Source organism: Chelon labrosus, assembly GCF_963514085.1.
Source record: "Chelon labrosus genome assembly, chromosome: 16".
In the NCBI taxonomy this organism is placed as follows: domain Eukaryota; kingdom Metazoa; phylum Chordata; class Actinopteri; order Mugiliformes; family Mugilidae; genus Chelon; species Chelon labrosus.
The window spans coordinates 6202089-6345598 of record NC_140349.1 but is presented as its reverse complement, the minus strand read 5'-3'; the positions used below and the strand labels follow the sequence as shown (position 1 = coordinate 6345598).

At 44.0% G+C, this 143510-nt stretch overlaps 5 protein-coding genes across 8 annotated transcripts; 3 read left to right on the top strand and 2 right to left on the bottom strand.

Annotated features, from left to right (window-relative positions):
* Positions 1-9563: 9563 nt before the first annotated feature.
* sall3b (spalt-like transcription factor 3b) lies at positions 9564-17746 on the top strand (the record flags this gene model as incomplete). The annotated part of the gene is made up of 4 exons (XM_084563890.1): positions 9564-9636; positions 12783-15731; positions 15819-16138; positions 16851-17746. 4 exons carry the CDS (start codon positions 9564-9566, stop codon positions 17241-17243), a joined length of 3735 nt encoding a protein of 1244 aa, XP_084420016.1. The 3' UTR covers positions 17244-17746.
* An 846-nt stretch (positions 17747-18592) lies between these two features.
* atp9b (ATPase phospholipid transporting 9B) lies at positions 18593-60198 on the top strand. 3 transcript variants are annotated; one of them, XM_084563939.1, is made up of 30 exons: positions 18659-18743; positions 19223-19293; positions 23776-23949; positions 27249-27399; positions 28430-28543; positions 29472-29580; positions 30270-30328; positions 31160-31211; positions 32405-32499; positions 36001-36081; positions 37553-37628; positions 38992-39068; positions 42338-42498; positions 42637-42779; positions 44610-44722; positions 47826-48080; positions 51188-51349; positions 51463-51555; positions 52441-52524; positions 53482-53652; positions 53766-53864; positions 53982-54071; positions 54319-54463; positions 54868-54932; positions 55721-55876; positions 55976-56040; positions 56119-56227; positions 56311-56368; positions 57558-57761; positions 58549-60198. In XM_084563939.1, exons 2-30 carry the CDS (start codon positions 19286-19288, stop codon positions 58683-58685), a joined length of 3306 nt encoding a protein of 1101 aa, XP_084420065.1. In that variant the 5' UTR covers positions 18659-18743; positions 19223-19285; the 3' UTR covers positions 58686-60198. The 3 variants fall into 3 exon arrangements, with proteins under 3 accessions (XP_084420064.1, XP_084420063.1, XP_084420065.1); XM_084563938.1 differs by lacking the exon at positions 19223-19293 and having other exon boundaries at positions 18593-18743; positions 51188-51343; XM_084563937.1 differs by lacking the exon at positions 19223-19293 and having other exon boundaries at positions 18593-18743.
* A 17027-nt stretch (positions 60199-77225) lies between these two features.
* Positions 77226-123901, top strand: nfatc1 (nuclear factor of activated T cells 1). The gene is made up of 10 exons (XM_084563434.1): positions 77226-77373; positions 78728-79775; positions 80123-80282; positions 86115-86317; positions 88626-88798; positions 91444-91584; positions 102430-102485; positions 107518-107650; positions 111000-111614; positions 121433-123901. The coding sequence occupies exons 1-10, from the start codon at positions 77355-77357 to the stop codon at positions 121486-121488; spliced, it is 2604 nt and encodes an 867-aa protein (XP_084419560.1). The 5' UTR covers positions 77226-77354; the 3' UTR covers positions 121489-123901.
* A 4356-nt stretch (positions 123902-128257) lies between these two features.
* Positions 128258-130893, bottom strand: slc52a3-2a (solute carrier family 52 member 3-2a). Its single transcript, XM_084563604.1, has 3 exons — positions 129601-130893; positions 128732-128855; positions 128258-128615 (listed from the first exon to the last, which is right to left on the bottom strand). The coding sequence occupies exons 1-3, from the start codon at positions 130611-130613 to the stop codon at positions 128406-128408; spliced, it is 1347 nt and encodes a 448-aa protein (XP_084419730.1). The 5' UTR covers positions 130614-130893; the 3' UTR covers positions 128258-128405.
* A 4150-nt stretch (positions 130894-135043) lies between these two features.
* Positions 135044-143159, bottom strand: LOC311501648 (solute carrier family 52, riboflavin transporter, member 2-like). 2 transcript variants are annotated; one of them, XM_084563602.1, is made up of 4 exons: positions 142918-143159; positions 139991-140840; positions 139782-139905; positions 135044-137651 (listed from the first exon to the last, which is right to left on the bottom strand). In XM_084563602.1, exons 1-4 carry the CDS (start codon positions 143045-143047, stop codon positions 137433-137435), a joined length of 1323 nt encoding a protein of 440 aa, XP_084419728.1. In that variant the 5' UTR covers positions 143048-143159; the 3' UTR covers positions 135044-137432. The 2 variants fall into 2 exon arrangements, with proteins under 2 accessions (XP_084419728.1, XP_084419729.1); XM_084563603.1 differs by lacking the exon at positions 135044-137651 and adding an exon at positions 137669-137900.
* Between the last annotated feature and the right edge of the window lie 351 nt (positions 143160-143510).

Below are 143510 nucleotides of genomic sequence, written 5' to 3'. Positions count from 1 at the left end.
GAACTTTGACTTATCACAGTGCTCTTCCCATCGCTAATGATGTCGTGGCATGACAAAAGCTACGCTGTGGCTTCCAGTGTTTACTGGCCTTTTCTGTTATTAGGGCAGTTTCTCCTGGTGTGCTCCAGGATGAGTTTCCTAATCATTACTCTGTCTTCTGTCTGTCTCCAACTGAGAACAGCACTAAAAAAGGAGGAGGCCGAAGAAACCTCCACATATGTTGCTTTAACGTGTCAGAGTCGCCTGCAGGGCTCCTCTCACTGCTCCAGCATGTGCTTGTGCCGGTAGCCGCAGACATATTTCGATATTTTAGCCAAAAAATGCATGCAATATCTGTAGGAAACTGTATTCAAAGGGTTTAGATTTGAATTACAGCATGTTCATGAATGCAAATTGGAGGTTTTACTCACAAGAATTCAACGTGTCATGGATTGATCATGTGGTTGCAGACTTAATCGTAACTAGCAACTGTTCTACGAGTAAAAACGATCAACATTTGCTTCTGAAAAATAGTGCGGTTGAAGTTACAGGACATGGAAATGCTTTTCTAGTAATGGTTTTTAGGGATTTTTACAGTTTAATCCTTTCTTTTCTTCCTCATTGAGCACTTCTCAGTTGTGTCTACACTGCACAACTTTCACACTGATGCAAAACTGCATTTTAAATAGACGTTGAAAATGTTTAAAATTAATAATTTCGACTTCTACAAACGCACAGATCCGTTCAAGCGTCTCAAAATGTTTCAATTTGAGATTTTAAATGCCCCTCTCAAAAGACGTTGCATTTAAACCCCTCGTGTTTTTCTTATCAGCAGAAAGAGATCCCCGACATCCTGCACGCTTTACACATGTTAACATTTACGCTACACCCCCGCCCCGTTATTTGTCGATTCTTTTTACTCTGCGCTAGCGGTTTGCGCTGCAAGATTTCACATTTAAAATTAAAACAATTCGACTATAGCTTGTCTGTTTCAGAAGATGCTCCTGGTGTTTCCCGGACTAAAAGGCAGCACGGTGGATTACTTGTCACCTTACATGATGATCAGTGAAACAAAGGGCGACCTGCAGGTAGTCTGCTTTGTTAGTCGGCTACAAAAAGACTTCTTACTTCTGCTTTGATCTGAAACAGTCTTTTCTAATTCTAAACAAGTGTCTTAATTGTTTCTGAGATAAGAAAAAGGAGGAGGAGGAGGGGGAGGAGGAGGCATCCTGCTGGTGCATTCGAGATCACCACCTCTTTGTTTTAGCAAATCTGTTGAGAAATCTGACCTTAAAAATGTATGATTTTCTGTCCTAACAGGGGTCTGGTGCGTTTAAAGAAACTCCGTGATCCTGTACTCTCACCCGCCTTGGCTGCTACGTGCTTAAAGGTTGTAATTACCTACTGTTTTATTGCTGCCCATTGTTGTAATTGACATGCGAGTTTTGTGAGAAGGAATAATTTCCTGAAATCTGCGGCTTTTTGCGCCGTTAGGTTGTTGTCACGTAGGTTTGCATGTCAACCAAGTCCCAAACACGTAATTATGAAGCTTTTATGTGTAAGAAAACAGCAGCTGAGGAGGTGTTTTGTTCTCCTGTTTCTCCCATGCTGCTTTAAATGAGGGAGATTATCTCAACAGCTTCCTCAACACTCATCACTAACAGGGTTTTTTTTCTTTCTGTTGCCTCTTCTGCAGCAAATATTTACCCCGAGTTTATATCATCCTGGATTTTCACATCTATTTTTTTTTATTTTTTTGTATTTCCTTCCTCAGCCAATTTCCTCCTTTTTGATCCCAGTCCACTTGTACCATCGCCTTCCTCATTTCCAGCTTGAAGGCGATCCTGACACCCGGGACGTCATGTGAAACCATGAAGGACAGGAGGCAATAAGCTGTAGAATAGCAGCAATCTTCGGCAAAGTTCTCCATTCACTCTCGCTCCCGTAGTTCTCTGTCCTCTTATCCAGCGCTGAAGATAAAGAAAAAAAAAATCAATACAGAAACACAGTGTTAGATAAAAGCGGAGAGAAAGAGAGGCAGAGAGAGACGAGCCGGAGTGTAGAGAATTAAAGCGATCAGAAATTTCCCGGGCCGCTCAAGCCCTCAGTCTACATAACCTAACAGCCCTGTCTCGGTGCTGTCTGTCACTCTGTGCTCTCCGTTCAATCCCTCTTTGTTCACTTTTGATTTCTTTTTGGTCTACTCTCCGTTTGCTTTGTGTTTTGGGATGAAGAACCCGCTCCCATTCAGCGGCAATAACTGCTGAGTGAAGGTTTTGGATATTGCACGGGAGGCTGTCTGGGTCTGAGCTTCCGTATCGTCTCCGAGCGATTGGTAGACTCTCTGGAGGTACGAGAGGACTGGAGTGATCGGCCTCCTGTTTTTAGCTCCTGGTACTGGATGGGAGACTTCTTGGACTGATTATATTTTAAATATCTTTTAGATCGTTTCCTAAGTACTTAAGGTCTCCACTTAGATTAGTTAGACTTTGGTGATACTTTGACTTTTCCCTTACTGCCTCCATGAGGTTGACGTTTCAGGCTTTCAGGGAAATATCTCAACAACTATCGGACGTATTTCCACAAAATATAGTAGAAAAACTTTGGTGATCCTTTGCCCCAAGACTTCTAACATTGCTGCCAGCTTCTGCCCAACTTTGTGTTTAGCCAGAGGCGCTTTTGTTGCAACGGTATTTAATTACTTAATAAGCAATAGACAGCTCGGGTAGCAATACCATTAATAGCCACTAGATGGCTGCTGTTTATCGGTTTAGAAGGTGCAGCAAAACGAGTGGCAATGAATTTAAACCTTTACAATTCAACTACTGTGCTTGTCATACGATAGGTTTAGGGTGCTTTCGCTCCTACTGTACATTTTGTTCCGATTCAGGGAGCGATTGATAGAATATTGATGCAAAGCTGCGTTTAATCTCGGTTCGGTTCTTGTTTGAGACCTGACATGCCCTCAGCACCACAAGGTTCTCAGTCATCCAGGTCATCGTATAGAAAAAACATAAATAAGCTGAAACCAAAAGGTAACTGGACTCCGTAGAGTTGAGTCTTGAAGATGTTTCATCCAAGTAGCTTCTTCAGTTCTCAAAGACTGGTGGGGGGAGGTGGGTTTCAATAGGAACATCTGTGGGTGGTGCTCATGAGAATCGTTTTCAAGAAAGTCCAGTTGAACTTTGGTTATTATTGAAATAATCAAATTGAAGGTGAAGCATCAGCAGCGGGTCATCATGGTTGTCTGTCTCTCTGTGTTAGCCCTGAGACAGACTGGAGACGTGTCCAGGGTGTAGCCCACCTCTTTCCCAATGACAGCTGGGATAGACTCCAGCCCTCCTCCAGAGGACAAGCGGTTACAGAAGATGAATGAATGAATAAAGGCTACAAATAGAAAGCAACTCTTACGTTCATATGAGAATGAAATGAGAAGTCAAAGGTGCATCAGTTACACTACCTGGTTATATAATTATAAGGTAGTTTTATTTATTAGTCTGTCTTCACGGGCACTGATTGGTTCATTTGTTTCCTGAACGAAGCGCGGTTGTTCTGTTCACACCGGCACAAACGAACCGACCTGAGGGATGAGCGCTCCCAGTTGTTCGACCCAGGTATGAGAGCACCAAAATGATCAGACGAAATGTTAAACCAGGCTTGTTCCTGACTAGTTCCTTCTCCATGGAAAGCGTTGCCCGTGTTGCATTTCTTGACCGATATATATACAAATAAAAAATAAAAACAGGTTCTGCAGTTCAAATAAATAAACTTGCCTTAATGTAAGAGTCTGTGGGGATGGATTTGCACTCAAAAGCGACGGGTCAGCGGTATTCCAGAGAACAGGGCTTTACACTGACTGGATGACATTCAGAGGCACATGGACAGTCTGCAACAATCACCCTGACAGCTAGCCAAATGTGAATGTGGTAGAAAAAAGTCCTTTCTTTCCATCCTTGGCAGGGCGTCCAGATCACACCACGGGATAAACCACCCACGCGTTTAGGGCTGAAAAGACACGTTAACCAAGATAGTAAACATTTTAAACATCGTCTCCTGACTGCTCCTAAACAAACTTACCTCAAAGAAATACAGTATACCGTAAGCTTCGACTATCTATAAAATAAATCAACCTTTTATTACCGTTTGTGTGAGCGTTGCATGCCTCTTGTACAAACCTGTGTCTCTTTCCTCCTCCTCCTCCTCCCCCTCTGTCTCTCTGCTCCTTCACCTCCCGATCACATCGACATCTGATGAGTTGCAGCAGATATCAGGGTTGTATGTGACGCTCTGCGGGGCGTATTTCAAAAGGGGCCGAGGCCGTATTTCACCGTTTCAGGGCTGAGGTGCTGTCATGTATTAATTAAAATCCAAATACCCCGTATTGATTGTGTTATCAGGCCGGTGCAGCCTGGGCCTGCCGTATTGATCCGGGCCTGTGATTTATGATCATTTTCAGGAAAAATCCTTTTGTGTGATTATATGAGGAAACAGAGCCTGAGTGAGTGCAATTCTTTTAGATCTATTATACGGCACAGTGCCGGTGGTGGAGGGCTAAACAGACTGCCACCCCCGGAGCTCCTCAGAGGAGAGATATTTTCAACTAAAAAATTGTTATGATCCTGTTGGTTTCATTGAGAAGTAAATCAAACGAAGCAGCGTGGCTCTGTAGACTCATACGTCACAAACTGAGGCTGCAGCCTGTGGCTCTCAGCTCGTCTTAGATTCTGTCTACAACTGCACCTACTGTCTAGAAATCTGACCCCGTGAAGGATTTGACTGTATTCCCAAAATTTATTTTCTTCTGACGTTCAACACTTGACGCTACATGTCGGGCAAGACGCACAACATAAAAGGTTGAGCTGGCTTCAGTATTTTTTGTCTGATGTGATAACACGTCAACTAATCATTGGTTGACCGAGCAATCAGTTGGCGTCACAAAATGTTTGAGTTGTAGCTTCTGGGACAAAAGTACCATTTGGCGACGAGCGACCATGGAGCGAGACGTAGTGGTGATGGAAAACCTCCGACAATGCTAGATGGTGGGCACCAAGTTGAAACTTTGAGGTGACGAGCAATGGGAGCAACCGATTCTGTTGACAGACGAGTTCCCCAGATGTTTACAGCAAGCAAACACCGTCCATGTCTTCAGGTCCTACCACCAAACTCACCACGCCGACAGCAGGCTTGGAGCGTCCGGTGAGCTGGCGGTTATTTTATTTTCAAACTGAGACATATATAAACGTCTGGGATTGCAAAATATACAAGGGGGTTACCGTGGCAGCCCGACGCCGGGATGTCCGCCGGCGACCCGTTACGGCTACGGAGAGATGAGTGAGTGATGAGTTATATGCAGATGATAGCCATCGTTACGTGGTTAAAAAGCAAACATTGCCAAACTCTGGTTGTGTCAATGAATACACTTTATATTCTACAATATAACACATTCTGCATTTGCACTGGACATCAGTTGTGCTGCATGTTTGAATATTATGAACGCAACTTCTAAGCAGACTGGGACTGGCTAGAAGAAGTGGTGGGAAAAGTGCATTTGAATGAGGCAGACTAGTGTTTCTTTAACTTCTTTAAGCTCCTCCTTCCTCAGTGTTCACGCTGAAATAGTTGGAAACTTTGAACCTGAATTTGAAACTCTTTGAAAGCAAATTATAGAGCTCTATGATGGAGGTTCCTCAAATGATGATTTTAGGCCGGCTCCAAAGGTAGGCCGATCTTGCAAAAATGTTAAAATGTCCAACTTTACAGCAGAAATATACTTATTTACAGCTGGGTACTAGAAAAAAAAATAAGTTTTGGTCTCTAATGCTAATTTACTCCTTCATGACCATTGTGGTTAAATCTGGGGTGTCAGACTCATTTTAGTTCAGGGGCCACATACTGAACCAATTTGATCTCAAGGGGGCCGGACCAGTAACAGTAGAACAGTGTCTATATTTAATAAACTAGCCTTTAAATTCAATTATTATTATTTTTTTTTTAAGAAAAATAAATGCCATTTGGGCACATTGCTGTGTTCTGTCCACTTCTCTTACTAAAACAGTGGATAAATTAGGAATAGCATTTATTTTAATTGAAAAATCTTCTAAGTAATTTTCACACTCTTTTTCTGCAAATTCATGCCATGGGCCAGATTAGACCCTCTGGTGGACCAATTTTGGCCCGCGGGCCATATGTTTAACACCTGTGACTTAAATGTTAAAGCTGGGCATAATTAAATGCTTTGAGTGACGAGTGGGCGCCTCTCAGTGGCTGCTGTTACCTGTCCGCCTGGACTTCACTTTTTGAATCAGCTGGGAGTCAGGTGGAGTCAGGCCCTGCCAAGATGGCGGCAGCCAGAGACACTACACTGAGCTTCAAAACTGCTCTCCAGGATTGCTGAAGAGGATTTGTCAGTATACAGTAAATCTGTGCTTGTACCTCCTTATTAATCCATGCAGATACTGCTTGAAAGGTTTTTCCTGTCTCTCAGTATGAATGACACAGTCTCAAAGTCTTGTCGTGTCTTTCAGTCTGATACATCTCTGCGGACTTTTACGTTTTTCTCTAGGCTGATCGGCGTCTTCTCTGAGCCATTAGCTTGTCATATCTCCATCTCCAGTCTCTCTCACATTCCTCAGCCGGCTCGGGGCTGATGGGACGCCACCGTATCGGCCCCTCCGTTCAGCCGCCACTAAATCAATCCCTACTGTAATCTTCATATGGGCGCAAAGTGGTGGCGGGGAATCTTCTCAACTCTGCAGACTCAATTTTCAGTTTTATGTGGACGGTACATCATCCTCGGTGACGACCTCCTGCCTAGAAATGACGCTTCACTTTAAGCGTTACAAATTAAAACTTTAAGAAAGTTAGTAAAACTAGATGTTGCCGCGTGCCTGAGCTACACAAGCTTCAAATTTAGATGTTAAAAAGAGGTAAGAGATTTGTGAACACCTCCAAGAATTAATATATATTTTTTTGCAGTTTTGTGCATCGTGATAAATCTCCGTGTTTGAATTGTTTAGTCAACCCTCTGGATACATGAAAAGAGAAATCTTTTAAGCTACTCAGAGCCATATCTACCACTGAGGTCACTGAGGTCATGTCGCCTGTATTTCGGAAGATACGGGAGATTTAAATGTGCAGACATCTGTTACGCAAGGATGATTGTTTCAGACTAAGGCCACCTTTTGAAATTAAAGCATCCAGTATTCTGTATTATGTCAGTGTCAGTTTTATCTGTAGAGTTCAACAAAAGTGTTTTACAATCAATCAAATTAAAACGGCGAAGAGTAAAAATTAGTCCTGACTCTATCCAGCGTGCAGAAGTAAACTGTCCCAGAATTCGGGCGCTGCAACTATAGCAACACAATCCCCCCGCCCCCGTGCTTCAGCCTTGATCTTGTATACAACCAGGATTTTAGTGGCCAGCAGTGACCCGAGCGACCTTAACGGGACTTGCGGTTGTAGGAGATCAGAGAGATACGCTAAAAACCACTAAAATCTTAAATCAATCCTTAAAGATCCTGGGTGGGGGCCAGTGAAGGTGTATGAAATGTCTTCCGGCTTGCATGTTCCTGTTAAAAGAAGTGATATGAACATATTTGACCCCTTAATGTTTAAGTATTTCTCTCATATTTGTGCATCAGCCTTTGTCTTAATGTTTTGCAAGAGATTTAGTACATCTTGAAGACTTATAATGTGATCAGATTGTGTTTATATTGCAGTCTAATGCAATAACTCCATTAACTTCTCCTCCAACATTAACTCTGGTTCGCTTGCTGCAGCTCCTGTGTGTCTTTTATTCATTAATTTACTCCCTGCGTCTCTTATTTGATTAATGCCGCGACTTAACCGCGAATGAATCTGGTTCAGGTTTGACCGTCGCCCTGAACAACACAAATTGATGTATTTACGTCCCTAACAGATGATAAACAATAATTAGAATCAAGCGGCGCTTCAGGCCGAGGGAGAGAGGACTCCGCCGCGCCGGTGGAGTTAGAATCTGGAAGCGATCACGCTCAAGTAGTGGCTAGTTTGATTCTGTGCGCTGACGCTGGTTACAAGGAATCAATATCGAATCAAGGAGGGTTGAGTTTCCAGATAAGCGCTCTCGGCCACTCTGGCTATTCATCATAAGTCTGTAGAAACCTGATAGGTCAGAAGAAATTATATTCCGGCAAGATGGGGCCTCCTTATCTCCCCATAGCAGGGGAATAGGAGACATGCCGATCAATACCAGGCTGTTGTGTAGTACTTGCAATTATCAACAGCTGATTCTGTCCTCCCCCAGCTGCATCTTTTAATACCACATAATTACAAGTTTTGGGACAATGCCTGGTGAAAGGGGATTACAGCTTTGGTGAAGTATGCTTCATTCTTGTCTCGGCTTTGAAATAGCTACAGGAAGGGGAGGCTCGAAGAACGGCGTCAGAAAACAGGTTTTATTGTACACTTCATACTCGGATATTTGGCTCCGTTCCCCGTTTTTATTTCATTTATTGTTAGTAGTGCAGAGTTTTAGTTGAAAACCATGCCCTGTAGTTGGTGGATATATATCATGTCAGCCACCTATATAATTATTTATAAAGACAACTTAAGTTCCAGTAAAATTTTGTCCTTAAACTGAGCACCCTTCCCCAAATATCTTCCCCAACATTGAGATATTTTTCAGTCTATTATGGCGCCAAATTGTGGGAGGTCGTAACAAATGAAGCAAGGGCTCCAACACCTCCTGTGGTATCCTGGCAGTAGCCTATCGCAGCCGGCTCAAGGGCATCTAATGATGGACCGGAGGCGGAGGCAACAAGGAGAGCGCCGGTGCTTCGGACAAACCAGAGGAGTCTCACTTCCGACAGGCACCAGTCTCAGATCGGATCTAAGCGCGAGTGAGCGAGATTATTTTACGCGCAAAGTTTGACTTTACGCACGCACGTAACCCGATCTGTTAGGGGATTACCTCTTCTAACGCATCGACTCTGGGCTTTACGCAGTTTTAGGAGACGTTCAAGGTTTTTATTTTTTTTTAAATTTTTTATTATTATTATCCTGTGGAAGCTCCGTGTTTTGCGCTGCTGTCTTTAAGTGTGTGCGAGATTCGACCGGGACATCCACCACAGCCTGAGGAGTCAGCGTCTTTGACACAAGCTCATCCAGGACCTCAAAGAGGAAATACTACACGAAGATGCAGCAATTTGGCCTCGTAGTTAAAACCTAAGACTGCTCCAAAAACGCATGAGACACTCCGAGGAGTTCAGGTCGGACTAAACCATGTTGGCGCTGCTCGGAGTTGTGCGTAAAAGCGGCCGTGCACCGGGGCAGGAAGTGAACTAATTATTATTAAACACCATCCCTCATTTCCATATCTAGCGTGAGTTGGCTGGACCGCAGCCAATCACCCCGTCGAAAGGCAGCCAGAGTCGCAAAAAAGCATTATCCGTCCTCCATCATAATTACACTGACATGCGCAATCTGCACACGGACATCAGCACCAGCCGCCGATCGCTTATTTCACCGACCCCGCTCCCTCCGAGGGGTCCCATTCGCTGCTCGTAGATGGTTCGGGGAAAGGCAGCGGGGAGAAACGGTTCGACATGTCCCGCCGCAAGCAAGCCAAGCCGCAGCACCTCAAGTCGGACGAAGAGGTCGGACCCCTGTGCAAAAATGGTAGGTGTCCGGTCCTGGAGGCAGCTTTATGCAACTTTAACTGGGTTTAGCACAACTGCTGCAAACAAGAGGAACTATAGGAGCAATTTAATTTAAACAGGGTTAATTGCAAGGAAGTAATTTAATTTATTTGAGTTTTCAAGTCTGGTAAATGAGTATTTGCTCGTTTTTTTATTTTTTATTTTTTTAAAAAGTCTGAGATGGTTCAAGATCTGGCAACGAGGAAGCAAACTGAATTCATTTTAATGTTTTTTAGAGAATCAGATCAACATTTGTAAACTATATGGACAAAGTATGAAAGCTGCAAATACTACAAAACGATTGCACATTTTATAAATGAATCAAAACTCTTATTATTATAGATTATTTTATGTGATTTATGTGTCTAAATGGGCCTGAAAGGACACAACCCTTAAGCATTTAAACCAAATACTCAGCAAGGGCCTTTTGCTTCACATTTTATTCCACATTATTTTATAGTATTTATTATTAGTTTCGTCTCGAGGCCTCCCACCCAGCTATAGCACTTTTAACGACACACCTTCACATTATAAACCACCATTTAAAAATAACATATATGCGATTATGTCGTAACAGGGACTTCTTTATGCTAAGCTTGATTAATGTGCCACAGACATTCAGTAAAAATTTCAACGAGCATAAATCTGATATATCTTGATGTGTTGCCTGGAGAGTGGCTGAAATAATTAATAAATGATTAACAGCACGTGATTTGTAACCAGATCCCAGTTGTTAAATCATATTTCTAAGCCTGTGTGCTATGATACACCAGCAGCAGCAGCAGCCTTAATGTTTTCATATTTAATTGAGCCGTTGTCTCCTCTCTCCCGGTTGCAGGCAGCTGCAGGAGAGCCTGGGTGTTATTTGAACCTTTTAATCAACACATCAGCTGAGCCCTAACTCTCATCAGTGCGTGTGTTTTCAACCTTTTATCGGATTAAAATGTTTATTCCAAATTGAAATAGAGTCTGAATTTTGTGCAGAACCTCAGAGCTTTAAATCCGAACCTATAAATGCGAATTAAACCAAATTATTTGACTATAATATCACTTTTGTTGCTCCATCCTCTGTTCCTACTCAAAAGAAAACAGCAACACAAATATTTAATTGAAATTTTAATTCCAGCTCTGTGTTTTTCCACAAAATTAAATGCGTCTTGGTGATTATTTCGTGGCTGTGAAAAGGTGTCGAGGGTGGAAGAGGCCCTCCTGACTCGGGGCCCTCCCACAGCCCCGTAGCCACTCCGGGACGTGCTTTGATTGAGGCTGCTGACTTAACCTTTGCCGGGCTCACCCTGCGAGGGCCAAGTGGTCCGTGTCCGGATCATAATACAATTAGTACATCTGAACCGGTGACCTCTGAAGGCCCAGGGGTCAGCGTCGAGCCGAGAGCCTCGTTGGCTTCGCCACTTTTTCCTCCTCCTCCACCTCCTCCTCCTCCTGATCCTCCTCTCCAAACCCCACAAGAAAACAGACGTAAATGTGTTTTCTGTTCCCGGCATCGTGCACTGAGTGAGGGTGACACTTTTTAAATAAATTCCCGTCGGTGTTATTGTATTTGGAAATACACTCAAAAGGTTTAAATCAAATCTGATCTCGTCTTTGTTTTGACTGGAAGTAAATCTTTTGAAGCGCGGGACGAAATCCCGAGCTAAAACAGGGAAAGTGTTTTCACTCCTGTGTTTGCTGAATCGCCCTGGTGATCTTCAGACCACCCAGCCGGTGAGCCGAGCGCTCTGATTATTTACCTCTGACCGGTTTGACTTTCAAATAGATTTTTACTGCTCGACTCTGGTTGCGGCCTCGCTTTTTGAAGTGAAAGCGGCTTTTATTATCTCACATGTGCGACGGTCGGTAGCAGCAGGCCCCGGCTGCAGACGTTTGCGTGAGGATTTGTCGCGTCGTTTGGTTGTAAACACACCAGACGTCTGCGTTTAGCTCGAGCACACTGGGGCTAATTCTTTAAGGTGGTGATAATTGGAGAGTTGGAAACATATGGAGGCGCGTACACGCACACAGTTTAATTCACTTTAAATCCACATTTGCTGTGTTTAAGGACAAAATCCATGACTTGTGACTAATGTGGCAGAAATTAAACATTTGCAAAAATGCTGAATAAAACTAAATCTAATTGCACAGTCGTACCTGAACCTCAAAATCCCCATCTTTCTGCATTTGTTCCTTTTCTTTTGGTTTTGTTTTTAATTGTTATTCTTGAACTGGTTTGAAAAAAGCCCGGATGTGTGTGTGTGTGTGGCATTAGTTTACTACTGATTCCCCCCTCCCTAAAAAAAATCTGTCCATCTGGTCTTACTGTCTGTTTCCTAATGGGGCAAAACCTGAACAGATGCAAGAGTGATGATAAAGTGTGTCGCAAACAATTTCAAATATCTGCTACTGCAGAAACGACGAAAAGAGAAGAAGAAGAGACATCGGGGAAAGATAAATCCCGTTCGCACCAGGATGTTCTGCGCCTCTCGCTGGATTCACGTGATCTTTAATTACACGTGAAGCTGTCAACAGCTGTTTAACGAAGCTGTGATATTGCGGCTTAAGGTTTATAATTACGATTTAAAGCATAATCAGTTGCTGTTAATGCTGAATCTTGGTGATCAGCGCAGAAGATGAGACATGCTGAATTATATTGAAGTGTATTGTAGATTATTAACATCTAAAATCATGGGGCATGAATTAAAAACCCGTTGACACATAATTTTTTCATGAGACCTGTTGAATTCTCCTTAAAAATGAAAACACGAGCTGCTGCGTGGCTGGGAAAAGTAGTTTTACACTTTAATTCCTTGCATGAAAGAAGTGCAGTCTTCCCTCATAGTTTAAGCATCACACATCTACGTGTATAGATGTTCTGTATGTGTTTTGCGTGTGTCCACAGTTTGCTGTGTTTGTGGACACCGTGGGGCATCGTGTGGATTTTTAAAGTCCAGTGGCTTTGAACAATGCTTGTCCACACATGGGTTCGCTGAGACAGACTCTCCGCTGAGTGTTCGCGCAACGTAATGAAGGAAAACTCGCCCGTCTGGTGAGACATCGGGGGCGACACGTGATCCATTCTACTTTCTAACTCTTGCCTTTCTTTTCTTTTTTTTCTCCCCCCCACATTCTCAGGCCTTGTTAAGGTGGAGCGAGAGGAGGCCGATGGAGGCAGCGAGGAAACGCTCGTCTGCGACAAGTGCTGCGCTCAGTTCTTCTCTTGGGCTGAACTGAACGAACACCAGAAAGTCTGCACCGAGGACCCCTTGGTGCTGATCGTGAAGGACAGCGAGCAGACGCCTCCTGCTGCTGAGGAGTCTCCCGTCGAGGCCTCTCCGGTTCCCAGCGTGGCCTCCAGCGACCTGTCTGCGGCCGAGTCCGCGGACGCTGGTTTCGAGCTGGCGGAGACGCCGGTGAATGACAGCGACAGTCTGGATAATTTAGAAGAGGGGAGGGAGAGGGATGAAGTCATGGAGCTTGAGAGCTGCCCACAGGACAAATACGCCGCCGGCCCTCAGCCGCCTCCGGATTCGGCGGAGTCCTCCCAGATGTCGGCGGCCGGCGGCGGCTGCGGCATGCCGAGCACAAACGTGACGCTGGAGATCCTTCACAGCACCAGGGTGGCCGTGGCTCAGTTCTCCCAGGGGATCAGCGGCGGCGGCGGCCCGGGAGGGAAGGCGGCTTCCGCGGCCATCCCCGTCATCCTGGAGCACCTGCTCGCTCTGCAGCAACAACAGGTCCACCAGCTGCAGCTCATCGAGCAGATCTGCAACCAGGTCGCCGTCATGAACAGGCAGCCGACGCAAGCAGCATTAAACCCAGCCTCTAGGCCCCTACCTCTTGCCCCCAACCCTTTCCCCTCTCAGGGCGTCGTCCCTCCTCCCATCCTGCCTCTGTCAGGAACGATGCCCTCAACCATTAACGGACAGGCTGCTGTTTCTTTGTCGTCTGTGCTTGAAAAGTCACAGAGCGTCCCCTCACAAACTATATGTGGGCAGCCCGCGTTTAGAGACGTTACATGTACCTCAGCCTCCCCAGAAATCTCCACCCACTCTCTGTCCAGCGGCGGCAGCATCTCCACGTTGCTGCCTCCTTACACGGGCTCACACACCAGCAGCGTTAGCAGCACTCAGACGCTGAGCTCCTCCAGCCCGCTCTCCCTGGCGCAGAGCGGCCTCCTCAGCTCTTCCTCTAGCCTGCCGTTCCTACCTCAGAGCCCCCCCAGCAGCGTCATTTTCCCCAATCCCTTGGCCAGCATTGCCGCCACAGCTAACGCACTTGACCCCCTCGCGGCCTTGATGAAGCACAGGAAGGGGAAGCTGCCCAACGTGTCCTTGTTCGAGACGAAGCCCAGCCCAGAGGAACCCTTCTTCAAGCATAAATGCAGGTTCTGTGCCAAAGTGTTTGGCAGCGACAGCGCTCTGCAGATCCACCTGCGCTCCCATACAGGAGAGCGGCCCTTCAAATGCAACATCTGCGGCAACCGCTTTTCCACAAAGGGGAACTTAAAGGTGCACTTTCAGAGGCATAAAGAGAAGTACCCTCACGTTCAGATGAACCCCTTCCCTGTGCCAGAGTATCTAGACAATATGCCAACAAGTTCTGGGATTCCCTACGGTATGTCTATCCCTCCAGAAAAACCTGTCTCCTCATGGCTGGATAACAAGCCCGTTGTAGCGACTCTGCCAGCCACTCTGGGTCTTCCGCTTTCCTCCACTATTACCAGTATCGGAGGCTCAAATGACCCTGTAAGTGTAACACCATCTGTTAAATCTCCCTATCAGCCAGCTCCTGGTGAATGTGTATCTGTGTCACCTAACCACAGAGGCAGTGAGGCTCATTTCTCTCCTGTTTCAGAGTCTCCACAGCCTCACCGTCACACAGAAGGGCCCAATGTGTTGAAAACAGAGGGGGTCCACCTGCCCCAAAGCTGCACCTTGAGGCTGAGGGCCAACCCAGCCACCGAAGCAACCAGCACCGCTGTCTCGTCCGTTGCCACCACGCCCGAACCCGTCGCCTCTTCGTCTCCCGCCTCCAACTCCCCTCCCCTCTCGTTAATCTCGGAAGAAACTAAATTCCCGTCGGGCGGCTTCCTGGACTATATGCACACGTCAGAAACCTCAAAGCTTCAGCAGCTGGTGGAGAACATTGACAAGAAGATCACGGACCCGAACCAGTGCGTGCTCTGCCACCGCGTCCTCAGCTGCCAGAGCGCGCTGAAGATGCACTACCGCATCCACACGGGCGAGAGGCCCTTCAAATGCAAAGTGTGCGGCAGGGCCTTCACCACCAAAGGAAACCTGAAGACCCACGTCGGCGTTCACAGGGAAAACCCGCCGGTCCTGGTGCAGCACTCCTGCCCCATTTGCCAGAAGAAGTTCACCAACGCCGTCGTCCTCCAGCAGCACATCCGCATGCACATGGTCGGCCAGATTTCAGACTCGACCCCGGCGGACGGGCTGCAGGAGGTGGACGGCGACGTGAACAACTTCGACAGCCTCAGCAGCAACGGCAACGACCTCGCCGACGATATTTCAATGGAGGATGATAACGAGGAAGAGGAAGAGGAGGACATGGAGGAAGGCGTGAACGCATCTAAACCTTTCATCTCTGATTGTAACTCTCCTCTTAAGCCGTTTGCCGTCGTTTCAAGTATAGCAGCTCTGGAGAACCAAATGAGGGTGATTGACTCGACTGTAAGCCTGAACCACTCCTTTGGTGTGAAACCCCAAACAAATGGCTTTAAAGATGGCAGCCAGCTCAACACTGAACCAGAGAAAAAGCTGGAGAATTGCGGCGTAAACAGCCCGCACGTGTCCGAATCCTCCTGTTCACCTTGCGTGTCGGCGTCTCCCTTTCAAAGCAACTCCGAAGGCGTGGCGATCAAATCGCCGGCAGCGGACAGCAGCAGCAGCAGGCCAGAATCCCGGGAACTTTTGGCAGCTTCAGTGAAGAGAGAGGAATCTGAGTCTCCTACGTTTGCATCAGCAGCTGCCCAAGAGCTGAGGGCGACACAGCCCGGCAAACTCACTGTGAAAGAGGAGACTCCTTACAGCATGTTGTTCCAGCTGAGCAGAGAGAGAGGTAAAGATGAGTCTGTCTAACGAAACAGACTAAAAATGTCAGTGTAGTGTAGATATGTTTGACATGTTTGTCCACTTTTGATTTCAGCTGCAGGTCACAGCATGCCCAGCCTGTCCACTCCATCAGGCTTGATAAAAGCCGAGATGAACGGCCACTGTCACCCAAACAACCCTCTCTTTAGCGTCCACATCGCCCCGGCTTACCCGTCCGCCTGCAGCCCGGGCGTGACCTCCCTGCTCGGCCCCGCGCCGCCCCGCCGGACGCCCAAGCAGCACAACTGCAACGCCTGCGGGAAGAACTTCTCGTCGGCCAGCGCCCTGCAGATCCACGAGCGCACGCACACCGGGGAGAAACCGTTCGTCTGCTCCATCTGCGGGAGAGCTTTCACTACGAAAGGCAATCTGAAGGTAGATAGAGGACCGTTGTTGACGCGTTTGGTGGCGAAAATGGTGGTACACAGCTTCGACACTAAATTAGGTCTGTGTTTCATTCAGTTCCTGGGAGTGGTTTTCAGTGATTTAATGCAAGACCATGTGTTCGGTAAGCCATTTTGTAGCTTAAAATATGAATTAAATCTCATTTAAAACACAGGACATTTCAATTTTATCAAGAATTCTACCTTACAATAAAGTTGTGCTTAAAAAACACACTTTAAAAACAAGCATTAAGGTGCTCCTTTCAAAATAAAAGCCTCTGCTAAGTCACATTTTTACTGTCTAATTGAGTTTTCTATTTTAAAATAAGTAAACAGCTGTAACTAATGTTTGTGGGTCTCAAAATATTTCAAGATAAGTCCATTACAGTTCCTAGAGGCCATCTTGACACTTTGGAATTGCTTGTTTTGTTCAATTAAAAGCCCCAAAATGCAAAACTATTGAGTTAATTATCAAATAAGACAAATAAAATCAAAAAATTATCACATTTGAGAGTCGGGAAAACTAAATATTTGGCTTTATTTCTTGAAAGTGACTCGAATCAATTTCCCTTAAACATGTATTTTAAAAAAGTATAATAATGCCATTAATATGTGTATATGGGTGAGATCTATTTATTTGAGGTGGCTGTATAGATTAAATAAACACATACACCGTATCTAAAATCTCAAACGTCCATTTTCAGGTTCATATGGGAACTCACATGTGGAACAACGCTCCAGCCAGGAGAGGCCGGCGGCTCTCCGTGGAGAACCCCATGGCCCTGCTGGGCGGAGAGGCCATGAAGTTTGGGGAGATGTTCCAGAAGGACCTGGCAGCTCGCGCCATGAATGTAGACGCCGGATTTTGGAACCGTTACGCCACGGCTATCACCAACAGCCTGGCCATGAAGAACAACGAGATCTCAGTGATTCAGAACAGAGGCATCTCCCAGCTCCACCCTCTGACCGCAGGCATGGACAGAGTGAGCGGCGCCTCGGGCCCGATGAGCGGCCTCACCAAGGCCGGCATGGACCTGGGGAGTAACAGACACTTTTCGATGCTGATTGATGACAGCAAAGAAATTGGAATCAATTGAGAAAACGTGAATGTTGGTGAAATCCTTATGCAAATTATTATGGACATTAAAATATTTGTAAAACATCTTGTTTGTTCTTATGTATGATATATAGACTTTTTATCAATCGACAGAGAATAGTGAGCTATTCACATTCTGCTATTTTACTTTGCAGTCATTTGTGAACGTTTCTTTTTTTTCTATCCAGTAAAGACGTTGTTCAACTTGTACCTGAGAATTCCTTCGGTGCTTTCGATGTATGGTTGCTCTGAATGAGGGAACATATGTTCAAATCAATAATGCAAAGAGTCTCCTCTCTCTCTCTCCTCTCTCTCTCTCTCTCTCTCTCCTGCGGACAGCTGCCCACTGCTGCTAGCTGGTGCAAAGCACAGAACGCGCTCAGAAATACCCACAGTTATGAACCGCAGAGCTCTGTTAGTGTCAGTGTTATGGTGAGAAACTATCCTGGACCGAATAAAAACCACAACACACACCGCCTGTATGTTCAGTTCTATACCTCATAATGTTATTTTACAGAAATGACAGTAAAAAGTTCCACGTGGACTGTTTTTTTCTTCTTCTTCTTCCATTTAGTTTAATTTAAATAAACACCTACAGCACTCTTTACCTTTCTTGGATATTTTGCATTACATAAACATTTTTTTTTTCTTCTGCAAACAAATAATATAAAAGTTCTTTATATTTTATGCTTTTGTTGTCCGCCTGCAGTAAAATAGTATTTATAGTTCTCAAGATGCAACAACCAACACAACAATAACATACTTCCGGGTTCGTTTTCAAGTGGCTTGTGTCAGTTAATTGGAAATTATGGACACATCTATTTAAAAAATCATAAAGCTGACTCATGTGTTATATTATCTAATATTATCTGTTAGTGATTACAAACTAGGTTAGACCAAAGTCAGCCTTTTGCGTCACAATTAACTAATTTAATTATTAAAAAAACTCAAAAAGGTCTTGTGTAACAGGAGACTACTTATTTTCATTTAAATATAACTTTTGTTCATGTAAGTCATACAAAATACATGCAAAATATAACCAGTATTAACGCTTTGTAATAATTTTTATCATTATTAATTATTATTTTAACGCTCATTTACCACAATGCAACTGATCACAAATGCTGCCTTCGATGCCACCTGGAAAGCGCAAACTCCTTATTTATACATTCTACTGTAGGTGAGACGTACAATTCTTTATTTATTTTGCTGATTTAAAAAATTTAAAACTGCTGCTCAAAAACAATGTTGTTACTTAAGTGGTAAATACTCATTATATGCTAATTAACCTTAAATTGACGCTTAATAGAAGGCCACTTCCTCTTTCGTGGTGAATTTCAATATTTTTTACGCGGCATGTGAACGCAACATAAGTCCTTAACGTTCGTGCGTGACGTCAGGGCGCGTACTGCCCAGCCAAGATGGCTGACAGCATCCCGTTAAATCCGGTGCGGAAGAACTCGAGGAGGGTCCCGCATTACAACGCAGCCAGACTTTCAAGGTACGGAGGGGCTTCCGGGGCTGGTTCCTCGGCCGCGTACTTAAGAAGCGGCCGCCTGTCTGAAATATTTACCGCTTGGCTGCCTCGCTTGCCTCCCTGGCTCTGTTTACGGGTCGTGATTGTTAGCTTGTTTTGCTAGCTCTGCTGCTTCTGACAGCTCCTTCGCATTTTTTTTCTTTTTTTGTTGTTGTTGTCTGCTTTGACAGCTGCTTGGCTTCCTCAAACCCCCCATTTAAAAAGCTGAAAATCCGCTTATTATTTATCGCATCTCTACAAATCCCGTACAACCACTTTTATCAGCTCTTAGTTTTACTTTAGCGGCAGATATCTGCTGGCTGGTGCGGCTCAGTCCCCCTCTGGTACTTGATTTAAAGTCACATGATGATTCTCTCTGTGTTAACCAAGTTGGTCGCATGTTTGTAGGAGAGCAGCAGCAGCAGCATACTGTAGTCATAATTCATCAGCTTGTTCATTTTCAGACCGGTCGAAGATGAGCTAACAATGTCCACAGGTGAGGATTGGACTGGAAGCGAAATAGGCACATGACCAGGTACTTATAGTCCCAGCAGCAGCAGGCTGTTGTTATCCATAGAAACCATACAGTTCATTAGGTACACAAGTGAAAATGAATGCTTTCTAATATAACAGACACTGCACTAAGCTCCTCTTCATGTCTGGTTTAATGTTCAGTTTATGTTGAAATGTATTTAGGGTTAAAAACAACATATATTTCTATTCTCGGGCTATAAAATAGACAGCCTGGCTCTTTTATGTCTAGAAAATGGTTATAAACACCTAGAAATGTTCAAATATTATACACGTAGGGTAATACACTCCATTAATTAAAAGGAAATACATTCTAATAAGACAATCCTGCTCTAAATCTCCCTTCGTGACTGTTTATAGTGTTCAGTTTATGTTGAAACAACATCAGAAAGGTGGTAAATCATCTCTAAGATCGCTTTAGATGATGTAGTTTGTGGTCTCAGGGTTAGGGTTGTCAAAATACTAGGAACTACTGTGGTTACAACACAATACAGTTCAGTAGTACGACAAACCACAGGGGAATTAACAGCCCTATCAGTTATTTCACACGTATTCTGAAAACCATGAGCTTCATGAAGCTAAGACTTAGCGCAAGTCCGTTATATTATAATGCATTTGTTTTCACTAGCGTACCTAATGAACTGGCAAGTGCATATTTACTACAAATGGCTTTGCACATAACCAGCTTGTTTACCTGCTCCACCACTTTTCCATTCTGTTTTATGGGAAACCCTTCCACCCCTCTGAATCACCACCTCCCATGCTTTGAGTAATAAAATTAATGTGGGACTTTATTGATCTCCGGGAAGAAGTGATCCGATCTCATCCAGTGATCCTGAGGCTTTTAGAGAACGCTAGATAAAGCTTTTTTTTTTTTTAACTGATAAAGAAAGAGAGTAACTACTGGCAACAGTGTCGGTGCCGCACCGGAGAGCCAGGAAACCTTTTTACGAACCAGCCCACGTTCCTGTAGGATGGAGAGTTGAATCATTATGCAATCGGATGTGGGTGTTTTCGTAGCATGAAACACTGCGGATAATAATATATGTGGTAGTTTGTTGGCACATTTTAACATTGTGCTGCAGACCACACATTTTAAGCAACAATAACTCTGGAAGTCTTCCACAAACTGTTGAGATTTAATACTAAAGTTAAATCTAATGATCATATCTGAGAATGTGGTGTGCAACTCAAATGTACTGCATTCTTCAGACAGGGTTATTTAGCATATCCTCACAGATAGAAGTTGGATTGACGCAATATTAATAGTGATATAATGAAATACAGTTCAACAGCACCTCAGACTAAAGCTTCGTAGTGCTAAAATCATCATAAAGATAAATTAACACCTCGCTACAACTGAAAACTGAACATTACAGATATCACAGTTTATTTATTGAAGGCGGATTTATTGAATTGGACAGTAGTGTTAGTTATCAATCAAGTGTGCCTAATAAACTGGCCACTGAGTGTAGGTATAGAAAGTTTACATTAGGTTTAGGTTAACTTTGTAAAATCAGACTAGCAAATATTTTGTCCGCCGTCACATAGTCCCTTATAAACCCCATCATACATGTGTTTTTACTGTTTATGTAGTTCAGTGAATGTTGTTACAGTAAATGACTTAACCTGTCAGTGTTCTCTGTGAGTGGATGCATTGTACTGGTTGTACTGGTTTCATTAGCACATCTTGTGTTGTATGTGTGTTTTACAAAGTAAACAACACATTTTCATTCTCCGTGTTTTCAGACTTATATTTGACTGCATCAGTTACAGCTACATGGAAATAAAATATGTTTTTTACAAGGCTTCTTCCACCATAAGAGATGTATTTATATGGAGAAACAGTTCTTAATCTAATTCTTAATGTAGTAATCGCTCTGTTTCTTCAAACACTATCTGCATGTTTTACATTAGTATGATGACTTGCTCTTGGAGGGTGTTATCGGTGAGGACCAGTGTGGACGGTCAGTCTTAATCTCATAATCCCGCTGATGCTAGTTTTATGCTTGTTCACATGTCCTTGTTTTTTAGTAGGTACTAGATACTCAGTCATAAACAGTGGAGAGATATTTGAGGCTGCTTATTTTGTGCTCCACTTGACGCATGGTCTTTTAGTAGGGATGCACGATAACTTTTTTAAAAACCGATAACTTATGTACCAATGGGTACAAGTCCAGGTGTCTTCTTTCCGGCTAGCTTGCTGCCTTCTTTAGCCACGCTGGCGTCCTCATACGCCTTCAAAACCCCATCGAATCGATGGCGTATGTTTCAAATGACTTTTCATGTTCGAGGTATTAAAGCTGGTGCTGATTTTTCCACCTCGTCGCACTTTCTTTAAACATTTATTACAAACAGCCAGAGAAATGTCATCCTCGGAAACTTTGAAAAAGTCCCACACCACCGCCGCCACCGCTGCCATGTTGTTTACAAACCTATGCACCTTGTGCTGCATTAAAGTGGTGACGGAAGTTCCCTGTTCCCGGCTTGAGAGTCGTTTTTCCGGCCTTTTATGTTTCTGTGGTTTATGTGTAACATCCTGGGTAACGGCAGCTACTACCAGAATCCTGACCCAGTTGACGAGTTGTTTTCCGACATGAGGGAGTATTTTAATGATTTTTTTTTTCAGCCAGAATGTTGTTTTTCCGATTATACCGATGCCACTTGAACGCTGCATTCACTTCAGGCCGTTCAGGTCTCATGTGGGAGTTGGAGCGATTGATGAAAACAACCACTCACACCGCAGTACTGACAAAAATATATATTATATATTATCGGGGCCATGACGTCATAATTTCCAGATACCGGGCCGATAATTATCGGAGCGTTGATTATCGTGCACCCCTATCTTTTAGTGTTGAAACCACCGACCTGTGAAGTGAATAACGTTGACGATCTCGGTACGATGTTCATGTTCTTCTGGGAAACCTGGATCCTGGCATTTATGTGGGTTTAACTCTGACATGTAGCACCACCCGAACATTGTTGAAGACCGAGAACACCCCCATGGTGATGGCAAGGAGGGGTTCCTTGCGTTCTGGTACCATGTGTTCCCCAGATAAATGACGCATTGACACCACCGGACCACCGTCTTCCATTGTGTGTCCATTGTAGTGGCTTTTAACAGTGGACAGGGGTCTGCATGGACACCCTGACTGGTCTGCAGCTATAGAGCTCCATATAAAACATATTGCTATCAGAACAGCATTAACTTTTAAAGCAATTTGAATGGTCTGCATCAATGACCCCATCTCCGGTCCACCTCTTTTCCTTCCTTGGACCACTGACCACTGCAGACCAGGAACACCCCACAAGAGCTACAATTCTGGAGATGATGTGACCCAGTTGTCTAGCTGTCACAAATAGTCCCTTGTCAAAATCACTCAAATCTTTCCACTCGTCTGTTTTCCTTGCTCCTAACATCAAGTTTTGGGGACCAGATGTCCGCTCGCTGCCTGATATGTCCCACAGTCTGACAGGTGCCATCACAACCAGATAATCAGTGTTATTCACTTCACCCGTCCGTGGTCATAATGTTACGGTGTATTTTTATCTCGGCAAGGCAAAGTTTGCCTGCGTCATGACATTCAGACTCATATCTGTCAGCGTGTTGAATCAGTGACGGCAGTAGCTTTGCGTTAGTTCATATATATATTTAAAGTTCTGATAGAAACGTAGCGTTGGGAGTGTGTGATCGAGGATAAAACTGTTCAAGGTTTGCATTTGGTCGCTGTTGTTTAAAGTTGACACTGATGGCAGACACAAGGCAAATGGCCTTGACTTTATAGCAACCGAGGGAGCAGCTCTTCTTGTGGTGAACCTGATATCCTCTCTGGTACACAGTGTTCAGTGTGATCAACAGCAGGTCATGTCTGCTCATCGCATTCAGCTGGCTTTCAGTGGAGGCCACTTGATTTTTTACATACTTAAATGTCAAATGTATTAGACACACAAACACGGTTTATTGTTGTACTTTTCAGTTTTCTTCATAAATCCCGGTGTCAGCGTTGAGCGTGTAGCCTGGGTTTTTACAGCGGCCCCTTTTCCTGTTTCCTTGTGTCCAGACTTTCTCAGTTTGTCAGAGTGGCCTCATGAATAAGACAATATGTGTTCTCTCAAGAGTGTTTCCACTCTTCTTTATTATGTGAATGGGAGATGTACTCTGCAGTCAGTGACGGAGGAACTGAGCCAACTCCTCCAACTAGCTTTTTATCTTGGCTTTTGTGCTCTCCGTCACTGATTGAGGCACATCTGGTGCTCTGAAAAGTTAGATTAGAAGTAGGCGCAGCACTTTGTGTAACAAACGTTTTGAATATATAAATATATATATGTGTGTGTTGTTTTCTCCGTTCACCTCGAGCAAATATCTAGACAGAAACTGTATCAGGCTGGAGCCGTCTCTAAAATTGCACCTTCAAATAAAGTGTTGTGCTGCAGACCACAGTGTGCACCGATTCCAAGTCTTCATCTTGCGCTGCTCTTTCAGATACTCCGTAGAAGATGAGTCCTCTAACTTGGATGAGATGCCTCTGATGATGTCGGAGGAAGCCTTCGAGAACGATGAGAGCGACTACCAGACGCTGCCCCGGGCCCGAGTCAGTCAGAGACACAGAGGCCTCGGCTGGTTCCTCCTGGGAGGATGGAAAGTCCTCTGCGGCAAGTATGTCTGCATCGTTGCTTTATTTATTGTTTGTTGATAAGTTTTCTGCTCGTGATCTCTTCCTGATGCTGTGAAACAGAAAAAAAAATATGATGAATGGTTCACATGCTGTACTTGTGCAGCAGCTGGATCTTTTTTTGTTCATCCTGTTGAGCTCTCCTTGTTTTCCGGAAGAGAACGGAAAACATGCTAAAACGATTTTAAACAAAAATAGCCGACATGTGTTTGTTTTAGGAAGATGCTATTTCTGCTTTCTTCTTCTGCAAAAAAAATAAAAAATACTGTCCTCATAACACTACACAGCGCTCTTGTGTGTTTTGAAAGTAACATTTTAACACAACGCGTTCATGTTCTTGCACTGAATCTTTACTTCGTGAAGGTTCTGGTGTTCAACATTAGTTTAAAATAACAGAGAGAACAGGTGACTCAACTGTGTTTTCATTTTGGAGGCTGCTATCGAATTGTGTTGTGTTGCACAGACACCTTTTCCTGTTTGTATGACACTTTAGTCATCCTCCAAAACGATCATCCACTTGAATCACCACCTTTCTGACACTGTTTCAGCATAAACTAAACATTATAACAGTCATGAAGGAGGATTTAGTGCTAGTGTACCTAGCGAACTAGCAAATTAGTGTTTTATGTTGTTTATGCATTGCTGTCGGGCTGTAATCACTCTCTTAACATAAATTTTAGTTCAAATTTAACCAAAAATTATATTATCGTCTAAGAATGGATACCAGGTCATGTATTTATAAGAGAAATGCACTAATATATGTTGCTTTTAACCCTATATATCATCTACACTTCATTCTCTATTAATAACCAGATCCACTGTGCTTCCGTTTGCTCCTTTAACCACTCTGGGAGTTGTTTTGTGATTCTGTAAATGCCTGTGTAGTGAATAATGTCAGTGAGTATGCCCGTGGTGATCAGCTTGGATTTTGAATGCACTGGTAGCTGTGCATGAAGTGCAAAGAGAGGATAAGGGCATGTTTTTGGTCGAGTTCCTCGATGCGCACCATCAGTCCAAAAAGATTTTCAGGTCAAACAGATCCTGGCGGTTTATCTGACTAATGATTAATTTGACAGGTTTTGTCCTCTAAAGACGCTCCTCTCCGGCTAAGAGGAGTGTTTGTTTGTGCCAGAGCAACAGAGTGGAGCATTTATAAATAAGTGTTTGTGCAGTAATTCAGCGCCACAACGAGTAACGTTCACCGAGGTATGAATTTAATGCAGTATTCGTTTTTTTTTTTTTAGAGGGGTTTTGTTGTCAGCGGTGCATCTCCAAATGAAGCCGCGTATTGATCCCCCTCCCCATCCCCCCGCTAATGAACAAATCGGATTTTTCACAGCTGACCAGTTTGATGCTTTCCAGTAATTTTATGTGTGCATAGTGTGGGATTATAAAACGCAAATAATTCACGCTGAATAAGCCCCGACTGTTCAAATGACTTATTATTTGAATAGCATTCATTTGCTCAAATAATCGCTCTTATGAATCTGGACTCAGAGTGCACAGAGACAGAGAACACAGAGGCCAACACAAACACCGCTTTTTTTATTTTTTTTTCCCGCCAAAGTTGATTTATTTAGTTTTATGTTTTGCCAACTTGCTTAAAAAGTGGAAAAGCCAAGTCGTTCAGCATGACGGTATACACTGACACTCTTTCCCCCCAGGTGCCAGTTTAGGTCACGCTCACATCAAGCTGCTCTCATTGAAATTTACCCCCACGCTACACCACTGTTTGCATTTGATATCAGATGTGGGAGATAAGCTCCCGTTGTAGTCGTAACCAGGTTGATAGAAAGTCACATACTTTTTAAAAAGTCAACGTGAATCCATCTGATTTCAAAGCTCCTCTTGAATATCACAATAATAATATTGGTACATTGGTAAGCAGCAGTCAGTTAGAAGTAAAAAATAATAAAACAAATGTTGTTATTGCATATTTAAATCTGTGGAAGTGTTGGACTCCCACAGAATTTGCAAGAAATTAGCATTTAAAAGTGCGTAAAGGTACGGACATCGTCAAAAAGTTTTTCTTGAACGGCGCATACTTCCTGCGTGAAAGGAATTAACTCTTCCTACCAGCAGGTGGCAGTAGTCTGGGTTTGTCATTGAAAAGTGGAAGCAGGAAGTGCTACGTTTAGCTGGTACAGAGCTGGCCTCTCTTGAATCATGCTGATCAGTTGGTCTAGAGTTTATTCGTTCTAGACCAGAGGTCTTCAACAGGGGGTCTGCAACCCTTAAGAGGTCCGCGGAGGTACTACAGGGGGGTCGCAAATTTTTTTTCCATAAATTTAAATGTCTTTAAATACATAAGTAGGGGGTCCCTGCTCCATCTCTCCATCAGTTTGGGGGTCCTTGGCCTGGAAAACGTTGAAGAGACGATTAAATGTTCAGATGAAGATGTAAGACAATAAGAGCCTTCTGTGTACCCTTTGGTCTTTTGTTTACTTTCGTCACTGCTTCCCTTGCCTTGTTGAACACGCCGCAAACATTAGGATCACAAACGATTAGCGATGGCCCAACTTTAACCGACCATCAGCTTTGTGTGTCACAGCCATATAACAGATATAACATTATTAATGTAGGAAGTAGAAAGAAAAAAGTTGCAGAGGTTTGTTACCTCAGACGATTTAAGGCCACTATTATTACTTTACTAATTAAAAAAACTCCAAGAATTTATTGGCACAAATGTTACAAATCAAATCAAGAACATTAAACTAAAATTCAACATGATCCAGTTGAATTACCAGCTTTCTGTTACGGATTATGAAAATGCATTAATAAAGTGCCAGATATTAAATTAATAATAAATCTTTTTTTTGTTATTTTTCACATATTTTTAACAGAACTAAACATGTTCTGGCCAGGCTGTCTGTTTTAGAAGACAGTTTTGTGGAAACTGTGAAAAGAGTGTGTTGGGGAGACGAATCTAATTTTATGGTTTCATGACAGATTTCCGTGTAAAAGTCAGTTTCAGGTGATATAGTTAAAAAAATCTCCCTATTTTTCAGTGAATGTTGGTCACAAACAGGCTTAGCTTCTTCCATTGAAAGAGACTGTAATAAACCAGTACTTTTTCAGGCTGCTATTGTCACCTGTCACATTGGTCAGTATATTTCTTTATTCTGTGGTGTAGGACAGTGGTTCTCACCAACATAAATGGTCAATAGAAAATCTGCAAATATTATAAATGTGTGTATGAAATTTCCGACCCTTAAGCCAGGAAATACTGGTTCTAAAAAAAGAAAACTAATCATAAACTAATGTTTAAATCTTCCTTTCCAAGCTGCTGTGACTGCCTGGCTCACATATGTCGGAGGAAGAAGGAGCTGAAGGCCCGGACAGTTTGGCTCGGCTGCCCGGAGAAATGTGAAGAGAAGTACCCCAAAAACGCCATCAAAAACCAGAAGTACAACGTCTTCACCTTCGTGCCTGGGGTGAGTCCCAGCGGTTCTCTCGCACGTCCTGTTCCGCTTCACATTTTTACGCTCAGACCTTTGCTCTAAGTGCACTAGTTATGGCTTTTGTTGTCTTTAAAATCCTCACAGTCGCAGTTTATCCTGTTTTGTTTTCCGCACATTAAGCAGTATATAAAACACAGTAGCACTCAGCGGATGTAATTGTTAACTACTCCGTCATTAAGTCAAGGGTTTAACACTGTAGGGGACATTAGAGATCCATCAGAGTTACTTATTAAAAAGCAACTGGTTCCATGATTAAGAGCGCCGCCTTTGGCTCAGGCCATTAAATGTCAACTGTCTATTAGAGACGTAGATATTCTCATCGATGCTGAACCGAACGGCTCTGTTTTCCTCCCTCCTCCTTGAATTATTAAATACACACAAATTGAGTTTAGCAGTATGCATTTTTCCCTAAAGGTCGGCGGGGTTCATTAAGTGCAGAGCGTCGTCCATTGATCCCATTGTCTCTGATAATCTGTGACCAGACACTAGACTCTCATTATTGCAAACATTATTCAAATCTTGACCTTACATGAGTGGAATACTAAGGGCTTCCCGTTGATGGATAGCCCATTAGCAAAGTCGGTAAGTCACAGGTGCTACGCTCGTGTTTGTAATATAAGAAAGTCTCTGGTGAATTCCACCTGAAACGAGATCTGATCGCAAACTCGTGTGGATTTTATCTTCCTGTTTTCCTTCATCGTTTGCCTCCGCGTTGGATTATTCTGCGAAGCGTCAGCACTAACTGACAGAGTACCAAGTTACCCCGGCCTTGTGACATCCGTGCCCTGAATGCCATTTGAAACAAAGTGTCAGAGTTTCCATTAGGTTAATGTAAACTTAACGGCATTAACGTGTATCTCGTTTCCCCTCCTGGAACGTGTACAGTCTGCCCATCCTGTCTGATTTGTTGTTGCCGATGCATCCTCCTTTGTCTTGTCTGCGGCGTGTCGTCATCTTTGCTGACATGTCCATTCACCGCCGTGTATCTCCTGTCCCCTCTCAGGTTCTCTACCAGCAGTTCAAGTTCTTCCTCAATCTCTACTTTCTGGTGGTGGCCTGTTCCCAGTTTGTGCCGTCGCTGAAAATTGGATATTTGTACACGTACTGGGCGCCTCTGGTAAGTGCAGTTCCCTTGTTATTGTCAGTTTATAAGTCTAGGGTGCCATTGTGTCGCTGTTAACCCCATGGTGATATGTACACCCATCAGCCAGAACATTAAAACCATGGGAAGTCCTTGCATTTTTGTGGATTTTACTTTGATATGAACATTTTTGCAGACCAAGCACACCCCCAAGGCAACGGGAAGTGGGTTTATGTGTTCCCCAGATAAGCGAGGCATAGGCACGTTGTCATCCACACGCTGCAATCATCAAACCAGGCCACCTTCTTCCATGGCTCTGTGTAGTTCTAGCTCTGATGTCCATTGTAAGAGTTTTCCGCAACATACAGAGGTCAGCATAGACTTCCTGACTAGTCTGCAGCTACGCACTCCCACGCTGACTCCTTTCTGTCACAACCAGCATCAGCTTTTTCAGCAGTCTGAGCTACAGTAGCTCCTTTTGTTGGACTGGCCAGAGATTGCCCTGTGCATCAGTGAGCTTTGGCCTCCAATGACCCGCCCGTGGTCTTCGGTTCATGTCTTTTCCTTCTTTGGACCACTTTTGATAGATGGTGACCACTTCAGACCAACAACACCCCTCAAGAGCAGAAGTTTCGGATATGCTCTGACCCAGTCCATCGCAATTTCTCCCTTCGTAAAGTCGCTCAAATTCTTCCACTCATGCTACTTTGAGGACCAAATGTTCACTTGCTGCCTGATATATTCCACCACCTGACAACTGCAGTGATAACCAGATAGTCAGAGGTCATAATGTTATGGTTGATTGGTGTATATAACAGAAATGAACAGTTTTGATCTTGTGCCGTAGAAAATATAAACCTGTTTAATGTATTTAGTAAATAACGTTTTGCCTACACTTTTCTCTAATGTGTGTTATTGTTATTTGATTCTGGTTTTAATAAAACTGACGTTTAAACCTTCTCAGGGTTTCGTGTTAGCCGTTACCATGGTGCGCGAGGCCGTGGACGAGGTGCGGCGCTACCAGCGGGACAAAGAGATGAACTCTCAACTCTACAGCAAGCTGACAGTGAGAGGTCGGTGAAAGGAACCTTCCCTCCGTCCTCCTCGTTGCTGTAATGTTTGCTGACATTATGATAATGGATATTACAGCTTATATACTCAAGCTCTCCCCGTGCAGTTTAGTAACAGCACTCCACTGGATCTACGCTTTCAACGGAAGTCCTTCTCCTCGCTGTAATTGCATTGATTTTTTCCTCCAGATTTCTGAAGAGTATAATCTAAGATCTGTCCCGTAGTTGAATGGTTTTAAAATCCCCTAGTGTGATATCCATGACCATCACCAGGATCGTAGCGTTTCACACCCTCTTCCCTAGTCTTATGCACGTGTGCACACTTATATGTGTTATTGTGAGCACAGTAAAAGAAGAGGAAGGGTCGCGGCGGGATAATTGAGAGTGACCCTTTGTGCCATTGTTTTTGTCTGCGCCTCAGACCAGAGATGAAAACAGACGGGTATTACATTATCACACTGGCGGTAATCAATCTGTTAGAAGGTGAGAGAGAAAGAGAAGAACAATTGCAAAAAGTGGGTTGTGGTTTGAGGAGTCGGTGTCGTTTTTCAGAGGGGCCAGAAATCAATACCTGCATTTTATTACATAGCACTTTAAAGAGTTTCATTTTAATATAGTTATTTTAGGCTTGCTGTGTGTTGTCTTTCACATTTTTATTCATCTAACTTGTTTTTGTTTTTCCTCACCCTCAGGTAAAGTTCAAGTGAAGAGTTCAGACATACAAGTTGGAGACATGATCATTGTTGAGAAGGTAAACCTCTCCTCTCACGTCTTGTAGATGTGCATGCAAGGATTTTAAATAGGTCTGTTTGGGGTTTTATTTGTTTTAGCTGCTTATTTGACTCATGGACACATTATATTGACATAATTTATACATAGTAAGTGGGAATTTAGAATTTATTACCTTAGATGGACTTCCACGAGGGTAATTGCCTGGTTAGAGTAGTTTAGTTTCACATAAAAAACACTAAATAAATAAATAAATAAATAAATAGATGTAGGATTGTTAGAAAATATAAATAAAATAAAAATAAAAATTTAAAAATTCAATAAATAAAATAAAATATGCAAGCTTTGCGTATGTATAAATCTACAAGAAATAGAAATAGAAGTAAACATACACTATATACATAGGGAGGATAAATGATAAGGTGCAATAGTATGGATGGAAAAGCACTGACATGAATAAGATGGAGTTATCTGTTGCAGAAAGGTGAGTTGTTTATTATTTTGTATCCTGCGTTGCTATTAAATTGTGCTGTGACTGTACTCAATGCAGAATCTTAACGCTTTCACTTAGTTTTTGCTATTTTTTCTCATACCCTTCTTATCTTTGTGAAAGTTTCTCGCTACGTCTGTAATTTTGTTTTTGGAGATTCGTTGTATTTGGATAAAATGCTTGTTTCTGCACATTTTGATTGATTTAAAAAAACAAAAAAAAGCAGCTTCTTCTCCTTCACTCTCTGGTCAAGGTACTGACCTTGTTTAATTATTCAGGAAGATTCAAGAGGCTTTCGTCTCTGTGCTCAATAACCCGCCACCATTTGCATTTCTTAGCGTTTTCTTCTTTGTTTTTTTGCAGAACCAGAGGATTCCTGCAGACATGATATTCCTGAGGACCTCTGAGAAAACTGGTGAGCATTCAAACTGTTGCCGTAGCTGTCTGTGTTAATGCGAATCAAGGCTGGATTGAAAGTGAGAAACGGATCTTCAACAAACAGTGCCTTACAGTTGAACTTTGAGTGGCCCAAGGCTCTCGAACAAAGTCATCATTTGTGTGAGAAATGTGACTTTCCTTTTTCTTTTTTCTTTTTCCCCACCACACTTCCTGTCCTTTTGACATCATCTGATCGAGTCACCCTGTGATTCATATGATTTATCGTACATTGTTCAAGTGACTGATGATGCAAAGTTCAATTAATCAATGAGCCACGTCAGATCCTGGCTCTTTTCTGAGTCGCATCAGGAAGGAAATGTTCTGAGGACATCATTTCCATCAATCTTTCATATGTCAATATGCTTGGCAGGGATTTGTTGATGTCTTTGTCTCAAACACACACACACACACACACACAAATACATAAAACACATCTTTCTCTTGCACACACTGGCTCGTATATATTTTGCCTCTCACATGCTCGTACACCCACCCTCCTCTCGGTGGTGTTATGTGAGGAGCCGAGCTGCCGTTTCAGCGGGAGGAAAGCATGAATCATCCTCCTTGTGTTAATGTTTTCCATCATACTTAACCCTCCGGGGATGGTTTATAGTTGCCCTTTACCCTCCCTGTCAGATAGTTGCTCTCATCCATCAGTTTCATATGTAATATTACCTCAGATCAATACGGGTCACCACTGCTCAAATTTTATCAGGCCCTGTGGTGTCGGCAGCAGCTACAGATGATTTGCACTGTGCTGCAGGCACTTTATTAATTCATTGTTGGTACTGGTATGTGGATTTATTACTGTAGGACAATGTATATGAATACAGAAAGCACCGTTTAGTTCTTTAATACATGTTAATGTGCATTTTAGGGATTGATTGATATTTCTAACCTCTTTATGTACTCAAAACATGATTGTACTTTGTTTAAACTGTCAAGATTGACTTTAAAATTGCAGTCAATATATTAGATTAACCCAAAATGTGCATATTTGTGGGTGATAATTCCAGTTAAATACGTATAAATCATGTTAAATCGTCCAGTTTTCTGTGAAATTGTGATCCTGCAGGTGAGAATATCTACATAAACAATGTAAGGCTTCACAACATGTAACACAATACACTCAACAGCATTTTGTGCCTTGTGTTGTTTTTTTTTTTCCAGGTGCGTGTTTCATCCGAACAGATCAGCTGGACGGAGAGACGGACTGGAAACTGAAAGTCGCCGTCGGCTGCACGCAACGACTGCCAGCGGTGGGGGTATGGATGCATTTAGTCAATCTCTGGTAACACGCAAAAGCCGTCTGTGAATAAGTGAAGGAGTGTTGTGTGTTATCTCTAAAAGCATTGCTCATCGAATGTCCTTGCTGTGATGGAAACCTAATCACTGATGACAGACAGAAGGAACAATCTGAACCTGACAGCAGCTTCCTTTAACTGGAGGCGATACTCAACACTTAAGATTTACGTTGACTCGAGTTTTTTTTTTTTTCTTTTTCTTTTTTTGCCGCTTAATGTGATCAGAGAATTAAAGTTTCAGCATGTCATTTGATGAATGAGCCGTGGAGTCTGTATTAGATTTCGAGATACCAGAAGGTTGTAACAGTTGTCTTTGTTTTTGGCCGGTATGCAGCTTGTGACTTTTTAGTTTGTTTTGAGAAATTCCCACAATCTGTCTGGAGTCGAGAGGAAGCAGTTTGATCCTGTTTTGCAGCAACAGATGCATATGATTCACATTATTAGTCAAGAGTCTGCTGATTGTGAATAGTAAAGGGTCAGATCATAAGTATTAGATTTATTGGGTAACGATTGATTTTAATATACAAAACTAAAGTCCCATATTAATGCGTTTCTCATCTACTTAAACATGTAGTTTGTTCTTTGTTCAACTCTCCAGCAAAGCTAGGTCTTCACCAGGGTTATATCTGCAAGATTCCTTTGAGTCTCTGCGCCTTTGTCTCCAAAAAGCTGGGGCAACATTACTCTCCATCGGGGGTTCAGTAAAATAATCTTCCCTGCTCCTCTTTAACCGCTCTGCCCATGTTCTCACCAGGAGAACACTATCTGAGCATGACTGAGGGTCTGCCCGGCCGCTGCAGAGGCTGCATGCATGCATGCCTGCCTGAATAATTTAATATTTACAATCAATTTTGTTCCACTGCAGAGGTGTGGGGGGGTCGCTGGTGTTGGGTGCTTGACAGACCATAGTCTGCTGGCTTATATGTTAGGATGACCGAGTGAAACATGACAGACGGTTCAGTGTTTATTATCGTGACTTCTTGAGGTTGTGTTTTGTTTTTGTAAATCCTCCAAACCCGAAGTTTACATAAGTTCTGTTTTGTTAGTAGGCAGGATTTATTTTAAAGGACAAGTCTGTCGATGCTCTATCCGTATTTATGTCAGCGAATCTCACTAAAAAGACAAAAAAACAACAATGAATCATCTCACTAACCAGCATTGCCCGTGTTGCATGAAGTCAAAAACAGATGTAGCTCAATTCAAATGGAAATTGTGAGCGTGTGGTTCACGATTTCATTGTGCACACAAAATGCTTTGTGTTCAATTGGCAACATCAAACTTAAAGGGGAATTACTGTTTTTTACAACCTGGACCTTATTTCTGGAATAAAATACGATTGTTTACTCACCTATGTAACTTTTGTGTAATTTGTAGTCCTTTGGGAGATATTTAGATCCACGTATATCCTTATAGTGGGAGTGACTGGGGCACCGAAACGCAGCCTCTAAATAACGCATTATCTGCCGTGAACCTCGTTCATTTCACCAATATTTTGTTATCGTATGCTAGTGCTATTCCCCGATGAGTCCGGAGTTACCTGTTATTATCCGGGATCTGTAGATTGACCTACAGTGCCCGGATGATGTCTTCTGACATGGATGATGTCATCTCTGAGTGCCGCACGCACCTGCGACGGTCGGCTTGTTTACCTGTAATTTGCTGCTGCTATAGTTTGTCCACAACCTCAGAATTGGAAAAATATTCAGCCATGTTGCAAAAAACTAGTGTTTCGGTGCCCCAGTCACTCCCACTATATGGATATACGCAGATCTAAATATCTCCCGAAGGACTACAAATTACACAAAAGTTATGGGTGAGTAAACAATCGTATTTTATTCTAGAAATAAGGTCCAGGTTGTAAAAAACAGTAGTTCCCCTTTAAGTTGAACGAACACCACTTCTTGACAACTTTTGACGTCTAGATGCCACTGAAGCTAACAGTTTAGCGAGCTAACACCTGGGTGACTTAATGTAGGAATTGCAACAGTGTGATGAAAAGATGAAGTGGTTTCTTGACATATTATAAAACTGTGAAGAGAACGCTGTAAGACTTTTTATTAACATCGCGTCACAAATCTTTATCTGTAGTTCCATTTATGAGTCTGTAAATATCACAAGAGGGTGCGGTTTATATGAACTATTGCAATAAACACAATAAATGCAATTCCGTTTGAAGGCAGTATACTTCATGAACACCGAGCCTTTTGTGTACAAGACTTTCTACGTTGTAACCACCAGCTCACGAGTTTCCCCTAAAGTCTGCGTTTGAGCTTGTGGTTATGACACGTGAATCTGTTTACACAAAATGTGCTGCTGTAAGAGCCGTAAGAGAACACGGTTGCTAGGCAACTGTTGCTGCCTAAAGGCCATCAAGGCTAAAAGTTCAGCACGCTAACCACTGGATAACTTAATTTAGGAAATCAAGATTTTGAATACCAATCATATGGAGTTTTCTCGTGAACGCAGTAAACCTAGCCGTATGTGAAAGCAGCATAAATCTTGAACGTCAAGCATTTGTGTGTACAACTTCCCATAATCATGAGCTCATGAGTTCTGTTTAAAGGCAACATCTGTGCCGCCGGGTAAAGCTTTGCGACCAAAAGCCTCGGAGGCTAATAGTTTAGCAAGCTAACGACCTGGTAACTCGGTGTGTGAAAGCGCAAAAAAGGACGAGACTGTCGAGAATCAACATTTTTGTCAAACATGCTATAAAATAATTTATTTTTTATTAACTTACCATCCATTTCTGAAAAAGGCAACAAACATGTCAAAGCTCGTGAACTTGGAGTCGTGAATACCACTAGATGGCGCCGTTCATGTGTCATTCCAGTTAAAGTGGAACTACTGTTTTTTACAACCTGGACCTTATTTCTGGCATAAAATACGATCGTTTACTCACCCATGTAACTTTTGTGTAATTTGCAGTCCTTCGGGAGATATTTAGATCTGCGTATATCCATATAGTGGGAGTGACTGGGGCACCGAAACGCAGCCTCTAAATAACACATTATCTGCCGTGAAACTCGTTCATTTTGCCAATATTGTGTTATGATACGCTAATGCTGTTCCCTGCTGCTATTCCCTGTTCGCGGCAGATAATACGTTATTTAGAGGCTGCGTCTCGGTGCCCCAGTCACCCCCACTATATGGATATATGGTGAAATATTTATCTCCTGAACAAGTGCAAATGACACAAAAGTTATATGGGTGAGTAAGCGATTGTATTTTATGCTAGAAATAAGGTCCAGGTTTTGAAAAACAGTAGTTCCCCTTTAACACTGTAAATCAATTGAAGGCAGCGTCTAATCTAAATCTGCTTTAGTAGGAAGTGTCTAGACTAAGACAGTCAGATTGTCCTGAGGGTTGGTCTTAAACATCGTTGCCTGTGTTTTATATTTTGAATTAATTGAGTAGAACTGAAGTGATTTACTTTTTTCTGTCTGTCATGTCTTCTTGTCTCAGGACCTCTTCTCCATCAACGCCTTCGTCTACGCCCAGAGGCCTCAGCTGGACATACACAGTTTCGAGGGGAATTTCACAAGGGTACTGTTGCTCGTTGACATATTTATAACCTGCAAACCAGATCTCAAACACATGCAGATTTCTCTATAGAAACTGGATTGACGGAGACGATGTGTATCACTGCAATGTGTTGACAAGTGACAACAATGAGGTCTTGTGTGTCCATCTGGGCCCGTTGTTATCTCCAGCAGGCATGCCTCTTACATCACAGGCAGGTTCTTGCGGCTCCAGCTCTATCCATCCTGCATTGCTTGTTGCTCAGTGATTTTTTTTTTTCTTTCTTTTTTTTTTTTTTTTTATTAATAGCAGATTAGCGCAGCCCCCACAGAGAGGAGAGCTCCGGTACAAAGGAGAGCTTTGTGGTCCGTCTTCACTCTTGGCCACACACCAGGCTTAGTGAGCGAGCACTTCCTGCGCTCATTCATCCTCCGCGGCCTTCCTTTGCATAGCGTGTGCTTTTACTCTGAGCAGGATGGGAAAAAAATGGGTTCCCACAGATCCGCAGCAAATGAACTTACCTATTTATGAGGGTTTCTTTTTTCCTTCTCGAGACGGATATGGTGGCTTTGTTTCTGTGGTCTTTATTGAGACCCTCCGCAAGTTATGAACACCGCAGCGCGATGCCAAAGTCAGAGCGGTCAAGCGTTCTGCAACCTGCCATTTATTTTTCATGCACCTCTTCCCGTGTTTGAGTGGATTGACAGGATGTGGGTGCTTAGGTATCATAATTATCATATCGGGGAGGCAATACGAGCCGAAACAGGAGCCTCGACTCGGCACTCCCGACTCCGGCCATTTTCAGCATTTGTCTTTATTTAAGAGAGGGGGTGAAACGGGTGCAGGGTGAAACAAGAGGCTCTCCAGGGGCTCATTTATCGCTAAAATCTCATCTGCGTGCACTCTATACTGTTTTAAAAGGAGCTTCTATCGCCGCGGCGAATCTAGTGAAGGTATTGATAAAGGGACTACTGTAGTGCTTCAGTCTGCACAACTGTGCGAGGTGCTTGGGGAAAATTAATGGCACGGCAGAGTCTCAGCTGAACTCAGTTTATGTTGTAAGCCTGTAAGTCTGTCAGGACTTCATTTCTTTTTGTGCATAAAACAATTCATTAAATGGGAAAAGACGTTATTTAACTCTGTGATTTGCCAAATAAAACAGAAAACTGGGCAATAATATCCAATCCATTGTTAGTTATGATAATTAAAGCTTTATTTTTATTGTTTAACAGCGTCTACAGCCTTTTACTTTGAAATCTACTAAAGCAAAACACGTCTTTCTCATCCTAGTTTTGTTTTCTTGTCCGATCTAGCAGACCTAATTAGAAGTTAGCTAACAGAAGAAATAAATTCACTTGCATTGAGGCATTTCGGCACTAGAATATATTCTTTTGTCCGTAAAAGTGGATATTGCTGTCCAACCACAATATTGCCAGCAGGTAAATTTGCAAAGTTAATAAATAAGTAAGTTTTTGTCTCTTTATTCTCCCTTTAGGAAGACACAGACCCTCAGATCCATGAGAGTCTGAGCATTGAAAACACTCTTTGGGCCAGCACAGTTGTCGCATCCGGTGAGTTGGTTTTTATCTTTTATCTTTATTAACGTCAGCGTCGGAGAGTGTGTTTCCATCCTCCCGTATGTTGTGCATTTTTCATGTACGCACTAAAAAACCCTGACAGTGCAAGAAAGTCTTCAAAAGCCAATGTGGAATAAAGAAGCACCTGAATGTCACCCCGTCTTCCTAATGTACTGGCACACAGCGGGTGTAAACGATTACTCACGCAGCTATAGTTAATGGAAACGAGCACCAATTTGTATTTTATTATTCTCGTGCATCTTCTTCTCACGCCGCGTTGCGCTATAGCTGCGCACAAGCGTCGATCGTGGCATAGAACCGTGCAGAATGAGTTCGACTTGATACCGCCATGTTTGAAGAGCTCTGAGTAAACCACACAGCTGAGGTAATCCTCCCTCGCTCCAGCCGAGCCATTCCCCACAGAAACGGTTGTGTCAGTTGAGAGTGTTTGTGACGCTCCCACTGATGGCCGCGCCATTGATTTGCGGTGTTGCTCTCCCCTCTGGCCTGACCTTGACCAGAAGAACAAACACACACGAGCTCGCACACATACACACACACACACACAAAAGCCTGACTTAGACCCCTTACATCATCTCTGCTTGGGAATGTCATTGTCCCTCGCAGGCCTCAACTTGACAGACACTTCATCGCCTCTACAGTGGGCGTCCCGGGCGCTTGAACCGGCCCCGGATCGCCGTGTATTCACTCTGTTACGGGCCCCAGTCCAGCTGTGACAAGAGAATTAGTTGCTCGCATATTCAAATTGAAGCCCCGCTCGCATGCTGAGCCACACACACTCCATTTGTCACACCGCTCAATATTTCTGAAGTTAAAAGTCAACGAGAGCAATTCGTCACATTTCTCCTCTGCTCCTGTAACCGCTGCTTTCTCTTCTCCTTTCTCTGGCTTCACTTCACTTTCCCTTGCTTTGTTTCCCACCCGTTTTTAACTTCCTCTCCACTTTTATAGTTCAGGGATTACAGAGGCTTGTATTTAGGTTTATTGGTGCCTTTGCTCTCCCATTAAGCTCATCTAATATTAATGACTCATTAATCCTTTTGTAATAAGGCCAACGTAATGAATTGGCAAATAAAGATGGCAGAGTATTGATCAGCTTTTATGAGCTTCCATAGGGCGGCTGAAGGCCCTGAGAGTCTAAGCATATTAAACTCCTGTCTGTTGGCTTGAGTGGCAATGAGACAAAACTGCCTGGGCTCAACCTTATTGTGTTTCCTCTCAAGCAGTTCATCTTACTTGACCAAGACGAGTGTGTGCGTGCGGTGCGTGTGTGAGGCGGTGGGGGTGAGGCTCAGTTAATGAGCAGCATTACTTTCCTTGTCTCTATCTTTGGCAGGCACGGTGATAGGGGTGGTGATCTACACGGGGAAAGAGACCAGGAGCGTACTGAACACGTCCTACGCCAAGAACAAGGTGAATACTATAAATTCTGGGGTTTTTTTCTCTGCAAGAAGGAAGTCACAAAGATCTATAATAAAATAAAAAATGTGTTGTCATTAACTTTATACTTGATATTGTTGAAAAGCCCATTATCGTGCATTAAAGGCCAAAACAACGTCTGTAAAAATGACCCATTTCCTTCAAATATCAGAGTTGGGTAGTGACGCGTTACATTTACCACTTTACATTTATGTGAGTAATTTTTTTGAAAATAATTGAATCAGAAACGCTGCTCTTACAACGCCACATTGGGCTACACTCGACTCTTTTATACCATTTATTCTACACATTAGATTTGCTTTATTTGTTGCCAATCATATGCAGCAACAGTAATCACACGGCTCAGTTTTTAACCAGTCAGATGTAACCGTGCAGTCACATGACCACACTGTGATGTCATAGCGGCACAGACTTTTCACACAACGCAACTGTATCGGTTTCAAAAGCTTTAAATTGTGAAAAAATTAAATTTAGACATTTCTACTTGTGTGTTAATTTGTTATTTTGTAAAGATGTTATTTATTTTTATACATTTTTTATTTTGCTATTTGGAAAATAACAGGATTTGCATGTTATTTTGTATTTTTGTGTGTCCGATTACATCATTTCTACAAAATAAATCAGCCCTTGAGTAGTCTTTTCACCAAATACTTTTATTTTTTTACTTCTACTTCTAAGTAATTCTGCCCTTTTTGCTTTTTGCTACTCAATTTGGGGCTACTCTACCCACCTCTGAGAGAAATCAAAAGTCATGGTTACATTTATTTGATCGACAAATCATTTTAAATGCTCTTGAGTGTGTATTTTATATTTTTCCACGCTCAAATATGGTGAAAAAAATGCATCTTTATTCGTGTGAGGTGACGCCCACATCCACATGAATATTTTCTAAAAGCTTCAGAGGGTGAGAAGCCTCACATAACCTAACATCCATCCCAGACTCCCCTCGTGCCATCGCTTCTCCTCCCTCCTCTGATCACTAATCAATCACCGTGGCAAGGTGGTTTTTTAACCTTGACTTTCTAGATAAAGTTGGACCTGTCAACGCAAAAGGTCAGCACCAGTTGCTAATTAACCGAAAGGGAAATTAACTAACAGAGGATTTCAATGACATTTTCAGCAGAAAGTTAATCCCGCAGAATCCCCATTGAGCGCTTTGTACCCAGATTGAGGAGATTAATGAAAATTTGATGCTAAATATAAGATTTTACCTAAAAGATGGTTGGGATAGATATATAGACACGGGTCAGCTGATAGAAGCAGGATCTCAGAGGAGGATATTTCTGCTTCACGTCGACTTTAACATACAGAGTCGTCTCCTGCGGCTGTCGGCACCTGTAAAGCTCTCCGAGGCGTAAACACAGCCTCCTCCTCCTGCTCCTACCGCCGCAGTCGTGGTTTTGACACCGGTGTCTTTTATTAAGAACGCTGATGTGGCCGCTCGAAAACGCCGGGGCCGGTGTTTTGTGTAAGCCCGACAGCTGAGAGGAATTCAATATTTCAAGGAGATGATGTCAGAAGTGCCAATATGGAGACTGGAGATTGGGGGAGAAAGTCGATACAGTGCGGCTAAAGTCGCGGGGACGTTTTGGCCTCATATAATCTGTTGTGACACCGGCCGGGACAATGCCTGCACTTGATCAATCTGACAGGACGTCAGACATGGATTCACTCTTTTGTCGCAGTGTTGTTAGACAGAGCGCTGTCTGAGTAAAGAGACGGAACAATGTCATGTGACAAGAGGCTAAAGCTAAAGTATACATCCAAGTTCCTTTCACGCTCAGAAACTTTAACTCAGATCAATTTCAGTTTATTCTGTGGACTTCCTTGATTTGTGGTCACAAGCATCAACAGTTTGAGTGAAGTCCTGATATCCTTTGGTTTTAATTCGATGAATATTCATGTCCCGGGACGGCAATCCTTCATCAGATTTCACACACATTCTAAGATACAAGCCACACAGGCAGATCGAATCATTCCCTTCGGTTTTAATGGCTTCCAAGATGAATGGGGTAAAATATGCACTTTTATTCATTGATAGCATCTTTAGGTTGAGGTAATTGAGTCCTTTTTTTTTTTTTTTTTCCTTGCCCCCCCCTCCTCCTTGACTGAATGAATAATGACTTCATCTGATCCCCGGCAAAGCCTCGGAACATTTAGACGAGCCATTGTTCAAGCAGAAGGGGATCCTTTGCTTTTCAGGCATGCACTGTGCTCTCTGTCTTAATTTTTCTTCATTTTAATCCACCCAAACCCACTATTTTTCTCAATAGCTCAACCATGAACCATGTAGTGAGGCACCGGGGTGGGGAGATACCCGCCCGCCCGCTCGCCCGCCTGCTCGCCCGCTCCCCTTACCCTTCCCTTGTCTCCAGTCTGCTACTGGGAGTTTAACAGCAACTGATAAATCAGTCACACTGGTCTCCCAGCTCCTCCAGTCCTCAGGGGAATGGGTTTGGTGTAGTGAGGGGGTGGATGGGGTGGGCGGGGGTAGTTTCAGGCAGTGGAGGAATTTTGCTGCTTTTTATACGCGCTTTGCCCCCTCCCCTCCTTTTCAGAGCAGTTCCTTTATTTGAGGGAGGAGAGATGTTATGTTCTGCTGTTTTTGTAAGCGTGGTGCGTCAGATGAAAGCCTTCTGTGTACAGGGCTTTGCTGCGAGCGCTGCCAGAAAGGGGAAGGGCGCTTCTTTATTTGACATCTTTTTCCCACATGCTCCATTGGCTGGGAGATGCACTCGAAAAATAAAAGACAATTCCGACCCTCCCTTTTTTTTTTTTTCTTTTTCTTTTTCCAGAGAGCTGTCTCAATATGGGAACTTTCTCTATTTCTGAGGCCTTTTTGACCTTCTGCTGCACCGAAGCACAATACTTGAGCGTGACAATAATGCGGCTTGTAGTCCGCCACCAAATTGTGCAACCTATAAACTTATTTAGGCCGTACACACAGTTTGCATGATAAAAGCCTGCAGCTAAGAATCTCTTTCACGGGCTTTGTTTTTGCGCCTCTTTTGCATATTGTAAGGTCTTGAGCAGATGGGAGAGTTACAAAGAGTCTTCTCAAGTTGTCAGAAAGGAATAAGTTATGTACTCTTTCGCAGTCAGTCCAGTAAAAATATATCTCTTTGTCAACTTTCACTTTTAACTGCTTTTATAATTTACCAGTCTCTCACCAGCTGCGAGGACACAAACCGAACAGTTAGATCATTAGTTTTGTTTTGACCTCTGACCTCTTGTCCCCGTAGGTCGGCCTTCTCGACCTGGAGCTGAACCGCCTCACCAAAGCCCTGTTCCTGGCGCAGGTGATTCTCTCCATCGTCATGGTAGCGCTGCAGGGGTTTCTGGGTCCCTGGTTCCGCAATCTCTTCCGATTCATCGTGCTCTTCTCCTACATCATCCCCATCAGGTACTCGGTGACTCTTTGAAATCTTTTTTTTTTTTTACTCAATCGTTTCCTGATCACGACCAGATAAACTCGACCGTACAGTGGTTGTGTTATTATTTTTGGTGGTGGTGGATAACGGTTGTTGTTTGCGATGCTTAGCTTGCGCGTAAACCTGGACATGGGGAAGTCGGCCTACGGATGGATGATCATGAAGGACGAAAACATCCCCGGTACTGTTGTGAGAACCAGCACCATCCCTGAAGAGCTGGGTCGGCTGGTGTATCTGCTGACGGACAAGACAGGTAGGACTCAAACCATAGTGAACAGAAATACAACCTAGACTGAGCATGTTCTCCTTGATAGAAGACTTTGAGGAAGCATGGTCAGCAGTCACACCATGAAACATGCGTCTCTGAATTTGTCTAGGTCTCCCTTGTGCCTCCAAAACAGTTGTGACTCATCAGAGAATGGACATGGGCATTCAGAGGGTGTCCTGTGGTTTCTGGCAACAAGATGTTGTTAGTGGGGGGCCTTTGGGTCCTATGGATTGAGGGGAGGGGCCTCTGTGGATCATCCCACAGATACTTGATCAGTTTGGGATCTAGTGAATTTGGAGGCCAGGTCAACACCTTGTGCTGTTCTTCATGTTTTTTTTGTTTTGTTGTTCCTAAAGCATTTGTGTGTGTTCCTGTGTCATTGCTATGGGGTGGGGGTGCCTGGTCTGGTCTAGGTGGGTGCTACATGTCTAAGTAACATCCACATGAATGAATGCCAGGTCCAAAAGTTTCCTAGTAGAACACTGAATTGTCACAAGATGGTCAATGTTATTTACTCCTCCTGTCAGTGGTCATAATGTTATGCCTGATCAGTGTAGGTTTTATGTTCAATTTCAATGTCACATTATAAAACAATATGGTGCAATAAACCTAAATAAACACTTTTAAATTACCACAATTTATCTATAAACAGCTGGAAGCTTCTATTTAGTATAGGATCAGACAGTGAGTTAGTCATACCTCACTGAGTCAAGTCTTATTTGCTATCCCGTTATTATTTTACATATAAATAAATCCACTAAAGAGCTGAAGTGAGGACAAAAGATCAAGAATCCTACAGTTTCTCTCATCTCACTGTCATGGCCTGGTTCCCTAGTAACCAATAGCTGCTCCTTACTAATGCTGGTCAGTGTTTCAGAGTGATAAACTCCTGCTGTGGACCTAATATGCTTCTTTGTCTTACTCCGCTGATCTACGTAGGAACAGATTAGCTTCAGAGCCAATTTATCCAGGTTGGTAGTTAAAGCACGCGGAGAGAAGAACAAACGATCAATCCATTAGAACTGGTTAACCTCGTGGCTCTAATGTTTTTGGAAGTTAGATGCCCTCTAATCAGCTCTACGCTCTATCAGCACACATGTTGGCGACCGACATCCATTAAACAAGGCCGTTGCCCCCCTTTTCAGGGTTTGTTTTTGTTTCCTTTTAGCGGCTAAACATGCACTCAGTCTTTTTATATGCAGTGTTGTGTCTTGTCTGTTTGTTGGAGAGGACATGCAGTCTCCATATGGATAATGAGATTAGGTCAATGAGAAGCCAGACGCGTCACCCCTGCAAATCCCATGATGCATTGGAGGCAATCTTCTGAGGACAAACGCTGAGCTTTCTATGTTTATTGGCTTTTGGAGATCCTGAATCTTTCATTTTTGAGTGGTGTAATTAAAACATTTGATGTATTGTTCTCCCTGAACAAGCTGTCAGTTTAATTTGATTTGATTATTGAATCTTTGGGAGCAAACAAACACAAGAAATGTATTTAAATGAGGCCTTGAATTTAAATCTAAATACTTTTGTGTTAAGTTTTTGCCAGTCAAGTGACAAACTTGAGTACAGACTGTACATTAGAGGAGACAATTCAGGCTGAGGTATCAGTTGATGTGTTTATGCGTCAAATAATGAGAGACAAGTTGTCTCAACCTGTCACTAAAAAAATCTAAGTCTGAGGGTTTTGTACCACATTTTCAGCTCATCTATACTTTGCATGCTTTTGAAGAGTCTTAAACATAGTAAGTACATATATAACGTATTATTTTCATGTGGTTTGTAATATCTACAATCATCTTCTGGACTCTGCAGGCACTCTGACACAGAATGAAATGATATTCAAGCGACTGCACCTGGGAACAGTTTCCTACGGCACGGACACCATGGATGAGATACAAAGCCACATAATCCAGTCATATGCACAGGTAAGATACCTCACTGCTCTCGGTTGGTATTTGGGTCTGACGTCTGCTTTATATGAAACGAATCCCAACAAAAACTCGGACACACAAAACTGACAACGATGAACAAATACTGTGCCTGCGTCTTGACCAAAACGTTGCACCTGAACACACCGCAAAGGCTACACCCAACGGCCAGCTGGTTCATAAAGTACTGCACCTGTGTGAAAGGAAATATCTCTTCATACCAGCAGGTGGCAGTAGTCTGTGTTCGTCTTTCAAACGTGGAAACACAAAGAGCTACTATTAGCTTGGAGGCTAAAGCTTGTTACATACTCCATGAGAAGCTCACAGGACTGCAAGAACAAGAGAAAAATATTCATACTTCATGACAAAATGTCAAGTGCCGAACTCCGGGGAAATCCTCATCGGGCCCTCCAACTGCAGCATACGCCACATGCGCTAAGCATTGTGGGATATGGATGACGGGACGCGCTTTTCTTATTATTTTCGGATGTCGGCCAGTTGTTTTGATGACTGTGTCCATTGGATCAAGCCGTTCGTTCAGCATGCACCCACACACAGTATGTTGATCTCTATCCAGAAGAGATTAGCGCTCACACTGCAAATATTGGCATCTGGGAGCTAACAGAGCGGCTGCTAGCATTTCCACTTTTCCGCATTAACCACGCCCACTTCCAATTTCTGACCAGTCGCAGAATAGTAACCGGACACCACACGAGAAAAACATCTCTGCTCGCTTGAAGTATTGAGAACAAGCTGCGAGAACAAACTTCTCGCTTCTCGCGTAGTACGCAACAGCCTTAAAGGGGAACTACTGTTTTTTCACAACCTGGGCCTTATTTCTGGCATAAAATCCAGTCATTTACTCACCCAGGTAACGCCGGACTCAAGGGGGAATGGCACTAGCGTACGATAACAAAATATTGGTGAAATGAACGAGTTTCGCGGCAGATAATGCGTTATTTAGAGGCTGCGTTTCGGTGCCCCATTCACTCCCACTATATGGATATACGCAGATCTAAATATCTCCCGAAGGACGAGAAATAAGGTCCAGGTTGTAAAAAACGGTAGTTCCCCTTTAAGAAAAGCCACAAACCGTCGTACACAGCTGGCCTCTCCTGAATCATGCCGATCACTGCACTTTGTCACTTATGGATGATCACGTTGTTGTGAGAATATTTGTCTGTTTGAATGTTTAGATTACACCGAGATGAGAAATGAGAAGAGCCTTCTGTGTGGCCTTAGAACTTTATCGTTTTGTTTACTTTCGTCATTTGCATTAATCTTCTTCTGCTGCTGCTCTATCAGCTGATCTTTCTCACCACTTTATTCCACCACCAACTCAATATGTTGGATCATTCAAAAAGCTGCCAACAGTAACTAGGTAGGGCCACAGACTCTCACAATGGGCTTGGTGTGCCACGGCCTTAAAAGCCTTTTTACTCCTGTCAAGTTCATAATGTGGCTTAATTAATAATTATATATTACATCATAATGGTGAAGATTTTACTTAATATTCTTATTATCACAAACATCTTGTGGAAAATGTTAAGTAGGGCTTATTGTGAGTGCTTCTTCCTGATTTTGATGCCTTTTTACAGTTTGGCTTTAACAAAAAAACAAAAACCACCGGACATCAGTGACTCAGTTTCTCACTTACATTAAGAAAATGCATTGAAACACAAATATGTACCATATTTCACTTGGCCTCTTTCCTGCCTCTTTCTTTCTCTCTCTCTCTCTGTAGAATGGTTTAATCAATTTTTATATTTAGCTAAGGATACGTTTTTCCAGGAAGGAAGCCCATATTGTTCATTCATCACGCGGCGTCCCTGAGAGACTCCCCATACTGTAAGCAAGTGTTTTCCTCACTGGGTGGCTCAGATCTGGCTGCACTCTTGACAGAATGATATTGTTCGCTCTCAGCCAGCTCCAAACAGCTGGTTCGAGGCTGCAGCCATCTGCCCCACACCCTTATGTGTAATCTCAGCTAATGAAAAATGACTAGTCTTTTTAGCGCCGAGCAGCAGCAGGAGCAGAGCAGAGCGGAGCGGAGCGGCAACGTCTCTGTCCGGCAAATTGTACTGTCAAAGTAAAATGTCAGATTTGACGTTGGTTAATAACAGAGCATTACTGAAATTGTTTTATTTTAATCTAAACACTTGCCTTCGGATAAGGATAAGTCGTCTGTTCTGTAGAACTGGGTCAGTAATTTAGATTTTTTTATAATTAGTAGAATCAAATAATGCATCTGCTAACTCATGCAAACCTTTTGTGTTTTACATGCACAAGGCTACCTAAAGGGATAATGTGTCACGTCTTCAGTAGCGCCCGTCTTGTTTGACAAACTGACCTAATAATCTTCCTATAGATCTTTCTGTCGCTCTAGATAAAGGTTGTCATCTTTAGTCGGTGCCCTGCTCCCCGTCGGCCCCCTCTGCCTGACACGATTGACGGTTAATAATAAGCTAAACTCTAATGCTCCAGTAGAGCACGACGGCCCCTGTCAAACACAGCTGGGGCTGTCGGGCCTGCTCGCCAGTCACCGCGCAGTTTAACTGATGGTTTACGACAAAGCGGCCGCGCTCATAAAAGGCCCCCAAAGCAGATATAACACGATAAAGACTGTGATATACCACCTCACTGCGTCAGTTAGCCTGAACAGGAATGTTAGATTGACTGTGTGCAGGGATCCTGTAGTCGGGATAAGATTAGAAATATGCACCAATCAGGCATAACATTATGACCACCTTCCTAATACTGTGTAGGTCTCCCTTGTGCCTTCAAAACAGTTGTGACTCATCAGAGAATGGACATGGGCCTTCTGAGGGTGTCCTGTGGTGTCTGGCAACAGGATGTTGTTAGTGGGGGTGCTTCTCCCATGGCAGCCATCTTTGCTGTAACTAAATCAACTCCGCGGCGCTCAGATGACATGCAAAGCCCAAATAGCTAGTTTCAAAAATAACATTTAAAGTGATATATTAAGGTGGATTAAAGTTAAAGAGCAGTTTGTCATCACTAATTGCCGCTTGCGGATTTGCTCTACAACCATCTTAAATAAGTCCATTTGACTCGGGTCATTCACAAGCTATTAATGTTTCAGGGGACGTCCCAGCCGTCCGGTGGTGGCTCCAGCGGTGGGGCCACGCCAGCGAGGAAGACCCAGGCGTCGGCGCCGAAGGTCCGCAAAAGCGTCAGCAGCCGCATCCACGAGGCCGTGAAGGCCATTGCCCTGTGCCACAACGTCACGCCGGTCTACGAGTCGCACGTGGGCGTGAACGGAGAGGCCGAGTTCGCGGAGGCCGACCAGGACTTCAGCGACGACAACCGCACGTACCAGGCCTCCAGCCCAGACGAGGTACGAAAGAGTGAAGTCATGAAGTTATTTGTGATCATCTAAGTCTATTTTCTTATTCATTCCAGAGAAAACCCTCTTTATGATTTATTTTTATATTTATCAGCGATCTTAAATGACCCCAGTTTGTCATTATGGTCGTTTCATGAGCAGAAAGTCAGAGGCCATGAACTCCTTGTAGAGGCTAAGCTCTTTAATTGTCTCCATTTAATTCTTGAGTGTTTACTGCCCCGACTGACGGAAGAATGCCTCTCGATCCCCCTAAGGCCTCCCCACGGCCTCCTTTCCTCTGGTCGCGTCTCTGTAGACAAATCTAAGAAGAAAGACGGTGATGATTTAATACTGGGAGCACAGGTATTTATTTAAGAATGGTTTAATATATATTGAATCTCCTACCACGCCCTCCCTCTTCGACATCACCGCCACGTTTATCAGCCCTGACATGTGAAGCCTTCGTGAAACCTGCACACTTTCAACCGGAGCGGGGAAAAAAACAGAAGAAAGATAAATCTCACTTTTCCATTTTGCCTCTGTGTCCTCCCCCTGAGTTGATGTATATATTTATTTATATCCCTTCACCCTCCGCTCCAGCTCTCCTCTCTCCATTGTCTCAAACTGCTCGGGCTGATCAATATTTAATTTTCTCTCAGAGACGATGAGAGGTGGAGGTCTTGTCATTGTTGGTGGAGCGCTCCCCTTTCGCCTTTTTACTCTATTCTTTGTTCTTCCTCCGTCCTTTTTTTAATTTATTTTTTTTATCTTCCTCTGCTCGGCCTCATCGACTGCGGCTTCAGATCTCGGCCCACTGTACTGTACTGTACCTCTGTGTTAGTGACAGTTTGTTCGGCCCTGGCTCTCATCAGCTCGGCTCCTCTAAGGTAATGGGTCGTCATTAAGGAGATGAAGCAGACCGGCTACCGAGGTCAGAACACGGGTCATCAGCCGTGCTCTGAGCAGAGTCCTCCTCTGACCTCTGACCCCAATAATATTAGACAAGAGCATTTGACTGTAGCTCTTAATGACTACCATGTTCGGTGGTGTGGGTTCCTCTATCATCTTCAGTTGCGTTGTAGCTGGTAGTCTCAGTGAGAATGCTGTCTGTGTATGTATATATGTACAATAATGGAGGATTTATGATAAAAAGTATGATTTTGTGGGATGATCGAGACCTTGTTTCAGGACAAGAACTTACAAAGCTCTAAGTGAACTTGTCCTCGGTTCATGTCCACTCTCCTTTCCCGGCTTGGGCAACACTTGACAAGTTCCAGGAGTTTGAGGGTTTTAAGGAACTCTCTCGTTATTGGTCGAGAGCAGCCGTCGCTCGAGATTCGTCGAACTACTGTGATGGAGCAGTCGCATTCATTTTACAACTATGTGTCAGCTGCAATGATTGCAGTGTTGGCGGTTTAATTCCTGACTCCTCACCACATGCCAAAGTGTCCATGGCCAAGACACTGAACCCCCAAACCTTGCAAACTAGTTCTATTGTCCAACCCTGTGTGAAAGGATGAATGAGAAACAGTAGTGCTCTCTAATGATTAACCAGAGCTAATTAAAGACCATACCTAATAAATACCCATTAATACTAATATAAGAAATGTAATTAGATTATACAAGAGTTGTCCTTATAAAACGTTTGATAATGTAAGAAGAGAGTGTTCAGTCTTCATGCTCTTCCTCATTTATTTACCTACTATGTAATAGGTAGATAAATAGGTACACTAGTGGAAATCAATGTATTTTAATGTAACAGTCCTGCACTAAAACCTCCATAAAGAATGTTATAATGTTAAGTTTATGTTAAAACAGCGTCGGGAAGGCGGTCATTGAACTGTATGATCATTTTGGAGGATGTAGTTTGTGATGCTGTTAAACTGGACTGAATTAAAAAGCCTTTCTGTTATTTCGTAGTACTATAAACCACAGCCCCCTAAATACAAATTAATTCACAGCTCTCTTAGTTATTTTAAACAAATTCTAAACAGGCAAGTGAGTGTGTTTTGTTCATTTTTCTCATTATATTAATACTTTCCAGACAGTAAAAATGCAAAATATATACAATGTGATGTCAGATAATCAATGCCAGAACTTTTTATCCTAAATTAACACATTTTGCAAAGATTAAATTCCTCTACTACTGCTTGGAAACTCACCAAAGTTGTTAAATTCACCCTAAGAGAGGTAGTGTACATCCTTTCTGTTGTTGCCACTGACTTTACAGCAAAAGAATTGAACATTTAAGGGTCCATTTGCTGCCGTATCGATTAGCGTGATCACCAAAACATTGTGAACACAGTTGAACTAATTGATCAGGTTGCTTAAAGCCACAGTTGTAAAAAAAAAAAAAAAAAAAAACAGCATTACAGTGTCGTAACATATAATCCACATGCAGGTTTACTTTAGTTTCTGTTGTGCTGATAAAGTAGAAGGAAGGGTTAGGATCCTCAGCACATGTGGTGTGTGAGTGAGTGTGTGTGTGTGTGTGTGTGTAGCTATGTGCAAACACACACACACACACACACACACCAGGATAATGACACACAGATGTGTGTTAAGTAAATATAGGCAGCCCTTTTTACGGAGCTCAAAGGGGGAGCAGGAGAAATGATGGGGTATTAGCAGGAAGTTCCAATTTGTAGGTCAGAGTATAATAACAACCTTTGAGTGAGCAAATTGAAAATGAACCCATTGAGAATTGAGTCGTGTGCAGCTGAACGCTCACTCGGGGGGCCGCAGTTCCTGCTGAGGAGAAAAAGAGGAAAGAGAAACAGAAAAACACTTATCTGGAGCTGAATGAGGAGAGCTCAGCAGCTCTGGAGATACCCTCACTCTCTGTTGTCCTTCAGCTGCAAGCAAAATGACATTTGATCCTCTTACAGTCTGCATCCATGCACACAAAGTAATTTTCCCTTTTATTTAATTAATATAAAACATTTATAACCCCTTTTATTTAATTAGGATCAGTCCACATGGAGCAAAAACTCCTAACTTTCCTATTTCAATTAAAGCTGGAGCGCTGTTGTTGTTGTCGCCGCCGTCTAAGGGTCGACGCGTTCGTTAGAGGTCATCCATGCTCTTGTGAGTCTTTCACGATTGTGCGTATTTCTCAGGTGGCGCTGGTGAGGTGGACGGAGAGTGTCGGCCTGACCCTGGTGAACCGGGACCTGACCTCCCTGCAGCTGAAGACGCCTTCTGGACAGATCCTGTCCTTCTACATCCTGCAGATCTTCCCCTTCACCTCCGAGAGCAAAAGGATGGGCATCATAGTCCGGGTGGGGGGGGCCTTGTGTGTTATGATATTGTGTGGATGCGGCTTTTCTGTGTGGTCTGAGTCGCGTGTAGTATTTTAATGAATGTATAACGTTTAATTTTCCTTTTGATTCAGGAGGAAACGACAGGAGATATCACTTTCTACATGAAGGGCGCCGATGTTGCCATGGCGAGCATTGTCCAGTATAACGACTGGCTGGAAGAGGAGGTAAAGACTTAAAGCCGTAAATCTCTGCACACTGAGGGTGCATTCATGCAGTGCCAGCGGACTGGAGAACGTTGCTTATTCCACATGTTCATTCACTGATCCTTGTCTTTTAAGCTGCATAAATGGCACAAATGCATATTCTGTGGACAGAAAACTCTGTCCAAGTGTGACCTTTGCAGCCAGTTCGTCCTTTAGAAGTTAAATCTAATCTTAAAGTATGTTTCTAAAACAACAAGAGCCTCTGCTTCTTTTTGATTCATCACATTAACCAAGTGACAAACGCTCACAGCGGTCATTTTAAGTTCAAATACTGTCAATCGGGACGTTTCATCGAGAGAGATCAACAGGCTGTCTACACCAGTTTGGTGGCTGAAGGTCTCATGTGCATATGTTCATAATTATATTGGCATTATTGAGTCATTTAGCACCGGGGGCAGCTTTTGATTTAATTAGTGACCCAGATAAAGTTGGAGTAATTACAGTATGTCATATTCTTGAACAATGGTGCTAATGACGTCCCGTTGGCTGTTAATATCCCGCTGTCGGATCAGCTGGCGCCGCGGTTACTCTGCTTGTCAATAACCAATCAACAGGACGGATTCAACCTATCGGTGTTTCATATCAAATATAAACCGCCATCCGTCCGTCCCTTTGTTTTACTGTGCCCTCTGAATTTTACCAGAGGGTATGTTATTCAATATTGATTGCTTTTGGTGTTGGTAACAATATGCTGTTATTCACAGCACTGTGTGTGCTGTACTTATATAGCAGCTGCTCTGATGGGATATTGCTCTGCATGCAAAAACATTTCTTCTAAATAAATCAAAATGTGGGCCAAAAACAAAAGCTTTAAAAAGATCAAACTCCTTGTTTCTTTTCTGTCAGTGTGGGAACATGGCCAGAGAGGGCCTGAGGACGCTGGTGGTCGCGAAGAAGTCTCTGTCTGAGGAGCAGTATCAGGACTTTGAGGTACGGATGGACTCCTAAATGCTTCACATACTCCTCCGTGTTCAGTTTCCTTCATTGAGTCTCTGTTTTCTGTTTAAAGCTGAAGGTAGGTTTATAATTCGGCTTTGTATCTATGCCGTAGTCGTGACGCATACCTACCCAGAGATGTTACCACATGTAGCAGCAATGCAGACTCCAGCACACGTCTAATGAAGAAGTTCGGTAGCTCCAGATCCTACCCTGTACCCATGCCGTTGCCTTGACGTTCACCTCCCCAGAAATGTAATAATACGTCACAGCAACACAGACTGCAACAACTGTGGCTGCTCAATCACCGTCTCCTCAGATGTTGCAGTTATTTCTATAAAAGCAACTTGTTTAGAATCAATTAGCTTCAACTCCAGTATCGTGGATGTAGACAGAAACCCTCAAAACGTCCTTCAGATGTTTTTTAGCGGCTTATTCATTCATTCGTCTTCTGTAACCGCTTGTTCCTGGTAAGAGCCTATTCCAGCTGTCATTGGGCGAGAGGCGGGGTACACCCTGGACAGGTCTCCAGTCTATCTCAGGGCTAACACAGAGAGACAGACAACCATTCACACTCACACCTACGGCCAATTTAGAATCACCAATGAATGGACGGTGGGAGGAAGCTGGAGAACCTGGAGAGAACCCACGCAGACACCCCGCGCAGACACAGGGAGAACATGCAAACTCCACACAGAAAGAAAGGAACCAGTAGAACCCAGGACCTTCTCGCTGTGAGGCATCAGTGCCAACCACCTCGCCACTGTGCCGCCCTTTTAGCGGCTTAACTACAGATAATTCTTGACACATCAGAGCAGAAGTATAAATATTTAAAGCTGCTTGAGACCAGAGGTTACGGCGTCGGTTCTGTGTAGATCTGCTGCAGCCGTATAAACCAAGTTTTGCTGTAACTTCTACTGCGCTCACCTCTTCTCCTCCCTCTTTGCCCAGAACCGCTACAACCAGGCGAAGCTGAGCATCCACGACCGAGCCCTGAAGGTTGCAGCGGTGGTGGAGAGTCTGGAGAGGGAGATGGAGCTTCTGTGTCTGACCGGAGTGGAGGACCAGCTACAAGCGGACGTCAGGCCCACGCTGGAGCTGCTCAGAAATGCTGGAATTAAGGTTCGTTCAGGACTGGCAGAGAGATGAATACCTCGAGCTTCTGAGCAGTGGTTCAGGACGCACAAAGAAGAAGAAATTCAGTCTGTTTCTAAACTCGTCTCTCATTTGCTCAGATCTGGATGTTGACCGGGGACAAGCTTGAGACGGCTACGTGCATCGCCAAAAGCTCCCATTTGGTCTCCAGAAGCCAAGACATCCACGTCTTCAAACCGGTACTCTACTTTTATTTATTTGTTTGTAAATATAACGCGCCACTACTTGATGGGCAGACAGCAAAAAAAGGCCTTAAACGTTCTCGTGGCTAATTGTGTTGTGTGGCTCTCGAGCAGGTCTCGAACCGAGGAGAGGCCCATCTGGAGCTCAACGCCTTCAGAAGGAAACATGACTGTGCTCTGGTCATCTCTGGGGACTCCTTAGAGGTACTTACAAAATAGCGCAGCATTTTCTTTGCACAACAGATGATGCAGAGGATGCAGCCAAACAAGGATAAAGAGTGTGCCTCGGCCAAAACTAGTCATTTGTTTGAGTTCAGCCCAGGTCTTGAGGATCTGGACAGGAAATATAAATCTACGCAAAGACTTTTATGCTTTCTCTGAACTATATGTGTCAGTGTATAATAAATAATAGCGACTTACGCTTTGTGTCCTGTCCTTTGTGGTGCTGCAGGTGTGTTTGAGGTATTACGAGCACGAGTTCGTGGAGCTGGCATGTCAGTGTCCAGCCGTCGTCTGCTGCCGCTGCTCGCCGACTCAGAAGGCCCAGATCGTCACGCTCCTCCAGCAGCACACGGCCAACAGAACCTGCGCCATAGGTGAGTGCTGACAGGTGACAACGGCGTCGCACTCGTTAGCCTGTGAGACGGTTGGCTCCGGTCCACGGAGAGTCTGGGAAAATACGCCGGTGTTGATTCAGCGCCGCCCCCTCAGGGGATGAAAACGGTGGATAAAACTGTCTGTTGGACAGATTAATTAATTAACCGGTCCAGATTCATACTTTGTTTGACGTCTGGAAGAGAAGTGCGTCTGAGTAGACGCATAACTCACCCTGCCATCGCACAGACAGTTTAACTGCACTAATTTTAAGCAAGCTGCAGAAAATGTGTTGGTGTAGTTGCTCAATGTGTCCACAAGATGGCAGTAAAAACTCAGACATTACAAAACATAATCTGGCTTCTTTTTAATTTTAAATGCGTCTTTTGTTTCTGTTTTGCTGCAGGTGATGGAGGAAATGATGTCAGTATGATCCAGGCTGCAGACTGTGGCATCGGGATTGAAGGAAAGGTAAAGGCCCACGCACGCTTTCCTTTTAAGAGCCCCAAAAACTTCAAATTCACAACTTTGAATAGCTTTAATAAGTTGTGTATTTGCTCAAACCTTTCCCTGGAGACCACACGTCTTTACTAAGCTGTAGATTACTGTTAAACACGGCTCTTAAAGCCTGAGTTACACATGTTGTAACTGCTTTTATTTTTATATAGTCTGTATATTTCCTGTACAAACTCAGCCCAGTCTGCTCTGGTTGGTCAACCTCAGTGGTGTGAGGAGGCTCTGCTGCTTGTGAGGCATTCTGGGACATAGATAAGATAGATAAGATTTAAGATTATTTGTCACATGCACAGTGAAATGTATTTTTGCACCTGCAGCCAGTAGTAGAAAAAAAAAGTACTGCAGTACAAGAGTAGTAATTGCAATTGGGGGTAGTTCATATATATATATATATATATATATCTATATCTATATCTATACACACATTTACAGTATTGAAAGCAGCTATGTGAGTGGTGCAGTGGTATTTAAGTCCGGCTAAGGCTCAGAGTTGAGCAGGCGGATGGCATGTGGATAGAAACTCTTCTTCAGCCTCTCAGTCTTTGTCCTCGGGCATCGGAAACGCCGACCTGATGGCAGTAGAGAGAAGAGAGAGTGTCCGTGTCTCATTTTAGAATTGGATGCAACATTAGTTTACGCCCCTGAGTGCTGGATGTGTTGCAGAGATAATTAATTAATATCATTTTAATACACTGTTGGGCCGTGTGTTCTTTCCTTCACACGTGTCCGTCGTTTTCCCGTAGGAAGGGAAGCAGGCGTCGCTGGCTGCAGACTTCTCCATCACTCAGTTCAAGCACATCGGTCGGCTGCTCATGGTCCACGGCAGGAACAGCTACAAACGCTCGGCGGCGCTCGGGCAGTTCGTCATGCACAGAGGCATGATCATCTCCACCATGCAGGTACGGCGCTGATTAAAAAATGCTGACTAAAGCCAAGCTCCTGGGCTCCGGCTTGTCTTTTGATTTTATGACACACTTGTTTCCGTTTCTTGTCCTCAGGCCGTCTTCTCCTCCGTATTCTTCTTTGCCTCCGTTCCCTTGTACCAAGGCTTCCTCATGGTCGGGTGTGTACCTCTTCTAATAGCAATAACTGACGGTGATAAAGGTTGCTGGCCGTCTAATGTTTGTTCTTTTGTTTGCAGGTACGCCACAATCTACACCATGTTCCCCGTCTTCTCCTTGGTTCTGGACCAAGATGTGAAGCCGGAGATGGCGCTGCTCTACCCAGAGCTTTATAAAGACCTCACCAAGGTAACCAGCTTTTCTTTTTAACATCCTCCTTTGATTTAGCAGCTCTGTGTTTCCCACTCATAAATGCTGTTTCATTCTTTCAGGGTCGTTCATTATCTTTCAAGACTTTCCTAATCTGGGTTTTGGTCAGCATCTATCAAGGTAAGTCGAACCCTGAAAGTTTTACAGCACCCAACTACAGCACGACAGTATCTGTAAAGGACCAGTCTGGCATGGCGGACTGTCAAAGCAACTCCTCAACCACCATTTCATCATGTGTGCTGCGTCTAATACCAGGGTCCCCGGCCCCCCCTCTCCCTTCAAACTCCCAGACAGCCCGTTTCTCAGTATCTTAGGTTTCCAACCGCCATCCGCTTTTACATGCGGGCTTTTGTCCGTCCAGTAAATCGATATTTCTGTAATCGCTAAGCCATGCAGCGTGTGAGAAAGATCTATGTTCTAGCTCGAGCGTGACTTCCTGACAGCTCGAGGTTTTTTAATTAAAAGCCAAAACCAGCCTTCTGAGAGGGGGGGAGAAAATAAAAAATTAAAAAAATGAGAGGACAACAGCGCAGGAGGGAAATATTTACCGTTCCCCTTAATTTATTACAGCGTTTAAACTGCTGGAATGCACCGTATGAAGACTATGGAGGAGGGAGGAAAAAAAAAAGCAATTATGTGATCAGTTATAGGCTATTAAGCTCAATTTGTGCAGCGTTATAATGAAGCAAGAGGGCTATCGAGATACAGTAAGGCGCCCGGCGATGAGCGTCTGGAGACGTCTCTCCTGAGCGAGACACACTGGGACACATTGTGCATCTTTTACCCTCGTAAATAATGTTAGTGAAGCGCTCCTTATCTCCAGACACATTAATCCTCTACTCCCACTTCACTGTTTGGAATATCTGGAGCTGCTCTGGGCAAAAATACTGCACTTGCCAGTTCATTAGGTACACTAGTTAAAAGAAAACGTGTTCTAATACAGCAGTCCTGCACTAAATCTTATCTTTGTGGCTGTAGAAAGGTGGTCATTGAACTGGATGATCATTTTTGGAGGATGTTGTTTGTGGTTTCTGTTGTTTAGCCTTTCACTCTGGCTAAAATAGGGTTGTCAGAATATTAGGAACAGGTTTCGAAACAGCACAATTCAATAGAACAACAAACAACAGCCTCCAAAGTGAAAACACTGAATCAACAGCTAAATGTTAACTACAATAACCTTCATGAAGATAATATTCAGTGGAGGATTGAGTCCGTTTTCACTAGCGTACCTAATAAAATGGCAAGTGAGTCCACATCCTCAACCGTGCATGCGTCACCCCGGTCGGTTTCTCTCCTCTGGCGCCACCAGGTGGCATCCTCATGTACGGCGGGCTGGTGCTGTTCGAGTCGGAGTTCGTGCACGTCGTGGCCATCTCCTTCACGGCGCTCGTCCTCACCGAGCTGCTGATGGTGGCGCTGACCATCCGCACCTGGCACTGGCTCATGGTGGTGGCCGAGTTCTTCAGCCTGGGCTGCTACCTCGCCTCGCTTGCCTTCCTCAACGAGTACTTCGGTAGGTTCCACGTCTCTGCTCCTAAAAAAAATCTTCGAATATTGCTGTGGAATTAAATTAGTTTTGGATGTTTTTTTGTGCACCGGAAGAAGTTTCACCGCTAATCCAAGTAGTTACTTCAGTTTGTAAATGGCTAGTGAGGAGGTTAGCACAAGATAAGGTTCATTCGTTTGATTTTATGCCTTTACCTGCTAAATATTTTCTATATTAATAACATTCAATTAATTGTCCTCTGATCATTCACTTCAGATGATTCTGTAGATACTTAAAGAGGGGGTCTCTATCTTCTTTGCTGCTTTCTGTTTAGCTCGATGTAACCTCAGTGTTGTTCTGTAGTTCAAACGTCAGCTGTGTCTTCTTCTTCTTCTTCTTCTCCTTCTTCGTCCTGATCTCTTTCTTTCCTCTCTGCTAACCTTTGTGTACTGCACTCACTGTTTCTGCTGCACTTCTTTTCTGCTTCTGTATGTCGGCGACAGGCATAGGCAGGGTGTCCTTGGGAGCTTTCCTTGGTAGGTCTGCAGCCTGTGGATTCATCCCGTTCACCCCACCCCCCCTCACGTTTCCGTGTTTCAGTGTGCCGTCGTTTTATTTTACTGCATCGTTTTACCTCATCACTGCAAGTCTTTTATTATCTTACGTGTCAGTGTCATGCCTGGTTTTCTTTGTTTTTTTTTTTTTTTTGGTGCTGTGATGAAGATGCATCTGATTTGGACTGATCAATATCTGAACCGTTCCTGTTTCTCGACCGTGACAGAGCTGTGACATGTTTTCCGTTTCCTCCCTCCAGACCTGTCCTTCATCACGACCTGGCCTTTCCTGTGGAAGGTGTCCGCCATCACGCTGGTCAGCTGTCTTCCTCTCTACATAATCAAATACCTGAAGCGCAAGTTTTCTCCGCCGAGCTACTCCAAGCTCTCCTCGTGAGCCGGACTCTGGGTCACGTTCGTTAGGACTGCGCTTGTTTTTTTGTTTTGTTTTTTCTTTTCTTACTCGCTGATCGGCAGGTGATGGACAGGTGACCCGCGCTGGTCGAGAAACCACTGGAACAATCAAAAACTGACAGATATGAATTTGTTCTTTGGGTTTATATCACTTGGGATTACTTGAAAAGACGGAGCACATAATAAAAGACTGCAAACAGACAGATTTAAAGACGATGTCGCTGCACTTGAAAGACCTGAAGCATTAAACCCTCTTTTGTCAAAAAGGGTCAATTTGCCTTCTTTCTTTCTTTCTGTCTTTCTCTCTTTTTTTTTTAAACCGAATCAGTTTCAAGACTCATTTTTATAAAGTTTGTTGCTTTCAAATCTTTTATACGTGCTGTTCTTTTTAAAGTGTTGTTTTTTTTATTAGAGGTGCACCGGGCATCGTCTCTGAACAGTCGCTGTAAGGGATCAAAATGTCGCATGTTACTGTAAATAAAACAAAAACATGCAGCTCTGATCGCTGCCGCTGTCAATGTACAACCTCACTTCTTGTACAAATGTGCATTAACCAAAAATATGACGACATTCAAAAGACAAATGCTGGCCAGATACCTCCTCCTCCTCCTCCTCCTCCTCGTCTTTTTTTTTTTTTTTTTTTCCATCCGTGATGTAAAACCAGCACTCCTCCTCAGCAACACTAAATGTTGACGTTGTTGTTCGGCCTTGAGTTACGCTGCATTATTTGACATTACAGATGTATGTCGGCGGCCGCCAGCTGTCTTGGCGGCTCGCTTCGTGCCTCATCGCGATGTCTGTCATTGTATTAAAGCGTCTGTCTCACAGCAGCGGACGTTAAGCAGTCAGAGGTTTTGCTGCTTTTCTTGTAAAACAAAAAAAAATAATGTCAAAAGACGTCGAGTCTTTTTAAGGAGGAATGAGTTTTATCATTCTGTGTAACGTCAGTGTAAAGCATGTGTTGGAATAAATAAATAAAAATAAATAATGACAGACCATCTTTTAAATGTTAGTTCTGTTTATTAGTCTGAATCATAATTGAGTCCAACTCAGGTCTTTAATGTTTTGCTAAGTTCGTATTAACCGCACTGTAAAACTGTAGCTACACTGAAAAAAAATATATAATAATTTGGGAAAGAGTCGATGCGGCTGAGACACTTTAATGCAAATTGCATTTATTATTATTATTATTATTTCTGATTTACATTCTTACACGGAGAAATTCCGAATGTTGATTCCTGTGTTTTCTGTTCAGACCTGTGTTGATTTTTCTTTCTCTTCTTTTTTTTTTTTTTTTTTTTGTGCTTTCCGTGTCCTACATTGCGCTTTCTAACACTATGTCTGTTATTTATAAAACTGTTAAACGATTAATAAAAAGAAAGAAACAGTTAATGCTGAAGAGATTCTCTGTTTTCCTTTATGAGCAAACCTGCTGTCAAGGTTTTATCGTGTAGTTCATCATGTGGCCACTAGAGGGAGACAGAGACTGAGTGAATGACAATGAGTCTGAGTCTCAAAGTCAAATTTAGACTTTGAGACTCAATTTTATGTCTCTTCTTAGGTTAAATTTATTCAAATTTAACATTTTAAACCACCATAATAACAGTTCAGCTCAGTATCAGAAGGAAATTATTGAGCTTGACACATTTCTCATGTTATTTCCGAATGTATTTTTAAATCTGCACATTCTGCCTGCTTCTGTTGGGCTTGTACTTCAACATGTTTTCTATTCTCAGCACTTTATCTTATTATTTTTTTTTTATTTATTTATCGATCCTCAGTGATGGACAGGTAAACCCGTGCAGGTCAAGAAACCAAAAACTTAGAGAAATTAATAGTTCTTTGGGTTTATATCACTTGAAAAGAAGGAGCACGTAATAAAAGACTGCAAATGGACGGATGTCACTTCACTTTAAAGGCTTGAAACAGGCTGATTTATTCAAATTTAACATTTTAAAGCCCTATAATAACAGCTTTACTGTGGTAGCATGTTTTAAAAGGAAATTATTAAGCTCAAGTTATTTAGTCGTGTATTTAAATCGGCATATTCTGTCTGCTTCCTCTGGTTTTGTTAGACTTGTAGTTCTTGAGACCGGTCTCAAGACCACTTTTTCGTGGTCTTGGTCTTGTCGCGGCCTCGACAGTCTTTGGTCTCGGTCTTGTCTCGGTCTCAGGTCTCTAGGTCTCGCAATGTCTCGGACTGGCCGAGCAGTCTCGAAGGGAAAGGCAGGCACAGTTTTTTTTTTTTTTTTGATATCATTAAAAAAATCACATGCATTTTGTGACACAGAAGGCGTTGGCGCTCGTCCTCTCACTCAAAATGTCAGCGAATTCGTCAGTCGTCAGGTTTGGTTTTACAGACCATAAAGAGTTTGTTTACCACACAACTAACAAGAAGAAGCATTCTGCAATATGCAAATTTTAACAGTACGGTACGGTGTCACTGCACAGTCTGTCAATCCGTGACCGTGAGAACACACACAGGCTTAATCCCTCTCGTGCCTACATGATCAACATTCAATGCAGCCTTATTTTATTATTATATATTTTATTTTATTAAATGTTGGATGTATAATGGTTGTCCTCTTCTGTGTGGCCCTATGAGCCTATCATGCCACTACAGCTGCAGAATGGTTTAGGCTACAGATTCTGTAGAGAACAACATCAGACCTTATAGAGTAGAAGTGTATTTTCTGTTAAGATTGGTTTCATTTCTTATCAACAATACACACGAGTTAGTTGGCTGACAGGAGGAAAATGCAAAATGGCAACACTTTTTTTTTGGTCTCGGCCTCGGTCTCGGGCTGAACTAGTCTTGGTCTTGACTTGGTCTGTCTTTGTCTTGGTCTTGATACTCTCTGGTCTTGGTAGTGTCTTGGTCTCGGGTTTAGGCGGTCTTGACTACAAGTCTAGGTTTTGTCACCCTTTCCGCTTGAATATATTTTATAAACCTTTAATACTAGCAAAGGTTTTAAGAAATATTCTGTTTTCTGATTTTTGACCTTTATTTTATCTGGAAAGTCTCAGTGAGACTAAAAATATCCTTATTTTCAGGCCAAGATAAACAACAGAAACAACATTTATCGATTTAACATATCTGTAGCCTTGATGTATGCACAAATTAAATTACCAAGCCCGACCCTCTACGGTAACTACGTCTGCTTTTTTTTTTTTTTTTTTAAAGTGTAGGGGGAGATCTAATGTACACCGGCCACTGAGCAAACAGACAATGTGTTATCAATTTCTCCCTACAGAGCAGGAAGTACTTTGTGAATGGAGGCTGACCCGGTGATGAATGTGATGGTCCGATGGCTTCAGCATGTTAAGAAACGAGCCTCTTTCATCTCTTCGTTTTTACTTTTTTTTTTTAAGTAGCTGCACATCCACGAGAGGGAAAGAAGCTCGGTACCACAGGTCGGGTTTAACTGCGTCTATGGAAGATTACTGTGGTGCGTTTTCCAAAGCGGTTCATCAGGAGCTTCGGATAATATCCATGTGACTAATGAGTTCTTTTACTAACAGAGAACTGTTTGTCTTTTTATTTTTTTTTTACTCATTCTTGGGTTCTTGATTAAAGACATTCTCTTTTTGTAAGAAAAAATGCAAAATAATTAGAACTGGTGTGTGATTTAACTAAATCTACATTGTAAAAGCACATTTTTATACATAATTAATACATTTATGTCCATATATGTTTGAAAACTACAAGAGTATTCACATCAAACCTGCAGGACGTGTGTAGGAATTAAAGCCGTTTTCTATTATTTAGGGGCAAATTTAATCGGACAAAGATTTACCATAGTGGTAAATAAAGCGTTCACCTCCATCAGTGTGTTGAAGATCCTTCGCAGGCGACGGCCGCCTGACGTCTGGAACCCACAGATACCATCAAAGAATGGCTTTCCCACTTCGTGATGCTTTGCCAGGTGTTTACTGCAGCTGTCTTCAGTTGTCGTCTTTCCTTTTTTCTTTTAGTTTACGTCTTCCGCGAGTGAAATGCAGCTCAGTGTGGTTGAGATTCCATGGCTGACTTCTTCTTCTTCTTCGCCTTCTTTTTCAGGATGTTTAGGGTTGCTCATGCATCACACCAGTTTGATGTTGTCTCATGGACACGTTCCACTCAGTTTGGATTTTATTATGAGCCGTGTTTCAGCTGTATAGACAGACAGACAGACAGACAGATAGATAGATAGATAGATAGATAGATAGATAGATACTTTATTTATCCTATGGGAAATTCGGTGTCCAGTAGCTTCATCACGTACAAACATATATGAAAGATATTTAAGTTATATAATCATATAACAAGCTTCTCTGTCTGTGTATAAAAATGGCTGCAGATACTAAAACTTTTACTCCAGTTTTGATCTGAATACTTTACTCTCTAAAGGCTCATTTAAGGTACCGCGGGACATAGATGCCATCACCTACGTACCTAGCCTATGCTGGCATCAGTCTGGCTCGCTCTGTAACAACAACACCCAAACACTAGTAGGCACTGTGTTTTTTTCGTCAGTCAGGTTAATTTTTGTTTCCATTTCCTGCTTCACTTTCAACAATGGCGACTGAAACGTTCGCCGAAACTTCGCCGAAGACGAGTCGTACAAATGTTTGTATCTCCGAACCTCCTCAGTTAACCTTTCCTCAATGTGTTCCATCTTTACTGAGCCAAAACAATCAATTTGAAAATTGCAGAGATGGAGAAACTTCTTAAAAGCTGGGTGGTGGTTGGTTAGTACCATCCTGAGCGTTAAACAAGCCATTAAACAAGAGTAGGTGAGTTCCTTGGAACTGACCTTTGACGTCATTGTTCCTACCATCCAGCTAGTGCCGGTGCAGCAGAAAGGGTTTAAAATGGTACATTAAAGGCTAAACTTGCTAAGAGTTGGGAGGAAACGGGTCTATCACAGCCACAGGTGTTGCCAGTGGTACTGAGGTCCAGAATAGATCTCAGCCCATTTGAGATACTGTCTGGACGTCCACCAGCCTTGGGAGAGGTTCCTGTAACCAGACCTCTCCCCTCAACTGACCTGCGTGCGACTGGACAGTCGTCAAAGCAGTCAGAGTCTTTTAGTTGTAAACAAATTTAACTCCACAGCGTTCAGATGGCATGTATGACAACACTCCAGACGAGCTTCCAGACCAGTAAACGCTGCTCCACCATGTTTAATAGATGATATTAAAGGCTTCAGATCTTGAGCTTTCTCCATACTAAACCCATGCTAGAGCCATTCCAAACCTCCTTCAGCTTTTACATGACCCGTGAAGCTTATTTATTTTTTTATTTTTTATTTTTTTCCCAGTAACCACGCACAAATGTTTTAAATCACTTTTAAGTACACAAAGTCCAAGTTTTATCTCAGCAAACATTACGTTCCAGGACATTCGTTTTTTTTTTGTTTTTTTTTCAGAGTTGGCAAACTCAAATCTGGTCTTTCTGTTCTTGAGGTTTATGAGTTGTTTGCACTTTTATCTCTTGTGAAGTCGTCTCTTTATGTTAGACTTGAATAATATTATGAAGACGCACACCTGAAGTAGAGAGTTCTTCACTCTGACGGATGTTGTGAAGAGAGTTTTCTTTACCAAAGAACAGATCCTGAGATGATCCCTTTCACGTTGCAGGCAGCTCACCGGTGCATTCTTAATTTTTTTTCTCAGACTAAACTGGTCCTCTTCTAATGTTCCTGCTATCTCTCTGAAATATTTGGATGACCTCTTGCTTTCAAAGCTACTTTTAACACATGTAGCTAATGCAAAGGCCACATTTGGAATCAACTTCAGACCTTTTACCTTCTGAATAGATGAAGAAATAATCTATTAAATACTTACTGTATGCCATTGAAAGAAAAGAGCTTTTGAGCCTGTGTATAAAAATGGCTGTCGGCACTCTACATGCTCATTTAAGGTACTGCGGGACATAGATGCCGTAACCTACGTACGTAGCCTACGCCGGCGCAAGCCATTTATACTTGTGCACCGTCAGTCTGGCTTGCTCTGTAACAACACCACCCAAACACTAGTCGGCGCTGTGACTTTTTTTTGTCAGTCGGGTTAGTTTTTGTTTTTACTTCCTGCTTCACTTTCAACAATGACGACTGAAACCTTCGCCGAAACTTCGCCGAAGACGAGTCGTACAAATGTTCGTATTTCCGAACCTCCTCAGTTAACCTTTCCTGGATGTGTTCCATCTTTGATGATCCAAAACAATCAATCCAAAATTTGCAGAGATGGAGAAGCAGCCGGAAATATTAAAGAGTAAACACGCCGCGACCCGTAGTTTCATTTCTGGGGAGGTGTACGTCAGTTACGGCATTAGGGTCTACGTATGTTCTGCGCCCAAACTGACGCAGAAGCCTTAAAGGGGAACTACTGTTGTCACTAATACAACCTGGACCTTATTTCTGGCATAAAATACGATCATTTACTCACCCTGGTAACTCCGGACTCAACGGGTATTGCGTGAAAATATTGGTGAAATGAACAAGTTTCGCGGCAGATAATGCGTTATTTAGAGGCTGCGTTTCGGTGCCCCAGTCACTCCCACTATATGGATATACGCGGATCTCCCGATAGACTACAAATTACACGAAAGTTAGATGGGTGAGTAAATGATCGTAATTTATGCCAGAAATAAGCTCCAGGTTGTAAAAAACAGTAGTTCCTCTTTAACCGCCCATAAGCCCATATTCATTATCCACTCATCTGCCAGTTTATTAGGTATGCTAGTGTAAAACAATGCATTCGAATATAACAGTCCTGCTAAAGGTTCTGGTATTCAGCATGAGTTTAAAATAACTTGGAGAGCTCTTCTTTATCTGCGTTTTAATTTTGGAGGCTGTTGATTTGCTTTGTGATGCACCGACACACGCACTTATTATTTCAACAGCCCTGTTTTAGTCATCGGGCCCTAACCCTAAACCTAAATAAACAGAGAAAAACTGACCTCCTCCAACATGATCATCCAGTTGAATCACCACCTTTCTGACGCTGTTTTAACATAAACTGAACATTATAACAGTCGTGAAGGAGGATTTAGTGCAGGACTGATATTAGGATTTCTTTGAAACCACTATTTGGCAAACATGTGGTCCTGTTAAAGTAGATTCAGCCCAAACACTTGTTGTTCCGTCTAGTAGGAACAGGACCTTGCATGGGCTGATAAATAAAACACCATGGTCACTCTTTAGTTCGTACTTTTAAAACTTATTAGCAGCCGCTTAGTAGTGAGGACCTAAAAATCTCTTCCACTGCGAGACACGCTCTGAGTCTGATAAATAAATAAAACTCTTCATATAAAGGCTAAGTGCTCCGGTAGTTTCAGACGTACTGTAGAAACTAAACCAGGGAACTTTAAAGTGCTTTTGAAGATGAAAAATAACTAATAATAACTTAAATATCACAATACTTATAAATATCAATCGAACAAATCACGTCACTGAGGATGCATTTAGCATTTACTAAAATCACATGGTGGAAGATGGAAAGATTGTAAGAATTATAATGATAATTGCGATGGTCATGCATCACACTAGTCTGATGGAGCCAGACTCATATCAGAATATGGTCACGTTACACTCAATTTGGATTTCATTATGAGGTGTTTTTCAGCTGATATATTGAATTGGATTGAATTGACCTTAGTGGGGTCAAGTAAAACGAATAGCTTTGATTACAGCACGCATTCTCTGTATTATTGTTTCAATAAGTTTCTCCAGTGTCACCAGATTTATTTCCATCCAGTGTTGCATTCATTTTCCACCAAGATCTTGTATTGATGATGGGAGAGTCTGACCACTGCACAAAGCCTTCTCCAGCACATCCCAAAGATTCTCAATGGGGTTAAGGTCTGGGCTTTCAACAATGACGACTGAAACCTTCGCCGAAATTTCGCCGAAGACGAGTCGTACTAATGTTCGTATTCCCGAACCTCCTCAGTTAACCTTTCCTCAATGTGTTCCATCTGAAACTGTGAAAATGAACCACTCTTTCACAATCTGAGCTCCATGAATCCTGGCATTGTCATCTTGGAATATGCCCGTGAACATCAGGGAAGAAAAAAATCCATTGATGGAATAACCTGGTCATTCAGTATATTCAGGTAGTCAGCTGACCTCATTCTTTGGACACATAATGTTGCTGAACCTAGACCTGAGCAACTGCAGCAACCCCAGATCATAGCATTGCCCCCACAGGCTTGTACAGTAGACACTAGGCATGATGGGAGCATCACTTCTTCTGCTTCTCTTCTTACCCTGATGCCATGGTTCCCCACTATCCTTCCAGTTTTTAATAATGCGTTGGACAGTTCTTAACCCAGTTTTAGTAGTGTCTTCAATCTCCCTAGATGTTTTCTCTGCTTGATGCATGCCAATGATTTGACCCTTCTCAAACAGACTGACATCTTTCACACGACCACAGGATGTGTCTTTAGACATGGTTGTTTAATAAGAAATGAGAAGCTACTCATAGCATCAGTTCTGGTTAAATAACTTGTTGTCAGCTGAAAGATAATCACCCATGCAGTAATTATCCAATAGGAGGCTCCTACCTATTTGCCAGCATGGTCACTCCTTAGTTCGTACTTTTAAAACTTACTAGCAGCCATTTAGTAGTGAGGGCCTCAAAATCTGTTCCATAATGAGACGCGCTCTGAGTCTAAGTTTGATAAATAAATAAATAAAACTCTTCAAATAAAGACAGACGGAGAAGCTAAGTGCTCCGGTAGTTTCGGACATACTGCAGAAACTAAACCATGGAACTTTCAAGTGCTTTTGAAAATGAAAAATAACTAATAATAACTTAAATATCAGAATACTTATAAATATCAACCGAACGAATCACGTCACTGAGGATGATTCAGTTTCAGCAAATGGTTTAATCACTAATGTCTAACAGCATTTACTAAAATCACGTGGCGATAGATAGATGGAAAAAACACTGGATTGTAAGAATTACGTGAATAAAGATATTGTATATTTGCACTTGTATATCCTATTTACCCTAAAGTTGTATATCCTTGTCTACTGCATACACTGCAGCTTAAAAGTATTCGCATCCCTCAGGATTTTCTACACTTCTGCATAACAATGACTCTTAACATTAGACACCAGACAAAGAGAACCCAACCAAACAAACGAGACAGAAATATTACGCCCTTGTGTTTGTTTATTCAAAGAAAATGAATCATTCGTTCTCATCTGTGAGCTGCAATAAGTAAGTGAATCCTTCTTCCTTCCTTATCTGCTGTGACTCCCTCCTGCAGTTCCTCTCCGGGAACTTCTGATTAGTCATCTACAGCAGCTCGGAGGGATCTTTAGGCACCTCGCTGATATGTAATATTGGCTCATTTTCTTGAACAAACAATTGGCAAAGTATAATATTCCAGTTTAATCTGTTTGATCGGGTCATCTTTATGCAGAAATGTAGAAAATTGTCAATATTTTCTTGTATATTGTATACCTACATGCATTTTTATCACATTTCTACTTCACTACTTTTCATTTTTACCTTTTTATTGACTTTCCGATTCCTCCTGTCTGTGCAACGATGCTACTGGATGTTACAGTATCTACTTAAAATCATGACTGGCTTCATGTTTGACGGTCAAATGCGGTTTACATACTTTATAGCACACTCAATACCTGCTTATATATATATAAATATTATGCGGCGGAGAGTCCAAACGCGTTTTCCTGCAGTAAAAGGCTCAGATCTGGTTGCGTGAGTGCAGAAACGAGACCGCGGAGCTGTTGCGCCGTCTGAACGGAGCATAACGACCTAATGTTTCATCCCGTGCACGACAAATTGCCCGGTGTCATAACAGAAAATGACTCCATAACTCCAGGATGAGGCGTTTTTGCAAAAACACTTCTTGACTAAACTCAATTTCATCCAGACCGTTAAGTGAGACACGAAACACTTACGCTGCAGAAATCTCAGATGCGTGGAACATTTGTCAAATTAGTATGTATTTTTTTTCACGTCATTGCTTTTTTCTTTTCTTTTTTATATATATAAATATATATATTTGCTGGAGGGGTAGACCTGCCATTATACCATTATGCTATCTGGTTACTAAGCAGCTAAGTGGCTTCTGTAGCCATATTCCCTCTGACTGGGCTTGTTATAAAATTCCACAGCACCCTGTTTGAATTAAGAAACGGCAACCAGCGGAGATAAAGTTACCTTTAATGATATTCCTCCCTGACCGGCTTGACGGGGGGAGTCTTCTCGAGGAACACAAGTCCTCGTTCCAGGGGTCCAACAAAGAAAACATTTTTCGACGTTCAGCTATTCGCCCGTAAATTAAAGCTGCAATATCAGCTGCTGAAATTTCCAAAAACGCAGACGGAGCCTGCAGCCTGGATAACTTTTTAAACGTGATGCCAAGATCGACCGTTAACGCTGACGAGGGGCCGATAGGGAAGACCACCAGCGGAGTGGCTCAGTGTCCAGTAGGTCAGAGTCCTTGCACAAAGGAGGAGACGCCCTGTCCTGCAGATTTAGAGGAGAAGCTTCCAAAAAGTTTAGCACTGACACTAATACTTCAGACAACAGCAGCTATAAACTGCATTTTACTTCAGTTTAACTGCATTGAGCCTTTTTGCATCAACTTCAACTTCACCTCATCTAATTCTGTGACGGCTGCGATACGTCAGCTCCCGTTTTCCTTGTTGTTCACTGCTCTCTAAATGTCACTTCAGCTGACTCAAACAGCTCCTTTGTTTTCAGATCTTCTTTTGTGTTTGCGGACTAACTCCATATTTCAGCTGCTCTTGGTGTCGCTGAATAAACTTATCGAGTCATTTTGGTGCTTCAGCTTTAACCTTATCTCCCGTACAACATCTTACATGACTGACACTGTCCTCCTGGAGAACTGTTTATGGACCGAAGAATAGCAATTTTTCTGGTAATATTATTATATACACCGATCAGACATAACATTATGACCACCTTCCAAATATTGTGTAGGTCTCCCTTGTTGCCTCCAAAGCAGTTGTGACTCATCAGAGAATGGACATGGGCCTTCTGAGGGTGTCCTGTGGTGTCTGGCAACAGGATGCTGTTAGTAGGGGGATCTTTGAGGGGAGGGGCCTCTGTGGATCATCCCGCAGAGACTTGATCAGTTTGGGATCTAGTGAATTTGGAGGCCAGGTCAACACCTTGTGCTGCTCTTCATGTTTTTTTGGAGTGTCATTGCTATGGGGTGGGGGTGCCTGGTCTGGTCTGGGTGGATGCTACTTGTCTAAGTACCGTTGAATTGTCGCAAGATGTTATTTACTTCTCCGGTCATGATGTTGTGGCTGATGGGTGTATATACAGCATACTTCTTTCTGTTGTTCAACTTCACTTTGTTTTTCTAACCTGAATGAAGAAACTTGTTCCAAAAAGCCAGACCCGTGCCACATCTTCAAACTCCCGTCACTAAAAGTGTTTCTGAGGATGTTTGCAGACCAGAATTATCTAAGTGCAAACTTCCTCGTGTGCCAGCCGGCTTCTTCTCCCGGCCAACTTTGGTGTGCACCACAGCAACAAGCTTGTCTATATGGTAACCACGCTTCCCTGCAGTCACACTAGTGCCATTCTCCGTTTATGTAAACGACCCGGGGCATGTGGGGCCTGTGCAGCCGTGACCAACAGCTGAGAGACAGTAACACGCTGTGTGCCTCGGGGAGCTTGTTGCTCAGCGCTGCTGCCTGAGCTTCATGGGACCGTTACGCAGAGAGAAAAACGAGCCTCCCGGCCTTCCGCGAACGCTCCCTCGGCTCGAAAAGCTCCTCCCTCGGCTGTAACCAAGCGACGGGCGTTCACAACAGGAAACAGAGCAGGGGATTCCGTCACAGCGGCCGAGAATAAAGGGGAACATTGATGGGAGACAGGAAGTCTGACTGTAAGACAGCGCTGGGATGGCGGAGGGGTGTGGTGTGCTGTGCTGAGGGGGTCACCACTCCTCAAAATATTTAACCTTCCCTGAGAAGAAATAACGGGAATGTTGCAACAACAAAAAAAAAAAACAGATTTACTCCCTGATTGCTCACACAGATCATAAAATAAACGCAGCGTTGATCAATAGCAGTGACTCAACGATTACTTCACTGACGGGTGAGATTTCTGTCGTCCAGTGTTCATCACTTCATTCTCCAGCCGTGACTTCATGGCTGCACGTTTCTGTTTGATCTCTTCATCTCTCTTGTGTCGTTTCAGGCCTCGGTGAGCAGGCCCCTGCAGATACCTTAGTTTTCTCGGTCACAGTCTGAACTTAACTCGCAGCCACCGAGGCTATTTTTAACGTTTTATTATTCTACGTCAAGAAACACTTTGTAAAAAAAATGGGCAGTTACGAGAGCACATATGGTGAGGGGCGTGCGAGCGGGCCCGAAGACACAAAGGGCGTACAGTAATAACTTTCTTCCCTTTCCTTCCAAATCATTTTTCCAAAACAAACAGGTGATTCAGCAGCGGGAAAGCCTGCATTGTGCGCCAGTTGTTTCTCAATTCATGAATAACGCGGTCCAATGTTCCGTCGTGTTTTTTTTTTTTTGTTCGGACCTGGATCTGGAGGGGTAGAGCTGTGGAAAGAAAAACGAGTCGAGGTCTTTTCCACCTTGCCGCGTCCAAACCACGTCATACCGGGCAGAGGAGCTCTGCAGAGTTTGGCCGCGTTCGAGGAGGCGGACGACAAAAATGTGCGGGTTTGTGACGGGGCGAGCACCACCAATACACCCACCCACCCCTTTCACCAACCCCAAATCCTTCACCCCTTCCAAAGACTCTTAAAATGATCATATACCAGACGGATTCTGGGAAAAGCAGCGGGGCAGAGCTCCCACCAGTGCAGATCACAGTGAGCCGTGGGGTCAAGCGTGCATTTAAAAGTTTCCTGGACACGAGATGAGCTACATTCTGATTATATTAGCAATGCGATTCACATTAGTCACTCATTAGTCCAAAAAATGTGTTTTCCCAACTGAACTTAACACTTGGCCTCACCAGGAAATAAATACGCTCTTTAGACTTTTATCTAAATTCCGTAGATAATCTTTGGTGCACCAATCAATTGTGCCATGTGTTTCCTGGTAACGTGTGAGAGTCAGAGCAAGCTGGTTGCCTCTCGTCCGAGTTGCCCAACAACTGCCCTGTGTATCACTGCCCTTAACCCTCAATAAGTTCATTCCTGGCTTTGAAGAGTGCAACTTAACAGCAGCTGGAAACTGTGTGTCTGCTGGCCTCTCTCCGCTGGTTCCCCGTCTTCCTTGTCTCTGTGATGTAGACCTGAACACTGGAGCGTGACAGTGCTTCACTGTTGGCTGTGGTTTGAGGTGCACCGTAAATAACCAGCACACTGACAAACACAAACTTTAAGGCTGAGACGCACCGAACCAGCGGTCAGCTTAGTGTACCAGTGAAGAAGAAGAGAAACAGGAGTGGTGAAAGTAAACAAAACTACAAAGGCTCTTATCCATTTTCTAGTTTTTCATCTTTATCTTAACATGACCATCTGGATTAAATAAACTGTGGACGAAATGATTAGCGTGATTCAGGAGAGGTCAGCTTTACGTGATAGTTTGTAGCATAGACTGTATAAAAAGTGGACACCATGACAAATCCTCTAATACAAAACCAAAGCATGTAGAGCTCCCCCTGGTGGCTGGCTGTAGTATAGCTCCACCTCTTCTATTTTAGTGGATAGGACTTGGGCCAAATTAAAATACCAAAGTACTCAAGGAAGTCATTTTAGGCAGTTGATATAATGCTGCTAATGTTTTAGTTAGTTATTTGACGCGATTAGAAACAGGATGTGACGTCATGAAGATAGACAGTCGCCACTGACAACCGCTCCAGTTCTTTGTAGCTGGGCTGAGCGAGTCAAGTGGAAACGATAACGAGACTCCACTCTCGGACGGTAATACTCAGACTCTGGCTCCAAACTCACAAGATGCGGACGCCTGTATCCCAGGATACTAGCATCAGTTTGACCAATGGGAGGAACTGGAGCTTCCTAGCCCCCCAACTAATCGTAGCTCCGCCCATTTTTGGTGGATATATACAGACTACTGCCACCTGCTGCTATGAAGACTTATTATCTTTCACTAGACATAGAATATACTGTATGTACCAAATTTTTGGTCCAGGCAACGTGACGTGATGCCACAGTTCGTTTCTAGGCGGACAGTTTGGCATATCCGGGCCTTTAAACCCTAAAAGGAACCAGATATTGATTTTCATTGTGGTATTGAATTTCTCTGGATGTATTCATGATCACTTTTTACATTCATATTGTGACAGCTGCTTATTATTTACACCAAGCGGCAACATCCGGGGCTGTACCAAAACCCTGCAGTTCCTCTAATGTCCACTTGAGGCCCGCTCCCAAAGCGAGTCAATCCTCATAGACCTTAATGTTAAATCGTGCAGCTTTAAAGCGAAAACAAACACGTTTCCAGCCTGGCACAGAAAATAATTTTGGTGTCTCTCATGAAAACTGTACGAAGTTAACGTGTTTAAAACTCCTTTTATGAATTAGAAGGGGTTTGGTAGAGTCAGGCACTGCCAAGATGGCGACGATCCCACCGCCACAGTGAGCTTCAGAACTGGAAACCCATGGGTGACTTTACATGCAGCCAATATCAGCACTGACGTAGAGGCGCGCTTCTACCCAACTAAAATGCAAACAAAATCTCTTTTTAGCTTTTTATTTTGAACCCCGATTATCAACTCTCAAAGGAAACACGTGGCTTCTCGACTTCTTCTGAATCTAAATCTAAATCTGGTTGTGGGATATTATTTTTGCAAACAGCACTGCTGCAAATGAGGTTGAGAGAGATGAGAGTTGACAGAAATAGTAACTCGCTGTAAAACTAAAATCTTACACAGAATGCTTAGAAATGTCTCTGTAGTAGGAGGACACATTACAACGTTGGACAGAAAACTAGATGAACAAACACGAGCTTCCTAAAGGCTTGACTTGATGTGAAAAGCGCCAAGACTTAATCCTTAATTATTTGTCTATTGATTGATCGTAAGGATCAATAGAGAAACTCTAATGCAATTAACTTTGAGTGGAAGATGTCCGGATGCCATCTCGGATCTGTCTTACGAAGGCATGTGAGCCTCGACTCTCGGTTTCAAATTAGCGGAGACCACATCAGAGTCCACATCAGACCTCAAGACTTGTAATAACAAGTCTGAAACTGCCTCACTTGTCCTGCAAGACTTAAAAACAGCTCTTGTGTGGAATCAGTTCAAACCCCCCCCCCCCCCCCACCGTGTCACTTTGCATCAGGAGTGACAAGAAGCTCTGTTGATATCAAAGAGCTTCTTCTGTTCTCCCCTCCGTGTCAGCGTTATCAGTGCAGCATGTTGCCGTTGTTTCTCATTATCTGCTGTGGTCTTCCTTCAGTTGTGGCTCTGGATCCATCCGGTCTGCAGCGGCCTGCTACCAAGGTGTCCGCTAACCGGCACCAGGCCCAGTTGGAAAAACTACGAGCCCCGTCACCTCGCTGACGTAGAAGAGTCCACGAGTCAATCAGCAGCGGAGCTATTTATTAACTGCAGACTGGTGGAAGTGTTTACTGCAGCACATGTTTCAGTTACACATAGCTGTGGAGTGCCGACCCCCTCCTCGCCCCCCCCCCCCTTCGCCCCTATTTTGCTCCAATTAAACCCTCACCCCCCTCCGCCTTAGTCCCATGAGAGATTTCCGTGAGGTCAGAAGAAACGAGTGGGAGCTCTTCAAATGACTTGAGAGCCACCGAGCCACATCCCCGTGATGAAACGGGCGGCTAGGGTTTCACAAGTGCCGTCACTCCCTCGGATATCGCGGCCGAGGGGAGAGCTCGGGCCAAAGCGAGATCCCAGCGGGTGAGGGGATTGCTTTAGATGTGGGGCACGCATGCATGCCTTGTTGTTGCACCATGGAGACATGCGTGGATTAAGAGCTTGGTTTCTGAAACAGTTTATCTCAAAGCAGTCCCTCAAAGAAGGGCTGTGCCGAGAAGACAATGGTGCAGTCGGACGCTCAGGACACGGGAAGTTGATAGTCAGAAATATGCACTCTAGTTTTTCTTTAAAACTTTCCAACATATCTTGCAGCAAAAGACATCTCAAGGTACCTGGCCTTTAAAGGAGAATGACTATTTTTTACAACCTGGACCTTATTTCTGGCATAAAATACAATCATTTACTCGTTCATATAACTTGGGTGTCATTTGGAGTCTGATATTTACATCCGCGTATATTCATATAGTGGGAGTGACTGGGGCACCGAAACGCAGCCTCTAAATAACGCATTATCTGTTAGTAGGTCAATCTACAGACCCCGGTTGATGATAACAGGTAACTCCGGACTCAACGGGGAATAGCACTAGTGTATCGTAACAAAATATTGGTGAAATAATGTGTTATTTAGAGGCTGTGTTTCGGTGCCCCATTCACTCCCATTATATGGATATACGTGGATGTAAATATCTTCCGAACGACTCCAAATAACACCAAAGTTATATGGATGAGTAAACGATCGTATTTTATGCCAGAAATAAGGTCCAGGTTGTAAAAAACAGTAATTCCCCTTTAATCAATAAAATGAGCTGCTCAGTATATGCAGAATATTTCAGAATATAAAACATCTCTCCACCCAGACTGAGATATCTCACTGTTTTTTTTCTTTTTTAAGACGGATCTTTAGCAAATGTGCAGACATTCACCATCCCCAGAGGATGGAGGCCCCGCTGATCTCCTCGGATTTCCTCTGGCGAGTGAAACGTCTTGACGACACGTCTTGACAACTGGAGCCGCGAAACTGGGTTCAAGGTGAAAGTGTGACAAGTTCAGCTGCGATCTCTCGGACAAAGAAGTCAAACTCTGCAGGAAGTCTGCCGGGAACCCAAACAGTTACTCTTCCACAACCTGACTTATGGGATGTGCAAATAATTTTCCAAAATATTCACTCATGGAAATTCTAGCGCAGGGAGCTGGCACAATAAATTCAAAGAAGCTTGCCGCGAAATGACCTCACAGGACGGCTAAAAACAAATAATTAATCTTGCGGCGTGACCTTTACGTGAAGACACACTTTAGCGCTCTCAGTTGGAGTCACGGTGGCTTGACACTCTGGGTTTATCACCAAACAGGGCCGTCTGATAAGATGCTGCAGCCCCTGTCAAGTAGCTTCCCACCTCCAGGGATGGACAGACTCTCTCGGAGAGGCTTCATGTGACTATTGTCATCACAGAAACTACGGGCCCGCTGCCAGCTGCTGAAAGGTCCAGACCTTCCAAAGATAGCAACAGCCCGGCCTGCATGCGCCGAGGAGAGACAAGCCGAATAAGTATACAGCGACCGCAGAGAGAGAGAGAGAAAGGGAGAGCGGCCTGTGGAAAAACTCTGTGAAGATTCTCAGTCCGGCGTGTCGGATGACTGGGTGCAGGACTTGATTTTTATATAGTGCTTCTATGCAAGTATGGATAATTATGTGTTGTGTTCCCCCGCAGACCTGCAGTCTGTCAGGAGGAAGTGGAAAAGCAATTATTTGCCTTTGCAATAACTTCAGACGCCCAGTTGCAAGATCTGAAGGAATTTTTTTTTATGTTTTATATGTCTCTCACTCATGGAGCAGCACTTTTAGAGCTATACCTCCTGGCCTGTCTCAGCTCGTATCTGCTGCTGCTACTGCTGCTCTGTAGCTGAACATCCTGCTGTAGACCCGGATGATGAATGCCTCTTTCAGGGTTAAAATGGCAGCAGTCTCGTGTAAAATGCTCCCGGTGATTAGTGTGCACATAAATCTTGATTTAGGAGATTCCACGCGCAAGTGTCTTACAGCAGCATGTGGATGGCTGCCTTGTAAACGATGCCAAGAGGAACAGATACTGCAAATAAAGTGGGTGGAAACTGCAGATTGAGGCTGTTCATGCTCGTTAATGGGGACACACTGTTAAGCATGTTAAAGCTGGCTCAAATTCTGCTGGTTTAGCTGTAGCAGGCGCTCTGTGGGATGTTTTTGTTTTGTTTTTTTGCCAATATCTGGAGGTTTTGGGTTCGGATGTCCCGCGGAGAGGCTTATTTTACTCTCTCGAATCCTCCAGGCTCTTCTGCCGGGCTCCTCTAATTGGCGTCTTTCGCCTCCGTCCGGAAACCCCACTGTGTGTGTGTGTGTGTGAGAGAGAGAGAGAGAGAGAGAGAGAGAGAGAGAGAGGGAGAGGATCTCCACCGGACCCGTCTGGTTGCCGGACGCGCACATGCGTCAGAGCGGCGCGGGGCGGTGCGTCTCCGAGCGCCGAGGTGATCCCCGGGTTTAAAAGCGCAGAAGTTCTCCGTGCGCCCGAGCAGTGCGTCACAGCGACCCAGCAGAGCCAGGATCCCCCTCCTCCTCCTCCTCCTCCTCCCCAAAAACACATCCCAGCTCAGACGCGAACATCTCCCGAGGACAAACGTCTGCTTGTTTTAATACTTTGATGCGCTCTTTTATTTTTTTTTATTTTTTACTACTCCGGTTTTGGATATGCGGTTTTAAAATATTATTTTCTAACTGCGTGACACAGCGAGAGAGGACCCTGAGCAGCAGCGGCTGGGGAATACACTCCGCTTTATGGATAAGGACTCGTCTGCAGCTGAACTCAGAGTTTGATCTCAGTCGCTGCTCAAAGGATAAAAAATGAAATCTGCGGAAGAGGGTGAGTTTGTTTGGCTTTTACTTTCTACAGAAACTTTTTTTTATATATATATAAATCACAGTGCAGGGTGGCTGTTAACGTGGCACTTACTCAACTCCTCATCTCGCGTTTCATGCTTTATAATACAACCGGGCTGATATTTTTTATTTTTTTGAATGAAGCAGTATTTCTTTCTCTCCCAGCTTGGAGCTTGGAGCCTCAGCGCGCTGCGGTTAACAACAGTATTAAAGCAGCAGCGGTGTAGATATTCAGTGCCCCTCCCTGCTGATTTGGACCGAGGTGGGCGGGGTTCAGCTGCTGCTCCTGCGACTAAAAAGTGCGTCCAAATTCCAAATTGAACCCTTGCGCCTCCTGCTAATGGCACCGGGCTGCGGCCGTGGCATTGTGGGTAACTTTTAGTGGTTGGATCCGAGGCCGGTATCGAGTGGATGGCCCCTGAGGCTACCTGTTAATTCACAGCGGCTAAGTTTAGAAAACACATTTCACTGCCTCCTGTATCACTCCCGACCGCAAGCAGCGTTTTAAAACGTGGGCATCATTTTCTTTTATTACAAGGAGTCATATGGCGCTCCACTGATGTCATAGTCTTTATGGCGGGGGCCCCTAATTCTCTCTAATTTACAGCAGACAGGAGCTGTGGTGGCTGCATGTGTCTGTCTGCCTGCCTGCCTGGAGCGGCCGTCTCCATCTGTATCAACGTGTCCCGGCTTCATGCGCCATATAACCCACAACTCCCGTTCCCATGAACAACCCACCCGCCCCCTCATCCTCCTCCCTCCTCCTCCTCTCCGTCTCCTCCTCTGGCCGCCCCAGATGGGCAGACTTTCACGTGACCTTTCGCGTGCACCTTTACAGCCGGCAAATAAATAAACCCATCACGTCCTCCTGTGTTTACCTGCGACGACTGCTGCGCGAAACTAGCCAACAAAAGCATCATAATGTTTCAATTTATAGGCGCCGCGTGCGTTACGGCGGTGCAAACCTGGCACGGAGCAGCGGAAAAACACTACCTGGTCTCGCCTTTTGGTTATTTTTAGACCGGAGTTATTTTTGGCCCCTTTATTCGTGTCTCCCCGTCCAGTTTGCTCTGTGCATGCGGGATGGTTCGTGTCCCCGTCCATCAGTGTGTGTTTTTGGGATCCCAGTAAGCAGAGATTCTGACTCGCATACTTTCTGCCTCAGGAAATGGTCAAGGCCAAATCCAGTAGGCAAGCTGTTCTCTTGCCATTATAGGCAACGCCTCTGCAACAGCTCTCTTAAGACTTCACTTGGCATCCGTCTCCCTCTCAGTGAGCGAGCCAGTGAATGTGTGTTTGATTATCGTGGTAACAAAGTCAATCTGTTTGCCTTCCAGATGCATATGGCTACACGCCAAATGTCAGTCTCTCCCTCCCCCTGGGCAACCCTTGTCTTCCTTCGCAGTACCACAGCCTCCAGTCCAGCCCCACCATATCTGTCTCTGTCAGCGAGCCCCACAGCTACGACGCTCAGGATGACCTGAGAGCGGCCGGCTACTACTCCTCCTCAAACGTCCGGCCGAACGGGGCTCCGACCCTGGAGAGCCCTCGCATCGAGATCACAGCCTACGGTCAGTTTCCTGAGGATGAGGTGGAGGAGAGCAGCCTTCCTGTTCCTAAGCGAGTCAACTCCATAGTGACGCTAACCCTCCCGAGTGCGGACGGTTACCGTGACCCCAGCTGCCTGAGTCCGGCCAGCAGCGTCTCGTCCCGCAGCGGCCTCTCCGACGCATCCTCCTACGAGTCGAGCTTCTCCTACAACTACGACAACTCACCCCAGAACTCCCCCTGGCAGTCTCCCTCCGTGTCCCCCAAGGGCTCCACCCTCGCCCTTCCCGGCGACGGCTGCGCATCTGGCGCCTCCCCCCGCCACTCCCCCTCCACTTCCCCTCGCACGAGCATAACAGACGACACCTGGATGGGTCAGCGTGGCTCCAGGCCTAACTCGCCTTGCGGCGCCAAGAGGAAGTACAGCTTCAACGGAAGCGGGGTGTCGCACAAGCACTTCCCGTATTCACCTAACCACTCCCCGGGACTGTCCCCGCAGACCTCCCCTCGCCTCAGCATCACAGAGGAGTCGTGGCTGCCAAACACCAACCAGTACACCAACTCGGCCATCCTCGCAGCCATCAACGCCTTGACCACAGACGGAGTCACCGACCTCGGGGAGGGAATCCCCATAAAGGCCCGGAAAACCGGCATGGAGCACAGCCCCACGGTCAGCCTGAAGCTGGAGCCCGGAGGTGAAGAGCTGAGTCCCGGGGAGCTCGGTCAGAATGAGCACCCTGCGAACCCCCTGCCCTTAAAGAAGGAGGGCTACTGCGGCGGGTTTCTGGATGTGCCCCAACACCCATACTCCTGGTCAAAGCCAAAGCAATACGTCAGGTAAGGAAGGAGAGACGGATGACATTAAAAATGATTTGTTCAAACCCGAAAAAGGCCCGAGGGGAAATTCGGTTTGGGATTTATTAAAACATAAAACTGCAAATAAATTTGAATATTTCTGGCAACCGTGAAATTATATGAGAAGTTACACATGCTCCTAATTTACTGATTTGTTCAGATTTCTTTTCTACACAGCACGTTAAAGCGCATTTAATTCATCAGCTGCATCATGTGTCCTGGCACATCACCGCGTTCACATTCTGCACATTCTACCTTGATAAGTGCCTCTAAAATAAGCCCTCCTCCCTCCTTGTTAAGTTTGACATGTTGGACATGTTTTTTTGCAGCCCATCTTTGCCAGCTCTCGACTGGCAGCTGCCGTCCAGCTCGGGGCCGTACAGCCTGCAGATCGAGGTGCAGCCCAAGTCCCACCACAGAGCCCATTACGAGACGGAGGGCAGCAGGGGAGCGGTGAAGGCTCTGGCAGGAGGACACCCAGTCATTCAGGTCTGCTAAAAAAAAAAACTTGAGATTACTTTAAACAAATGAAATGCTGGAAAAACCCATGACTTTCACTTCTGTCCTGTCAATGACTTTCTTGGTCTGAAGCTCACGTTTGGAACAAGGCTGTTAGGACAACACATGGTGCAACCATTAGTCTCATTTTCACTCCTGCTTCTTACCCCGTCACTTCTCACCTCAACACTTTCCCCCCTCATGTGTTAAAAAGGACCGGGCCGACATGTGTTTCATGACCTGGCCGTTGTGTTATTTGGAGATGTCACATTTGTGAATGGGATACCATAGGTATGCTATTAGACAGACCAGTCCACTCAGTCACTTCCTGTCCAGACAAGGGTGACTCAGACTTTTCCATTGCGTCCACGAGTGCAGCGCAGACAGTCACAAAGTAATGTAGCATGGCCAGTAAGAGCTTAGTCATGAGCTTTAACCACAGTAGCTCTGGTGGTCGGGCCTAAAGAAGAAGAAAAAAGTGGACGACTGCAGATGTTTTGGTTATAAACCCATCTGGTCCCCCCCCCCCCCCCTCCCGCCCGCCCCCAACCATAACTCCACAGCGCTGACCTCAGTTTCTGAATAAATAAAGGGTCTGCAGCGAGGAGTTGGGCAAAAGTGAGCGGTACGCAGGGCTGTCAGCGTAACACCCTCTGACGTTTTATTAATACATTACAATAGGTCTGCAGGTTTACCAGATGTTCAGCACACATGGAGCAGTTTTCAGTGTTTGCCTTTCAGCTGTGATAAATAAATTGGCCTTCTTATTTTCTTAGTTAGCTAATCGTTTCCCTTCAGCTTGAAACAAATAAATAAATGTGAATGTTGCTAAAAAGTCCCAGTTAGATTCGACAGGCCTCTGGCAGGCCGGTTTTGGCCCACGGGATGAATTTGCAAAGTCTGAAAGTTACATAAAAGACATTAGCTGCAGTTTTTCAATAAAAGTGACTGCTATTCCTAATTTGTCCACTAGGGGGCTCGTTGTTTTAGTAAGAGTTGCGAACTTAACGCAACACTGAGACCCAGAGCTGCTGGCGGCAGTGAGCAGAAATATGCTTAGTAAATTTTAGGTTGTTCATAAAATGTTTTGTAAAAAGAATAGCTCATTAAATACAAACATTTTCATAATGTCGCACTAAAACAGAGGGAAAAAACATCAGGAGTTATTTATAGGTTGGGCTGCTTGTGGTCGCTGAGCTAAAATGAGTTTGACAACCTTGATGCTAACTTTTAAGCAACGTTTGGAAAAGTTAAAAAGTCAAAATTCAAAAGTAAACGAGACGATAACTGCTCAGCCAAACAACATGCTGCTGAGTTTTTGTTTCCTAATATGAAAACAACCAAAAAAAAAAATCCCTTAATTTAGCTTGTTAAAGAATTATCCTATGAACTAATGCTATTAATATGTGCTGCCTGCAACTGGAACAAGTGAGCCTGTGGTCACAAGATGGAAATGCTTGGCAATCACGCGGCGGGACGGACGGTAAGTGTTTGGGTTTAGAAGCCACCGAGGCTAGCGGCTTAACGAGCTCACGACTGGGTGACTCCATGTAGGAAATGTAAATGGATAATGAAAGGGTGAGGTTGTTGGGAATGTCAACGTTTTCCTCAGAAATATTAGAAAAGTATGAAGAATACCACCATCCTCCTTTATTTATTTATTTTTTAACACGTCAGCAAATATTCCTGAAGTCCAGTTACGAGGTTGAGGGCGCCACTAGAGGGCGTCGTTCCTGCGGACTTTTGCTTTCTAGCCCCGTTCCGAGAGTGTACACCTCTGAGTGATGTAATTATCAGAATAAAACGATAAAATAATCCCTTAAATTATCCCACGCAGGGGAGATAAAAATGAAAGTGTCAGCGCCCCCTGCTGGACAAGCTTGGTGCTGACGACACATTACGTACGTTTATTGCTTTAGTGATGCGAAACGGCAGACATTTTGGAAAACCAAACAATAAATATGACGTCTGGTTAGCGTTTAAGTAAATTTCAAATTTAATTTGGTGGCAAAAACCAGTCTAAACCTATAAAATAACTGAATTACCATCGGCTGCCATTTTTACTGTTCCCTCTTATTAAAACGGAACATCGTCATCACCTCTTTTCCGAGAACATCTTTCCGAAAGGTTAAACTTAATTCAGGTGGAATGAGGAATCTGGAAACCCAAACACGCTGTGTCGCAACTTCACACACATCTGTGCAAGGCCCGTGTTTCTGTCCACGGGAAGAGGCGCTAATGATTTAATGACAGGGGTCTGGGTTCACCTCAGCTGAAATAGAGAGTGTGTGTTCTCTTCAAACCTAAACCCCCCCCACCCCACCCCGAACCTCCCCCCTTCTGCTTCTCTGCCAGCTACCGCCCCAACCACACAGACTTCCCTTTGTTTAGGAAAGTTCCCGTGTGTACGGCTGACATCATTGCGAGCTGCGTCCTGCGGAGGCGGCAGAGAAACCACACACGTTTTTGGCAGGCCGCGATGGAGATGTTGGAGGGAGGCTCAGACGAGGCAGGCCCCATCTCTGTGACTTCCTGATTACATGGTGCAGCCTCCGTCGCTGCTCCGACTCAAACCAGAGTTTGTTCTGGAGGGTCCCGTTCTGCTCTGCTCCCCCACCTCCAGCAACCGGCGCAGTCAAGCCGGCTGCTTTCTGCTCTTTTTCAACGCCGTTGCTGCCGCTGCTGCTGCTGCTGCCTGCGTCAACCACACCCGCCCCTTGCGCCAGCAGCCAACAGACTCGAAGTATGCCCCTCTCAAGCGCTGAGTGCAGCCCTCACCGCAGTTAATGCTCCGGGTTTCATGCTGTACTTCTTTGGTGGAGAGGAAACACTCCCTTATTCAAGTCTGCGAGGTCTGAAGTCAGCTTTCATGATGTGCCACTGCTTTAAAAACTCCTCCAGCTGGCTGCTCTGAAGCGCATTGTTGTAGATTTGAGTGTTATTATTCTGGAGTCATGAGCCTTTTTCTTGGCCCTCGATGAGATTTAGATTTCCAACGTGCAATTAACAAATATCATGTGAAGCAAAAAGCATGATGGGATCAATCGCCGCTCACACTAGACTACGCCCTTCACTGAAAACACAACCTGACATGTGCTTTATGTGTCTGTGAGTGATAGTTATAAGACGGCCCCCCCCCCCCCCCCCCCCCCCCCCCACCCGGTCGCCCTCTCTCCTCCTCTCATGTGCCTTGCGCCGCCGGAGTCTCGGCATTCCTCTGGTGGGTGATAATGTGAAGCAGGGAGGGGTGGCTGCATCGCCACTGTCAGGCTGCCAGGGGTAGAGGAGTGATGGATTCACGTGGAGAGATACCACCGGAGGGGTCTTAATTGCACCCACAAATCATAAAGTGTTTGTCGCTGCAGCAAACACACGACTCAGATCAGAGAAAATGAAATCAAATAAAAGAAGGCGGGGAGGGGGGTGGAGGTTTCCTCATTTGAAGGTTAGAAAAATGTACAGTGATGGATGAAGATATAAATCACAGATGTTTTTACAGAGAGGCCGAGCGATCGAAAGCAGCTGAGAGCAGACGGGTGATATCATCAGGTCTTTCTACTCGTCTAGACTCGGTTGCTGATATTAATTCAGTAATCTGTTAGTAATTACAAGAGTGACCACCTAACCTCGCGAGCCGGCTACCTCACTTCATCGCCCTCCTTCCTGCTGCCTGAATCAACAGCATTGCTAGGCAGCAGCCCCATTTCCTTACACAAATATACAGGCTCTTAACCCTGACAGGGATCCTCCTCCTCCTCCTCCAAATCACATGTTGTGCCTCCCCGGCCCGAGCCTTTTCGCTCTCGTTTTTGCGGGCGCCGCTTGCTCGCTCGCTCGCTCGCTCGCCTCGGCTCAGCTCAGCTCCCCCTTATGTAAGTGAAAAACCGTGGTCTTCACTTTCAACGTTTCCACACTGATTGTTTCAGCTGACACTCTTTTCCAGAGTGGCTTATAATTAGGCGGGTGAGTTGAGTGTCTGGGACTGTAGCGTAGCTCTGACAAGAGTGTGTGTGTGTGCATGGTGATGTGCACACACTCTTCATTTTAAGACAGTTTGCTCGCCGACTCATGCCGGATTGACTCACTCGTGCAATTTAGTGCGCTCGGTTGAATCTTTTTACTGAAACACATTTGAATGCTGACTCTCTCATAATTGACCCCTAATTTAAACCTGATAAATGGAGGCATTTCAACCAAGAAAAATAGTCTAATTTAATTGAAAAGGATGGAGAAACTTTACACAGTTCAGCCAAACTGAGGCAAGCCCAATTTTTTTATTTATTCTTATTTTTTTTCTGGAGAAATGCGAGAGTTTAAAATTCAAAGCGTGAAATTTATCCAAAAAAGAAAATAATCCATTGTGCGGCGATGTGCGCCAAAACACTTAAATTATGTTTTAATTATGATTAAACATGTTAAAGATTTATGTTCGAGCTGAGCCTATGCGCATGGCCGACACGGCTCATCAGTTAAATCTGTATTAATTCACAATAAATCTGCAAATTAACATTATTATTTGTAACTTCTCCTATAAATTGCACAGTTGCCAAAAATATTAAAACGTATTTTTTTATGCTTTAATGAATTCCGAAACAGAATTTCTCCTCAAGTCATTTTTAACTCTCCTTCCTTACCTGACAGACCTGACAAAAATGCTAAATTACTTACTACACCGATCAGGCGTAACATTATGACCACCTTCCTAGTAGTGTGTAGGTCTCCCTTGTGCCTCCAAAACGGTTGTGAATGGACATGGGCCTTCTGAGGGTGTCCTGTGGTGTCTGGCAACAGGATGTTGTTCGTCGGGGGGGCCTTTGAGGGGAGGGGCCTCTGTGGATCATCCCACAGATACTTGATCAGTTTGGGATCTAGTGAATTTGGAGGCCAGGTCAACACCTTGTGCTGTTCTTCATGTCTTTTTGAGTTGTTCCTAAAGTGTTTTTGTGTGTGTGCCTGTGTCAGGCTGCATCCTGCTGCCATCAAGGAGTGAGGGGAGGGGGGGTGGGTGCCTGGTCTGGTCTAGGTGGGTGCTACATGTCTAAGTAACATCCACCTGAATGAATGCCAGGTCCAAAAGTTTCCCAGCAGAACACTGAATTGTCACAAGATGGTCAATGTTGGTTCCTTGGTCATAATGTTGAGGCTGATCGGTGTATGACATTGTCTTGATTCTTGTGTGTGGACACATAACTCTCAGAGTCAGTAGTAGTAGTGGTTTGGGCGTCATGCCTCCTCTCTGGGTAGCTGAGGTCATCCTGGCAGGATCCCTCCTGTCAACCAACACCTATAGAGGTCTGGGACTACTTGAGGAGAAGTTCTGGGTCGAGCCCTCCGGCTACAGCCAGCTTCTCCTCTGTGCTGCTTCCAGCTTCTCCGCGCTCGGATAAGTTGAACGATAAGCATCAGAGCAAGGTCTGGATGGGTCCAACCCGACTTTAACTTCTCTGAAACGCTGCCTTGGTCTTGTCACGGGGCGGGGTGGGGGGGCGCGGAGCGGAGCTCACAAATCACGGCGCTGCTCGCTGTAGGTGGTTTTACTGCTTTCTGGCAGCGGCTGCCCCTGAGATCCTGCTACTGTAGGATCAGCATCTTGGCAGGCCTGACGTGCACTGATGGGGGAAGTCTACGCGGGCTAGCGGTAGTAAATTAAAGCAGATGAGAACAGTGATGATTACAAGATCCTAAATGGGTGCTTTGTTTGAAAACCATCTCAAAGGTTGACCTCTCAAAGAACTATGCTTGCTTTTGACGGCATGTAAGTGAATGCTTTTTAATTATAAACGTGCCCTTTTTCTTCTTTTTCTTCTCCTTCTCCTCTCTCAGCTCCGCGGCTACATGGAGAGCGAGCCTCTGACCCTGCAGCTGTTCATCGGCACAGCCGACGACAGGCTGCTGAGGCCGCACGCCTTCTACCAGGTCCACCGCATCACGGGAAAGACGGTGTCCACCCCGAGCCACGAGGCCCTGCACAACAACACCAAGGTGCTGGAGATCCCACTGCTGCCAGAGAACAACATGAAGGCCATGTGAGTACAATCAGAAGTCCAACTCAACTTAACTTGAAGAGAAAGAACCAACTTGGACTTTCTTTAGATGTTTAAACTTTTAAATGAGGTGGTAAATTTGATGGATTGAGACGTCCTCATCTGGTCTTGAATCAGTCGAGGTTTGACCTAAAGATGCAGCCTTTCTGTGTGGAGTTTGCATGTTCTCCCTGTGTCTGCGTGGGTTGTCTCCAGGCACTCCAGCTTCCTCCCACCGTCCAAAGACATGCATTTATTAGGTTCATTGGTGTTAGCGTTAGCCCTGAGATAGACTGGAGACCTGTCCAGGGTGTACCCCGCCTCTCGCCCCAATGACAGCTGGGATAGACTCCAAGCCCCCCTACGACCCTCCAGAGGACAAACAGTTGCCCAACTGTCTCCTACAAAGCCTTAAAAATGCAAAATGGGATGGATTTGGCTGGAAAATTAAACCTTTTTGAATCTGAGACGATTCTCAAGTCATGTAGAAAACATCCATGTCAAGCCTTGAATCAGTCGAGGCTTCACCCCAAGGCATTCGTCATGTTTCGGCCAAGTCCGTGTCAAGTTTTGAGTCGCTCAGGCCGAGTCCAACTCAAGTCTTTCTTGACAAGTCCACGTCAAGTCTCAGTCCTCCGTCAGTTCGGATGAATGCTAAGACGCTGCCAGCTGTGTCCTTCGAACAAGCCACAACCGAGTCATGAGCCGCGTCCAACATGCAAACCGATCCGCTCCTCGTCCATCTAGCTGACAGTTGGTCGCCAGCGGACCTTGAGGCATCCGGTTGTCTCGGTAACCGTCCTCCACGTTTCCCAGCCCAGATGTTTCTGAGCGAAACAAACAGTGAACTTGAAAATATCGCTGGCGCTCGGGACGCAGCCTGGCTCTGCTCGCCGTCACCGCTCACCTCCATCTGGGTTCGCTTGATGCTCCAAGGTTGAAGGATTCGTCGGTGAGAGCTGAAGTTGTGGGCGATGTTCACTAGTTGAACACTAGTTCAACTTGGTGACCGCTCTGGTTTTTTTTTTTTTTACCCGTCGTCACTAAAACTAATGGATTTTATTAACGTTTCATGGTCTCTTCAGGCATTAAAACCAAATTAATAAGGATTTAACTTTCTCTTTAACTTCCATAAGGACATTTTGTTCGTCTTGAGCCGCCAACGCTTCTTAGCTCACCCCTTTTCTTTAACAGTCTTGTGATTTATGTGTTTGTGTCTGTTAGCGTGCGTGCCTCCTTTTGGATTTTTGAAAGTGCTGCCCTCTGTACACAGACGGGTGGCTTTCTCATTTTATAAGCCTCTGAGATCAGATTACCGGGGGAAGGGGGGTGGTGGGGGGGCTCAGAGCTGCTAACAGGGGCCAGGGGTTTCTGTCTGAGCTGGTGGCGGCGGCGGCGGCATCCTGCAAGCATCAGCACTTTCTCTGTGTTTTAATGGATGTACCGCATAAGCTCCTCTTATACAACGACTTCACCTCAGGATACGGCTTCTCTCTCTCTCTCAGGTTGGACACTCCTCAGAGTCCTGACAGTGTAGGCGAGGGATTTATTCCCGCTGACATGTGTGACATATAGATGTTCTATAATGTGGTGTAGAATAGCTGCGTTATTATATTTCTAAAATAGCTCCCCGCGATGATTTAGGGGCGAGGGGAGGCCTCGAATGAAACAGTTGAGCAACATCAGTTTCAGATATTTTTGGCCGTAATGAAGCTGCAGCGTTCAACTTGGTATGGCTCCAATTAAGTCTTAATAAATTAAACGCTAACGGTGGAAAGTGCAGGCCTTCTTGTCCGTGTGGTGCTTTTGAGCGGACCCCTCGGTGGAGGAGGCGAGCTGAACAGCTGGCGTCCTCGGCGTCAACACCTGATTAGTTCACCAGCGAAGCGAAGCAGACCCTGGTGTCTGCAGAGAAGAATGTCAGGGAGTGTTTCAAATGTGTGTAAAAGTTGACGTTAACTAGGCTTTGAGGAATGCGGCGTCAAGCAGCACAGCGATGGCAACGCCAGGGAGCGCTCGGAAAGGCCGGCGGTGTCGAAGCATGTGGAAGTTAGACGAGTGCAGAAAAAATACAGCCAATTCCGTGCAAGGGGAGCTGTATATGTGTTAGGAGACACCTCATGTGGATTATAACAAACACACTCGTGATGTAGTTAACGTTTGCAGACGTTTGTTTCACTAGAGCTTGAGTTTCACCCAAGAGCAGATGCACCGAGCTGTAAAAACCTCCGTCGGGGCGGGTGATAATCCTGCGCTGACACGGCTGCAGCAGTAACTCTTCGTCTCGTGTCTTGTGCCAAACGCCAAACAGAATCGACTGCGCGGGAATCTTGAAGCTGCGCAACTCGGACATCGAGCTGAGGAAGGGGGAGACGGACATCGGGCGCAAGAACACGCGCGTGCGGATGGTTTTCAGAGTTCACATCAGCCAGGCCACGGGGAGGACAGTGTCTTTGCAGGTGGCGTCGAACCCCATTGAGTGCTGTGAGTACTTCTTCTTCTTCTGACACTTAAACAGCGCAAAAATGATTAGGTTAGTCGACTTTTCCACTATTTTAGGGGCTTCTAACTTAATCAGTGGAATATAAAAGGAGGAAAAGATTTGTTCCTTTCATATTAGAGCCATAGTGTTATCTTATCAGCCTGTAGTTTGTTCCAGACAAATATCTCAAGAGCTATTAGTTGTATTACTACAGAAAAACATGAGGCTGACTTCATTAAATTATACACTGCCTGGCCAAAAAATAAAAGTTGCCACCTAAACACTCTTATATTTCGGTGGAACCACCTTTAGCTTTGATTACAGCACACATTCTCTGTGGCATTGTTTCGATAAGCTTCTCCAATGTCACCAGATTCATTTCCATCCAGTGTTTCATTCATTTATCTCCAAGATCTTGTATTGATGATGGGAGAGTCTGACCACTGCACAAAGCCTTCTCCAGCACATCCCAAAGATTCTCAATGGGGTTAAGGTCTGAACTCTGTGGTGGCCAATCCATGTATGAACATGATGTCTCATGCTCCCTGAACCACTCTTTCACAATCTGAGCCCCATGAATCCTGACATTGTCATCTTGGAATATGTCCGTGAACATCAGGGATGAAAAAATCCATTGATGGAACAACCTGGTCATTCAGTATATTCAGGTAGTCAGCTGACCTCATTCTTTGGGCAACATAATGTTGCTGAACCTAGACCTGAGCAACTGCAGCAACCCCAGATCATAGCACTGCCCCCACAGGCTTGTACAGTAGACACTAGGCATGATGGGTGCATCACTTCATCTGCCTCTCTTCTTACCCTGATGCCCCCATCACTCTGGAACAGGGTAAATCTGGACTCAGCAGACCACATGACCTTCTTCCATTGCTCCAGAGTCCAATCTTTATGCTCTCTAGCAAACTGAAGCATTACGGCTACACTATTTTGCTATTACTACTACTTTCACTATTAAACCTAGCCCTGATCAATCAGGATTTTTTTCCGACCACATTTTTTCCTCAAAGACGATGGTTCTCCACTATCCTTCCAGTTTTTAATAACCCGTTTGACAGTTCTTAACCCAGTTTTAGTAGTTTCTACAATCTCCTTAGATGTTTTCTCTGCTTGATGCATGCCAATGATTTGACTCAAACAGACTAACATCTTTTCCACGACCACAGGATGTGTCTTTAGACATGGTTGTTTTAGAAATGAGAAGCTACTCATTGCATCAGTTGGGGTTGAATAACTTGTTGCCAGCTGAAAGATAATCACCCATGCAGTAATTATCCAATAGGAGGCTCGTACCTATTTGCTTAGTTAAATCCAGGTGGCCAGGCAGTGTATTTAGGCTTAAAGTTATGTATAATTTAGGGAGTGGGTGGCTTCAAAAAGCCGCATCAGAAAGGGTGACGTCACGGTTCATCTCTATTTAGTATTATTATTATTATTTATCCAGTCAGTCAGGATGGATGGATGGATGCGGGCCGTCCCATTCCCATAAAAATACTGGATCGCTTTCCATCTTCAGGCTTTTAAAAATTCCTCAAATCAAACCATCTGAAGAAGAATCCCACTCTGAAACTACTTATTGGATTGTGACACATGTGGCTACACGCTGCTGCTCCATTTAAAGTTAACTTTTATTTAACTATTAATCACTTTATTTAGAAATAAACTGGATTAATTGATAAAGATAACGCGTTTAACTACAGCCACTGGGTGCGGTTGATGTGACGGCGAGCTGTACTTTTATTTGCCGTTCAGGGCTTTCGCTCGATAAACCCCACTGACTCTATGCTCTGCACTGGAGATGACCTTTCACTGGACCGGGATAAACTCAGGCACATCAGCCACTCCACCATGTGGTTCTGGCACTGAGAGCTGCCACAGAGATTAAGTCTTATGAGGTAAATGAGAGACAGTAGTTAAACCATGATCTCAGCCCCTTGAAATAGACCATTGTTAGTTTCTGAGCGGCTGCCACGAAGCAATTGTTTCTGACCAAAATTCGCTCCCTCTGTGTCTCTCTGTGTGTGAGCGACGGGCCGACGGAGAGAGATGTGGGAAGGATTGATCGCTTCCAAACAGAATCAGAGTTTTATCAGATGCAGAAAGCAGCAGCAGCAGCAGCTTCGAATTACAAGCAGACGATCCTCGTGTGAGAAAAAGTATTTGGATTTTATTGCATCTCTATTTGTGTATCCCGGTCAGACGCAATGAAATTACAGATTTCTTCTCACAAGAGACACCTGGCCAACGCTTCCAACATTATATTTGGCAAAAAAAAAAAGATTTGTAATAGATCATTTTGGAAAAAGTGAAAGCAAGTGAGGAAGGAATGAGAAGCACAGGCGCCAAGAAGTGAGACGGAGGAGAGGGGGAGAGGAATTATTTGAGTTAAAACATCCAGCGTAATTGAATGAAAACACAAATAAACAAAGCGAAAGAGCTTCTCCTGACTTCCTGCCAGAGAGGGATCTTAACCTTTTACATGGAGAAGGTTTGCAGCCCTCAGCGACAGCCCCGCGGAGGCTGCCTAGGTGGTGATTCAGCCTCCGTCTGGATGCTCAGGTCTGCATGGGGAGTGGGTGTGTATTAGCTGAACGATGAGGCCCGGTTTTCTTCTTGCTCCCTCCCACAGCCCAGAGATCCGCCCAAGAGCTGCCGCTGGTGGATAAGCAGAGCCTGGAGACGTGTCCCGCCCCCGGAGGGGAGAGGATGCTCCTGGACGGGCACAACTTCCAGCACGACTCCAAGGTGGTGTTCGTGGAAAAGGCTCAAGGTAAAGGAGGAGGAAGGGATTTGAGTCGTCTCGGCGCAGCTGTGTGTGTTTCTGTGTGTCTCCCTTTTCCCTGTTGTTGGAGAAACCCCAGGACTGCTCCCTCCCTCGCCCTCCCTCCCTCCATCCCTCCCTTCCTCACCCTCCCTCTCCCCCTGCCGTCAAAATATCCTCCACTCTGCCAGAGTGCCACATGTGGTGCACATTAATGCGCTGTATTTTTAACCCAGCAGATTTACATTTGCCAAAGTTTCCATTGCCTGTTCAGCAGAGGAATGGATCACGAACGCAGTGTGAGTTGCGCTGCGTCGCGTGTGCGTCGGCGGCGGCTGTGCGTGTGATGTGATGTGGACGCTGACGTGTGTGTTTGTGCCATGCCTCAGTGTTTGTTTCCCACTTTCTGACTCGAAGCCGTTTCGGTTTGGAGGGGCGGTCGGGGGCGGGGGGGAGAGAGGGGACTGCTCCCAGATGTTGATACGACGAGGTTTACAAACAGCAATTTCCTTGATTAGCTTCAGCAAAGCAACGCGAGGCACAGTTTGGGCCAAGGCTGAGCAGTGTAAACACATGAGATCCTATCAGGGGGGTGACTCATTCAGAAAAAAAGAGAAAGAAAGAAAAGAGAAAAAAAAAAATAGAGGGAAGCCTTTCATTGTTGCACCTGTGAACGGAGGAGTTCAAGGCTGCCGGGGCCCGCGGGCCCCTCCAGCGCCGTACAATGGAGCAGTGAGACTGTTTATGAAAACAAGAAGTAGGCCTCTTTCCTCGCTTCACAGCCTCTTTGTTTAACCCTGATCTCTGGAGGAGGAAAGTCATTTAACATCTTCAGAGGCAGAACTAATGACACTGAACTAAACTGACACCGAGTAACCTCTCCGCAGCTCAACAGCCGGAAAGAGAGGAAGCTTTAGTTTGATCACAAAGGAAAATATTTAAGTTTTTGCTCACTTTCTTCTATTAAAACAGAAACATTATCTGTCATATCTTTCCTTCTCGGACATAATTTACCACCATGTCTCAAATCATGTACTTCCATTCCAAGGAAGCAAGTGTGGCAGCATGTAGTACACAAATGCTCTCATGGTGCACTCATAACGCCGAAAATGTTACGTCCTACCCTCAGTGATCGTGCACGGCCTCCCAGCAAAGCACCACTCGTAAAGCTCAACCTTAAATACCACAATAGGGGTCGTTCAGTCGGTTAGAAGGCAACGCGTTGACTGCGTCTGGAGCAAAAAGTTGCACTTGAACACACCATTAAGATTTCAGCCAATGACCAGCTGGTACGTATGTTCTGCACCTGCACGAATGGAAATAACTCTTCCTACCAGCAGGTGGCAGTAGTCTGTATTCGTCATTCAAATAAGGGAAACAGGAAGAGCCGCTGTTAGCTGGGAGGCTAAGGAAGTTAGATCCGTTTCCGATCTTTTAATATTTGGTATCAACCGATCCGAGCCCCGATCCGAACTTAAATAAACCGAAGTTCCTCCCCTGTAGATTCCTAAAGTCTTGTCTTCCTTGTATTCTCCTAGATGTCCAATAAATATTTCTCTTCTAGTTAATGTAGTGTGGAGAGGGTAGCGCGTACCTTGGCTCCAGAAATGTTCTGATCATCCAACGCCATAAACTCCCTAACCCTTCTTTTGAATCAGGTTGGTAGTATTGAATGAAGATCTCCTACTACCACCTCTCCAGACGTCCACACTGCACAATTTACAAGTTGCTGTTGGACCGAATGAAGTTCTTCCAAACAGCAGACATGTTTAGACAGCCTTCTTCTTCTTCTTCTTCTCCTTCTTCAGATGGTAGCTGTGATGCCAAAGCAAAACGTTGTTAAAACAGAAGAAGAAGAAGTTTCGTTTCCGGTTCTGTTACTGGGATTTGTTTTATGGCAGACCAAAAAACAATTACTACAAAAGATCGGGCTTGGCCCTTGAAGCCCAATCCGATAATTTTAAAAATGCTTGGATCGCCCCAACGAAACCAGTGGGGGCGTCCCTAATTTGAACGTTCAACCCAAGTAAAGATGTGAAACTAGAAGAGCCTTCTGTGTGCCCTTTAAACATTTACTTTCGCCACTTTATTTCATCGATTGACTCATTCTGCTGTTGATTCATCGTGCTGAATTTGCTAAATAAAAAAACCTGCTGACAGATATCCGACTCGTGCCAACGGCTTGTCGCTGCTTGGTTATGTTATTTTTTAGGGTAAGGTTTAACTCAGCCCTTCAGAGTAGCCGTGCCTGCGCTAAATGTTTCATCGACCAAAACTCTGATCCTGCTGTAGATTGTACACAATCCGTGTGTTTTGGTTCCGCCTGGTTCTGCCGGAGCTCTGAATCTGACCGTCTTTAGGGCCATGTGCAGCTCTGGACGGGCGCTGATGGGTGTGCTCCCTTGTTTTTGATGAGGGTTTCCCCGCGTCTGGCACCAGCATCAGATTCCTGGGCAATCCTACCATGGAAACACCCTTAAGCCAGGCTTCCACAACACTGCACCCCTCCCCTCCCCTCCCCTCCCTCCCCCCCCTTCCCGCCCCCCTCAATCCTTCCACCTCTCAATCCAAGCTGCTCCCTCTGTGCCACCAGCTCTCAGTTCATTAGCTCCACGAGCTGCCGGCTCCCTGCGGATCAGGCCGGGTCTTCTTTACAGCTGCTCTCTGTATAAACTGATAGGTAAATAGATACAGTAAACAAGTTGGAGACGTCATCACTCTCTTGGGTGAAGTGGCTCTTATAATAAGATCAAAAATAAACTCATTTAAACTCTTCTACTTGCGCCAAAGCAGCAGCGGAGAAACCCTTTTAACAATCAAGCTCGTAAAAAAGCGAGCGGAGGATTCTGCTGCCATAAAAGACTTTTAATTTTTGCCGATGCGCAATTTTCCTGTGAGTTTTCCAGCTCACAATATAACATTCACCGGGCTGCGGTGACAGAACATGTGCAACACTTGACAGATGCAAATATTCCTACGAGTGGCACGTTTGCATGCATCCTGTGTTTGTCAGACTCTCCCCCCCTCCTTTCCACCGCAATTAAAGGCAGGATGGGTCACTCTCTGCTGTAAGATGCTGCCAACAAATCTTAAAAAACAAAAAGTCATTTGTTTTAGTTTCTGGTTTAGTGTCCGAGTGATTTTTCCGCTCATGTTGACAGATTTGATTCTGGGGAGACTCTGGTGCATGTTTTTGTTTGAGAAGCAGAAGGAGAGGAAGAGGCGGTGACCTAGAGACCTCATGTTTTTATGTGCATGTACAGCTTCATGTTTCTGAGTGTGTGTGTGTCGTTGCTAGCTGTGACTCATGCAGAAGGAAATCCCTGTTTCCCATAGAGACGCACACACACACACACACACACTCTGTCACCTGCTCCTCAGCACCAAAATCTGAAAACAGTAACTGCACCTCGGCTTTGCTTTATCCCGCCCCGCCTCGTCCCTTCAGCCTTTAACAGCGCCTCGTCCGAGATAGCATCGGTTTGGTTGTCGCTCCTAGTTACAGCCAATCAGTCATCAGACGTTACTGTACGGACTCAGCGCCGCAGACATCAGCCGGTAATCTAAACCCAGCTCAGTCTCACCTTGCCTTCGTTTACCTTGGCCTGCACAGGAGATGCTGTGTCTGATAAGTCACAGTCGCTCCATTTGGGAAATTAGGCCCCGCCGACCTTTATTCACCCCTGTTTTTTGTGGATTAGTGTTGGAATAAGACTGGATACGGCACTACGTCTGTAATACAAGATAAGTCATGAAACATTAAGGTTAAAAATAGTCCGTTCATGGGCTGACCCATGGTAGAAGTGAGAGAGTTTTGATTTAGTGCAGTTAGTTGTTCTCATGGGGCGAAGAGACTAGAAGGGATGGGGCAACAAGAGGTGTAAAAAAGTTGAACTAATCTTTGAGGCGACAACCAGTGGTCCATAAATGCAGTTAACAGACACATGACGCAAACACAGAGTAACCCAAATGATTACCGCAAGGAAACACCGTCCACGACTTTGGTTCCTACCCTCAGATTTACCTCGATGATGTGGCCACAGATGTTGACGATAGGGCTTGGAGGGTCAGGTGAAAAGACGTAGAGCAGCGGCTTCTTCACAACTAGAAACCCGAGCAACAAGAAGGACCGATTCTTGGCAAACTCAACATACAAGAGGGTTACAGAGGCAACCAGAGGCCGCCACGTCCAGCTAGTGATCACCTTGCAGCTGCAAAGTCTTAAAAATCTAACATGGGATGGACCTTTTTGACAAGCTAGGGTCTGAGTCGATTGTCAAGTAATTTAAGTCCGTTTTCACCCCAAGGGATGTGACATTTTGGCCAAGTCCTTGTCCATGTTTGAGTCCTCCATGGCAAGTCCAAATCTTTGACAACAAGTTCACTTCAAGTCTTGGTTCTCCATGAGTTAGACTTGAGTTAAGATGCTGCCAACTTCCAAAAGCTCCTCATAACAAGTTGTAACCAAACACTTTGAATTGTTCTGGGATTCTACCCAGGCAAAACATGAGGCAAGTCTTTAGACCCATCTACATGTAAAACCATCTATCTCTTTTTAGCGCAGAGTTGGTCGCTAGTGGACTTTCAAGGCTCTTGTCTGGGTATCTCTTTTGTGTGCCCAAATGTTTCTGAATGAAACAAGCTGAACATAAAGACATTTCCAGTGTATGGATGGAGCTAGCTCTCCTTGCTTTTACCGCTCTCTGTTTGGAAAGAAAATACCGTCGATGCTGTTGATCCATCACGGTTCACCCGACGCTCCAAGCCCACAATCGGCGTGATAAATCTGTTGGTAGGAACCAAAGTTGTGGGCGATGTTTACTTGGACGTTTGGAGAACTCTGTGTTTGCGTCACATGTCATACATCAGCTGGTCCTCGAGGTTTTAATTCAATCCTGGCTATCACGGCTTCTACTCCCTGAATTTGCCAAGAACCGGATTGAACTGAAACCACTAGAGACGTGATGTTCACCACAGCAGACTCTGGATCTCAAAGTGTTGTTGTCTTTTAATAATAAAAAATACTGTTTAACGTCCAAAGCCTATCCCAGCTGTGATTGGGCGAGAGGCGGGGTACACCATAGACAGGTCGCCTAGAATCACCAATGAGAAAGGCCCCAGTTGGGTGATGGATTTGAGCCTAGAACGTTCTTGCTTTGCTTTGTTTAGTATCCAAACGTAGCTTTTAAGAGATAACCGAATGAATCAGATATCTGGAACTACTAGTTCTGTGTACCTCTCTTTCTACTTTCCTGTTCACTAGATTTCCCGTATTTTTAGTAAAGTGCACTTTTCTGCGCAGAGTCTTCCCACCATGATTGATAATGGCTTAATTTCAGTGAGAGATCCTGAAGGAAATCCTTTGCAGAAGGGAGAAAAAAAATAATAAATGAATCCGCAAAATGAAAAGAGCACTCTCACATCTGTTAAACTGGAAAGCTGCCTGGTCTGGTCTACCGTCAGTATCGCTATGAGTAACCATTTCCCTGATCTATCAAACTCCTCGGCTAAAGGATGGCTGTGTTTTTGTTGAACTGTCCTCCTCAACTGTCCGTCTTTCCTCGTCTGGACTCAATAATTTTGTCTAATTGTTCTTGGCCTGAGGGTTTGTAGGTATTTGAACTTTTGTTTTTTGTTTTTTTGAGAGACAGAGAGAGATTATGAAGGAATTACCACAATACATCTACAGACAACCATCCGTCTTTAAACCCACGAGGGCCGTGAGCAATATGAAAGTAATGCGACTGCTCGGTTTTTGTTTTTGGGAGGGTTTGGGTAGGGGGGGGGCTGCTTTCTTTTGGTGGTGCACATGGTCAGTTTCATTACATGCACAGAACAATGATTTCCACTTGAAGCCGCTCGGCGGTTTGGCTGCCTCGCACACTTCTGAGAACAATGGCTGTTTTTCATAAACAAATCAATTACAGCCACATAAACAGCGGGGATTAAGTTTTCAGAAATTACTGCGTGCAATTCATAAAAATTAACGGCCCCTTTTGAGGAACTCCAGAGATTGGCTTCTTGGGGAAAAGTGCGGCGTGACGCTGCGCAGCGACAGCCGGTATCTCCTCCTCGGCTTCCGCCCCCCCCCCCTTTTATTTTATCTGCACCGAGCTTTCACCTCAGCCGCCACTCCTTCTTTTTCAGGGCGGTTGGGAAGGAAGACGTTTCGGTCACCGCTCAGAGGACAAGGGAGCCCTTTCAGTGTGGCCGCCCGGGCCTGGGCAGAGCATGTGTTTATATTTACTGTATGTTAGGAGTGCTTGGGCACATGCCACCCCGCTGTTTCACTCTGGGCACCAAACTTTCACTCCACCCAGCTCCAATTAAGGAGCACAAGGAGCTGCTTGATTCCATTTATAAACACGACATGACAAATAACCGTATTGTATATTGTTTGATCCCCCTCGGCTGCCATGACTCCGTACAGCCGCCGTGTCATTGACTGCTCTGTGTTATGTCTGTTCCCAGAAAGTAATGATTTGTATAGACCATTTCTAACGAAATGTGATTTGTAAGACTTCTGAGAGGCTGGAGCGCTGCCAGATTTTTGTAGAGCTTGGGCGTTGTGGGAGCTGGAGAGGGGTACTGGGTTTATATGGTCGGGCTTGGTATTTTTTTTTTTTTGGGAAGAGGGGGGGTTTAGGCTGAGTTGTTTAACTTAGATAATATTGGATATTATCCAGCACAGCGGGCCAGGGAGCCAGAGACCATATTGTGCTTGCTTAAATTTGGTAGGAGGGGAGCTGTGGACTAGAGGTTTTTCATTGGATCGGTGCAGGCGTTGCGCAGATGTTGCCCTATAACTCTGGAACATTCTGTGGTTATCAATTACATTCTGTGGTTATCAATTATCCGGTACACCCTTTTCAAACAAAGGCATCCCACGCATTCACAGCCCCACTTTCTTTTTTTTTTTTGCTTTGAGAAGTTTCCTGGCAGTAGGTAGATGGGCACAGACAACAAATTGCTCAATTTAAAATTTTCTATCTGCGTATTGATGTGAAAAATGATGTGAGCGTGTATGTGTGAGTCAGAGAGAGGGAGAGAGATTGAGGAAAAGGAGACGGGGAGATCTGAAAAACATGTTTACCTCCTGTGGATCGACATCGGCGGCCGCAGGCTTCCCTTCTAGAGAGTCTCCTAGAGAGAAGAGAGGCAGCGATGAGACGGAGCAGGGGAGGGAAAAAGACAGAGATGGACTCACAGATTTTACTTTTAGTCATCTAAGGAAACATACACCGATCAGGCATAACATTATGACCACCTTCCTAGTAGTGTGTAGGTCTCCCTTGTGCCTCCAAAACAGTTGTGAATGGACATGGGCCTTCTGAGGGTGTCCTGTGGTGTCTGGCAACATGATGTTGTTAGTGGGGGGCCTTTGAGGGGAGGGGCCTCTGTGGATCATCCCACAGATACTTGATCAGTTTGGGATCTAGTGAATTTGGAGGCTAGGTCAACACCTTGTGCTGTTCTTCATGTTTTTCTTTTTTAGTTGTTCCTAAAGCTTTTTTTGTGTGTGTACCTGTGTCAGGCTGCATCCTGCTGGGGATGGCTGCTACCATCAAGGAGTGTCATTGCTATGGGGTGGGGGTGCCTGGTCTGGTGTAGGTGGGTGCTACATGTTTAAGTAACATCTACATGAATGAATGCCAGGTCCAAAAGTTTCCCAGCAGAACATTGAATTATCACAAGATGGTCGATGTTCTTAACTTCTCCTGTCAGTGGTCTTAATGTTGTGGCTGATCGGTGTAGAACCTATTAAGTTTACAAGGATGAACTCAAAGTTTTCTGATTCCACTTTGGAGTGTGAAGTCGTGCACTGAAAAAGAGACACGGCCACCTTTTGGTAAACAAAGGACGCGGTCTTAAAAACAACGTCCCCTGAACACAGCGTGCCCCTCACATCCTTCCAGCTGAGAACGAGGATCCTGTACAACTTCCTGTATGACAATCTGTTTTTTTTTGTTTGTTTACAGACAGGCTTGCTTTCCCCGCTGTCTCCAGATCTTGTATTTGATTTATAATACCACATACTGGCGTGTGTGTGTGCTTCCCAGATGTCTGCACCTTACATGTGTACTAAGTTATTCTGGCACTCACAGAATGTCTTTGTTGTGGTGATGCTTATCGTTGTTAACACAAAGGTTTTCAGGGTTTTTTTTTCTCAACCCTTTGTCAGCCATAACTCCGTCAAGGCCATAGCTAAGGTTGGAAAATCATTAAGAAGGTAAAAACCATCTACATATGATAGCAGAGATACGTGATACAGAGTTGTTTTTAGTGACGGTTTCATTCTCATCTGTTTTACTGGCATTGATTTCCTCCAGTTCCTTTTATTGTTTTATAATGATGTTGCATAAACATGCATTCTGGGTAATAGCAGTAAAAAACATAAATAAATAATGATTTACTAGAGATATTTGAATAATTCTCAGTCTGGCACACAGGGCCGACGGAGGTCTGCAGAAAATCGTACTCACTTCGACCATGACCGTGTCCTGATTACACAGTCTGATTCACAGCAGGTGCACTGGAAATCTGACAAAATTAAGCAAACTCCGAAGCTCAAAAAACATATATTTATATTGAGACAGCCTCTTCATTGTTTGTGAGTTGGAGGAAATGTGGCTCCGGAAATTATAGTTGATCGTTAGACTGTTCTGGTCTTTTGTGTGACGAACACCGGTGGCCCTTATTCTGATGGTGTGTCCCTCACTGTTGGCACCAGTTGGACACATGATGGTGGCGCGAGTAATTTCACAGCAACACGAACATCTAAAATGAGTTAACTGTAGACCAACTGATCAGAATGATTCAGAAGATGTAGCTCTTCCTAGCCTCCATGCTAATAGTAGCTCTTCCCTTTGACAATCTTATGTGCCGTTGGGTTATTAGCGGTAGTCTTTGCGATGTGTTAATGTTTTTTGGGTCACACGCAGGCAACGTGGGCCTTCATTGCCAGTAGCTCTCTGGTGTCTTAAAGGGGAACTACCATTTTTTACAACCTGGACCTTATTTCTGCCATAAAATATGATCGTTTACTCACCCATATGACTTTGGTGTCATTTGGAGTCGTTCGGACGATATTTAGATCAGCGTATATCCATATAGTGGGAGTGACTGGGGCACCGAAACGCAGCCTCTAAATAACGCATTATCTGCCGCGAAACTCGTTAATTTCACCAATATTTTGTTATCGTACGCTAGTGCTATTCCCCGTTGAGTCCAGAGTTACCTGTTATCATCATCCGGATGATGTCTTCTGACCTGGATGATGTCATCTCTGATCACTCTGCGCACCTGCAACGGTCAGCTTGTTTACCTGTAATTTGCTACTGGTATGGTTCCCCCACAACCCCAGAATCGGAAAAATATTCAGCCATGTTGCAAAAAAATAGCAGTATGATGATAACAGGTAACCCCGGACTCAACGGGGAATAGCACTAGTGTACGATAACAAAATATTGGTGAAATTAACGAGTTTCGCAGCAGATAACGCATTATTTAGAGGCTGCATTTCGGTGCCCCAGTCACTCCCACTATATGAATATATGCAAATCTAAATATCTCCCGAACGACTACAAATGACACCAAAGTTATATGGGTGAGTAAACGATCATATTTTATGACAGAAATAAGGTCCAGGTTGTAAAAAAGAGTAGTTCCCCTTTAATTTGTCCATTTGTCATTTTTCAACGACAAATACAGACTACTGCCACCTGCTGGTGTGGAGAGTTATTTCACCTCATGCAGATGCACTACTTATGTACCATTGGTAATTAGCTGTAATCTTTGCGGTGTGCTCAAGTGTAATGTTTTGGTGCATACCCAGTCAACGTGGACCTTCGTCGCCGACAGTTCTTTGGTGTCCGTTTTGTCATGTCTGGGCTTAAAGGGTCGATTCTGTTTCTGGTGTTACGAATCATTTCAAGACTCCAATCCTCTTGGATAGTCATGTCAAAACAGAGCAGAGAAAAGAAAACAGGTCCTCTCAGACTTAACAGAGGCCGTCGGTTTGTAGCAGCACCTCCTCCATCTCTGCCAGCTCACAACTCCTGTCTACACAAACAGATGACGTCCCATCCATCTGCACCGTGCGATCTGGCCACAGCTCACCTTTTCTTTCTTTAAACTGCAGTCTCCTTTCCACTTTCTCCTTTCAAGCTTTTTTTTAAGAGCATCATTAATGAGCCGGGGCTCTAATAAAAATGTATTTTTTTCCCTCGCACCTCACAGAACTACAAATCAAATCAAAGCCAGTGTTTCCAGCAGCTCATGTGATGTCTCGTTTTAGCGCCTGATGGTTAAAAAAAAAAAAGCCCTCTCCACTGTAGCGACAAAATGAAGAAGAAACACATGACCAGAGAAGAATACCAATACAGTTTAACAATCGTTATATGGGAATAACAGAAAGATTCCTATGAGAACTCAAGTAAGGAGTTTGAAAGCCGAGACGAGTTGTCAGTTTCCAGCGTATTAATGAGTCGACCAGCTGCTCGAGCATGTTGGGATTCCACACAGTGATGAAGTCAAGGTTTCTCTCATCCACCAAAGATGTCGCTCATCTCTTTGGAATGATGTTTTTTTTTTTTTTTTTTCTGGGAAGGATTGCATCAGATTTCTCTCCCTTGTGCGTTGGTTGTCTCCCGTTCTGTCTCAGGTCTGAGGATATGAGCTCATGAGCTGTGGCTCAGACGGTGTGACGTTGGCCCGTGGCTGTTTTATCAATCACTGATGTAACACATGATGATAATGCTAATAATAACAACAGTCGCTGCATTTCTTTGTGTCTGCTGGGAATTCATTTCTGAACTGAATCATTTTCTTTCTCTCTCTTTTTAATTTCTTTAGACGGTCACCACCTCTGGGAGACCGAGGCCAAGATCGAGAGAGACGCCTCGAAGCCTGTAAGTGCTGCATGTGACACAGTGATCGTGACAAGTCTCATTTCAGGATTAAAGCGCCGCGTAAAGAGCAGCTGTCTCCGATCATTTTGACTGAACTCGGTGCCAAAATCTTTAATCTTCACAGTTTAAAAAAAACAAAATCATGTGAGCCCGAGAGCTAATGGAGCTCCACTCAGTCTCACTGCAGCTCACACTGACTGGATCACCATATCCAAGAAGTGTTAAAGAAAGGCAACTGGTCTTGTAGAGTTTCGCCACTCATCCAAGTAGCTTCTTCATTTCTAAGGGACTGGTGGGAAGTTGAGGTTGAGGCTCCAGTCTCAAGGTGTGAATGAGGTTGAAACGTCTTGGGGACAAAAGTTAGAGCTGTATTGTTAATTGATGGAAGAAGACAGTACAGTACATCTTGAGACTGGAGCCTCAGACCGATAATGGATCATTAGAGCACCCCCCTAGTTGATGATGGACCCTTCTGATGTTCTACACCATAGACAGTATAAAGATGGACGGAACTGCTCCACAAAAGTGAAGCCAAAGCAAGTAGAGCTCCCCCTGGTGGCTGGCTGCAGTATATGTCATAAGCTCCGCCCCCTCCATGTTAGTGGGTGGGACTTGCGTCAAACTAAAACACTAAAATACACGTCAAATATTTGTTTTTCAAAGAGTTTTTAGGTAGTTAATATAATGCTGATGCATGTTAAAGTGCCTTTTTTTTTTTTGGATGAGTTATGTTTTAGTTTTGATGCTATAGAAACAGGATGTGACATTATGGCGACCACCAGTTTCCATGCCAACCGCTCGGTAAAGCGGCCCAGTGCAGTTTTTAAAAACAAGTGCAGTGTATAACGCAACATTTCCTTGTAACTGTTGGAGGTAGAGAAAAGCGTAGTATTAATTAAACGAAAACGCGAGTGAGTCTGGAGGAAGTGTGGGCGGGGCATCGATATCGCGGCTCCACATGGCTCCACTCTCGGACCGTACTGATCAGACTCTGGCTCCAAAGTCGCAAGATGGCGCCGCCTTGTCCATATTTATATACAGTCTATGCTCTATAACTGAACTCGGACGAATGGTGAAACATCTTCTCAGAAAACTCTACAAGTCCAGTTGCCTTTCTTAAATGTTAAAACCTGGATGACTGATCACAGACTTACTGGATCACACTTTCAAAGTAAAAGCATCACATTTTAGGAGACACCCTTATGAAACAGGAAAATCGAGAACACTTTAGTATTCATGCACTAAATATAAAGCTACAGTATTTAAACTTTGTGTGAATCAGTGGAGATTTCATCAACGTTTCTTGGCCATGTGCAGTGACTTCTGCTGCCAGTGAGACTAAATCTCTAGAGGTCACTGCTCCTGCTCCTGACCCAGCCATCCCGGTTCAACCTTTCCCCAATCCTAACATTAAGTTTAAGCTAAGAGTCAGGGTTTTGATCTCAGTATCTTGTTGGAGATGTAAAAGAGAGGACAGACATTTCCGTCGGTCTCTCCAAGCAGACGTTTCTAGTTTGACATCAGGTTGTCTTGTACATATAAAAAAATCTCAGTAAAAAATGAAAAAAGAAGAGTTTGGATGAGCGTATTCCCAATGCTATCTATCCAGACAGAGCTTAGCCTTCACATGCTCCTCAGATTGTCTCATTTTACATGTTTTACAGGTTGTTTTTATGACTTTGGTGCGTTTTGTTGCTTTTAATTTACCATTGTATGTTTTTCTTTGGCCCAAACATTTAAACAGCACATTGGTAGCCTTTCAAACACACCATTAATCCATTTCCCTGCACTGTGTTTTAATCCTTAATCATTAGGCTTATTTACAACGTCCACCGTGCTTTTGCACTTTGTCTAATCTTTAATCTCCGTTGACTTTTCGAGCAGCCCTTCAGTCCGGCGCTCATTTTTCGAATTTTTCTACCATCCCATGAACGCACAACTTACCCTGCTTAAAACACAGTCTCCTAACTCTACTAGAACAGATTCCTTTAACGCTCTGATTCCTTATTCAGTCATTTATGTGTTTGATTTATTTGCACGTGTTCATTCATAACATTGGAAAATTCGGGTTGATGAAGTTTCTACCAGATCTCTGTGAAAAAAGAAAAAGGGCCACCATATAAAGTTTTAATTCACTGCAGACAGTCTAAATGTCCTGTACCTGCTCTAAATACAGTGCAATTACTTTATTAACATCCATTTCCCGTTTGCCGGATTGTGACTTATATTTTCTCGGGCCGGGGCGGAAACCTTCTGCAGCGGGAAGCAGCAGCAGCAGCAGCAGCAGCAGCAGCAGCAGCAGCAGCAGCAGTGTTATGTTTGAAACGTGTGGAAAAGGTGTTTAAAAGTTCAACCTTCCACCTGTGGGAGTTTGAGCTTGGCAGTGTGCGCTGTCTTGGCCGTGGACAGCTAAGAGAGGGAGACGGAGAGAAAGAAAGAGGGAGAGAGAGAATGAGAGATAGAGAGAGAGAGAGATGTGGTGGGAGTCTGGGAGATAGACGAGGGGATTAGATGGTGTCTACATGTGAGGCGCTGCACCTGCTCCCGGTGTCTTCCCGTTGCAAAACACAGACAAACACACTCGCGCAGTGACTTCTGGGACACATCTGTCTGTGCTTGAATAGACAAAGAGCCTCTCTCTCCATCCCTTTCTCCCCCCCCTCCCTCCCTCCCACTCAACCCAGTCTGCTGGATTGGTCCCATTTTAAACACCGACGCTGCCTCGGCCAGGTTTAACCGCCGCGACACAGACAAACCCACAAATTCGGACAACCTCGCTGCCTCTGTCACCTGCACAGACCCTGAAAAGAGAGAGAAAAGTTACAGATTGTGCAGAAAAGACAACTGGAGCTCTCAAACGTTTCCTCCATGCAGCTTCTTCTTAGTTTTTGGGCTTCAGTTTCTGCACAAGTGTGTCTCTGAGCATGCATATATGATGGTACATGCATAAATGGCCCCAAAAATGCTAATACGTGCTCGCTTTGTCACGCCTTTCCTCCATCGTCCGTACCATGTGATATAATTTTACCTTAGTCAGAACATCTCAGACCTAATTTGGGTGATTTTTATACGTCCACTATGCGCCCTTTGAGTCGATATGATTTAATAACGCGGCACATGTGCATAAAACGTTCCCAGTCGGGCGAACCGGTTCACTGGCGCGTGTTTTTATTTAAAACCCGAGCCTGTTTTTCGTGAATAACTTGACGTCAGCGGCGCAGATATTGTTGTTCGACGTTGAATGGCTGAATCGCTTCCAGAGTCTTTATCAGCTAATTCTCCGAGCGGAGCCAGAAAAGTAGAAAAGCCTCATCTGGCTCCACTTGGCTTTACGACTGTAGTGATTTAATAAAACACGTGTCAGCTCTCACCTGTATTTGTAGGGCCGGGCTGTCCCCCAAAGCACAGTTTTGTAGACGGATGACTTCCTCCCTGGCTACCGAGGAGCACCTCCAGCGCACTCAGTCACATATATTCAAGCGTGCACGCTCAGAAACACACTAAGCGGCTGATGTGTCCACAAGCTGAACCTGGGAACGCGGTCGCTCCCGGGCCTTCGCTCCCAGCAGGAAGCTCTGCTGAGGGAAATAAACTATCTGGATACTCTGGAGGTCAATTTATTCACTCCGTCGGCTGAGTTATTCGCTGTGCAAACAACCGGGGTTCTCTCTCTAACCTTACTTCATGGTCTCTTTGTGGCTCTATTTCGTTTGGGATAGCAACCAGATTTTCAGATTTTTATCTACAGCCCCTGACTGCAGGCTAATGATTTCATGGAAATGAAGTACAATCTGGAGCTCAGCTCAGCTTCACTGGCTCCACTGAGCACAGACAGAAACAAGCACCTATGTAAAAACATAAAAAAAAAACAAGCCACAAAAAGATAAATAAATAAATACATAAAGTCCGTTACTGTGGATTTAATGCTTTACAAACCTGAAGTCTGTGCCCCGAAACTCTTGTGGTTTGTGCAATGAATTAAGTCATTTTTGAAGTTCAAAAAGTTGTCGTCGATGTGCATTTGCAAGCACACAAAGCCAAGAATGACATATAATAACCAAGCAGCAACAAAATGAAGAATGAAGCGATAAGAGCCAAAAGCTGCAGTTCCTCAACTGGACACTTGAGGGTGGCTTCAAGAATGAGTCAATCGCCACAGACGTCTGCAATAAAATGCCCGACTTTACAACAGATAATTTATCCATTCATGACAACTGTATGATTCTTATATACACACTGATCAGCCACAACATTATGACCACTGACAGGAGAACATTGACCGTCTTGTGATAATTGAGTGTTCTGCTGGGGAACTTTTGGACCTGGCATTCATTGGTGTGGATGTTACTTAGACCAGACGCACCCACCTAGACCAGACCAGACACCCCTACCCCATAGCAATGACACTCCTTGATGGCAGCAGACATCCCCAGCAGGATGCAACTTTAGGAGTAACTCAAAAAATCATGAAGAACAGCACAAGGTGTTGACCTGGCCTCCAAATTCACTGGATCCCAAACTGATCAAGTATCTGTGGGATGATCCACAGAGGCCCCGCCCCCCAAAGGCCCCTCACTAGCAACATCCTGTCGCCAGACACCACAGGACACCCTCAAGGCCCATGTCCATTCTCTGATGAGTCACAACTGTTTTGGAGACAAAAGGGAGACCTACACAATATTAGATTGGTGGTCATAATGTTATGCCTGGTTTTTGCAGTTTAAAGTGTCAAATTGATGCATAGTTAACAGCGTGGCTGCTCTGTCTCTTAGCTGCCCCATCTTCAGTTTTGAATTAGCTGGGTACTGTAGTGTAGGAGGAGTCAGGCACTTCCAAGATGGCGGCCGCCAGAGACACCGCACTGAGCTTCAAAGTTCCCCTCAAGAAATCGTTTAGAATACTTCTCTAAGGGTTCATCCATCTTTATACACAGTCAGTGAATGTAACACTGGTATGCCAGAAGAATAAACACAGAAGCCTCGTCTGCCTCTCTGTACACACAATGAGAATGATTGTTTTCCTGTGTTTGCAGAACTCGATCCTCGTTGAAATCCCTCCCTACCGAAACCAGAGACTCTCCACTCCGGTCCACGTCAACTTCTACGTCTGCAACGGCAAGAGGAAACGGAGCCAGTACCAGCGCTTCACCTACGTCCCTGCCAGCGGTAAAGGCTTCAAGTTACTACTTACATAAGACTTTAGTTGGCGTTTAAGTGCAAGCTGCAACAAAAAGACATTTTCGTACATGATCGTGGTTAGAAATAAGATCTGACATGTGAAGTCTGCAGCATAGCCAGTGTTGTGGATCATAAATAATCCTATTGCTTTGGTTAATGGCCCATAAAACGCAGCTTTCTCTAGTCTGGTGTGAACCCAAACAACTTTCACCAGCAAAACCTAAGAGACGAGCAGTCAAAGCAGTTTCTGTCGCAAAATAATAATAATAAAAATGAAAAAAAATACCCCTTCCATTAATCTCCGACTTGCAGGCTCATTTTTTATTTATTTTTTCTTTCTCGTCAGCACTTCGCTACCGTTAGTCTGCTTTCTGGCTTCCTCGTCCCAGACTAATTAGAAACATTTTACATCTGAAGACGAGAACAAACAGTTTGTATTCCCCCTTGTCTGGTGGTTTGCGAGGGAGGAACAAAGCAACGCTATTATTCCTCCATTGTAAAAAAAAAAGAAAAAAGAAAGAAATCCATAAAATCTGTTCTTTTCCATACCTGTAGCCGCGTCAACGCTGCAGCGACTGGACACACAAGGGGAAGGGGGGGAGGGAAAAAAAGAAGGTGGCATGGGAAAAGCATGTTATTTGAATAGAGGAGCCATTGCCAAGCTAAATATAAACACTGACCCACCGACTGAAATGTAAAAACCACTGCTAATTGCTCTCTGGGCTTGGAGCGAAAATCCAGTGGGTGGTTCAAAGCTGTGATTCAGCCGAACTGGCCCGGCCCTGTACGTGGGCGACGGAGTGCCCCGCTGTGAAAGTGGAGCATTGTCTACGGGACGCGGAGTTTAAGGGAGCGGGCGGAGTGGGGGGGGGGGTGAGTGTCCTGTAAAGGGCGAAGGCTATTAAGGCGATGGTAGGATCTTCAAGAGTTCAGGGAGAGCGGAGAATCACTGAGAGAGAGTTTCAAACAAATGCGGACGGACGTGGGTGGAAAGAAACTCTCAGTTCTTCAAAAGTGAGACGTAAATAAATCTCGCTTTTTTTCCGACGGGTTAAAAAAAAACTTTTTCGCTTTATTTTCTGCAGCAACAGGTGTTGTAACAGGTTTATTTTAAGACATGCACTGTGTTTCACTCCGGAAGCACAAAAGCAGAGTGGGGTGGGGGCGGAGAGGGAGGGGGACTCTGTTGTGGCACGACAAACATTTGCACTTCTTCTCCTCTTTTCTGTGTCTGTGCATCACACACTTCCTCCAAACAAGCCCCAAAAATAGGTGTGCATCTGCTATTTTAGTCCTGTGGTCGGTGTCACCGGCTCATCACTGTTCCTCTTGTGCAGTTGTTGACAGCGGAGGCTTCAGCGAAGTGTGACGCTTCCTTGTTTCACTGCTTCTGTTTTGCACCAGGTTTGAAATACATATATATATTATCTGAATAGTAATAATAATAATAAAAAAAAGATGCAGATGAAGAACTAAACACCAGTGGAAAATCATGAAAGTGCAACAAATAGAATTAGAGAAAATGGCGTGACGTGTCCCGCCGTTTCGTTGGCGTCTGTCGTCCTAGTTTTTGCGATGTGCCGCCAATCTGACCCTGGAAAAGAGCCCTCTGATTGGCCGATCAGCTCAGAGAACCAGTGCACGAGAAGGTGAACAGAGGCCCCACAGAAGGCTCTTCTTGTTTTCCACCTTTATCTCTTCTGAACATTCAAATATACAAATGATTCCACAACAACACGACCGTCCAGATATAAACCGTAGACCAACTCCCAGCGCTAATAATAGCGCTTCCTGTTTCCCCCGTTACAATGACGGATACAGACTACTGCCACCTGTTGCCATGTACCGTCTGGCCATTGGCTGTTGGTATTTGTGGTGCGTTCAAGTGCAGCTTTTTGGAGCGGGCATTCGTCAACCTTCATTGCCGCTAGTTCTTTGAGGTTGGTTTGGTTTATCGGGCTTTAAGGGCCGATAGTCTCCCAGGAATAGCTCTTCTGGTTTCCCATTTTGAATGACAAATATATACTACTACTACTACTAGTACTATATATAATACTACTGCTGTTTGTTGGTATGAAGAATTGATTCCTTTCAGGCATAACATTATGACCACCTTCCTAATATTGTGTAGGTCTCCCTTGTGCCTCCAAAACAGTTGTGACTCATCAGAGAATGGACATGGGCCTTCTGAGGGTGTCCTGTGGTGTCTGGTAACACAATGTTGTTAGTGGGGGGGGCTTTGAGGGGAGGGGCCTCTGTGGATCATCCCACAGATACTTGATCAGTTTGGGATCTAGCGAATTTGAAGGCCAGGTCAACACCTTGTGCTGTTCTTTTTGAGTTGTTCCTAAAGCGTTATTGTGTGCTGCATCCTGCTGGGGATGGCTGCTGCCATCAAGGAGTGTCATTGCTATGGGGTGGGGGTGCCTGGTCTGGTCTAGGTGGGTGCTACATGTCTAAGTAACATCCACACCAATGAATGCCAGGTTCAAACGTTTCCCAGCAGAACATTGAATTGTCACAAGATGGTCGATGTTATTTACTTCTCCCGTCAGTGGTTTTAATGTTGTGGCTGATTGGTGCATGTACTATCTGGCCACGGGCTGCAGTCATTGTGGTGCGTTCAAGTCGATGTCATAATTTACTAGTTCGGCTCGATGCTCTAATCTAAAACAGCTTCAGCCTGAAGAAAAGAAGGAACCGATCCAGTGAAGTGCTGCAGTGATGGAGCTCAGGGTCAGAGCCGTGCTGTCGTTCGCTTGTATCTGGTTGTATAAGACTGATGTCGTGTCACAAGCTGCGGCTGATTAACGGCCCACATTTGAAAACTCGGTGTCCAACATGTTTTTGCGCTGGAATCCGGCTGAACGGCCAAGACCACAGCGGCTGAGAACAAGTCCCGTCTCATTTCGGCTCCTCACTTACACGATCAACGCGAGCCTCAATAAAAACCCCTTTTGTTTCTCCGTCCACTCTCCGTTAATGTCCTCAATGAGCCAGCGGTAATTTATTTAAAATCAGTAAAGTTCATCTTTCATATCTCACATTTGGACGATGTTTGCAGGATCCAAAGAAAACAGGCCTTTTATTCTCGAAGCAGCCAGACTTTTCTCGTGTTGATGAGTCATCCCTCTTTTTTTTTTCTACTTTTGTGAATATGTTCAGTAGGGTGGGGGTGCTCGGGCCAGAACACAGAGACTCATTGATGAGAGTGTTTGTTTGGCAGTGGGTATCCTAGCCACAAACCCACTCACTCACTCATACTTGCAGGACGGTCGGAATATGTGTTTACTCATTTAGCTTTTCCTTCTTCTGTTTTCCTTCCTTTCCTCGTCAGTTCCAACAATAAAGACGGAGCCGCGGGACGACTTCGACGCCCCTCTGGTGTGCTCCCAGCATGGCCCCGCCGTGTCCCTGCACCCAAAGCCGTACTACCACTCGCAGGCCATGACCCCGATGATGCCCTCTGACCTCAGGTCGTGTGTCGTCGGCGGGGCGTACTCTGTCGGCCAGCAGAGACTTGTAGCGAAGCCCTCCTCGCTGACCTCCTCTTCCTCTCCAAGCACCAGCCCCAAACTCCACGATCTCTCCCCGCCGCCCTTCTCCAAGTGCCTAGCCGCCGGCCCGGGGCCGCAGTCGCCAGTCCCGCACGTCTCCATCATCCAGGAGACTCCGGGGCGCTACCAGCCGCCCAACCTCTACCCGCCCAGCAGCGCCTCCTCCTCCCCGACCTCGCAGCCGTCCACCCCGACCGACGCCCCCTTCTCCCCGGCCCACTGCATGACGCCGGGCCAGCCGGTCAGCGGCAGCGCCAGCCCCGGGGCGCCCCAGCAGCACCCCAAGGCGCCGGAGAGGGGTCGCCCCTCTCTGCAGGAGGACGGGAGCCCCACGACGCTGGCCGTCAGCATCAAACAAGAACCGCAAGAGCTGGACCAGATGTACCTCGATGATGGTGAGGAGAAAATTTGTATGGTTTCGAATACATTCATTCATTTTCTGGAGCCTTGCTGCAGGTCTCCAGTCTATCTCAGGGCTAACACAGAGAGACAGACAACCATTCACACTCACACCATTTAGAATCACCAATGAACCTAACCAGCATGTCTTTGGACGGTGGGAGGAAGCTGGAGAACCTGGAGAGAACCCACGCAGACACAGGGAGAACATGCAAACTCCACACAGAAAGCCCCCAGTCAGTTATTTCCACGTTTTGCCTTCTTTCCGTGCACATTTCACGTAGCTTAGCTTAGCACAAAGACTGGAAACAGCTGGAAACAGCTAGCCTGGCTCTCTCCGGACTCAGTAAACTCATGCACATGATAAAAAATATCAAACGTGGCGTATTTAAACCCTTGTTGTGCAACTTTGCTTACACGTCTCTGGTACTGTTTGTGTCAGTTACGGGCCACTGTAGGAGGCGTTGATAGACGTTGGGAGTGATGATACAGTGCACCTGTGTTTACCGCCGCTGTTGCAATCCCTGCTTTGCTTAGAGTCGTGAAAAGCGTCGTTGTAGTATTTAAACTCTGGATGAAGCTGCTCAAGGAGAAAGTAAAAAGGCATTTTCTCTCGCGGCCGCATCTTTTATTTGTGTCGGAGCGAGCAAGAGCTTCATGATCTCACTGCTCTGGACCTTCTGCGCTCACCGCAGAGGTTTCGGGGCGGCTGTGTGCTCTGCGTTGCGGTGATTTGAAATAAATTGGATGTAAATGATGCTCCCCCGAGGGCGAGAGAGAGAGAAAAAGAAAGCTCTCCCTCCCTCTCTCTCTCTCTCTCTCCCTCTCTGTGTGCGTCAGGTCAGTAGATGAAGAAACTCTAAGCAGCAGCTATCAGCAGCCAGAGCAGCCGCGCTTTGATCCGTCACCAGAGCTCAATCTGAACCGTCTGGCCGAGCTTCCTGACGATGGTGAGTGAGACGCTGTAGCTGTAGCCGGTGCCGCAGACTGCAGACCGTTCCCATGCCACTTCCTCTCTCCGAGCAGTCTGGGTAAATACATTAACACTTATTAATCCTGTCTGCGGCCCAGACCTAGAGATTGGCAATTAACGTCCCAAAAGAGTGCCACCGCTCCTCTCGTCTCTTCAGGGTTTAAATCAGGTGTCGCCCGTGAAACTATTTAAGTAGGTTACCGGCGCTGTAATGCATATTCCTGAGGAGCTGTTGCACTTGTTTTCATTGGCACAACGGAGGAGATTTTACTAAACATTCCTGACTTAATGCAGCTTCTCACTTCATTAAAAACCTCTGGCACAGTCTGATGGGACTTTACGGCCTCGCTCAGGTGCGCTGTTACCGTAATTCCTCGTCGAGCGCGCTCGTTAAAGCTCAGACAATCTGCGCCGTTACTGCAAATGACTGCGACAGTGTGACTTAATAAAAAGGAGTAGGAATAAAAAGAGGAGTTTAATTGGGAAGATCCCATTGAGATCAAGGGAGTTCTGACACAATATTACAGACAAATAAAAGAAAAATGCTAAAAACAAGTGCACACGGACACCAGTTGCGTATCTGAGACTAGCCGTGACGCTAACCATCTCTGAACTATTAATTAAAATACGTCTGTGTGCTGCTTTTGTTGCGTAAGGATCCGTTCCCAGAAGCCAAGCCTCAATCTTTGCCATTTTCTTTTTATTTAATATAGCGTAATTTAATTTAATTTCACAGCAGTTTAGCCACTTATCCATTTAACCAGCCACAGTGTACTTCATTTATAAATGAAAGTGGCACAGGTGGTTTTCATCTCCCTCGTTGAATCATTCAATTAATAGCCATTTTTTTTGTCTTTTTACTCCTGTTTGCACAGCCCTCTAATATTCATCAGGATCCCTCTCTGTTACACTTTTTATTTCTTCTCCACGCCGTCCCCAGAGTGGTTACAAACATGTCTGCTCATGGAAAGTCTGAACCGTGCCGTCTGGCCCTGAGCCGGAGCTGCAGGATTTGTCTGCAGGGTGCATGCTTGAAAAACACAGCCGCTGCCGCTGCTGCTGCTTCTGCTTCTGCTGCTGTTGCCGCGGGACGGTGGAGGCCGGCCACGCTGCCATAAAACTTACTGACTGGAGAGGCTTGCACGCTTTCCCTTGGCTCGGGCCGAATCTGGAAGAGGCGGTGAAAGCCATACGTTACACTGTACAGTAGTGCGCTCGAGACGTTTGTCGGCGGTGAGGTAACATGTGAAGTCAGATCCCAGCCAAGGCGTTGTGAAATGCATTTTTTATGCCGTGTTGCGGCCTTGTTAGTGTCAGAGCGCGACGATTGACGACCAGAGGCTTTAGATCAGGGGTGTCAAAGTCATTTTAGCTCCAGTAAGATAATAACCTCCAGATTTTTTTTCCATTTGTTTTAGTGCAAAGAAGAACAAGTACATTAGGAGAATGTTTACATTTAATAAACTGTCCTTCAAAAAAAATGGAATTTCTTAAGAAAAATAAGTGCAATCTGGGCCCGTTGCTGTCTGATGTTTAGTCCTGGGTCTCAGTGTTGAGTTCTGTCCATGTCTGTTATAAAAAAACAGTGGACATATTACTTATAGCAGTTATTTTCCTTGCAGACTTCACAGGGCCAGATTTGACCCTCTGGTGGGCCGCTTTTGGCCCCGCGGGCCGCATGTTTGACACCTATGCTTTAGAGAATCTGTTTGATTTTAAAGATGCAGCGTCACACGTGCTGTTGTTTTTACGGTCGGGAGGGATTATCAGCTTTTTGTTTTCATTAATAAAGCGCTCGGAGGAGTGGATAATACTGCTTTATTGCGTATTCATCAACATCCACCTCTGGTGTGTGTGTTATGCACTGCCAGTTATTAATGCACTGCTATATACAAGTCCTGCATGTTGTGGCGCAGTGCAACAGCCCAGCAATAACATAATGACCTAACTTGTACGTTACAGCTCAAATGACGCATTTTAATAAATAACGACAGATTCTAGCTTTTATTAACAGAGGTTGAGATGGATTAGCATTTGAGTATTTGACAAATTCAACTTTACGATGGTGTAAAATGAAAAGCTTACGCCTTTCTTTTATTATCACAGTCCATCCAAGTGCCGTAGCCACTCCTCCGATTATTCTTGAGGCATTTCAGTCACAGGCGCAGACGTCAGCCCGACGGTGGCGCGATGGAGAGTCAGCGTCTGCACGAGTCAGCGTCCAGTAGCTGTCGAGTTATTTGAGTCTGAACCGAAGCTGACCGACAGACCTGGATTCCTGCACGCGTGGCTAAAGATGACTTCATAGTTAACAGCGTTCTCTGTTCCAAGTGTTGACAACAGAAGTAGTACATTTCACAGAGGTCACATCCATTACAGGGCTCTTCTGTTTCTCTGGTTTCTGGTTTCTCTTCATCTCTGATTCTGTTTTCTTAAGTTTCCACTGTGCCATTGTTCAGACATTTACTTCTTTTTCTAAAAAAATAATACCTGGGGTTTTTTAAAAAAGCTGGCAGAATCTGTGGTGAACTCCAGAACCGCTCTGTGGGACTGACTTGCAGTAACCCAGTAGGAGCCTCATGACGCGGGCCAAGAACATCTCATGGCTTGTGGCCTGGGTTTTGACGTGGCAGTAAACTGTGGTGTTTTCTGCCCCCTCTCTCTCATTGTCTCGCGGCGGTTTTATTTCGCCGTTGAATTTCTCAACCGCCCAGAGTCGGGTTCCTCCGCGGCATTGTGTCACTGCGGGGCCCCCGGATCCCGCGTCTCAACCCTTAATGAGGCGAACAGTGCTGACCCTGCTAATTGTCTGGGAGTTCCTCGTTTGTTGGGGGGTTTCCTGGTCGGAGAGCTCGGCTGTATCAGTCGCCTCCAGCTGCCGTCGGCCCGCATGGGACAGGAAACCAGTTCCTGGATTACTTCATAACGCGCCCCACCTTCTCTGCTCTTGAATAACTGCAGCGTTGGACACACATGAGCTCGGTAAACGCTGCAGGGTCTTGTGTTATATGAATTATTTGTCTCTAAAGTCCATGCATGACGAGATAATGCACTAAGGTGTCACTATTTTAAGTCTAGACCTTGAAAACATCAATAAGAAAAGAAATTAAATTAAATGACAAACTCTACATGCTCAGTGCTAGGGGACACTCCACTGATGTGTCCACAATGTCTAAGAAAGTGTCCAGGAAGTCAACTGACCAAAATAAAAACCTTTATTTAATGACACACTTTTGCAAGATTTTGCAAAAAATTTTTCTCTCCATGCCCCTTCTGGAGCTCCGTATGTTCAGATGTGCCACAACATTATGACCACTGACAGGAGAACTAAATAACATTGACCATCTTGTGACAGTTCAATGTTCTGCTGGGAAACTTCTGGACCTGGCATTCATTGGCGTGGCTGTTACTTAGACTTGTAGCACCCACCTAGACCAGACCAGGCACCCCCACCCCATAGCAATGACACTCCTTGGTGGCAGCAGCCATCCCCAGCAGGATGCAGCCTGACACAGGCACACACACAAAAACGCTTTAGGAACAACTAAAAAAAACAAAAAAAAACATGAAGAACAACACAAGGTGTTGACCTGGCCTCCAAATTCACTAGATCCCAAACTGATCAAGTGTCTGTGGGATGATCCACAGAGGCCCCTCCCCTCAAAGGACCCCCACTAACAACATCCTGTTTCCAGACACCACAGGACACCCTCAGAAGGCCCATGTCCATTCTCTGATGAGTCCCAACTGTTTTGGAGACACAAGGGAGACCTACACAATATTAGGAAGGTGGTCATAATGTTATGGCTAACAGCTACTGCATAGACATTACTGAGGGTTTTCTCAGCAACTCTTTATTAATATCTTTTCATTTTTATTGTCACAGTACAAACAGATATTTTTGTTCTTGCAAAGTCAAGCTGAAACCACAGAGACGTTAAATTAAATAAGATATTAACGTCCCACTCGCTGTGCTTGCGGGCGCTGGCACGTTTGAAGCGCCTCTCTGTTGCTCAACGGCCTCTCTTGAGCAAATCAATGTGACCCACATGACACAGATGTCACACTGGTGCCGGCCCTATTTTTAGGACTTTGTTGTAAACGCACTTAGAGATCAATAGATTGACTTTTTTTCAATTAGATGCTCCACATCAAATGTGACGGCTCAATGAAAAGTGGGCCATGGCAACGGCCGCACAAAACAGCAACAGGCACTGAGGCCTCAGAGGCACTGAAGATGAAGTTCCCCTGCATGAGAATAAACTGAGCCCAAATGAGGTCTCTTTATAATTTTTTTGTGTGAGAGCTTTTCCAGGACACGTGGGCCACGGAGATGTGCAAGATAAAACGCCATAATTTATGATTTGATCGTTGTTGGACAACTGACGACACGGTGTCTTGATGTCCTGATTTTACTGCCGGGTGTCCTGGCTGGAGGTTGTAGCGTTGAGAGGTCGGTGTAATCACGTCCCCTTGAGGTCTGAACTCATATGAACTTGTATCCCTCTACCTCCAGATGCACAGGAGGTCAAAGCCAGATCAAATAGAGGAGAGGAGGTCAGTCGGTTCAGTCGGTGCCGGGAAGAACACACATGGCAGACTGAGGGAGGGTGGAGATGAGGTTTGACTGTTTATTTCTTCAGGTTCAAGTATGTCTTCTGGTAATCCTGGTTTCATATTCACATGACTGGTGCCTGTATGGCGTCCTGATGTTAGGAAGCATCTTGCCTCACCGTGCAAAACAGATTATTCTGATCCTGCTGTTACCATGAGAGAAATAAACACCTGATGAACCTTTAGGTGTCATTCAGCCAAGCTTCGTTCAGGGAAGAGAACTCATGGTGTTACTGAAAGATAAGGAAAGGTTTTAGCACTTTACCTGTTAAAACAAAGCCTTCTCTTAAAGGTGAACTACCGTTTGTACAACCTGGACCTTATTTCTGGCACAGAATACAATCATTTACTCACCCATATAACTTTGGTGTCATTTGGAGAGCGCCGCGTATATCCATATAGTGGGAGTGACTGGGGCACCGAAACGCAGCCTTTAAATAACACAGTATCTGCCACGAATCTCGTTCATTTCACCAACATTTTGCTTGTGCCATTAACTCTAGACTCAACGGGGAATAGCACTAGCGTATCATAACAAAATATTGGTGAAATGAACGAGTTTCGTGGCAGATAATGCGTTATTTAGAGGCTGTGTTTTGGTGCCCCAGTCACTCCCACTGTATGGATATACGCTGCGTTCTGCTGGATCTAAATATCTTCCGAACACAATGTAAAGTTTTCAGCCAACGGCCAACTGGTACATATCTTCTGTGCCTGCTTGAAAGGAAATAACTCTTCCTACCAGCAGGTGGCAGTAGTCTGTATTCGTCATTGGAAAGAGGAAACAGGAATGTGCTACTATTTGCTGGGAGGCTAGGAAGAGCTACAAACTGTTGTAGAGAGCTGGTCTCTCCTGAATCATCCTAACCAGTTGGTCTACAGTCAAATATACGGCCCACGGACCCAAAACCAGCCTGCCAGAGGGTCTAAACTGTCCCATGGCATGAATTTACTTTCATGCTAGTTAAGACATTAACTGCATATTTTTCAATAAAAGTAACCGCTGTTTCTAATTTGTCCACTCTTTTAGTAAGAGTAGCGGATGTGGAGGGTGTCCTGTGGTGTCTGGTAACAGGATGTTGTTAGTGGGGGCCAGACACTTGATCAGTTTGGGATCTAGTGAATTTGGAGGCCAGGTCAACACCTTGTGCTGTTCTTGAGTTGTTCCTAAAGCTGCATCCTGCTGGGGATGGCTGCTGCCATCAAGGAGTGTCATTGCTATGGGGTGGGGGTGTCTGGTCTGGTCTAGGTGGGTGCTACATGTCTAAGTAACATCCACATGAATGAATGAATGAAGGCCAGGTCCAAAAGTTTCCCAGCAGTACACTGTATTGTCACAAGATGGTCAGTGTTACTCCCTTTACCTGCCAGTGGTTTTAATGTTATGCCTGATCGGTGTATGTAATATAATATATAAGCGTCAGAGGGGCAAAAATATGGAAACCCTATGGTGCTTTAATTGTGTTGGGAGGTGGGGAGGCTGTCTTTTTTTTCTCGCATCCTCCAGAGGAAGCGATTTACAGCACCTCGGTATAAATACGCTCCTGCCTTGACGAGTTTCCTCCACAAAGACACGCTGCTGTGAACCTCAGCCTCATAGTCGCATAATAGTTTCAATGTGTCCATGTGTTTCTGTGACACACTCGTGATAAAGCTGCTGGACCGTAGACATCAGGGCTCTCAAGAGACTCCTCTGTTCCTTTATTAATAGCAGTCAATCAGCCATCCGCCGCTCTGCGACTCTGTAAACAGCTTCAGTCGCAGTTCAGGTGCTGTTCCGACTTCCTCCTTCTATTCACCTTGAGGTGGCGACGACACGCTCACATTGTTTTTCTTTCACCATGGCAGCCGCTTGTTTCGTGTCTGCAGATATTTTTGTGTCTGAATTCTCTCTAGGCGTGTCACCTTTCTGACAGGAAGTGAGTGGTACTTCTGGTAGGAAGCCACCTTACCAGGGTCTGTGATGGAAATAGATGTTTTTAAGAGACATCGACTTCCATTGTGTGCAGGGGAATCACGGGTTTCCAGAAGGGTCGAGGGAGGAATTCCCTGGCTCCGTTTCTCGAGGACGGCTCCGGAGGTGTTCCCTCTTCCCCCTCTCACATTTCTTATCCTCGTGAGAGAGGCCTAAACTGAGAGGATGATTTTAAAAAAAGCAGATTAAAGAAACTGTGGAGACTATTTCTTCAAAGATAAAAATGGTAAAAAAAAAAAGAAAGAAAGAAGCAGTCATTGACCTTAACTAACAGGAGGAGGGGGGGCAAATGACTGATTCATCCTTTAGCTTCGGTCGGCCTACGTAGCTGCTCTCGGATCACCCCACACCGTCAGTACACAGCTGATAAAAGCAGATAAACAAGTGCACCTGGATCCTTTTGAGACAGCAGGAAGGTTGCGTCATCTCTCTTGATAAAAAAATGTCTGGGGATCTTGGATATAAAGTGATTCTATTAGGTCGACTCAGAGGAAACAACAGCTTCTATGCGGCCCAGAGAGTTTTACTCACCTTCGAAACTGCTCTAATAAATACTTTAATATGCGTAATATGAAACGAATTAGATCATTGTAGAAAGGAAAAATAAAAACTCAGCTGTGGGGAGTGCCTCCGCCTCGTTCAGATTATTTATTTACTCATTATTTATTTATTTGGTTCTCGTTTGAGCTAGCAGCTGTTTTGAGTCAAACATCTGACGCTAGGTTCAGACTACAGGAGTTTTGGGTTAATTTTTACCCAAACTGATCCCTCCTTCGCTCGGTACCGAGTTTCAGCCCGAGATTATCAGAAGCAGACACATCTCACTATCCAGAATCATTTGAAACACATTTAGGATTTAAAATAAATCTCGATGATTACTACGTCTTGTTCAGTCACAGTGTCCATTGAGAGAAATGAGTCTACAGATACTAGCCCTTCATGCTAACGTTAGCTAACATGCTACAGTGGACAGATATTAAAACTGACTAAAATGATACTAGCTTAACCTTCTTCTGTTTTCTTTTTTGTTTTTTTGTTTTTGCAAAATATTACAAAGTTAAAGCAATTTCTTCTTCTTGTGTTTTGATTGGTGGTTGATGGACCAGATTCCAGGTGCATTACCGCCACCTACTGGACCGGAGTGTCAATCAGTTGAAGTTTTGATTTCAAAACTCAACATCAGTTTAAAGGGGAATTACCGTTTTTTACGACCTGGACCTTATTTCTGGCATAAAATACGATCGTTTACTCACCCATGTAACTTTGGTGTCATTTGGAGTCATTCGGGAGATATTTAGATCCGCGTATATCCATATAGTGGGAGTGACTGGGGCACTGAAACGCAATCTAAATAACGCATTATCTGCCGTGAAACTCGTTCATTTAACCAATATTTTGTTAATGTACGCTAGTGCTATTTCCTGTTGAGTCTCGAGTTACCTGTTATCATCAGGATGATGTCTTCTGACCTGGATGATGTCATCTCTGAGCGCAATTAATTACAGGTCAACAAGCCGACCTGTAAGTCGCCTATAATTAACAGGTAACTCCAGACTCAACAGGGAATAGCACTAGTGTGTCATAACAAAATATTGGTGAAATGAACGAGTTTTGCGGCAGATAATGCGTTGTTTAGAAGCTGTGTTTCGGTGCCCCAGTCACTCCCACTATGTGGATATACGCAGATCTAAATATCTCCCGAAAGACTACAAATTACACCAATGTTATATGGGTGAGTAAACGATCGTATTTTATGCCAGAAATAAGGTCCAGGTTGTAAAAAACGGTAATTCCCCTTTAACCAACGATTGTGGATCTTTTGCAGATAAAAGCCGAGCCACAAGGAAAGTCTATACTGGCCTTGTATTTGTCAAGTGACCGGAAATCCAAAGTTCTGTGTGTGCAGTTGCTATTTTTTTTTAATTATTTGTTAAGATTTAACACTAAATATTCATAGTTAAACGAGCTACAGTCAAATATTAAGTTTAGAGTGAAGCTGTGTGCGTTTTGTCAAGCTTTGATTAACGTCGTCTTGGCACCGCATGTCGATGACTCACCGGCTGTCAGCAGGTTTAGACTTTAAGATTTCTAAATTGTGATTTATGAATGGAAATATGCCGTTATTCATCAGAGTCCTGCACAACTATGAGAAAGAAACGCAACTTTTAGGGTATTTAAAGTTGCTGCATGTTGCCTTCAGCTTGGTGACAGAACTACACTGAACTCCTCTTTGTCTCTCTTTTCCTTTGCAGTCAACGAGATCATCAGGAACGACCTTTCGAGCATCTCCGTCCACAGCCACGCATAGTTTCCCGTCCAGGAAACCAAAAGATTAAAAGAAAAAAAAAGAAAAAGGGAAGCACCAAACAAATCTGACACTTTGCTTTCACATGCTCGGACTACAGCATGCAAGGAAGCAGCAAGAAGGAAATGCAAAGAGAACAATTGTAAATGTATTGTCCAGACGACCAGGGTCCAACGCGTGCCTTGTTTTTTCATATATAACTCCTTTATGTAGAAGTTATCCAAGGAATAGATGACATGACTGACCTGTAAATTAAATATGTAGCAACCAAACCTGCCAACCCCCAACCTTTACAAGAAAGCTTTTAGAGGACCAAGGTTTATTTTATATGTCTGTCTTTTTTTTTCTTCTTCTTGTTGCTGCGGTTTGTAAATGAGTCAGTGCCTATGAATTATGTCATTTGTATATACAGTATGTGTAGCGCTTCGGTTTGCATATCTGGCTTCACAGAGAGACAGTTTAAAGTGCCTTTTTGACTGGAAACGAAAAACAAAACAAAACAAAACAAGAGTTCGGCTTTACATGTTCAACCTCAAAATTTTAAAGCTGAGGAAGCTTAACGGCGAGCTCTCTGAACAGTGCACAAACGTGGCGGTTGATGGCGTGAGGATGGAGTAATAGCGGCAAACTGACAAAGTTACAGAGGTTGCAGCAGCAACAGTCCTGAATGTACTGAACTGATTAAGGAGTGTTTTATTTCGTCTGCAAAAAAAAAGGGAGAATTTGTTTTTATTTCTTCTTTGTAAATCCTAGAAATGTTCAGACAGATTAATATGAATAATTAACAACCAACAATAAGCACTTAACCACTAAACATGTGGTCTCAGGTCTTGTAATTGTTCAATTAAAATTCCAGTGTGCTGGATTTAGGACAATCTGTGAGCAGAAATGGAATATGATATTATGTTCTTAGCGTTAGCCCTTCATACCTACAGAGTAGTGGTGCGTGAATCGGCTCTGACGTTGTAAATGGTTTTCTCCGATTCAGGGACTCAAACCCATCTATCGCACCATTATTTCCCAGTAGGATGGATGTAAGCATGACGATGTGGCTGAAGGATTCGTTTGAAGCAATAATCTGATAAAATAAAAAAAGGCAACAGGTATTTCCACGGAAGCCTGAGCACCGGCAAACATCTTGAATTGAAAAATTTAAATGTTGAGCACTCATACATTACTACCACGCAACAAAAGGTCCTCTTCCACTCAGTCCGCCATGTTGCATCGGTATGTTTCTATAGTAGCCCAGATCGGACAACCAAACACGGGCTTTGTTCTGGCGAGGGGAGGGGTATACATGGACTGTATATAAAGATGGACTAAGAGCGGTTTTGAGCTCAATGTGAGGTTTCTGGCCGTCGCCATCTTGGCAGTGGCAGTGCCTGACTCACGGCTAATTCACAAATGGACAAAGAAGTGGAGTATGAGTCAAGCGGGTGACATCCAATCAGACAGATAGACTGAATGTCATCTAAATGTTTGAGTTCTATAAAAATGCACACATGTATAGTTGTCGTAAAGAGGAAATTAGCCATAAAGACCCAAGTCTTATTTGTTCTGGGCCGTAAACATGTTTTTTCTGCTCTAAAGTTGGACATTTTAACATCTAACCCTATGGGGAATGACTCACTATTGGAGCCGCCCTCAAGTGGCCATTTGAGAAACTGCAGCTTTTGCCACTTCTAGGTCGTTTCATTTTGTTGCAGTCTACACCACCACCACTAGATGTCTCTAAATCCGACACACTGGCCCTTTAAGTTTTTTAATAACGTTACAAAAACTGACTTTTTTTTAAGATGTTTTAACATTTTTAAAGTCCCTTTTCTTGACTTATTTTCTAAAGATGAAGAAAACAAACTGACTTGAAAACAAAACTAGATCTTGGGAGTAAACTCTCGGCTGCAGTGGCCGTGGTTTGACTTTTATCAAAGAAGGAATCATCTCAGTTTTGACAAAGCTTGACTTTTATTACTCCCTGGAAGCTATGCAACGTGCAGGTAGAGTTAGTCTCTCAAAGAATGTAAACACCTTCACCGAGAAGCTCTCAACTAATCCAAAGAAAACTCCGCAACAGAGGACAGCAATACAAATATATACATTTTTAAGTGTTTGTTTTTGTATTTTCATATTTATTCTCTAAGCATGTGCTCCGTTTATTCGTGTTTATCTTCTATTACATGGTTACCTGCGTACTGTGGTTTATGTGCTAAGTGGTTTGCGCTCTTGAAAAACAAATCGAATGGGCTCACAACGCTTGTTCCCGGTTTTATTTGTATTTATGAGTCTTAATCTGTGTAGCTGAAGAGCATGAGATAAGCCATACGGAAATGTTTACCCAGGAGGATATTGTCAATCAGCGACTCATAACTCGGCTTTGTGATATTTTATTTGTCAATAAATATGCATTCATCTCGTTTCACCTGTCGAGTCTCTGTCTCATGGAAATACAAGTGCACATCGTCTTTAAATCAGATGAACGTGATGCAACAGCCTCGAATTGAAAACTATAACATCGCTCTGAATTCGTGTTGCTTACCGTCAAACATGCAAACAACTATTTGTGAAGCGGCTGTTCTCACGATTGATTTGAATTTTTATTAATTAATATACCCGTGGCTTTGCATGTTAGGAATCACATGCAAAGCAATTCTCACCGGTCTGCTAATTCATTTCCATATTACAGAGAAATGGATGGAGCAAACAAAATCTGCCGGGAACTGAAATGCATCAAATTCTCAGGATAAAAAAAAAAAAAAAAAAAAAAAAAAGTTTAAGGAGCTAGAAACTTGCAGAAAAAGGCTGGTGCACTTTGTTTCAGTAAAAATCTCCTTGAAGGAACGTGCTTTTTTTACCGAGGTTAGATTTTCTGAGCCAGCTGTCGAGATTAAAGCAGTGCATGGGTACTTTGTGAAGAAAAAGCTAGTTGCAAGAAGAGAACTTAAGCTTGTATTTAAAAAAATCCCTTTTCTGAAGTAGTTTTAAGAAAAAAAAGATGTAAAACAGGGGTTTGCATCTTGTTTACCTACAAATCAAAGTTTGAATCATGCCAGTTTTATTGCCCTATCAGTATGCACTCATATTTGTTCTCTGCATTCAACCCATCCACTGGCACACACTCATTGGAGCAGTGGAACTCCATGTCCTCTTCGCTAACCACGACTCCAGCGTAGCTCCCCGTGGCTACACTTAAGTGGCCGTAGATGCAGCCAGCCACACGGTGCAGTGTTTATTTTGCACCACTTGAAAGGGAGAATTCAAGATCTGTGCGTGAGGAGAGGACGCAAGCATGCACCTTCTGCAGGAGGTGAAAGTGACTCCAGGAGAAAGTGAGGTTTGATTCTGCTGTAGCATCTGAACTGACCCTGAAACAGAAATCGATCAGCGTCCATTAACCCGTCAGCAACATGCTCACACCTCCTCCACGACCTACAAATGTGTTTGATTAGAGCTTGAAACGGTTTGTTTCACAACATAAACCTTTGTCTGATCCATAACTCCAGGGAGAAATACAGTAACAGGCTGCTGCTTCAGTGCAGCTCTGGGTCACGGTGCACACTGACACCTTGTGGCGAGCAGCTTTCTGACTGAACCTCAGCACCGACCGCTTTCTGTGTCAATTTACATATGTGATCATGATTATGACACCTAAACTCCTGTCATGAAAATCATGAGCCGTGCCTCGCATCTGTCTCACGCCTATTAGGGAAATCAGGCTGCTCTCACTCGGTCGTTGATTATTCTTTCCGTGCGGCAGCTCAGCACACCTGGTAAGCACAGAGTTCGATTTGAAACGTTAAAACTATAGGATTATATTTAGAACTGACATTTTAATACATATTACAACATCTGCCTGAAGCAATGTTTGAATTTTAACAATATAATGTATTGTCTTATTATATTTACACTGAATTTGAAGTGAGATATCAACCCCATGTTATAAGAAATCCACTAAGTTTGATGTCTTGATGTCAGTATACTTTATGTTTTCATTTTTTTCAGCTAAAAATAAATTACTTATCAATTTTATTCTGATAATTGAATGCTTATTTAAATAAACTGATTCACTGGAATTGGAAATGATATAAATTATGGGTGTGCACAGATGTGTTTTTATAATCAACTGGAACAGAAACCTTTCACAATGTTGGCGTAGAGCACAGATGTCAAACATAAGGCCCATGGACCAAAAGCGGCCCACCAGAATGTCGAATCTGGCCCGCAACATGAATTTGCAAAGTGCGAAAATTGCATAGAAGACTTAAATTTTTCAATGAAAATAACCCTAATTTGTCCACTGTTTTATTGAGATAAACTGACAGAACACAACACTGAGACCCAAGACTAAACAGCAGACATCAATGTGCTCAAATTACACTTATTTTTCTTAGGAAAGATAGTTTATTAAATGAAAATATTCTCCTAAATTACTTGTTCTTCTTTGCACTAAAACAAATGGAAAAAAACTGCAGTTGTTGTTACTTATCCAGCCCGCTTGAGATCAAATTGGGTTGTTTGAGTTTGACACCCCTGCTGTAGAGCTAATGAAACACAACAGGACAACATCTGAGGCCAAGCTTTGCAGCAACAAAGAGAATATTCATGAATTTGTTCATTGAGTTTTTCAGTATTTATATGAATCATGAAATATCTAAGACCACATTTTAATCTCTATCAGCTGCTTTTCTCTGTTTTTGTTTTCTTCTCCCAGTCTGGTAGGATGGCGAGTCATTTCATCAACGCTACACTCAACTCCAGCGTGGGCCGGGTCTGCGAGTTTGGACAGAACGAAACAGTGAGCCTCGCGCTCATCGACATCCTGACTTTCCTCGTCGGCCACGTGGTGACAACCCAGCTGCTGTGGGTCATCCTCACATCCAAGAGGCCTATAGATATCCTGAACTGTAATTTAGCTTTCTTCCACAACCTCCAGTACTGGGCGGCCGTCTTGCATTTAATTTACCTGTTTGTTTTTCCAGACATCCACATGTTAATACTCAACGTGTCGCGCGTATATGCACAAATCGGAGGGCCGATGAGTTTATCTTTCATATGCATGGAGAGATACGTTGCTGTGATTCACCCCGCATCTTACTGCCTGCTGAAGAAATACAGATGCAGGGAGGTTTGTGCAGCCACAGTCTGGCTCGTGACCATTACCGCTATGTTGGTCTATATTTACTCTGCAGATAGTTTGAAAGCGTTTAAGATAGCGACACTGGTTTGGATGTTGCTCATGATTGATATCATGATGTGGTGCAGCATCAGAATCGCGTGGACGCTCAAGAAGTCGGGCCCAGGGCGGGACAAGATGCATCCCATGAAGAAGAGGGCCCTTAAAACCATCTGCGCCACGATGGCCATCACCTTGCTTTGTTACGTTCCAGTGGGTTCCCTGCAGAGGGACAAGATTCAACATGAAGATGCATACGACTGTGACATTACACCTGTGTGTTTACTCCTGTTGTCTGCAGCTAGTGTTGTGCATCCACTGTTTTACCTCTCCAACCAAGGCAAGCTGATTGTCTGCTCAGCGGGAGAAAAGAGAACCAGATGATCCTTCAGCTGAACTCTTCATTTTAATTCATTTTAAAACTGTTAAAGGGGAACTACTGTTTTTTTATGACCTGGATCTTATTTCTAGCATAAAATACGGTCATTTACTCACCCATATAACTTGTGTGTAATTTGTACTCGTTCAGGAGATAATTAGTATATCCATATAGTGGGAAAGACTGGGGCACCGAAACGCAGCCTCTAAATAACACATTATCTGCAGCAAAACTCTTTCATTTCACCAATATTTTGATCCTGGATGATGATAACAGGTACCTCCGCACTCAACAGGGAATAGCACTAGCGTATCATAACAAAATATTGATGAAATGAACCCGTTTCGCAGCAGATAATGCGTTATTTAGAGGCTGCGTCTCGGTGCCCCAGTCACTCCCACTATATGGATATACACAGATCTACTTATCTCCTGAACGAGTGCAAATTACACAAAAGTTATATGGGTGAGTAAACGGCCATATTTTATACTAGAAATAAGGTCCAGGTTGTAAAAAACAGTAGTTCCCCTTTAATTGTATCTATCATTGTTTGATTTCAGCCTTAACATATTATAGAGCAAATGTGGAATATATGCAGATAGATAGGTCTCCGTCTTTGCTGCAAGGTCTGATGGCAACAACCACTAATGTAGCTGCTTTGCATGAGGAAAATATTACATAGATGTCGGTTGCGTCATATTTTAATGTCATCTTCATTCATTCATTCATTCATCTTCTGTAACCGCTTGTCCTGTTAAGGGTCGTTGAGAGGCTGGAGCCTATTCCAGCTGTTATTGAGTGGGTGAGAGGTGGGGTACACCCTGGACAGGTCTCCAGTCCATCACAGCATATTTTAATGTATTTCGTTTATTTATTTTAATATATATATATATATATATATGAATAATACATTCATCAGTAGAGATGAAAAGAGAGGAGATTAATGTTGTACGTCTTTATGTGTAAGATCATACTTTACACAATATGATTAAAACACATGTAAATAAAAACAGTGACGGGGTCGTAGAATAATTACAGCATATAGCAAAGTTTCTAGTCGGTACATTTATAAACACAAAGCTACCTTCTCCTGAAGGTTTTTATAAAGTAAAATAAAACATCAAACATTCTTCTGTCTTTTTTTTTTTAAATGAACTTTACTTCTTTACTTACAAAACTATTTAAATGATTCATTGGTGAAGCGGTGAATCTGTGTTCTGCAGGAGATCTAATGTAAAAGTTCTATCCCCTTGGAATAAGTCTGAGCCATGCATCTTGTCGCCAGCGTGGATTTCTAAGAGGTAAATATGGATCGGATCGGATAAAGGCCTCAAACATTTGTATAACATTCTTCTTGAGAGTCTGCTTCATTCAGGGACACTTTGTGTTGCAGGGGTCTCCTGATGTGAAGTAGCTGTACACGCTGACCAGAGGAAACATGGTCACTGCTCCCAGCAGGGAGCCCAGCTGCACCACAGCTCCGCACCACACGAGGGCGCTGTGGCCCTCGTCGCGGAGGATCACCCCGATGATCACCTTCACGTAGGACAGAGTGAGAATGAAGAAGACCCAGGCCAGCACCTGAGGAGCAGAGGCAGGTGAGTGCTTCAGACATTTTTACTCCTTAAATACTATTTTTTTTTCTAACTACACAGATTCTGGATACGTTTAGTTTTAAATCTAAAGAGCACACTCACCATGACAACACCACCTGAGGAGCCATTAACCAGCAGTGGACATGGACTCAGCACGGCCATGCTCATTATGTAGGCTCCAACTCCACTGCCCACCACTGTCAGAGCGCCCATCAGCAGCAGGGATCTGGAAGCAATGTGTGAAATTATACTTTTTGAGTTGAAGTTTCAAACATGTGCATCCTGCAAAAGGTTTTATATGTGCATGTGTTAAATGTCAGAAAGGAGAAGTTAAAAAACAACCATAAAATATCTACTCTAATGGCCTTTAAGTCATTTTCATCATGCATCCTAAAACAAGAAGCAGAATAGTGCTTCATCAGACAGTGTCAACTTTTTTCTTTTTTATTGATTGATTTTTGATTGATTTTTCTCGACTTAAATCAAAAGAAATCACATTTAAAACAGTCTAATCCTAAATAATAGCCTTGTTGCAGCTACTGCAGACAGAAAATGTTGTTTACAGTCTTTTTTTCCCCAGAAATTTTATGTAATTTCAATTATTTTTTAACACTTTAGAAAAACCAGAAGCAGAACCTGAACAGACTAGTCCTAAATATCAGCCTCGTTGCAGCTACTGCAGCCAGAAAATGTCGTTTGCGGCCTTAATAAACGTCTTTGCTCTGTTCCATAAATCTAAAATCAGTTTATGTGAAGCTGCTTCAAGTGTTTAAAGTGTAAAAAAAAACTGTTGTGTCTTTTTTGTACCGATTTAAGAAATTTTGTTTTCAAGAAACTTTACGGGAAGTTTATGGAGTGTTTGCATGTTTCAAAAAGACGTTTGTTCGCTTTACTACCAATATTGCTGCAGTAATTTCTGAGTGAACCGAACGCTAAGGTCTTTACAATGTCTCCGTCTACAGCGAGCTGACCTGACTGGGAAGAACATGGCGATGAAGCAGGCCAGGGGGTTGGACACGGCGGCCAGAGTTGCCGCTAAGTGATAGGCGTTGTTGCCGTACGGCATGCAGGAGTAGGACTGCACCGAGGGGAGGACCACGTTGCTCAGCGCGTTCACCCAGCCCAGAATCACAAAGATGTAAAACACCTGCGTCCAGCTGTAAGAGCCGCTGCCGAAGCTGCTCCTGGGCTTCTGGCCTGCGGGCCTGTACAGGTCCATCATGGGCTTCTGTTCGGCCCATGTCCTGTTTCTCTGAGCTTTCTGTTTCACTCCGTTGGCGTACCTGCTGCTGGGGGGCTCCCTGGACACGGACGGATGGTAGTTCAGCAGCAGGAAGGCGACCAGACACACCAGCATCATGGCGCTGAGGAAGAAGAAAAACACCTCAGCGGAGAAGTTCGCGGGCTGATAGTGCGCCTCGAGGTCAAAGGTCGAAGCGCTGAAGGAGGAGTTGAGGGTGTAGTTCAGAGACTCTGTGCTGTTTATACAGTGGACGACCCCGACACCCTGGATCAGAGCCACCAGAGCCGGCAGCAGGCCGCTCACCCCCTCCCCGATGAAGTAGGTGGTCAGATACTGAGGCTTGAGGCGCATCATGAAGGGCAGGAAGGTGACGGAGGAGGTGCAGTCAACAGCGGCGAGGAAGAAAGTCAGAACGAGGAGCGCCACGCTGCGAGGAGCGCCCGCCACCACCACCGTCTCCTTCCAGAAGAAACCCAGCAGGAAGCTGGCCACGGTCCCCAGGCCGATGATCGCGTAGATGACGGCCGTCTCGTTCAGGACGCCCGGACGGAAGCGGTGCATCAGGGTGACGAAGAGCGGCCCGACGTTGGCCATCTGGATCAGGACGGAGAGGTACGAGGGCAGGTACCAGCCCTCTGGGATCTGAGGGACGACCAGAGGCAGCTCCACCCACAGGCCGTTGATGGAGACCCAGGAGCCCATCCCGAACAGACACGCCAACAGGTGGGTGAGAAGGGACATGGTGGGTCTTATAGATTAAGACAGGAGCTGTACATTTAATGAGACAGATTAACCCAATTAAACATCTCCATACATGTAGGAGGCTGAATCAAACTTTGGTGACACACTGACTGTTCTACTTTTATTTAACTATTGATTGGATGATAAAATGATAAATCCCAGTGTCTTTGGTGACAAGTTTTACCAAGTAGCACCATCATCAGGTCAAAATTTGAATCTTTCCCTTTGGTTTATGACAAAATTCCTGCAAAGCCTCCACAGCCCAGCAGGTGTTAGCATGCTAGCATGCTGAGATTAGATGCTAGCATGCGGAGATTAGATGCTAGCATGCTGAGATTAGATGCTACCGTGGTCCTATGCTCATAGTCACATTTAAAACGGATTTTAAAAGTCGAAGCATTTAAAAAATTAAACTAGAATTTAATGATTTGTTGTAGTAAAGTCACAAAACACAACAAACTTTAGTTTTTATCAGTCCATGCGTGCTGTTATAGTAAACTTAAAGAGGTTAGCAGCTATTAGCTAACGCAGTCCAGTGGATCTGTAGCATCTGGCCTCCAAACATGTCATTAGATTTAGTAAGAGGCCAATAATGATAATAATACAAATAAAGATTCTGACGTCTATCGATGCAAGGCAAAGAAACTTCCTCAAAGACACATCTATGGATGTTTTAACATTTTCGTAGAACCGTAATAAGAACCTAAACATCGGTCAGTGCACAGCGGGTTAGCTTAAAAAGCCAAAAACTGAAATCTGTCTACAATATTATAATTATTCAAAGTTTCCACTAATACACTGATAATCATTCACCTTTAATAAAAGTTATTTTTAAGAACACGTGGAGGAAACGATTAGAAAATTACAGATTTGTTGTTTGAAAAGATTCTTAGCTTTGTTTTTTTTGAGCCATGTTTAGACATTTGAGGATTATAAACTAAATAAACTAAATCAATAAAAGTGTCCAATTAATATGAAACGAATTAACTTAATCATATGGTTGTATTTAAGATAAGAAGTAGCAGGTAAGAGTTAAAATGCTAAACTTTCCTGCATGAGCAAAACAAACTCCTTAATTTCTGTTGCAAAAAAAAGTAACAACTAACTTATTGGGTTAAATATTAAAATGACAGACGGAATAAGATTCAACATCCTCTTTTTAATGTGTCACCCTGAGGAAGCATCCCTCTGCCAACACTAAACTTATTCCTACATTTAGTTAATCTTTACTCCTTTCTTAAAACCTCTTCCTCGTTAAACTGGACTCTGTTTCGTTCTGAGCAGATTCTCCGTCGCTCACGTGACCTGAAACGTGTCAAGCGCCTAAAAAAAAAAATTGCAAAGATCCAGATCTGGTCCAAGTTTGTTTGATCGCAGCGAGCGTTCGGCTTGAAGCCGCTTCAAACGTCGGAGGAAACGCGACCACCTTCTGCTGCTGCTGCTCCCCCCGTTACATAAGCTGAATAAACATCTGACCATTGTGTAGTATAAAATAAAGACAGCATGCAGTCTGTAATCAGTGAGAAGATTAGAAAAACAGCCTCAGATCAAGTCCTCGAAGCAGAATTAACTAAAAAATATGAATTATTTGATATAAATTTAAAGAATCTGCTTCAATTATAAATTTTCTCACTGAATTATAAAGATTTTTTTAAATAACAGCAGATTTAATAACAGCATCTTTGCACATGATCCAAATAATTTATTAATTTTAAGCAGATTCCCAACCCTGAATCAGAAGAATAACAGTCTGTGCAGATACTCACATGCTGTGTGCTGGAGAGTTTGGAGTTTTCTGCAGAGAGAAAGAAGCCAAAGTCCTGTTCAGCGTCCTGTGTGTGTGTGTGTGCACCGAGGGATTAAACCCTCCTTGGAGGCGAGTGGGTGTGAGAGCATGTAGCCAACCATGACACATGTTTGGGTTAACCGATCGTCGCCTTAAAGACCTCCACCGTCAGGACTCCTGGGGTCATCCACGCACATCACATGTTGTGATTTTACAGCCGGCGTCCACCATCCACCTCGTCTCTGACTCCCCGAGGGTTTTTTTTATGAATGACGCTTTCAGGAATCTACAGAATTCATTAATGCTGCTTAAGGGGATCATGGGAGCAGAGGTGAAAATGGTGTTTGCGCCACAACAAAGAGGTCGATGCAACTAATCACACACAACGCTCAAACGTACTCGTTTGGCTTATCAGCCACCAATAACGTCATTTAAAGGAAGAGTTTTTGGATAAGAAGGTCAGTTTTACTCTAAGTGGTGTGGTGGTTAGCAAGAAGGTTCTGGGTCTGAATCCATCGTCCCGACTGGTTCCTTTCTGTGTGGAGTTTGCATGTTCTCCCTGTGTCTGCGTGGGTTCTCTCCAGGTACTCCAGCTTCCTCCCACCGTCCAAAGACATGCTGGTTAGGTTCACTGGTGAGTGTGAATGGTTGTCTGTCTCTGTGTTAGCCCTGAGATAGACTGGAGACCTGTCCAGGGTGTACCCCGCCTCTCACCCCAATGTCAGCCAGGATAAACTCCAGTCGCCCCCCTCGCGACCCTCCAGATCACAAGTGGTAACAGAAAATGAATGAATTAGTGAATTTTCCTCTGATAAATGACCATTAGATGTAAAGGGTCCGACAGTTAGCTTAGCTTAGTATAAACGCTGGAAGAGGAAGACCTCACGCTGTGGTGTGGTCATACTTGTTGTTGAGCTTTAAGGCAAATTCATGATTCCTGCAGCTGAGCAGGGACATAAATCTGACCAGAAAAACAAAGTGGACGCTTGTTCTGTTCATTCCTTATTCCTCACCACACCACACCAGCAGTGACAATTTCTAATATACCAGTCGTATGGTAGATCCAAACAACGAGCTGAGACACGGGCAACCGGACTTGTAGAGCTTCTTGAAGATGTTTCATCCAGGTAACTTCTTACTGGTGGGGAGTTGGGGTTTTAACAGGAACATCTGTGGGTGTTACTCACCTGAAACAGGCCAACAGGACACAAGTTAAAAATGTATTGTAAATTGATGTCAGATTAAATCTCCGTCCACCTCCTCTGTTTAGAGAATTCTTTTCCCAATTGGAGATAGATGGCTTCCTTTAATCCTGTTTCAAACCATCGATCTTTTCTGGCTAAGATTTGGACGTTGCTGTCTTTATAGGAGTGTCCTTTGTCCTTCGGGTGTAGGTAGACCATGAGAACCTTCAAGAAGTTTAAAATTATCCTCTGACATGCAGTGGAGTGAAGCAGAAAGTAGCAGAGATGTAACTATGGATAGTAAATTTGAGTTTGATTATCCCGTGTGAATGCGACACATGAAACACAGACGTAGGGGGGTCATTTCTGAATCATATAATGTCCCCAGGTGAAACTAATCCTGTGTGAATAGGCCTTTAGAATGCATTCATATATGCAGGTGTACCTAATGAACTGGTGAGTGAGTGTGTGTTCCCAGCTGTAGACGCCATGAGCTGCTCTTCAGAAGAGCTGCTAGGAAGCTGTTTCCCCATTTCCAGCCTTTGTGCTTCATATTTTCCTTTATTGCCCCAGAGGGAGTTGTTTTTTTTTTTTAAAGTCACCGCCCTAAAATAACAAGCAGTTACCTCTCCATGTCCCCACCCCGCCCAGAAATGACATGTCAGAGATACACAAGGTAACAGCACAGATCAGAGAACATGTGGAACATGTGTTGATGGCTGCTACAGCTGCTACAGCTGCTCCAGCCGCCTGCAGGGGGAAGCTCAGTAAAGATCGTAATGTCCCAGGCTATTGTGAACGCGGTGCATTTAATGTCCTTATGATCGAGCTCTGATAAGTTGGGGAGCAGAGAACCCTTTTATCTTAGCAGCATTGTTAGTTTGGCCCGGTTCATGGAGCAGCAGAGCAACGTGTGCTCTGGTTTAGTAGGTGAAAGATCGTTTTAGGAATGTGGGATTGTTCCTTTAGTGGTGCTGTTGACCTACAGGGTGCTGGTGGAGATTGGGCCACTGTTGGACAAAGAAGGAGAGGAGGGAGTCGTACCTGTAGACAAGAGGACTGTGAATGTTGAAATATGAAGTTTTATTGTCATTGTGTGATGAAAAACAGTGGGTTCTCTCCAGGTTCTCCAGCTTCCTCCCACCGTCCAAAGACATGCTGGTTATGTTCATTGGTGATTCTAAATTGGCCGTAGGTGTGAGTGTGAATGGTTGTCAGTGTTAGCCCTGAGATAGACTGGAGACCTGTCCAGGATGTACCCCGCCTCTTGACCAATGACAGCTGGGATAGACTCCAGCCCCCCCCATGACCCTCCAGAGGACAAGCAGTTACAGAAGATGAATGAATGAATAAATGTGCATTTTTGTGCGTTGTCCAAGCTAAACTACTGTTGTACAACCGTTACCGTGCAGAAAAGGAACATTTCAGACGATTATAAACAGAAAACAGAAGCTTCAGGACATTTTTAACAATCTTTTTATTGTTTAACAGTCATTTCCTTACAATCTGCCGTTTCATGTCTAATGATCACAGCAAACCTCGACAGATCACTGATGAATTCAAATGGAAACATTACCAGCTTTAAGTTAACGCAACAATAACACACGTCGTCCTCTGTAAACTTCTTGAAGTTAATAAATCGGATGCAGCATGGTTAAAGGTAGTGGTGCTTATCGAAGATATACATTACTTCGGAGACTGAGGTGTCAAATTCCCTTGTTTGTGAGACCTGTTCATTGATGTATAACAAATTTAAATAGTGTTCCCTTAAAGAAAAAAAATAAACATTACACGTAAATTACAGAGAATTTGACAAAACAGCAACGACAACTAAGAGAAAACTGACTTTTGCAAACATTTTCAGGCAATTTAAGTAGCAAAACAAATCAAAGTCGTAAAATACATGATCAGCCATAACATTATGACCACTGACCACAGGTTAAGTGAATAACGCTGATTGTCTGGTTATCATGGCACCTGTCAGTGGGTGGGATATATATCAGGCAGCAAGTGAACAATTTGTCCTCAAAGTTGATGTTTGAAGCAGAAAAATGGACAAAGGAGAAGAAGGAAGAATTTGAGAGACTTTGGCATGGACCAAATTGCGATAGCAAGGCGTCTGGGTCAGAACATCTGCAGCTTTTGGACTTATCCCTGGTCTGCAGTGGTCGGTATCTACCAGAAGTGGTATAAGAATTAAAAGTACTCAACCAGAGATGGCTTACTGTTGGATGCAGACGAGCTACTGTCGCTGTAATTGCTTAAAAAGCTCATGTTTTGATGTAAAGGTGTCAGATTGTGGGATGCGCTGGACAAACAAGTCCGATCACACAACTTGCAGGACCTTAAAGGACCTGCTACACACCTTCAGAGGTCTAGAGGAGTCAGACCGAGTCGAGACCGATGGTGTGGAAAGAGGAGTAAAGGAAGCCATCTATGTCAGAGTGGAAAAACCTTCTCTGAACAGAGGAGGTGGACTGAGATTTAATCTGCCATCTGTTTACAATACAGTTTTAACTTCTGTCCCCAAAAAGTTTCAACCCCATTCACACCTTGACACTGGAGCCTCTGACGGACAAGAGTCGTTGGAGCAAACCTCAGACTTCCCACCAGTCCCCTAGAACTGAAGAAGCTACTCGGATGAGTGTTTTTTTGGATATACCATGACCTGGATGACTGAGAACCTTCACAGACATAGAGGAGTTATTTTAAAGGGTTGTTTTGTTGACAAAAGCAGGACCTACACATGTCGGGGGAGGTGGTCATAATGTTATGGCTGTCTGAAGACACTTTATAGAAGGTATATGAGCGCGAAACCCAACAGTTCCTCTTGGGAACAAGCACTTAGTAGCACAGAGAGTTATTTTTTATTTTTTTTGGGCATGAAATCAAGGAATGTAACTGCATCTAAACCGATCAGCCACAACATTATGACCACTGACGGGAGAAGTGAATATCTTTGACCATCTTGTGACAGTTCAGTGTTCTGCTGGGAAACATTTGGCCCTGGCATTCATTCATTGGTGTGGATGTTACTTAGACATGTAGCACCCACCTAGACCAGACCAGGCACCCCCACCCCATAGCAATGACACTCCTTGATGGCAGCAGCATAGTTGATCTGGCCTCCAAATTCACTAGATCCCAAACTGCTCAAGTATCTGTTCCTCCTCAGAAGGCCCGTGTCCATTCTCTGATGAGTAACAGCTGTTTTGGAGACCTACACAATATTAGGAAGGTGGTCATAATGTTATCCCGGATCGGTGTATGTTTAAAGTTTCTGCATTTTAAACAATCGTTCATAACACTGGCTTCAAACAGAACCTTTTTAATTCTGCGTCTGGTGAATCTGTTGAACATTTTCATGGCACAAAAAGGAAAGAGGTAGCTAAACCTAAAAAAACAAAATAAACACGACGAGGCCGTAGGTAGTGAAATCATTAGTTATGTTGAGGATGAATGAGTTCCTTGTTTCTTTGTTTTTTCCCTGAGCAAATAACTTTTCACATGATCTTTTGTTGTGGGGGGGAAACAACTCCATGAGCATCTGTTCTGCATCTGTAAACAGCTTCAGCTACAGAGATTCATTATAACATACCTCAAAAAGCACTTGTGGTATTACTGCCTCATGCTGCCTTTTACCTCCCCTCGGGCCAATGTGCAGCGACACAATGCTCTCATTATCCGGGGGGAATGTTCTTTACTTTCGCAGACCTCTGAATCAGGAAGAGGATGCCTCGTCTGATACGCAAGAAAAAATTAAGGCTGAGAAAGATGCTTTCCTCAGGTCGGTTTAAAAAAAAAAGAGTCATTTCCCACGGAGTAGAAGAAATTCCAGCAGCGCTCGTTTCACCCCGGCCTGGTGCAGTTATTCACACAGTCCTGGGCGCTGGTGAACACGTGGTAGACGTTCACCAGGGGGAACATGGTGAGGGCTCCGATAAGGGAGCCGGCCTGGATGGAGATGCCGCACCACAGCAGGGCGGCGTGACCCGACTCGTGAAGCAACGTCCCGATCACCACCTTCAGATACGAGAAGAGGCCGGTGAAGATGATCCAGGAGACGACCTGCAGGGGGCACGAACGGGGAAGTCAGGGGTGGTTTTTTAAAAACAGGAAGAGGATGAAATGAGACTGAAGCTACTGTTTGCTGAAGATCTGAACCTTAGGGTTTTAAAAGACTACTAAGACGGAGTTTGATTTCCACTAAACAAAACACCTGCTTGTTTATTTATACTTCTGCAAAGTCCAACACTTGTTAGAGAAGAAGAACTGTAATAATGAAGCCAGGACAGCGGTCTGTATGCTCAGTTATTGCTGGTGACAGATCAGAAAAGAATTCAGTGATTAGTTCAGCAAGATGTATAACAGCAACGGATGAAATTACATAATCATAAGCAGAAAATAAATACATATAAATTAAAAAAAGCACTGAAATTAATGTCTAAATCCACCTTATGTTGACTTTTCATTTGTTTCTAAAGTAAACACTGTAAAAAAAAAACGTGGCTAATGACCTGCACAAACACATAGGACAGATGGTTTATGATTTATGGCTTATTTTTTTTGTGTGTAAACTTCAGATGAAGGATTAGGAGGGTAATGAACCTGAGAGATTATTTCATGCTGGCCGAAGAGAGTCTTTGCGTAAAATATCAAAACCTGTCATTTTGTTGAGTTAATTGTTTGATCAAATTATTTATTCTTTAGATTTGTCAAATTTTTGTGTCTGTGAAGGTTCTCGGTCATCCAGGTCATGGTACATCCAAAAAAGTTGGACTTGTAGAGTTTTTTGAGAAGACATTTCACCACTCATCATCAGAGTATCATCTTCAGTTTTAGGGGACTGCTGGGAAGTCTGAGGTTTAAATAGGAACTCCTACTGTTGCTTGTTTGATGTACAAGGTGTTACATGGACTTGCCCCAACTCCCATGTCTGACTTTCTTAAAAAAAGGGCTCACAGCAGTCTCAGGACCAGGGCCTTCTCTAGAGGGGACTGTGAGATCCCACCCAGAAAAACAGCCTTTGGACAAAATGCTCTTTCTGTAAAAGCCATTAAGATCTGGAACAGTCTTCCACTCTCCATAAGGGAGTATCCCACATTACAAACCTTCAAAACTCACCTCAAGCAGAGGTTGAAAGCAAACCCGTCTAGTAACCATTGACTTTTATCTTCTTAGTGACGCATTGTCTTGTGATCTATTGTCCTGTCCTATGTCTTTTGGCGTTACCTGCCCAGGGACTGTGGAGGCAAATTATCCGGCATATTTAAGTCTATTGCTGTCTGAATAGATGTTCATTAATGTGCACTGTCCCTATCAAATAAATAAATAAATAAATAAATAAAAATAAAAACTTGTTTGTTGTGTTAACAACCAAAAATGGCTCCAATTTGGAGCCTCTAATGGACAAGAGTCGTTAGTGCACCATTCATAGGTAAGAGGACAGGGGGAATAAAACAGTCCCCCCTCAACGACAGGTAAGTACCAACCGTTAATGGAAATGAGCTGCACCGATTTCTGGTTGTTAACACAACAAGCAAGTTTCAGTAGCAGTTCCTATTTAAACCTCAACTTCCCACCAGTCCCCTAGAACTGAAGAAGCTACTCAGATGATGAGTGTTGAAACGTCTTCTCAAAAACTCTACAAGTCCAGTTGCCTTTTATTGAACCTTTTTTGGATAGTCAAATTATTGTGTAACTGCTGCTTCCATCAGAGTCCAATAAAAAAGATTTGCAAATAAAATAAAACAAAAATCTGTATTTAAAAAAATAAAATAAAACTAAAACTAAACCAAATTAAAAAAAATAATTAAATAAATAAATTTGTTATTTTGCTTAAAATAAAAATTTGTAAAAAAATAAATAAATAAATGAATAAAATCAGGACTAGAAATTCTAAATTTTAAAATTAATTTAATTTTTAATTGTAAGGGTTTAGTTTCAGAGAGGGGTTGCTATTGTTTCAGATGTTTTTTATTGTTTTATTTAAATTAGTTTCAGTTTTTATTTATTGTAATAAGAAAAAATGTATTGTTTGCCAGGTTAAGAACACTGCTGTATGTGAAGGTTATTGACTTGCTTGTTTGTCGACATAATTTCTGTTTGCTTCATATTCTAGTCTTGATTTTTATTTCCATTCACAAAGACGTCATTTCCCCCCCAGGTTTGTGTATTTAGGTCAACGCTGGCACTCACCACTAAAACCACACCAGCGTGGCTTCCCAGGAGCGGAGGACAGGGGCTCAGAGCTGCTAACGCCAACAGATACGCTGCAAACACACCACCTCCCAACGACAGGAAGCCCAGACCCGAGGAGGATCTGGAAGACAAAGAAAAAGATGCAGAACATAAAAGTCTGAGCTCTAATAAAAGTCAGAGCCGTGCGTCTCGTAGTGCGTTCTCACCTGAGGACAACAAACATGGCCAGAAAACAAGCCACGGGGTTGGCTATGTTTCCAAGCACCACGGAGAGGTGATAGGTCATGGTGCCGTAGGGCAGACAGGAGAAACTCTGCACCGACGGCAGGACCCCGTTGGTGAGGGCGTTGGAGATGGCGAGCAGCGCCATCAGGTAGATGTTTCGCGGTGTCCAAAATGTCTGCGCAGGTGGTTGTTCCTCCACCTGCACCTGGTCCTCAGACACCGGCGTCCCTCCGTTGTGTAGCCGGCGTGTCTCCTCCTCATCCTTCGCCACTGCTGCGCCGTCAGACTCCTGCGACGGCGCGTCTTGTTCCGTCCCTCTTCTCGTCAAAGCCAGGAAGCTTAAAGCCGAGATCACCAGCATCACAAACAAGAACCAGAAGAAGTTCTGGACGGGAAAGTTTTCCTCTAAACGATGTGGCTCCACCGTGCCGTTCACAGTCTTACACTCCAGCTTACCAACGCCTTGCCCCAGCGCCACGATGCAGGGGAACAAGGCGCTGAGGCCCTGACCGATGAAGAAGGTGCGGATGTACTGCGGCGGGTAGCGGAACATGAAAGGCAGGAAGGTGACGTTGGATGTGCAGCAAACCAGAGACAAGACAAACGTTAATAGCAGGAAGGGAAGCGACCTTTCCACTCCCGCTATCAGGACGGTGTGTGACCAGAAGATGGCCAGGAGAGCGGCCGCCACCCCGGCCAGCAGCTGGATGCCGTGGATGACGAGGCGCTCGTTCAGACGTCCCGGAGCGCAGTGGTGTGTGATCGTCACCGCTATTGGACCAAGATTCCCAAAAGCTATCAGCACTGAGAGGTAGGCGGGAAGGTTCCAGCCTAGAACAAGAACACTTGATGTTAAGATGCATCATTCTCTGCATTTATTAAATCAATTACTGACGTTAACTCAAAGTGTGACTAATTGTTGCTTCGATGTAGAGATGTTGTGACTTGTCCTTTTGAAGCAACTTAGCTCTAAAAGGCGGTTTAGTCTTCTGCATCAATTTGACGCCGTGCGCACTAGTAGGCTACAAATGGTTCGCATCGGGTTGGGTTGATAAGTTGATAAGCGCAGGTGAGTATTAGGTCGATAACTGGCGTAGGTTACGTGCATAAGTTGCGGTGTCTATGTCCCGCAGTACTACAATACTCACTGGCACTTATCAGCACAGTCCTAACGTCTCTCTCCAAAATGTTTCATCCCCATTCACACTTCAGAGTCTGGAGCTGCTAGTCATTAGTTGGTCGTAGAAGAAGACCTCACTCAGATTGAGTGAGTATTGAGTCGTTCACAGACTCTAGTAATGTGAGTTTCAGGTGTTCATAATAAAAACCTAAACTCCCCATCATCACCGTTTAGAACTGAAGAAGCCACTTGGATGAGTGGGCAAATGTCTTCAAGAAAACTAGTACTACAGGTAAAATCACCTGTGAATTCCTCTCATTGTTCGATCCACATTACTAACATTTTCTTGTTTGCATCAACAGAATTTCTTTCATTTAAACGACACCAAGACAGATCAGTCTGTAGTCGACTGAGATAATATGTTAAAATGTAGTGAACGGCACTCATTATAAAGGGTATATTTAGAATGCAGGTAACCTACGCCAGTTATCGACCTAATACTCTAACCTGTGTATAGATGAATTCGTTCAGATTAATCTGGGTTGCGTCTTCTTTTTCTGCGACCAATTAATGACGCTCCAGACTCAGAGGTGTGAATGGGGATGAAACATTTTGAGGAGAGATGTTAGGACTGTGTTGATAAGTGCAGGTGAGTGTTAGGTCGATGACAGACCCTGGTCATGTGAGTTTCAGATGTTCCTAATAAAAGCCAAAGAAGTCACCTTTGTTTTAGATACTATGACCCTGAAGACTGAGAAAAATAAATAATTTGAGTGAAAACGAATACATCTGAAGCTGTCAGGCACTGATCATAAATATAATAAGATACCGCAGCTTTATATTAGTTTTATGATCGCTTTAATAATATAAGCTTTCCAACAAATGAGGTCAATGAAAATTTAGATTTTACCTTTATATTTTTTTGCCACTCTGGTAGAATATTATATAATATACTGTAGTTTATTGTTTTTTTTCTTACCGGACAACAACAATAAAAACTTCTTATCTTCTTATATCCTACTTCAGTGGTAAAGATTAAAATTAATTTAATTTAAATTAATTAAAAGTAAATATCTGCCTTTTTTAGACCTCAAAAATAATAATAATAACAATGATAACAACAGATTACTATATAAATAGTATTTTCCTGTTGTAGCTGCAGCAGGTTTATTCTAATAATCTATTTATTATCTATTATATTATCTTTATTTTCTTAGTAGCTGATAAATCCTGTAGTGTTTAGTCACCTTATCACTACACAACATTAACTTCTACCATCAACACTGTTAAAAGTTTTTATTCAGACCCTTTTCTTATTCATTCATTAAATCTATGAATGAATGAAGCACTTCAAACGTTACTATTCATGTAATATTTATCACAAAACATTTATTAGGAGTAAATCTAATTAAGAAAAGTTGTATTTTAGGTAATTTAGATAAAAATAAAGTCTAAATGTGGAAGTTAACAACAGCTAATTAATAATAACTATGAGATGTAGTATTTAGTGCATCAATTAAAGCTGTAGATGAGTAATAAATAAACCTGTATATTAGATTTTTACCATTGTTTATGAGAAATAGTAACATGGTTTTTCTTTATAATTAATATTCATAATAATACAAAGAGTTAAACGTGTAGCTAGCTTAAACCACAAGCTAACACCGCCTAGCTTGAGTTAAATAAAACAAAAGACTCCATGTGTGGCGGCTCTGTTTTGCTAAAGGCGTGGATAAACTGGACAAAGGGTCAAACGTGGTGTTTATCTCCAGAGGATCGACCACTGACCTTCGGACAGCACGTTTACGACCACCGGCACCTCGACCCACAGACTGTTGACGGAAATCCAGGAGCCCATGGCGAACAGAGCTATCAGCCCGTGGGTCACCGCCGCGCTGCTCCACCAACTCCCCGGCATGGTGGCGCTGGACTCCGGCCGAGAGGACGAGGAAGTAACCGCTTGGAAGAGTTTGACTTTGCGCGGATGAAACGGGGACGGTGTGCTCGCTCTCTGTCCAGTGTCCACACGCTGCCGTAACCTGAGGAATGGTGCACGGTTACGCAAAGTTCCCGCCCCTTACTGTTGCCTTCCATGTCCCTCGTAATTTAAAAAGCGGCAGTTTAAAAAGTCAAAATTTGTACGTTTAAGTGTTTCAGATCTGCATTCATAAGCACCACAAATTAGACTCAACACAGTCTACTAACTATTGTTGCAATTTATAAACACTTTTCCTCCAAACCTAAAATAATAAAGCTTTTAACACTTTATCGCTAATAATATCAAGCTTTTTCATGTTTTTGTTAGTCCTGTACAGTCAAAAACACCCTCTAAATAAAAAGTACTGCCTTTAAAACTAATCTGTAGCCAAAGCCGATATTAT

Bases quoted from the DNA above. Each gene is read 5' to 3' on its own strand.
- LOC311501648 (XM_084563602.1), bottom strand. From the start codon at position 143,047: ATGCCGGGGAGTTGGTGGAGCAGCGCGGCGGTGACCCACGGGCTGATA. The intron at 140,841-142,917 runs GTCAGTGGTCGA...TTCTTGTTCTAG, and splicing joins CGTAAACGTGCTGTCCGAAG to GCTGGAACCTTCCCGCCTAC. The intron at 139,906-139,990 runs GTGAGAACGCAC...TTTGTCTTCCAG, and splicing joins GCCATGTTTGTTGTCCTCAG to ATCCTCCTCGGGTCTGGGCT.
- nfatc1 (XM_084563434.1), top strand. The intron at 79,776-80,122 runs GTAAGGAAGGAG...GTTTTTTTGCAG, and splicing joins AAGCCAAAGCAATACGTCAG to CCCATCTTTGCCAGCTCTCG. The intron at 111,615-121,432 runs GTGAGGAGAAAA...TTTCCTTTGCAG, and splicing joins CCAGATGTACCTCGATGATG to TCAACGAGATCATCAGGAAC.
- atp9b (XM_084563937.1), top strand. From the start codon at position 18,664: ATGGCTGACAGCATCCCGTTAAATCCGGTGCGGAAGAACTCGAGGAGG. The intron at 42,499-42,636 runs GTACTCGGTGAC...TGCGATGCTTAG, and splicing joins TCCTACATCATCCCCATCAG to CTTGCGCGTAAACCTGGACA. The intron at 56,228-56,310 runs GTAACCAGCTTT...TCATTCTTTCAG, and splicing joins TTTATAAAGACCTCACCAAG to GGTCGTTCATTATCTTTCAA.
- slc52a3-2a (XM_084563604.1), bottom strand. From the start codon at position 130,613: ATGTCCCTTCTCACCCACCTGTTGGCGTGTCTGTTCGGGATGGGCTCC. The intron at 128,856-129,600 runs GTCAGCTCGCTG...CATTGCTTCCAG, and splicing joins GCCATGTTCTTCCCAGTCAG to ATCCCTGCTGCTGATGGGCG. The intron at 128,616-128,731 runs GTGAGTGTGCTC...TCTGCTCCTCAG, and splicing joins CCTCAGGTGGTGTTGTCATG to GTGCTGGCCTGGGTCTTCTT.